The sequence below is a fragment of the Equus asinus genome, chromosome 4, assembly GCF_041296235.1.
Source record: "Equus asinus isolate D_3611 breed Donkey chromosome 4, EquAss-T2T_v2, whole genome shotgun sequence".
In the NCBI taxonomy this organism is placed as follows: domain Eukaryota; kingdom Metazoa; phylum Chordata; class Mammalia; order Perissodactyla; family Equidae; genus Equus; species Equus asinus.
Genome location: NC_091793.1, coordinates 44,458,933 through 44,603,111, shown reverse-complemented (window position 1 = coordinate 44,603,111; position 144,179 = coordinate 44,458,933). Strand labels below are relative to the sequence as shown.

Below are 144,179 nucleotides of genomic sequence, written 5' to 3'. Positions count from 1 at the left end.
AGTATCTACTTGTACCATATGCCAAGTAGTGGAAGGAAGAAGAATGAAGCAGTGGAAAGCAATAGAGAACAAAGGTGGTAGGAGAAGATGGGGATACTTTTTCACACAATAGTTAGAGACAGCCTCTCAGTTAAGGTGATACTGGAGCAGACTTGAGTGAAATGAAGGGGCGAACCCAGCTGTCATCAGGGTGGGGAACATTCTAGAATGAAAGAACAGGAAGCACAGTCCCTGAGACAAGAGAATGTTTGATGTGTTTGGGGAACAAAGAGGAGGTCAATGTGACCAGAACAGAAGGAGTGACAGGTAGAATGATGGTGGGAAGTTAGGTCAGAGGTCCCCAGAGCATGCTGATGAAGGTTCGTAGGGGTGGTAGAGGAGCATGCACACCCATCAAACCAGCCTCACGGAATCCCATCCAGGGGCGAGAACACAGCAGCAAAGGCCATTGTATCATAGCCACATGCACAAATGAGATTACTCCCCGCTCAGCGTCTGAGAGAAGCCATGTGACATAGCAGTTACAAGGCTGGATGGGAAGTCAGAGAGGCCTGTGACAGAATCCAGGTTCTGCCCTGTACTTGCCATTACTTACTTTGTCCCCTGGAAAATTGTGTAACTTCCCTGAGCCTCAGTTTTTTCATCTTAAAATGTTATTATTCAGTTTAGAATGACTCATAGGGATGCAATGCACAGCATATGAAATATAGTCAATAATATTGTAATAACGTTATATGATGACAGATGGTAACCGGACTTATGTGGTGATCATTTCATGATGTATATAGACATCAAATCACTATGATGTACACTTGAAACTAATAGGATATAGTATGTCAGTTATACTTCAATAAAAAAAAATATTAATATCATACCAACCTCATACTGCTGTGAGGATTAGGCAAAATAATGCATGCAATACCATTAAAAGGGTTTGGCATGTAGTAGGTGTTCAATTAAAGCTCTCCATTGCTATTACTTCATTATTACTGCTATTAGTCACTGGTATTTATTCAGCACGGCAGACACACTCGCTACGTTAGGCTCTTCCCGAGCCAGGCTAACTATTCAGAACTGAAAAGGGTCTTCCCAGAAACATAAACCATTTGCACTTGCAGAAACGGCTACGATATCCCTTAGGGAAAGTCTGGCAGCCACACAAGGTAGCCAAGAAGTTGCCTTTCCTTCGTGTGAATGATCAGAGGACAGCCCACCTGAGGCTGGGCTGCAGGGGAAGAAGAACAAAGCACCCTTTTTGACAGCCCTAGGAGGCCACCTGGGCGTCCACGCCTAATGAGCTCTTTCAGGGCGCTCAGAGCGGACTGTTTTCCCCGAGTGTTCTCTGAAGAGCCAAATATGACTCATCCAGACCGCACACCTGGGCCTGTGGTTGGGCCATGGTGAGGGCAAAGGAGCAGGAGCCACTGTCAGGCCTGGGATGGATGCAGGAGACCTTGGTGTAGAGGCTTCCGAGGCCGCCTGACTGCAAAGTCTTCTCGCCTCCCTGCGCTGTCTCCAGGAAGGACGAAGGGGACCCATTTGTCCTTCTTAAACTGTGTCCGGGGAGCTTCACCTTGCGGGGGTTGGAGAGGAGATGACTGTGGACCTGGAGCAACTAGTGTGTTAGGTGGAAGAAAGGGAGGATGGCGCAGGCATGAAAGATACAGAAAGGGTGCTGAGGGGTGCTGTTTGGCAACATGTTGGCGTAACATGGAGGCAGAGAAAGCCATCTCATTCTACTTCCTGGTCCCAGGCCCTTCCTTTCTGACCCAAACGGGAAAGCAACATGTTTTATTGCTGTTGCCCTGTACCATCTAAAAATGCCTTTTTTGAGCAGTCTTTTATTAAAAGCTTACTGTGCATCAGGCCCCATGGCAGTTCCCTGGACCCCTCCCAGCCAGGACTCCTGCTCCCGCTACACAGAGGCTCAGCCTCCCCAGTCCCAAGCCGATCCTGACTTTTGGTGGTTTCTTTTTGTCACATTTTAACAACTATCTGGGACCTCCTGCGACAGGCAGGAGGCAAAAGGGCGAGGCAAAAGGATGTGACGGTGCAAAAAGCCGAGCCTCCACTTTCACATCTCCCACGGTCTAGCCTCGCTCCTCATAGCTGCACTGGCTCCCTGGCTCCCACAGACACACGCCCTCCCAGGTCAACGCGCTTCTTATGAAGCTCTGAGTTCCACTTCGCGCTGCCATTTGCGAGCTGTGTGACCCCGAGCAGGAAATGTATTCTCTTAGGGACTGTTTTCTCATCTGCAAAATGGGAATAATCGCTCCTGTCCTGCCTATGGAAGCACAGTTATTGTGAATCCTTAAGAGAACAGTCAAAGAAGACTTGGAAGAAATTAAGCATTATATAAAACCCAGATACCAAAAAGGGCTTAAAATTCCTCAGCTGGCATGAATAGCAAATATGGGAGGTTTTAGGGATGATGGGATGGCCCCCCAAGATGGCATCAATGGTGAGATTCTAGAAGCCCACAGCAAACTTCTCAGCTTTATTCCAAAGAGTTGATTAAATTCCTTGGCCACAAGTAAGGGACTAAAAGACCATCCAGAACCAAAACAAGGAGCCAAAGCAGCCACATAACTTCCTTCCTGTCTCTCCTCAAGTGACTTGTTTTTACGAGAACCTGGTTTCCTCTTCTTGTCTGGGAAACTCTGTTTACAAAAACCAGCTCTGCAAGGAAAGCAAAAAAGAAAGCTCTTCCCACCAACCAGCCTTGGAATTCCATCAGGTCACCCTTCTAACCTGAACCAAAATAGGCCGTGACTCATCATTTGTGTTTGGGGTCCCCATTCCCCATACATCTTCCCAGATGATCACATCCTGCATGATTATCAGTGAAAAGCAAGCCGTTGGGGTGTCCCTGTAGGAAAAAAATTAGGGAAAAATTTCTTTGGGGGAACCCCATCCTCACCTTACTTACTTACAATACCTAAGCTCCCCCGGAGTTAGTCTCCACCTTCTCATCCTTCTCTAGCACTGGAGTGCTCTCCCCATTTTGTCTCCTCATCCAAGTCAAATTTTCCTTTGGTCCTTATACCTTCGCCTCAAGACAACAAATTCCTGGCTCTGTGACCCTGTACGCAAGCTCTTCAAGCTTTAGTTTCTTGACTTCTAACATGGGGCTAAGAATGGCCGTAGTAGCCTATATTGAAAGAGCACTTTGCATCTGCCACATATTCATTCATTTCATCCTCCAAAGACGCCTATGGGGGGAGCTGTTACTATCTTCATTTTACACATGAGGACACGGAATCACCTACTCGATTCATCAGCGTGTTTTGAGGATTAAATGAGATAACTGGAAAATAGTAAGCATTTCATAAATATTGTTACATTATTGGATGAAAATGTATGTCAAAGTACCTGATATAGTGCCTGATTCATAGCAGGCTTTCAGATCATCTTAGTTCCCTTCCCTTCATCCATCTTCCCAAAGCAACCCCTCCACCATAATCTTCCCCTCAAGTTGCCCGGAATGTGGTGTTTGAAGGTCACTCCTGAGAGAGCTACAGTGCTTGATAAATTTTGCCTGGAAATAGAGTCTTCTGAGTGATGCAAAGCACTGAGGTGGGATGTGCTAATTTCTAGACAATATTTTAGTTCAAAGGCTCTCAGCTATGGGCACACATACCATCAGTGCAACACAGAATTTCTATAACAGCTTCTAAGAAGCCATGATTCTTGATGAGAAAGCAGGGTTGTTATTTTCCATGAAGCACTCCCTACAGAGGAATATTCCTGTCCTTACCCGTCGTCCTCTCCTGCTTCTCACAAGGGAAGGAGGAGAGGTCTACCTAATGATGAGACTCAGAGGAAACTGGGCATGCTGCCCTCAGCATCTTGGGATTCTCTCTTATCTGATCTGCCTGTGGAGAGAATGCATTCTGGTCCCCTGGCATCCTGCAGAATGAAGACAGTAGCTGTCCAGCAATGCCAGTGACTATGAGGATAAGTATCAAATTCAGGGGGTGCATTGAGCTCCTGCTGTGTGTATTTCTGAGCAGATCCAGAGTGAGTTGTGTCAGTAACAAAAATGTATGCTAACCTCTGTGATAGGCATTAGTGATGCTCACCAAATATTTCCTCTTCTTTCCTGTCTGGGCAGGGGCCTGGAGGACCCTTCATGAACTTCTTGTCGTAGGCCAGATCATGTGTCTGCTTGTGGCCAATATTTTGGGAGTAGAAGTGACATGTGTCGATTGTGGGGTAAGAATTTAAAAGTTTGTTCAGTGATGTGTGTCAATTAGTTCTCAATAAAACTGGAAAAGCAAAGAATGTAAAAGCTAATTTAGAGTTCTGATTTCTGGTCTGGCATGTAAGGAGCTTAGAAGTCTTCAGTCTGTCCTAACAATAAATAAAAATCTGAGGGCTGGCCTGGTGGCACAGTGGTTAAGTGCGCACGTTCCGCTTCGGCAGCCCAGGGTTCACTGGTTCAGATCCCAGGTGTGGGCATGGCACTGCTTGCAAGCCATGATGTGGTAGGCATCCCACATATAAAGTAGAGGAAGATGGGCATGGATGTTAGCTCAGGGCCAGTCTTCATCAGCAAAAAGAGGAGGATTGGTGGCCGATGTCAGCTCAGGGCTAAACTTCCTCAAAAAAAAAAAAATCTGAATAAACTGAAAAATCAACAGCTCTTCTTAGGTCTGTCAAAGAAGTGAAGTCACAAGGCTCACTGCTGCCCCCAAAACTGGAGACACAGACAAGAGGATACAGAGAATTACAACTTGCTGGGGCAGAAACTTCCATGGGAAACAGCACCCGGTAGGAAAACCTGAACTGTAATCGACAAATTGCTTGAGGCTCAGTGTAGACAAACCTGAGAGAGAAAGTCTCCATGGGAACCCAGCATACATAATTGAATACATTGTTGCTCTTATTGTTTTGAACAAACTTACCTATAGATCAATTAGAAATAAGACAGTTAAAATTTTTTGTTTTGCCTTTATCTGTACATTCTTCAATGTTCTTCCCTTTTTATGGAGACCTGAGTTTCTGATCTACATAGTTTCCTTCTCTCTGAAGAAGTTCTTTTAACATTTCTCTTAAGGCAGGCCTACTGGCAACATATTCCTTCAAGGTTTGTTATCTGAGAAAGTATTTCTTCTTCACTTTTGAAGGTCAGCTTCATAGAATACAGAGTTCTAGCTTGGTAGGTTTTTCTCTTTCAACTATTCAAATATTTCACTCAACTTTCTTCTTGCTCACATGATTTCTGAGGAGGTCAAATGTAATTTTTATCTTTGCTCTTCTATAGGTAAAGTTTTTTTCCTCTGGCTTCTTTCAAGATTTTTTCTTCATCTTTGATCTTCTGCAGTTGGAATGTGATTTGCCTAGGTGTAGGTTTTTTGGTATTTTCCTGCCTTGTGTTCTCTGAGCTTCCTGAATCTGTGGTTTGGTGTCTGATGTCAATTTGGGGGAAGTTCTCAGTCATCATGGCTTCAAATATTGCTGTGTTCCTTTTTCTCTTTCTGGTATTCCCATTACATGTATGTTACACTTTTTGTAGCTGTCTCACAGTTCTTGGGTATTCTCTTTAGTTTTTTCAGTCTTTTTTCTCTTTGCTTTTCAGTTTTGGAAGTTTCTGTTGACATATCCCAAATGCAGAGACTCTTTCTCAGCTGTTTCCACTCTACTAATAAGCTCATCAAAGGCATTCTTCATTTCTGTTAACAGTGTTTTTGGTCTCTAGTATTTCTTTTTCATTCTTTCTTAGAAATTCATCCTTCTGCTGATGCTGCCCATCTGTTCTTACATGCTGTCTACTTTATCCATTAGAGCCCTTAGCATATTAATCATAATTATTTTAAATTCACTGTCTGAAAATTCCAACATCCCTGCCATATTTGACTCTGGTTCTGATCCTTTTCAGTCTCTCCAAACTGTGAATTTCACCTTTTAGTATGCCTTGTAATTTTCTGTTGAAATCGGACATGATGTGTGGGGTGAAAGGAACCACAGCAAATACATCCTTAGCAATGTAGTGGCAAGGTGTGGGGAGAGGAGCAGCACTCTGCAGTCCCCTGATTAAGCCTCTGCCTTTTGGTGAGCCTGTGCCCCTGGTTTGTGAACTTCACCAGTGCTTCTCAGCTTTTCCCTTCTTAGGTGGGACCAGATGACTAGAGGGGGCTGCAGTTAAGTATCCCCTTTCCCCAGGTAGGCTAGACTTTGATATAACCACAAACAGATTGGGCTCTGGTAAGTAGTTTTTCCTGAGGATGGACTTTATTAAGAAGAATAAAATGCTCTGGCATATTCAAAATGGTTCCTTTACTCCTCCTTTGGCTAGAAGCATGAAATTTTTCTCCTGTATTCCCTGGGAGGAGTTCCTGGAGGTCAAACTCACAAAAGTGTGAGGGCCCTCCTATGACTGTATGGTATATATAGATGTTCATGTATGCTTATGTATAAGTGAAATGAATCACAGCAAGGAGGGATTAGGACTGTTTTTTTATTTGTACTAACCGTGAAGTGATAGAATGTTATTTGAAATTGAACTTGTAGTCGTTGTAAATGTATATTGCAAACTCTAGGGCTATCACTAAAAAAAGTTTTAAAAAGTATAATTGATACCCTAAGAAAAGAGAGAAATGGAATCATATAAAATTCCCAATTAAAACCACAAAAGACAGAATAAGTGTGGAAGGCAAAAATAGGACCAGAGAACAAGGGCAACAAAAACAGTAACAAATATAGTAGATGTTAATTTAGCTATATCAATAATCACCTGACATGTCAATGGTCTGAATACACCAATTAAAAGATAGACATTGTCAGAGTGGATCAAAAAACAAGACCCAACTATACATTGCCAACAAGAAGCCTACTTGAAATACTAAACACACTCATAGATTAAAAGTAAATGAATGGGAAATGATATACCATGCTAACACTAATCAGCTGGATATAACTGACATCTATAGACTGCGTCATCCAACAGCAGCAGAACATACATTCTTCTCAAGCTTATATGGAACATTCACCAAGATAGACCACACTCTGGGCCATAAAATACATCTTAATAAATGTAATAGAATAGAAATCATACAATTTCTGCTCTCAGATCACAATGGAATTAAACCAGAAATGAATAATAAAAATATAACTTGAAAATCCCCAAACACTTGGAGATTAAACAATACACTTCTATGTAACACATGGTCAAAGAAGAAATCTCAAGAGCAATTTAGAAATATTTGGAATTAAATGAAAATACAACTTATCAAAATTTGTGGGATGCAGAGAAAACAGTGCTTAGAAAGATATTTATAGCAATGAATGCATATATTAGAAAAGAAAGTTCTGAAAATCAATCCTCTAATTTCCCACCTTAGGAAACGAGAGGAAGAAGAGAAAATTGAATCCTAAGTAAGCAGTGCTCTACCCTGAGAATTCCAACTGCCTTGGCCTCACTGAGCTCCAACCTTTCATTCCTCAAGTCAAGGAGACTCCTGGGCTCTGTTTCAGTTCCTCCTTTCTACGCAGCCTCCCGGAACCTTTCTCCACGCAGTAATCTGGGGCAACCACTGATTTCTCTTCTCTCAGAGATTCCTGTCCTGAATTGCCTGCTGTCCAATGTCATGCACTGTCATTGTTCCACAGTTTTGTCTGGTTTTTAGTTGTTTAACATGGGAGGGTAAAAGCAGCACCTTTTAGTCCATCACGACCAGAGAGAGAAGTCCTACCATTGCTCTTTCAAAGGCCCCATTTTCACTTTCTTCGTCACACAATTAGCAGTTGGGTTGGCCTCACTGTACACAGGCTACTTTCTGTGTAAGAGTCAAAGCTATGAACCACAGGGACCCAAATGTTTTGCCTGCCTGGTTTCTCATGTATCATCCACAAGTCACATTTCACACGTGCTTGGACACGTGTGCCATGGTGGAAGCTGCAGGCCAAATGTACTGGTAGCAAGATAACATGTAACAACTAGAAATTACAAAATATTTTCAGGTTCTGGCCCAGTTTGATCACAGCCGATATATTAAGCACTTGCTTCTATTACACAGAGGCTGTGTGTGTATGCCTGTGTGTGTGTGTGTGTGCACGTGTGTGTGTGTATGTGTGTGTTTGTGTGTGTGTGTTGAGGCTTGGAGGTGAGTGGCTGGAAATCAATGCAAAAATTTCCGTACCACCTACCATTTTATAACCTACTCCGTGACATGTGCCAAATAACTTAAAATACATCATGACTTTTAATCCCCACGATTACCCTGAAAAATAAATGCAATTCTTATGTTCATTTTACAGAAACTGACTTCAACGGCAAGTTCCTCAAGGTCATGCAGTGGAGCTGTGATGAAGCCAAGTTTTGAACGCATATCTGGCTCTCTTCAAAGCCTCATGCACTTAACCACTCTGCTCCTCTGGCTTTTAATTTTTCACTTCCTGTACTGCCTAGAAAGATGGTCAACACATGGCTGGGCCTCAATAAATACTTTTGCATTTACTGAATCTTACAATAGATTACTGTCAAAACTATTTTTAAAGTACTTGTGTCCTCAGCACTTCACTCAGTCACAGTGCCTAGCACATAATAAATGTTTAATAAACAATTTTTGTTTTAACATGCAATATTACATCTAAATAGGACATAGTGCTACAGAGTGTGACTTGACTCATGCTTAATGATGAGTGGCATTTTATATCCCCATTTTCAAGCATTTTAATATAGTGTTCTGTTTTTCTTTTATAAGGAAAGGTACGACACAGCCAAGTGGAAAAGAATACTTCCTTTGACCGGTTCTTTCTTCTTAACCAGGGAAGTCTAATTACCCAGGCAAGAGGTGCTAACTTTGGTACCACCTATTTCCTCCTTGCACAGATAGAACGTACAATAATTTTGAAAGAACAAACAGCCTCCTAAGTGTGGACAAACCTAGGGGAAGGAGAAAGGAGAAGGACAATGAGTCTTGTGTTTGCTTCTCCAGTGTCCATCCACCTTGATCCTGTCGAGAGCATTTGGACTGTTTTCTGGGTAAATAACCCTGCCCCACTCTCAATCTGTGTTCCTGGAGGTTCACCCCATCCTCTTTCACCACCACCCCCAAGCTTCAGGAGTGGGTGTATGACCTCAACCTGACCTTCTGATCTATTACCCGGCTTTACAGTTCAGAGATTTGTTCTTACCTGATTTGTTTTGTTTTGCGTTTTATCAGAGTTAGGCCAATGTAGCTTCATTCTGGGACCTTCAGTGGAAATATCGGGAAAGAAAAATTTTCTCTTTTCTGGAGTGGAACTTTATAGGATAGAAGCCTGGAGCTGCTGACAGCCATCTTGTCACACCAAGAGGGAGCTGGCCTGAGGATGTCACTGATGCAGAAGAAAGTTGTATTTTCTAATGATAACATTTAGGCCTGTAGAACCAGTCTCTCTGGAACCCAAATCTACTCAGAATCACATAGGTGGCCAATGAATTCCCCTTTACGCTCAAGCCAGTTTGAGTTTCTATCATTGGCAGCCAAAGAGTCGGAAGGAGAAGGGAACCAAACAGTTACTGTGTCCCACTTGCCTGGGGAATATCATTTCACTTAATTGTCACAACATCCTTAGGAAATACGTATTAGTCTTCCCCACTTGATAAATAGGAAAACTAAGAGCCAGAGAAGTTAAGAAACAAGGTACACACGACTAGGAAGTAGCTGAACTTGGATTCCTGCCTACGTCTCCCTGGCTCTAAAACCTAGGTGCTTTCCACCACTGAACACAGCAGGAGCAAATTTCTGGGATAAATCACCCTTTCTAGTGGGTGTGTGGAAAGCACACTAAATGAGGAAGACAGATTCCTGGCTTTTTCTTTTTCCCAAGTAATTTTGTTGGGATTATAATGGTTTATAACATTGTGTAATTTCGGGATTTTGGGTGTACGTTACTGTTTATCAATTCCTGAATACACTGCATCATGCTCACCCCCAGCAGTCTAATTTTTGTCCATCACCATACGTATGTGCCCCTTTATCCCTTTTGCCCACCCCCCAGCCCTCTTCCCCTCTGGTAACCACTAGTCTGTTCTCCTTATCCATGCGTTTGTTTATCTTCCACATATGAGTGAAATCATGCAGTATTTCTTTCTCTGTCTGGCTTAGTTCTCTTAACATCATACCCTCAAGCTCCATCCATGTTGTTGCAAATGGGACAATTTTGTCTTTTTTTATATCTGAGTAGTATTCCATTGTATACGTATACCACATCTTCTTTATCCATTCATCTATAGACGGGCACTTGGGTTGCTTCCACATCTTGGCTATTGTGAATAATGCTGTGATGAACATAGGAGTGCATAAATCTCTTTGGATCATTGATTTCAAGTTCTTTGGATAAATATACAGTAGTGGGATAGCTGGATCATATGGTATTTCTATTTTTAATTTTTTGAGGAATCTCCATACTGTTTTCCGTAGTGGCTGCACCAGTTTGCATCCCCACCAGCAGTGTATGAGCGGTCCCTTTTCTCGAACAGCCACTCCAACATTTGTTGTTTTTTTGTCTTGGTAGTTATAGCCATTCTGATCACTGTAAGGTGATATCTCATTGTAGTTTTGATTTGCATTTCCCTAATAATTAGTGATGTTGAGCATCATTTCATGTGTCTGTTGGCCATCTGTATATCTTCCTTGGAAAAATGTCTGTTCATATCCTCTGCCCATTTTTTGATTGGGTTGTCTGGGTTTTTTTGTTGAGTTGTATGAGTTCTTCACATATTTTGGAGATCAACCCCTTGTCTGATAAATGATTCACAAATATTTTCTCCCAGTTGGTGGGTTATCTTTCCATTTTGTTCATGGTTTCCTTTGCTTTGCAGAAGATTTTTAGTCTGATGTAGTCCCATTTGTTAACTTTTTCTTTTGTTTCCCTTGCCCAAGTAAACATGATATTTGAAAAGATGTGGCTGAGACCAATGTCAAAGAGTGTGCTGCCTATATTTTTTTCTAGAAGTTTTATGGTTTCAGGTCTTACATTCAAATCTTTAATCCATTTAGAGTTAATTTTTGTGTAAGGTGCAAGATAATGGTCTACTTTCGTTCTTTTGCATGTGGCTGTCCAGTTTTCCCAACACCATTTATTGAAGAGACTTTCCTTTTTCTATTGTATGTTCTTGGCTTCTTTGTCAAAGATGAACTGTCCATAGATATGTGGTTTTATTTCTGGGCTTTCAATTCTGTTCCATTGATCTGTGTGTCTGTTTTTGTACCAGTACCATGCTGTTTTGATTACTACAGCTTTGTAGTATATTTTGAAGTCAGGGAGTGTGATGCCTCCAGCTTTGTTCTTTTTTCTCAGGATTGCTTTGGCCATTTGGGGTCTTTTGTTGTTCCATATAAATTTTTGGATTCTTTGTTCTGTTTCTATACAAAATGTCATTGGGCTTTTGATGAGGATTGCATTGAATCTGTAGATTGCTTTAGGTAGTTTTTTTGTTTTTTTGTTTGTTTTTTTGCTGGGCTCACCACACCTTTCACATGACCTTGAGCACTTTTCTTCTCTAAATCTCAGGGGTCAGGGGTGGTTTTGGTTTTTGCTTTTTATTCTATAAAAGCATGGGGTTTGAATTAGATACTCATGATCCAAGTTCTTTCCAGCCCTAAAAACTGTAGAAGTCCAATTCTTGACTATTTTCTTGAAATTCCCAAGTTAGGTACTAGAAGAACCAGACGTTGAAGTAAGCCAATAGGCAAAGGTTCCCCCCATGAACCTTCTCTCCTAATTTGGGCAAATAGATGAGGTATGCGTAATTAAAATTGCAAAAATAACAAGCTTCCGGCCAAGTTCTACCCTCACTTAACCATACTCTTGGGGGTTCATTTTGGGGGGGAGGGGGGAGCGGATGTTGAACCCAGAGTGGAATTTGGCCTGATATGTAGATTCTTATAATTTCCAAATGACATCAGTGCACTTATTTGAGAGACTGAGAAAGTGCTGAGTTTAGTCTATTCACCTCCATAAAGAAAAACTGGAAACCGCTGGACTAGGGCCAGCGCCGACCAATGTTATAAAGCTAAGAACACTTTTGGCAGGGCAAAGTCATCCGGGGACAATCGTACCCAATTCATGTCGATTTACGGTTGTGGCCTCTCTTTCTGATTCATAGTTTGTTCTGAGATAGGGAATAACAGCCCCCTTCTTGTCAACTGCCTCAGAGAAAATGGATCTGCTAGAAAGTTTCATCATCTGTTGCTTCCAGAACCACTGAGGTTATAGAAATTTCAACAGCAACTCAGAGGGGCCAGAGTTAAGTGCTTATTCAGAAGAGAGAAAGCAAGCTACTGAAAAAAATCTGTCTAGTTAATGCAACACAAAATAGAGTTTTGGGTCTAATTAGACAGATAATGGCTTTGCATTTGTGTGTCCTTTTGCCTTTGAGTCAGCCTCTGTTAGGGGCTCTAGGCAGAGTTTTGATGACGCTAAGATGGCACATGTCCAGGGGCCCAAGAATTCCAACATTCTACCTTTATCACCCATTCCATCCCACAGGCGGTTCCTCAAATGATAAAGTAGAGTGGGTAAGAATAGAATGGGATAGACTAGGTATGTGTAATTAAAGGCAGTTGGCCTGGGTTTAAATCTTGTTCACTCAATAGTGAGAAAACCTCTGGCAATCTTTTCATCTGGAAAAAAAAAATGAAATAATGATAGTACCTTCTCACAGGGTCATTATGAAATAAAATGAGTTACTTTATGCAAAACACCATTTTGCACATAGTATGCACTCAACAAATGCTAGCTATTAATCCTGAAGATGCTACACATGTAGGAAACAAGACCAAATGTGTACAAGTAAACCTCACTTTTATTGGGACCAATGCCTCGTATAGCTAACGTGGCGCTCTGGTAAGACTAAGGGCAGCTTGCAAGCTGTGCTAATTGCCTACAAAGGCCTCTACCTCCCAATACAACTCTTGGGTATTATCACCTTCTGGCTGGTCTATATGATCCAGGAGCCCAGAGTTTTCATGACAACATTTAGGAAAGCACGCAAAGAAAAAAAAAGATGGGATGAAATGGTCAGACACTGAGGGCTCAGCTTAGTGACATGACCTCAAAGCAGCAGCAAGAAGCAGAAAAGAAGGTAGAAAATACAACTACTTGACATTTTAAAACATAATGATGATCTCCATTAGTAAATGTAGCCTGGTCCGTGTCCCAGAATCTGGCCATTCAGATACGCAATCCCTCTTCATCTAAAGGAGAATGGCAGAGGGGCAGGGAAGGAAACAGAAAGGGACGGAGACATCCTCCCTCACCTCAGCCCCTCTTGCTTCAGAGATTCTCAAAATGTGGTGGGTGAACCATCCACATCAGACTCACTTGGGATGTCTGCTAAAACACCAATTCCTAGACTCTAGGCAAACATACCTTGATGGTTAATTTTACGTGTCAACTTGACTGAGCCGAAGGATGCCCAGATATCTGGTTAAACATTATTTCTAGGTGCGTCTGTGAGGGTGTTTTGGATGAGATCAACATCTGTCAGTGGACCGAGTAAAGCAGATGCCCTCCCCGATGTGGGTGGGCCTCATCCGATCCATCGAGGGCCTGAATAGAACAAAAAGGTGCAGGAAGGGAGAATTCTCTTTCTCTGCCTGACTGGAGCATCTCTCAGAGCTAGGACATCAATTTTCTCCCACGCCCAGACTGGGACAAACGCTGTTGGCGCTCCTGGTTGTCAGGCCTTTGGACTCAGACTGGGATTACGGCACTGGCTTCCTGGATCTCCAGCTTGTAGCTGGTAAATTGTGGGGCTTCTCAGCCTCCATAATCATGTGAGCCAGTCCTTCATAATATATCTTTTTATATTTATATATATTCCAATAAATCTCTTTCTGTCTCTTTCTCTCTAGATACCTAGAGAGAAAGAGACAGAAAGGTTTGTTTTTCTGGAGAACTCTGACTAGTACACATACTGAAAGTCAATCTTTTGATAGAGATAGATAGATAGATAGATAGATAGATAGATAGATAGATAGATATAGTTGTGTTTTTCTGAAGAACTCTGACTAATACACATACTGAAACTGAATCTCTTGATAGAGATAGATAGATAGATAGATAGATAGATAGATAGATAGATAGATAGAGTTCTGTTTTTCTGGAGAACTCTGACTAATACACATACTGAAAGTGAATCTTTTGATAGAGATAGATAGATAGATAGATAGATAGATAGATAGATAGATTGATATAGTTGTGTTTTTCTGGAGAACTCTGACTAATACACATACTGAAACTGAATCTCTTGATAGAGATAGATAGATAGATAGATAGATAGATGGATGGATAGATAGAGCTCTGTTTTTCTGGAGAACTCTGACTAATACACACACTGAAACTGAATTTTTGGGGGTCAAGCTCAAAATCTATATCTTACAAGTTTCCCAAATGAACTGAAGTTTAAGGATCCTTTACCTGATTCACCGTGAAGTCATTGAAGGGTGGAGGTGGGATCATAAAATGCTCTTAAGTAGTTACGTTTGGGAAATAGTGATTCTTTAACCAAAGGGAGAAGCTTTAAGGCCTGGCAGCTACTCCTCACAATCAGAGCAGAAATGCACTGGGCCAGCTGGTGTGGGTTCTGGTCTCCACCATGGGCTCAGCCATTCAAGAGTCTGGACACACACAGGGCTTGCCTGCATCTCTCTTTCCTCGTTTGTCAACATACAAAAGAAGTTCACTCTTTCTTTCTTCATAGGGTTCTCGTGAACGTCAAATAAGCTAATGTGTGAAAAAGCTTTTAAAACTTATATAACCCAAAGAATTATTTATTCCCGTGAACTCAGAAGTAACCACCCTTCCGCACTGCCCCTGCAGTTATGAGGAATCAGAGGTTTGTGTTTTCTCCTCAACAGGCTTTCCACAAAGATCATGTTCACCAGATAATTGCAGACTTCATTTGTTCAGTTTGTGGATTCAGTCACAGGATGGATGCCCATAAATAATGGAAAAGTACCCCATCATTTCAGGCAAAACCTTTGTTTAAAAAAATATATCTTCTCTCGTTAATATTATTAAATAGTTACTGCATTTTATCTCTACTGACCTCTCTCTTGAGCCCCAGGCCTGGATTTCCGGTTGCGCCCTGGGTGTCTCCCCTTGGATATAGTTCTGCTCCACCCCAGAACCTCTGTGTGTCCCAAATGGAACTTCCTGTTTTCCATCCTGAATTGATTCCTCCTGTCGACCTCCTCACTCCTATGCATGGCTTCATCATCCTCCCAGCCCCTCCAGCTGAAGAACCCAAAGTCAACTTGGATCCCTCCACCTCCAAGTACTCTCCATCTGGAGACAGTGCCTCCCTCACAGATTCTTTCTTCTCTAAATCCACCACCACTGCCCTCATTCTGGCTCCCACCTATCTCCGCTTTGGCTCAGGCTCACAGCTGTGTGTTAGTAAAATTGTTGTAAAATAGAGTCTAGAGAGTCGGCTCAGAGCTGAGTCATTCTTAGATAAATGAGCATAACGGTAAGATGAAAGACATCATTTATGTTGACGCATATGTGCTTGCTAGTTGACAAGACCCAGGAGAGGATTTTAGAGGTCTTCTCCCTGTGGAACTTCTGCTTTGGCACACACTTAGGGAAGATTCTGGCTGAAACTGAGAGCAGCATCTCTCCCGGGAACCCTGAGATGCACTGAGTGATTTTTCTTGTTTATCTCACCATCGTTGCATCCTTTCCAGAAAATAGACTACATTCCATGGAGATCTTAGGGGTTATATTTTTGTCCCACAACAACCCCCTAAGGATGCAGGGCAGGAAGCTAGAAGGAGCTGGTCCACAGTGGAATCCCTGAGCCACGATGATGGCCCTGGTCTGCCTCCTTCTGGACTTCTGGTTGTATAAGATGAGTAACTTCCTCACTTTAAGCCATCATTGGTCAACATTTCTGTTGCTTGTGACCAAATGCAATCTTGGCTGAGAATAAAAACATGGAGTGGAACCCAAGCCCAAATCTGACTCCAACACCTGTTCTCTTAACCACTACTCTATCTTGTGACTTATCTGAGGCAAGAGCTGTACAAATGGAGAAGAAATGAGATGTCCTAACATGGCCAGAGAAGGCCCGGCTAGCAACTGATATCCTGTAGGCCCTGCTTCAAGATTTCCAGCCTGGACAGCCACTCTGAGAGGCACCATCCATAGGCAGCCAATTCCAACTTCAGCGCAACTCAAAGTATGGTAGGAGATAATTCACTCATGTCTCAGGGACAGGACTGGAGTAAGACACTGATTTGGTTTTCAAAATTTGCCAAGGGCTCTTCCTTTCCTTTGACTGTTTCCCAGGCCTTCAAGCCTCCACCTCTGCCTCAGGAAATTTTGCAAAACCAGGACCTCAATAACTAAAGGCACAGCCTCCATCACCATTTGAAACAGATGGTCCTTCCACTCGGTGATTGAAAAGAATCTTCTTTGCCTTGTGTCCTAGGAAACAAGAGGCCCTCATCTTATTTGATCTGTATCTGAATCCTGCAGCCTGGCACCAAACTAGAAACATGGATGAAAATAAAAACATAAGGTGGGCAGTTTCATACTAATCAGAGCCTTGCTTCCAGAGCATGCCTAAGGGGTCAGAGGAAAGAAAATATCCAACAGAAAAAAAGGAGGCTGGGGGGAGCTGGAGAGAGAGAGCAGCCAGCTGACTAACGACAAAGGAATGCACCATCAGCTTTGATCAGGTTTGACATGGCATCCGTCCTCTGCAGCAGGTCTCATTCTCCACTGTTTACATTTGTCACATCTCTTTTCCTTCCAAACAAAAGATGCTTGACAGTCTGAACGGATAATTTGTAAGGTGCCACGGTTCCTCAGCCATCCATGCATATACATTTTTAGATGGGGAGAGGCCGGGGGGAGAGCAGCTGCTACATTTTGGAGGCAGTGGGGCCATGAAACCCCTGAAACATGCCTAGTGCGAAAGTAACATATTGAGAACCATTATCTCCATCGTGCAAAACTAAATTAATGACTCTCTCACCCACGACAGAGGCCAGTGTGCCCCAGAGCCCAAGACTTTAAGAATGAGGTGCAAAACATTTCTGCAGGAAAATTTAGTGATTTTGACTTTCTGCCCAGACTAACAAACTTCTTCATGTTTGCAAAAGTCTCATTTCAGTTTTGGTTGTCTCAATCTCATCTATTACACGAAAAATCAGTTCACATTTCTCCCCTCAGGTGTTTGAGCAGTGACAAGTTTGTCTCCATTTTTGTAATAGAGCTAAGAGAGAGGACATGTGTGTGCAGTGTAAAGAAGCGCACGAGGCTCCATAGAACCTTGTGTTCTTGGTTAGGGTTTTGGCCACAAAAGCTAAGCCTGATCAGATTTGCAAAGAATGTCCAACTGTTGATCAGCTACTTGTTTGTTTTTAATCAGACCCATCACAGGAACACCAAACATCCTTAACTCAGCCAAGCAGCATGTTGACGTTATTGTTCTGAGCAGACACAAGACATGACTAAGACAGGACTCAGGCCTTTAAAGGATGACAGGAGAGATAGGGAGAAAGCAGCAAATGCAGTTTTTCGTGTAAGTGCATTTTTCTCAGAAATGATTCTTCAACTTGTACCAGATTCCAAAGTGCACTTTTCATTGTTTTTATCCGGTTTCAGTTTGCTGAGCTTCTTCCCAGAATGTAAGGTCCATCAAGATAGAGATCTTGTCTGCTATTTTTCATTGGTGCTTCCCTAGTGCTTAGAAAAGAGCCTGGCTCTGGGCTATGAGGCTCAGAGAGGTGTACTTTTCCCAAGTCACACAGCTATTGGGATGTTGGAATCAGAATTTGGAAATAGTTCTTTCTTTCTTCTTCTTTTTCTTTTTTTTTGGTGAGGAAGATTGTTGCTGAGCTAACATCTGTGCCAATCTTCCTCCATTTTGCATATGGGACGCCGCCATGGCATGATGTGATGAATGGTGTGCAGGTCCACGCCAGGGATCCCAACCCACGAACCCCAGGCTGCCAAACCAGAACATGAGAACTTAACCACTATGCCACTGGGCAGGCCTCCCAGAACCAGTTCTTTTTGTGTTTCTACGCTACACTAAGGCAGGCCAGTCTCACAGTGTGTTTCTCACATTAGTTTATGTGCCTTCTCTACAGCTGACATTCTCCAGTCAAGATGCTTGAGCCATTACCTCCCTTAGCCCACTCCCCTTGGAAACAAAATCTGACTTTAAAGTACTTAATTTGCATTGGATTCACAGTAACCTGAAAATGAGATGAGCTATCTCTTCTCTACAGGAAAATATTAGATTCTGTAAAAGGGACCGAGTGTGAGAGAAATTTTAGCCTAATGGAACTTTACTACGAAAACCAGCAGAACAAAAAGTTTTAAAATTAAGTTAAAATTGATTTCTTCAGTTACCAAGAGGAAAAACTAATGTGTATGGGGCCACTTTTTTTCGTCTCAGAATGAACAAGCTCTAATTTATACATAATGATTTTCTAAATAAACCAAATGAGACCCATCTCTAAGATCATTCACGTGAGACTACCATGTACAAAAAGGTACAAAAAGTGAAATAGGTAGTTGAAACATACTCATGGAATAATATATTTCTAAATCTTTGCACAAGTTTTCCAAATGCACTCATATGCTTTGTCTCATTTGGTCTTCTGACATTTTTGTGAGGAGTATGTGAAATCTATTGCTAACATTAAATCTACTTTTTACATTAAAGCTTGGGGAAGTTATTACCAACAAGTGGAAGAGCTCGGATTTAGAGCTAGGCCTTTTAAATCTAAATCCTCTTTCCTTAAGTTTCACTAGGCTGCCTGAAGCAGTTGTACACAGATAAGGTAAAATATTTACTCCAGCTAAGATTAGAGTGAGTAATTTGAGAATCAGATGAGGGTAGTGCTACTGAATGCTCGTATTTACATAAGGTGAGATTGAATTGATTGGGAATACATGTGTATATGCAGTGTGCAGTGTATATATACAAACACATGCATATATTTTTATATATGTATACATACATGCACTCACACACATGTGTGTTTAATATATTTGGGGATGTACATACATGCATACATATGTATACAGTTGGGGAAATCTTCAAATATGTATGAAGGTATCATAAGCTGATTGGAGAAGAGATGAGTGGGAGAAGTTTGGGAGAAGAATCAGAGAGCAAAGGAAAGATTAGAAGTAAGAAATGAGACATGGTCCCTCCCGCCAGTCAGTCCATTCAACAGGGATGGAAAGGGTGTAACACTCAAGTCACCATTATCTCCACACCCATGGCTGACCTCACCCATTGATCATGGCACTCCTTCCCATTGAGTTTGCATACAATCACAGTCCCCCTCAAAACTGTGCCCCAAGCAGCCATTGCCAACAGATCAGAGACAGCAGCTGAAAAGCCTTCCCAACACTGCCTTAGGAAGTACTCACTGACTTTATTCTCAGCAGTTTCTTAACTAAACACAGTAAAACATGAGGGCCTCCCATTTGGATTCATTCATTCAATCAGTCACTGAGCAGTCAATATGCACTGCCCGAAATCTAGTTCCTTCTTCCTCGGATCTTAACTTAAATGTCACGTACTCCGGGAAACTTCCTCACGACGCTATCTATAATATGGTAGTTCTCGCAGTGCTTTATCTTACCCCCTGTTTGCTTCGTTCATAGCATAATTTATTTGGTTACTGTGTTTTCTGTCTCCCTCACTAGACTGAAACAGAGGGCATGTGTGATGTGTGCTCCCATGTATCTCCAGAACAGTCTATGACAGTCTATGTGTTCACTAAGTACTGATTCAATGACTGCATGAGCAAAGGAACAAATGAATGAACACTTCCTGCCTGACCTCAATTTGCTCAGAGCCTAGGGCAAAAGGCTCTTCTGTGCACAAATATACAATGCTAGCAACAATCTCACCAAGCTCAAAGAGTGCACTGACCAAAATGCTAGGGCAGACCAGAGAGAGCAACTGGAAAACTTCCCAGAGAGATGACCCTGGAAGGGTGGGTAGGGTTGCCTTCTTAGCAAGGCGAAGAAGCAAGAAAGGATATTCAACTTCAAAGGTAAATTTGAATTGATAGCACTGAAGATGACCCTGAGCTTGAGTGAGGCTGAAACCAAGGAAGGTATCATTGGGGTGGGGATGGATGGGTGGCCAGTGAGGAGGCTACTGGGGCCAGAGAGGACCACAGCAACAAGGACTCCCAGCTGCTTTCCTCTTCTGTCCCTCCTGCCTGCCTCCTACCCCTCCTCCCATCAGCCTGCCTGGCCAGGAATCCTGTTCATTTTTACAATGAATGTGCTTCTCTTTGGTAGACAGTCTAAGCCCAGAAATGGAATAAGATTATCTTTGTGTTTATTTTAGTCTCACTTTAAGGATCTTATCTCTAGCAAATCCACCATCCTGGTTCCCCATAGCAAGACACGATAGGAAGAGCCACTTTCAAAAAAAAGGCAATTATTTTCCCCAACCCCATTAAACTGTCATGAAGTTATTCCTTATTTACAAATGCAGATTCATTGCTTAGAGTCCACAGGCCCCAAGCAAAGAAAACAGAGATGAAATCCTGAGGTACACGACAACTTCGGTGTCTGGGCTTTGGGGAAAATTTTTCAGGGTTTTATGAAGAATTAGCTTTCCGATGAAACTTTATTAAATTCTGTCCCTGAATTCTTTCCTCTTTGGAAAGGACCCCTCAGCCATTATGCCTGGAGAACAGCCCACGTCGGATGAATTCCAAATTAAATGTAGTGGAGGGTTTGGAATCCTCTGAGCACAGACAACAGAAGTCTCATTTAATGTGCATAGACGCTTGTAACAAAGCCCTACTCACTTTTATCCCAAGAAGGGCACTCAGAGAGGCTGACGGGGGTGAGGCCTGGTCAGGGTCTCACAAGCCAACACAAAGAAGGCTGCAAGGAGAAAGCAAACACCACTCTCCCTCGGGAATATTCTTTGGCCAATTGCAAAGGGAAAATCACTTAGAAATGCCAATTAGCTTCACTTCTTTTTGTCCATTTTAATTCCTTCTCCCTTATCAAATCAAGATCTATGATAGCTTAATCCCACCTCAAACTCTAGGTCAAATGTTTAGAGACCAAAAGTGGAGAAGAAAAAGACTGAGTGAAACTCTAGCCTGGGACCCAAGCCTTTCATTTACCTTGATGTAATAACGACGTTGGTAATACCCTGAAAAAAGAAAATGACATTGTTGGACAAAAAGAGCAGATCCCCCCACCCCCGCATGCTTCCCCTATACTTTTCCCAGGAAGCAAAAATAATTAATCCTCCACTGCCAACAACATGGAACAAATGTTGGGGGTGGGGGGTTGGTCCTATTTTCAACAGCAGTTTTTCCTTAAAGTATAGCAAATATTACACAATGAATAGGCAAACCATCTACTCTCCTTGCAGACCCAACAAGCTTGGACCAAATATATTGGGTCTGTGAAGTTTGATTTTAGCACAAGAGAGCAATGTAGAAAGTCATGTACAGAGGAGCAGGACTACCTGGTTGAATGCTTCTTGGAGGCAGAATGAAGCTAGAAAAGATTCTTTAGCTAAATCAGTACCGAGCCCTCGGTTGATACTTAATAAATAGTACCTATTAGGATGTGTCTTCAACTCTCAGAGCTAAAACTTCTTCACATTTTAAGATTTCTGGAATTGAATGTGCCCTACAATTAAAATCTCCCCTGACTTAGTGTAGTAGTGTTTCTTTTCTTCCTGAAAAGCTATTATTAAATTGAGAATAAATCTTGAAATAGGTGATGTGTGATTCTTGAAGAAATTATTAATATGTTATTATTATTAGGTGAAGTGAAGAAATGACACAGGGCACCATCACAAAGGGAAGGACTCTGCCTGATGGATTAGCAAATGGACAATTCAGTAACAAGACCACAAAGGCCCCTGAGTGCAATGTTTAGGGTTTACAAAATTATGGTCTGCAATGCTTAATGTTTTTTGAGCAAGGAAGACCTTTGTGTACCTAGAGATATTTATCCTAGTGATACGGAAGGATGAGAGGAGGGATGAGAGAATGGAAGAATGAGATGCTCGAGGAAGGGAGAATAAAGGCTATTGAAAATGTTCTGCTGTGAAATAAGAGAACCTGAGCTAGAGTAATACCAATGTCCAGATGGAAAAAAAGGGCAAGAATTGAGGGATACAAATTTGGAATGTAGAATTGTCACAGTTTTGTGATTACTGGATGTGGACAGCCTGCCTTGATGTCCCATTTCACACAGACATGGATGTTGAGTTTCTTTAGTTAACATGCAAGTTGAAGTGGAAAGCTCCAACCAGGCCTCCAGGTCATGGATCTAGTAATCCTTTGGAAGCCTGTGTTCTGCAATGCATACTACGTCTCTCAACCATTCAACCTGAGACCTCTAGAGCACGACAGGTATGCCAACACATGAGGCATCCTTGAAGACAGAGAAAAATGGTTGCCCATGAAGCAGAGACAAATCTTAAAGGTAGCATTGCCTGTGTCACAAGGAGGAGATGCATAGAATGATCTCTAGAAAACTTTGCCTCCACCCAAACCTCACCAAGGGTAAAATCACATTTGAAGTTGAAGAGAGTTCTTAGCTCTCAAGGAATTGATTACATAGGTCTATACAACAGTAGGAAAACTTCTCACTCCATAGGTTATTATGACTTACAAATAAAATTCAAATGTCTTAGCCCCATATGCAACCCATCTTTCTGTTTTCCACTCCTTTATGCACCTGTACTAATAATTATTGATAACAACTACCATTTACTAAGCACCAGACATTTTGCTAAGCACTTTACATTATCTCACTTTATCCTCAGAACAACTTTATGTGATATATTTATTATTATTATTTTTATTATTATCCCCATTTTATATATGAGGATGCTGAGGGTCCCAGAGCTTAGTCACCTTGCCTAAAATCAAGATATTCGTAAGTGGCAGATCTGAGAATCAAATTCAAGTCTAGCCTAGAATATAGCCAAGTAGCTCCTCTAGGACCAAGCATCTCACAGAACACAACTGAAAAACTGTGGAAAAGATTTTAAAACAAATAGTTGAAGGCAATATAGAGTAATTAAAAGCAAAAGGATACTGGAGGGGACAGGAGTTGACATTGAGGACAGGCTAAAATGCCAATAGAAAGCCAAGTCTTACTGGCTTTAAGAACCAAAGAACAGAGTTTAGGGCAATCCTAGCCACTGGAAAATGTGTGGGGCATTCCTAGGAAGAAGAAAGTCAGAAAGAGGGAGCCCTAAATTCTATGTGTAAACCATGCCCAACTCTCTGGCTGCGCCCTGAATCATGAGTACCTGAAGCAGACTCCAAGAAGAGCAACAAGAATAAAAGATTCAACTGAGACTACTCACTGCACAGAGAGCAATGTTTGCAGTTGGAGGCCAACCAAGTTAACTGCCCACTAGGAAAACAGCAACAACAAAATCCACTTTTTGGAAGAATATAGCCAGATCAAAATTCCCTACAACATAGCATTCACAGAGTCCCAGATATAATCCAAAATAGATCACTATACAAAGAAACAGGAAAATGTGATGTATTTTCAAGAGAAAAGATAATCAATGAAGATCACCTTGAGATGATCCATATATTGGTAGTAGTAGATAAGATTTTTAAAGCAGCTATGTAACTATATTTAAGGATAAGAGAAAAAATACACCACGATGGATAAGAAGATAGTAAACCTCAGTAGAGAAACAGAAAACATAACATAACCAAATGGAAATTCTAAAAATAAAAAATAAAATACCTGAAATAAAAATTCACTGTATATGACTAGCAGTGGAAAATGAGTATAAAAATAAGTCAATGGAAATAACCTCAATACGAAGAACAAAGAGTAAAAGAACTTTTTAAAAAAGAGAGAGAGAGAGAGAATTTTAGGGCACTATGAGAAAATATCAAAAGATCTAACATAAATATTGTGAAGTCCAACAAAAAGAGGAGCAAGAGAATGGGCAGAAAAAAATATTTAAGAGATAATGACTGAAAATTCCCCAAATTTGTGAAAGACGTGAATTACAGATTCAGGAATCTCAATAAATACCAAGTAGGATAAATACATAGAAACACGTGCCTGGGAACAACATAGTCAGACTGATGAAATCAAATATAAAGAGAAAATCTTGAAAGCAGCCGAAGAAAAATGGCATGTTACCTAAAAGGAACTGTAATTCGAGTGAGCACTAACTTTCTGTCAAAGGCCAAAAGACAGTGGAATAAAATCTTTTAAGTATCAAAAGAAAACTATTGTCAACCCATATTTCTTTACCTACCAAAAATATACTTCAATAATTAAGGCTAAATAAAGACATTTTTAGATAAAAGGAAACTAAGAGAGTTCATTGTCAGGAGACTTGCACTACAAAAGAAAACAAAAAGCTACAGAGAGTCCTTCAGGCTGAAGGGATGTGGCACCAAATGGAATCTTTGATCTTCAAGGAGGAATGAGTAGCATCAGAAATGGTAAATATGTGGGTAAACACAAAGGACAATTTTTGTCCTCTTAATTTGTTTAGGACATACAATTGTTTAAAGCAAAAACTATAATATTGGATCATGGAGTTCATAACATATGTAGATATAATACATGACAACTATAGCATAAAGGATAGGAGAGTGGGGAAATGTAACAAATTAATTCTAATTATACCACAAAAAGTTAGGGATGTATAATCGTAATCCCCACAGAAAGCACTAAAAAAAATGCAAAGAGACACAGTTAAAAAGCCAATAGATAAAATGTTATTCTAAAAACATTCAGTTAATCCAAAAGAAAGCAGGAAAAAGAGAAGAAAAATCAAAAGGCATAAATAGAAAACAACTAGCAATATTGTAGTACCAAATTCAACCATATCACAAATTAAATTAAATATTAGTGGACTGAAAACTCCAACTAAAGAGCAGAGATTGCCAGAACAAATTTAAAATGCAACACCCATCCAGACACTGTCTACAAGAGACAAGCTTAAATAGGAAGACAAAGATTAAACAAACAGAAAACTATTTGCCATGCAAACAGCAAGCATAAGAGGGCTGGAAGGGCAACTTTAATATCAGACAAAACTGACTTCAAGACAGAGAACATTATAGAGTTGAAGAGGAATATTCCATAAAGCTGAAATGCTCAGTTTTTCAGGATGACATGAAAGTCATCATGGTGTATGGTCCTCATAACAGAGTTTCAAGCTACGTGAAGCAAAAATTGACAGAAATAAAGGGATATAGAATTCTGCAGTAAGAACTGGAGATTTTAACACATTCTTTTCAGAAATTGATAGAACTGGGAAAAAAATAAGTAAAGACACAGAAGATATGAATAACACTATCAATCAACTTAACCTCATTGATATTTATAGAACACAGCACCAGCAACAGTAGAACACATGTGATTTCCAGTGCACACGGTGTGTTCCACAAGATAGTTCACACATGAGGCCATAAAACAGGTCTCAATAAATCTAAAGTGACTGAGGTGATGCAGAGTCTGTTTTCTGACCACAACAAAATAAAATGGGAAATCAAAAACAATAAAATATAGAGAAAGATTTCAAATACTTGGAAATTAAGCAACACACTTTTAAATAAACCATGAGTTAAAGGACAAATCATGTGGCTTGTGAAACAAGAAAATATTTTGAACTGAATGAAAAAACAAAATATCAAAATTTGAGAGATGTGGCTCAGAAAAAGATTTATAGAGTTTGATGTTTATATTATAAAAGAAAAAGAGTGTATTAGTTTGTAGGGGCTGACATAACAAAGTCCACAGACTGGGTTGTTTAAACAAAAGAAATTTATTTTCTTGTGGTTCTGGAGGCTATAAGTCCAAGACTAAGGTGTTGGCAGGGTTGATTTCTTCTACGGGCCTCTTTCCTTGGTTTACAAATGGCCATTTTTCTCTCTGTATTTTCACTTGGTCTTTCCTTTGTATCCATCCGTGTCCTAATTTCCTCTTCTTATAAGGACACTAGTCATACTGGGTTAGGGCCCACCTTAATTACTTTATTTAACCTTAATCACCTTTTTAAAGATCCCGTTTCCAAATACAGTCACATTCTGAGGTACTAGGAGGTTAGGACTTCAACATATCAATTGAGGTCTGACACAATTCAGCCCAGAAGAAGAGGTCTAAAAGCAGTGACCCAAGGTTCCAAATTAAGAAGCTAAAAACAAAATAAAATGTTTAAGAAAAAAGAATAAACTTAGAGAGAAAAAGTAAACTTAGAGAGAAGGAAAACAATAATAAAGATTAAAAAAAGAAATCCATGGAAAAAAACACAAAGATCAACAGAGAAAATTAACAAAGCCAAAACTTGAGCTTTTAACAAGGTTAAAAAAAAAGGACAAATTCCTAGCAAGACTGATGGGGGAAAAAAAAGAATACCAAGTTCTAGTATTAGAAATGCAAGAGGGATTAGCATTACAGATCTTACAGACATAAAAATGATAATAATGGGATTTTATGAGCAACGTTACCTCAAGAAATTTGACAACTTAAATGAAATGGACAAATTTCTCTTGAAATACAACTTAACAAAATTGATATGAGCAGAAATAGAAAATCTGCAGAGGCACAGACCTATTGAAGAAGTTAGATTTATTGTCAGAGAACTTTCAACAAATGGAACTCCAGGTGCATGGTTTCAATGATGCATTACATCCAATATTTAAGAAAAAACCCACTAATCTTATACAAACTTTTTCATAAAATTGAGGAAAAGGCATACTTCTCAACTCATTTCATGAGGCCAGCATAGCTCTGATGCAAAACCTGACAAAGATGTTACAAAAGAGAAAGTTATGGACCAATCTTCCTCATGAACATAGGTGCAAAATCCTTAACAACATATTATCAGATTGAACCCAGTAATGTATAGAAAAAGGAAAATACATCATATCCAAGTGGAATTTATCCTAGAAATGCAAGGTTTAACATTCAAAGAGTAATCAATGCATATTGAGAGAATAAAGGAGGAAAAAATGTATAAGTTTTTAATAGATTCTGACGAAGCATTTGACAAAACTCAACATCATTTCATGATAAAAATTCTCAGCGAACTAGGAATAGAAGGGACTTTCCTCAGTTGCCTAAAGGGCATGTCTAAGAAATGGATAGCTTAAATTAAATAGTAAACACTTGTCCGCTAATATTTAAAAAAGACAAGAATGTCTCTCACCATTTATGTTGAACCATTGTACTGGAGGTCTAGCCATTGTGAAAAGGCAAGGAAAAAAATAAAACTAATAAAAATAAAACTCATTCAGAAAGCTAAAAGTAAAACTCTATTTGCAGATGGTGTTTTTGTACATGTAGAAAATTGTAAGGAATCTACAAAACAACTCAAAACAAAAAAGTGAATGCAGTAAAGTCATAGAATATAAGATTACTATATAAAAATTAAGTGTATTTTTATATACTAGCAGCAATTAAAAAAGAAGCTAAAATAAAAACAAATTTGCAAGAGTTAAAAAGCATAAAATTTTATGTTAAAGAACATAAAATACTTCAGCATAACTTCAACAGAAGACATACAAGTCCTATACACTGAAAACTACAAAACACGACTGAGAGAAATTACAGATGATGTAAATAAATGGAGAACTATATCATGTTCAGAGATTGAAAGCCCCAATCGCGTTAAGATGTCAACTATCTCCAAGCTGGTTCACAGAATCAATGCAATCACGATCATAATCCCTCTGGGTGTTTTTTGCTTTTGTAGAAATTTCCAAGCTCATTCTGAAATTCATATCCAACTCAAGGTTGAAAAAGAGGATGAAGTTAGAGGAAATGATACACACTTTGTAAAAAAAGGTCTTTCAGCTTCTTACATACTAAACACACACCTGCAAAAACTGTGAAGTGTCTGAGATTTTACCGTATTTCAATCTAGTAAGTTAGCCTGCCATAGCTTTTCCGATGCTGGCAGAGGTCACAAGACTTGTCTTAGGGAGGGTTTATTACTCACAGCTATAGTAGTAGCCAGATTATCAGCCAGTCTAGTTTCCCAAGCCCCCATTCCCACAGGGTGACATGAAGAGGATCAAGCGACATCTGCATGCATAGTGGGTTTAATTACAGTGGAGGAACCCTTTGGGGAAGACCTTAGGGAAACCAACTCTTTTATAATGGGCAGTAAGCCTGCCTGACCTTTGCCCTGGAAGGAGATATTATCTTTACCATACTAGACAGTAAATAAAGCTACTCCTTTTTCTGGAAGGAGACATGATTTCTTCCAAGACTGTTCACAATACAAGCATCCTTGACAAAATAGTCTGGAACTAATGCAGTCAGTGCCTGCTTATCAGATGTACAAATGTGAGAGAGCATGTTGTCTCCCAACACCACCTATCTTATAGACCGAGAAATTCTATGCCTAGGTATTTACCCAACAGAAGCAAGAACCTCTTTCTGCTAAAACACTTGCACAACAATGTTCATAACAGCTTTATGCATAATAGTCAAAAACTAGAAGCTGAAATATCCATCAATAAAAGCACGGATGTATGAAATGTGGTACATGCATACAAGAAGATAGCAGTTAGTAATAAAATAGAATGAAGTATTAGCGCAAGCAATAATATGAGTAAATCTCAAAAGCATTGCCCAAGTGAAAGAAATCTTATTCAAAAAGAGTACAAAAAATACAAATCCATTCACAAAAATTCTAGAACAGACAAAACTAATCTATAGTGTAAAAAGATCAGAACAATGGTTGCCTCTGGCTGTGTTGGAGCAGGAAATGATCGGGAAGAGTCATGAGGGAATTTTCTAGGGTGATGGTAATGTTTTATATCTTAATATGGCATTGATTGCACATTCATCAAAACTCACTGAATGGTACACTACATATTTATGCATTTCATTGTATGTAAATTTTATCTCAAAAGGAAAATTCTTAAATGAATCGCTAATATTACCACATGCAAAAGAATGAAGGTAGACCACTATCTTACATCTTACACAAAAATTAACTCAAAATGGATTAAAGACTTGAATGTAAGACCTGAAACCATGAACTTTCTAGAAGAAAACATAGGTAGTATGTTCTTCGACATCAGTCTTAGCAGCATATTTTCAAGTACCATGTCTGACCCGGCAAGGGAAACAGCAGAAAAAATAAACAAATGGGACTACATCAAACTAAAAATCTTCTGCACAGCTAAGGAAACCATCAACAAAACGAAAAGACAACCTAATGATTGGGAGAAGATATTTGCAAACCGTATATCAGATAAGGGGTTAATATCCAAAATATACGAAGAACTCATACACCTCAACAATGAAAAAGCTGACAACTCAATTAAAAAATGGGCAAAAGATCTGAACAGACATTTCTCCAAAGAAGATATACAGATGGCCAACAGACACATGAAAGGCTGTTCAACGTCATTAACTATCGGAGAAATGCAAATGAAAACTACAGTGAGATATCACCTGTCACAATGGCTATAATTAACAAGACAGGAAATGATAAGTGTTGGAGAGGATGTGGAGAGAAGGGAACCCTCATACACTGTGGGTAGGAGTGCAAGTTGGTGCAGCCACTATGGAAAACAGTGTGGAGATTCCTCAAAAAATTAAGAACAGAACTACCACACAGGGGCCAGCCCAGTGGCACAGCAAAGTGTGCACATTCCACTTCGGAGACCCAGGGTTCACCGGTTCAGATCCTGGGTGCAGACATGGCACCGCTTGTCAAGCCATGCTGTGGTAGGCGTCCCACATATAAAGTAGAGGAAGATGGGCACGGATGTTATCTCAGAGCCAGTCTTCCTCAGAAAAAAAGAGGAGGATTGGCAGATGTTAGCTCAGGGCTAATCTTCCTCAAAAAAAAAAAAAGAACTACCATACAATCCAGCTATTCCACTGCTGGGTATTTATCCAAAGAACATGCAAACATGAATGCTTGAAGAGATACACAGCCCTATGTTCATTGCACCATTATTCACAATAGCCAAGACTTGGAAGCAACCTACACACCCATCAAGGGACAAATGGATAAGGAAGATGTGGTATATATACACAATGGAATACTACTCAGCCGTAAAAAAACAGCAGAATTGTCCATTTGTGACATCATGGATGGATCTTGAGGTTATTATGCTAAGCAAAATAAGCCAGAGGGAGAAAGTCAAATACTGTTTGATCTCACTCATAAATAGAAGCTAAAAACGATGACAATCATATAAAGACAGAGATTGGATTGGTGGTTACCAGAGGGGAAGTGGGGAAGGAGATGGGCAAAAGGGGTGATTAGGCACATGTGTGTGGTGATGGATTGTAATTAGTCTTTGGGTGGTGAACATGATGTAATCTACACAGGAACTGAAATATAATGATGTACACCTGAAAGTTATGTAATGATATAAACCAATGTTACCACAAAGAAAAAAAATAACCGCGAGCTAACATCACTCTTGGGACCATTCTGGTCATCCTCACTGGGCACCACAGAGGCAAGAGGGTGGTTTTCCTGAAGCAGCTGAGCAGTGGCATGAAAAAAAAACGATCACGAATATTGAACTCCAGTTAATGGCTGCATCCAAAGAATTTAGGGGAGATTGTACTGATGTCTGCAACTTAGCGTGAAATGCATTTAAAAAATGGATTAGTGGACAGACAGAAAGACAGATGATAGAGAGATGGATAAATGCTAAAACAACTATAATAGACTGTCAATTACAGAATCTTTCAGGATGTTTGAAAATTTTCACAATAAAATTTTGGGGAAAAAATCAAAGATTAGGCGCCTAACCAAGAGAGAGGGGAAAAAAAAGACTTCACATCTGTTTGAATCCAAAACCGAATCTCTCAACTTTTACATGTTATTTCCACCTCATGAATTAAACTAAGCTGAGCTACTCTTGTTCCCCCATCAATCCCACATTTTCTCCCCTCTTTGCCCTTGATCATGGCATTGCTTCCACCCATAAAACTCATTCCCGCTAATTTTTCGTGGGCAAACCGTACAAACTTATTATCAGAAAATCCATTCTCATCCTTTCAACCATTCCCTCCTTTTCATTGTCCAAGAACCTCAGGGACTTTTCCAGCCCAGTAGGGTGTCGATCTGGTTTCCCACCCAAGGTGACGGAGGGCACCAGGGACTGACCCGTCGTCTGCCCCTGTGTTGCCATTGCAGACTGGCCGGGCAGGCCCGACACCTGGCAGCTGCCACAACTCACTGTAGTCACAGTGATTCTTTGGGCAGCATGATCCTGGTCACTCAGGGTTAAGCTCTGAAGTGCTTAGGTTTACAAGACGGGAGCTCGGAGCCTCAGCTTTTCAGGCTTATTTGAAGTCTACAGCCACCCGGAAGCACTGAGTCAGGATGGCTTATGATAACGCCAGCTCTGAGCCCAGGAGCTGCTGTTTCCTTTCCCTCCAGGGTCAAGGAGCTTCTCTTTACACCTTCAAACACAAAGACTCTGGCTCTACCCTTTTCTCCAAATTGTGAAGCTATACATCATCCTTCTAAGTGAGTAATAATAATCATGATACTGTCAATAGTGACAGTTCTTGGTGACTCAAAAGTGATTAATTCTTCCCACAGAAACTTTCCGAGTGATGGTGAGCCCCACACCCTCTCCAGCAGGAAAGGCTGGTGGGGGGGAGAGAATGGAGCTTTGTGGGCTGTACCACCTTCAATGAGTCCAAAAGCAATATTATGACACCTCTCACGCTGAAAAATAATTTCTAAAACACAAATTTTAGCTTCTGACGGGGTATTCTTTTACTTAGACGTATGAGTATATTCAAATGTATGTCAATGTCATGATGATTAATAAAATACAAATTAATTTAAAGTCATTGCTAACTCATAGTGACCTTTGTCATTTCCTGTGTATCAATAAGTGGATGTCAAGGGGCTGGCCTGGTGGTGCAGTGGTTAAATTCACACATTCCGCTTCCGCAGCCCAGGGTTGGCCCGTTCAAATCCCAGGTGTGGACCTATGCACTGCTTGTCAAGCCACGCTGTGGCAGGCATCCCACACGAAAAATAGAGGAAGATGGGCACGGATGTTAGCTCAGGGCCAGTCTTCCTCAGCAAAAAGAGGAAGATTGGTGGCAGAGGTTAGCTCAGGGCTAATCTTCCTCAAAATAAATAAATAACTAAATAAATGGGTATCAAATGTCCAGCAACTCTCATACACATGAGTGGAGGTGGGGGTGGGGATAATAATGCATATTTTAGGATGTTAAGATAGGGTTTATACTCAAAACATTTGTGCCATTCATCTAATACTAATCCCCTTATTTCATCTTAGAGCTTTGTTCCCTTATTATTTTTTGAGTCTCTCCCACGTGCCAGACACTGAACTGAGGTGCTATACTCCCGGTGATGAGAAATATAGACATTTTCCCTGACTTCAAGAAGCCCAAAAGCCAGCAGAGGCAGCCATGAATTAAGCCATCACAATATGAGTGGTGAGTGCCACTCTAGGGAAATCCAGAGTACTAAGGGAGGGGCCATCAGGGCAAGCAAACCAACCAAAGAAGACTCTACAAAGAGAGATATATATATAAATTCAGGCTTAAAGGATCTGCAGGAATCAGCCAAGCCAATAGGAAAGGAAAGTATATTCTGGAGTCGATCAAGGAATGGGCTTGGGTAATGGCTAAAGGCAAGAGGAAGAAGGAAAAGTTGAGAGAAAGAAGCTCTTTAAGGTTGCGGTGTAGCGTGCTACTGGAGGGAGAGGTAGAGAGATGAAGTTGGAGAGGTAGGCGTAACCTAATAACGAGGGGCTTTAGGAGCCATGTTAAGTTTGAGAAAACTGAGCTCCGAGGTGCACCAAGAAACTTACTCAAGGGTACAGAGCAAAGTAGGCAAAGAGCCAGTCTAGACTCCAGCCTCACGGGATTTTAAACTAGAACCTGCCCACTGACTTCTTTAAGATAGGACTAAGGCCAGCCATTTCCACAGAATGAGGATGACACGCAGGGGACCTGAGCACAAACCTATGTCATTGACTAAGTACAAACAGTAGGCAAGAATGTGTTGGTCCTTATCACCCACCTGGGACTGCCGGGGCTAATTAATCATAGTGACAGCTCCCTGGATTATTTTTTTCCTGAATGCTTCTAGTTTAACCTGCCCGAGGCAAGACTTCACTTTACGACACCAGGATGAAGCCTTGTTGAAAATGATGAATGCTTTTTGGAAAAGAATAACATTTTGATAAAGACCCTTCCAGTCGGCCTCCAAGTTACAAGAGAGAGGTTTTCCTTGTGTGTTTTCACAGTCACCTTACAAGAAAGCCAGCTTTATCTCCAGACTCCAAATCAACCAACCTAGAGATGCCTTTTATGATTAAAAATCAAATAAATAACTTGGTGTTGTCTCTGACTTTTCATGAATCATTATGGCTGGAGCTGCCACTTGGATTCTAAGCTTCTTCCAGAGCCCGAGATATATCTCATTACCCCAGCCTCCGACTCCCCCACAGCCCCCGAAGATCATGATTTTGGTTTAAGCTGCAAACAAGGCTTCTCCAACCCCCTGAAAACAGATGTTCTATGAGCTTTAGAGGCTTTTTGCTGCACGTTATTTTATCCCTGTTTTTTGGCACTAGATTTGACTTTTTTCTCGTTCACATAATTCTCCATTTTTTTGTTTGGAAAAATGCTCCAGGGTGAAGAGAAAGAAGAAGAAGAAAAAGTGGTGGAGGGAGGGAGGAAGACAAGTGACTTCCAGAAAGCATTTGGAAACCCACTCATGAGATGGAGAAAGATTTCCCTTTTTCTTGGATGAAAGTGGAGGTGCCACCCATCCCAGATTTGTCATCTTCCAGGGACCCGGGACCCTGAATTCCCCTTCATGGGGTTAGGGGGAGAAGAGAGGCCAGGACCAAGCCCAGCTGGGTGGAGGGCCATCCTCATCTCCAGCCCAAACTCCAGGCTCCTAACTGGCTTGCTCACCCCAGTGGCCATCACTGCAAATGCAGGCTCCAAGGTGGGAGAGCAAAAACAGATGTCGGGAGCCAGGGTATGGGCTGAGGGCCTGCAAATCAGCCAGGAGAGTAAGCGCAGTGTTATAGGTGGAGACTATGAAAGGAGCTGATTTAGAAGCAGGGACTCTTGGCTTGTTTGCCTACATTGGGGAATCAGCAGAACATATATATGCCCACAAGCATGTGTGTGTGCATACCCTCACACACACAAACACAGACAGGTATACATAGTGCCTAAAATGCAACCGCCAGCTAATAAATACCATACTTAACTAAGGATTGGATTGATTCTACTCTTAACTGTATCTGCCTCCTTTGCCACTGCTGTTTACAATTAACTTATGTCATAAAATGTCCCTACTAGTTACTGATAAGGGCTCGGTGAGTCGAGAGTCGAAAGAAAGATTTCTTGGACTCTCAAGGTCTGGCAGTAGTGCTCTTTTATTCAGAGAATAGCACGGAATAGCATGGAGACAGGACCCAGGGGCAGTAAGAGCTGCAGGCATGGGGACAGGACCCCTGGGCAGTGAAGAGCTGCCAGCATGGAGACAGGACCCATGGGCAGTAAGAGCTGCAGGCATGGGGACAGGGCCCAGGGGCAGTGAAGAGCTGCAGTGGGTTTGAGGGTAGGGCTAAATTTATAAGGCATAGGTATGTGAGTTATTTCTTTACAAGACAAAGGAAAGATCATGAAAAATCGTTAAAATGGTATCAGTGCAGGTGGGGTCTGGTTATCGGGTGGTCCTATAACTTTAGATAGGAATCAGATAGGATTAAGTCAAGACATCCTATGCTTCCCAGAGGACGATACAGATCAGGATGTAGGGCAGGACGCCTTGGGCTTCTCTCCCTGGGGCAGCCTTGATCCTCATCAGTTACTTCAAGCACACCTACATGCATTTCTTAAAGAAAGCTTTGAAAGCTAAAAGGGAAACAAGGCCTTATAAAGGTATACAGTCTTTATCCCAATAATTCTGTTACTGAAACCAAAGTGGGTTCCCTCCTGGCGAGTTAAATCAGACTCTCCACCAGAAGGAGTTGTCTCACAAAGTAAGGTATATTTGCAGCAAATAGGAGACCATGAGGAATCATTTCCAGAGTCATAGCATCCCTGAACAAAGGGAAGCAGGGACATTTATTTCAGACGGGGAATGAATATTCAAAAAGGAGAGGTGGGCATTCGCTTGTGCAGGCTCAGTTAGAAAACACGCTCCCACATACACTGCAGGTTACGGTCATAAGGCCTGAGCTCCTGCTGGAGAGATCTCAGCATTCAATATAAGGCAAAGGTCAGGGGCGTAGCTCCTGTGGTGAGGCCTGGCCTGGTTCAGGGTGGTTGGTGACTGCATCTGCTTAACATAACAAAAGAGAAAAGAACAATTCGGAAAAACAGTTAAATGCTTCCAGACCCACCCTTGAGTGCCTCAGGGCGATTAGTGGTGACAGTTCCACTTTATACTAAGAACTTATACTAAGAATAGAACTGAACACACCCGAAGATCTATCTACAAGAGTATTGTTATAGATTAAATGTTTGTGTCCTCCCCAAATTCATATGCAGAAACCTAACCCCCATTGTACGGGATTAGGAGGTGGGGCCTTTGGAAGGTGAGAAGGTCGGGAGGGCGGAGCCCTCAGGATAGGATTAGCGCCCATATGCAAGGGGCCCCAGAAAGCCCCCTTGCCCCTCTGCCATGTGAGGACACAGGGAGAAGGCAGCAATCTGCCCCCAGAAGACTTTCACAGAACCATGCTGTCGCCCCCATCTTGAACTCCCAGCCTCCAGAACTGTGAGAAGCAAATTTCCATTGTTTATAAGCCACCCAATCTATGGCATTCCTGTTATAGCTGCCCAAATGGACAAAGACGAGATTCATTGCAAAGTAACTTATAATAAAAATATGCAACAGTACGGGATTAGTTAAATCACGGCACACCATAAAGTCAAATCTCAAGCGATTAAAATTACATTGCTGGAGAATACTCATTTATTTCAGCAGACAAGAAATATTTGGCACTGACAACATATGAAATATGATAAACAAAGTGGAAAAAAGCAGTTTATAAAATTGTAGTCTTGATATGCTTGCATTTTTTGAAAAATTTATAAATATGCATATAAAAATGCCTGAAAGATAGGCGCAAAATTTTAGCCAGCGTTACATCGGTGGGGTAATAGACCATTTTAATATCTTATTTTTACTTATAATGAACATATATAAATTACACAATCAGAAAAAAGTAATAATGTTTTTTAAAATTCAAGCCAATTGTTTTGTTCACCCAAACACAGTAGAGCTGATATGAAAACTATAAAAATTTTGACATTTAATGCCAAAGTGTCTTCCAGACAGCTTGTCCTAGATTGAGTATAGTATACCCGGCAGTGCATGACGGGGCCCAATTCCCCATAATCTTAAACCTTAGGTATTATTGTTTTTTTAAAAAATCTGTGCCAATTTGCTAGAAGGAAATGAGTAGTCACCCCAGCCTTTTAACCTGCCCTTCTTTGATTTTTCTAGTGATGTTGATCGCGTTTTCATATGACTATCGGCCACGTGTGGTTCTTTTGTGAATGGCAGGTCCGCTCTAAGACTACAGAAACTGCCCCCAAGTTCAGGGATGCTTGATTCTCAACAGCTGAGCCCACGCCTCGAGCCCTCTCGTGGTACCTCCCAGCTTCACCCAGGCCTTTTAGATCATTGGTGCTCAGCCCTGGAGACACATTGCAATGACTCAGGGAGCTTTAAAAAGACTGCAGCGGGGGTCTTACCTCCAGAGTTTCTGATTTAATTGGCACGGGTACAGCCCAGGCATCAGGATTTCCCAAAGCTCCTCGAGTCATTCTAATGCGCAGCAAGGCTGAGAACCACGTGAGGCCCTGCTAACGGCACACTAATGAGAATCCGGAGATGCACGAAAATTGCCTTCCCTCAGCATCTGCCCCTACTGTGAAGAGCAGGAAAATGAGGATGCATATAAAAAACAAAGACCGGGAGAGAAACAAATAGATTCATCTCCGGTGTCATCTCATTCGTTTAACATATTGATTCAATAAATATTTGAGAATCTACTATGATAACGACAATGGTGCACATTTATTGAACACTTATTATAGGTCAGGCTCTTTTCTAAGCCCTTTACACACAGTCCTTCCAATAACCATAGGAGGCAAATACACTCCTCATCCCCATTTTATAGGTGAGGAAACTGAGGCACAGAGAGGTTAAGTCATTTGCTTATAGTCACACAGCTATTAAGCGGTGAAGGCAGAATTTGAACACAAACAAGTGAGCTCTGGAGTCCCTGTCATAACACTGCATGCCAGAAGCTGTGAAGGTAGTCGATATATCATAGCAAACAAAACAGGTAATAGTTCCCACTTTCACATAACTTAAAGTTTACCAGAGGATTCACAGAGTAAGTGCACAAACACACAAGAGCTGAGGGAAAAGTGCAAGCTGCTATAAAAGAATGTAAACATAGGGCTAGCCAGGTCAGGTAGCAGTTAAGTTCACGCACTCCACTTTAGTGGCCTGGGGTTCGCCGGTTCGGATCCCGGGTGTGGACCTATGTACTGCTTGTCAAGCCATGCAGTGGCAGGTGTCCCACATATAAAATAGAGGAAGATGGGCACGGATGTTAGCTCAGGGCCAGTCTTCCTCAGCAAAAAAGAGGAGGATTGGCAGCAGATGTTAGCTCAGGGCTAGTCTTTCTAAAAAAAAAAAAAGAGTCTGACAATATACCCATTTCATAGCAGCATTATTCACAACAGCCAAAAGACGGAAGTAACCCAAATGTCCATCCATGAATGAACAGATAAAGAAAAGCAGTATATCTACAATGGAACATTATTCAGCCTTAAAAAAGAAGGAAATTCTGACACATGCCACCACATGGATGAACCTTGAAGACATTGTGCTAAGTGAAATAAGCCAGTCACAGAAGGACAAATATTGTGTGATTCAAATTATATGAAGAACAGAGTAGTCAAATTCTTAGAGACAGAAAGTATAATGGTGGTTATCGGGGCTGGGGCAGAAGGGAATAGTGAACTATTGTTTAATGAATACACAGTTTCCATTTTGGAAGATGAGAAAGAGTTCTGGAGATGGATGAAGACAGGGGTCACATAAGAATGTGAATGTACTTAATGCCACTGAACTGTACACTTAAAAATGGTTAAGATGGTAAACTTTATGTTACGTATAGTTTATCACAAAATTAAATTAATTAACTAATTAATTAAAAATGAATAATAAATAAAATTTTTTAAAAGAATACAACCAGAGACCCCAAGTTGATTGGAGAGGGAGTCAAGGAGATGACATTTAAATTGAGACTTGAGGATCAGCTAGGTGAAGAGTAGAGAGAGGTTATTCTAAACAGAAGGAATAGCACATGCAAGGGTCCCGGGGCAGTAAGAACCTAGTGCAGGCAGCACCTAGTGAGTGAGGGCAGCATGGTGCAGAGTGAGGTCATAGAGAGCTTCATAGACCTCAACAAGGAGCTTGGACTTTATTCTAAATGCTTTGGGAAGCCATAGATGGATATCTAACAGGGCCATGACAAGATTTGTTTTACGTTTCATAAAGCTCTAGCCATCTGCCCTAGGAGAGTGACTTGGAAGAAGGCAAGTTAGAGGGCAATCACCACAGTGTGAGTATAGATGTGTCACATTTGAGCTGAGGGAACTGAAGTTCAGAAAGGTTAAGTAATTTCCCAGGGCCACGCAGCATACAGCTCTCAGAACTCAGAACCAAGGTCTCCAACTCCAATGCCTGCATTCCTTACACTTTATAGTTTTGGAGAAAAGAAATTAGAATACCCAGGAAAGAAGGCATCTCATTGTTCAGAGCCTCTTGAGAGAGAGAGAGATGCACCATGACACTGCTCCTTCACAGACGTTTCATATTTACAGATGTGGAAGCAAACAATTTGACTATAAAAAGGGATGGATCAGGGAGAAAGACACACAGAGAGATGGAAAGGCAGAAAGTGAGAAAGGAAAATGAGAGAAAGGGATCCTGAAACACTTACTCTTCTGGTCCAGGGCCTTTCTAAGCTAGACATCTGCATCTTTTCTAGGCTCACCTTGATGGGCCAGTTAAGATCCGAGGGCCAGAGGCCAGAGGGTGCCCGAGTAGCAGTTTGAGGCCATGCATGCACTGGAGCAAACTTGCTTCATGGGAGTTCCAGGTCCACTGGCAGCTTCCCTGAGAACAGCAGGCACCAGAACCAGCTTCTAAAACTTGGGGGCCCTCGGGGTGTCAGAGCCTCATTCATTGCTTGGAAGACATGAATGGGAATAACAAAAAGGATTAATGAGCACATTTCTTGAAAAGTAAGAAAAACCCCAGGCAGTGCCAAGTCCCCTTTCCCAAGAGTAGGTCATGTACCCATAAACACAGAGCAAGACCTCAATTTACCAGAATCCCCCATCAGAAACCCTTGATTACAGGGCTCATGCACAACCCTCTACATGGAGGAAAGGCAAACCCTTTAGAAACTAATACTTCATGTTAGCCATTTATCCAAAACAACTTCCAGGGGCTCAAAGACTATTTAGCTAACGGTCCAACATAGAATCAGAGAGAGTGACAGCTGAATGAGACTCCAGAAGTTTTTCTGGTACAGCCCCCTCATCTTAGAGGCAGGACCTGCAGCACTGGCAAAGGAAGTGACTTGTCCAGGTCACATGATTTCTTACCAGCCAAACCATGTGGTGCTCCCTCTAGCACACTCTCTTTGCCACGCCGCTCCACATCTGCATTCGACCCGCAGCCCTGGAAAACAGCAAAACCGTCGACCCACACCCATGCAGTTCCACACGGCATACAACATCTTCTCCATTGATTCTCTCGGCTCTCTTGAGAGGCAGAGGGGCAGGAAGGACAGGAGTGTGTCCTCGTTTGTCTGGGTAAGTGTTCTATATGCAGAGCCTGATATGTTCCAGACCCTGATGTGTCATAGGCCCTCACGAATGGAGGTTGAGTTAATAAAAATAGCTGCCCTTTGTCCATGGTTGACTCAAGCAGAGAACCAAGGGTGCGACCTGGACAATTTTCTCGTTACTCCTCACTGTAAACCTTGGAGGTGGGCCCTGTTATCATCCTTCTTTCACAAATGGAGACACTGAGGCTTGGCGACATTTGGTAAGCTATTGAGGTCATAGCTCTTCTCACAAGTGATAACCCAAGATTTAAGCCCATAAAGTCAAACTCTAGAATATCTGCTTTCTTCATACTATACAGTTCTCTCTCTCTCTTTTGGAGAAATGAACAAGTGTCCATTGGACAAATGAGAACCAGAGAGCTGAAGGCACTTGCCCAAGGTCACACAACATGTAAGGCATAGAAGTGAGGCCCCTGAGCCTGTCCTGGAGCTCCAAGTCTGGCGTCCCTGCCTCCACCCCTAGAAATCTGCAGTCTTAGCCTCTCAGTGAAGGAATTGGCTGAATCGCATACTGTACAGTTGTTACAGTGGGAACATGGAAGAATGTACTTCTGGAAGGGAGGGGCGGGTACAAGGCAAAGAGCTCAGCTTTTGAAGGAAAACGTGTCTGACTGAGTCCTGGATGCTTCGTATTAGGCTGGTTGACTTCCAGGTTTTTAACTTTCAAGGGTTTTAGTTATTTCATCAATAACATGTGGATGGTATTACCTCTCTCAAAGAATTTTGGTATGATCTGCTGGCTGCGATTTATTAGTATCAACAATAGTCAGTCTGCATACACACACACTCCCCATTATCTGAGACTTGGTTTTGCGTGCTTTTCACCAGCACAAGCAGAGCACTACCACTTCCCACATGCACGACTTACATCTTTCTGCCTGAGATTTCCTTACCTATATAGATAGAGATAACAATAAAGGCTACTCCTGGTGATGTGTGAAGACTAAAGGAGTTGTTAGATGAGAAACATTTAGAGCAGCAACTGGCACGTGCTCCATATGTGTTAGCTGTCAGTTACGTTGCGCTTGTGTAGATGGAAACTTTAGTTTGTATCTACAAAGGCCTAAAGTTTTATATCTTTAGTTTTATACACACCGAAGGAAGGAAAGAGAAGCTTGTCGGAAGGGAGGAAGGGGAATGAGACGGGAGAGGCGTGTGGAGAAGCTGGAAGACCTCCTTCACACTCCTGGTCCATTGGTCTGGTTGGGTACCCAATGGGGAGAAGAGATGGAGGTAGCAGCTGGTGGGGACCTAATGACATATTGGGCACAAGCAGAGCTGCTTTGAGGACCCAGTTGCAAAGTGAAGCATAGAGCAGAGGAGGAGGTCCTGCTCCCCGACTCTGCAAAAACAACTCAGCTCCCTTCCGGGAACAGCCGGAAGCAGACTTGACACAAACATGGCGGCCATAGCTGTAGAAGCGGAGGGAGAATTTCGCCAGCAGCTGAGCAGGCACTGGCCAATGGCAAGGGAATTGGAGCAGAACGGAGGGTACAGAGTGACCTCTGGGGCTTTGGGCTCTGTCCTGCTGTTAGGCGGGGGAAGGATATTGAGGTGGTGGACATTTGGACTATAATTGTGGATATTGCCATAACGCGCTGTTATCAGTGTGCCCGGCACAGCATAGCTGCATCGTAAATAATAGGAAGGCCAGGAAATTTTTCCACAAGCAGAGCCCAAAGCATTTCTGATTAACCTTGAATCATGAAAAAAAAATTGATCAAGATCCTTTCCTCTGGGTAACTGAGGTTGTGCTGTAAATACGAGAGATTTTCATTCATTCGGGGGAAACCAAGGAAGATAGAATATTTCCGCAGCCCAGGTTGACACACTGAGCATTTTCAAGCATGAGAAAAGTTGGAATTCAGCAAGGGCATTTTGACAGCCCTGAAATTTATGTCTGGCTGGGAGGAGATAGTACCCCACATTTTTAAACAGTTTTGGTCAGAGGAGAAAAATGTGAAATTGGTCCCTCGCTAATGAGGCCTGATCTTCCTTTTATGGCGCTGTAGTATGCAATTAAGGTTAGCTTCATGTAAACTGCCAGCGCGCTCGGACTTTTAACGGCCTTATGTGTGTCAGGAAGGAAAATAAATAGTCCCCTGTTTGTGCTTTATGCGGGGAAATTATTGAGATAAACAGCTTGGGCCTGACAGGTGTGACTTCTTGCGGCTTAACGTGATGGATTTGCCAATGGCAGCTGGAGCTGATAGCGCGGAACTGTTGATGGAAGAAAAACATGGTGAAGATTCTGACAGCTATATAAGTGCCAGAGCCAGGCAGGGTCTGACTTTTGACTGTGAGGCACTCAGACTTCCAGTGTTTGGGGCTGTGGAAGGAGCTAGAATGCAGAGATGGAGGAGACTCAGCGTAGGTGGAATCCTAGAACTCCAGAACTTAGAAATGGGGACAGTGAGGCCTAGAAATGCCCAGTGACTACCCAGCTGTTCAGAATTGGACCTCAGGTCTCCCAGCACCTGCTATTTCCACTATTCTAAACTGTGTCTAAGAACCCTGCAGAATCAAGAACTGATAGCTTTAACCTTGAAAACCTGGCTTTGGTCCTGCTTTTGTCACTGTCTCCTTGCCTCTGGTCACCCCCTTCTGTCACCTCCATTGTAATCCACACCCTTCACCATCCCTAGAATGCAAATCTGAGCATGTCTCACGCCCTCTCTCCTGTTCAAAACCCTTCAATGACTCCTCTCTGCTATCAGGATAAATTTGTAACATAGCTGACAAGGACCTTCACAAACCCAGCCTGTACTTCCTTCTGCAGCTTCATAATCCCCAATTCCGACCCACCCAAACTCTGTACTCCAGTCATTCTGAATATTCTGCTCTTTCCCCAAATGTTGGATTGCCAGACAAAATATGCAATGCGGGGTTAAATGTAAATTTCAGAGAGACAATGAATAAGTTTTAGTACAAGTATGTCTCATGGAATATATTTGGGACATACTTATCCTAAAATATTATTCTTTGTTTAACTGACATTCAGATTTGCCTGGAAGGCCTCTATTTTTATTTGCTAAATCTGGCAGTCCCACTTGAATTGGACTCTGCTTCTCCTCACCTCTGGGTCTTTTTTAAATGCGCCATCCTGGGGCCGGCCCTATGGTGTAGCAGATGGGTTTGGTGCACTCCGCTTTGGCAGCCCAGGTTCACGGGTTCAGATCCTGAGCGCAGACCTACACCACTTGTCAGCCATGCTGTGGCAGCGTCCCACATTAAAAATAGAGGAAGATTGGCACAGATGTTAGCTCAGGGTGACTCTTCCTCAGCAAAAAAAAAAAAAAAGTGCCATCCTTCAGCTAGAATACCAAACCTTTTCTCTGTCTTTGCTTTGCAAACTCATTTAGTCAGGGACACCAAAGATTCATGTTCACTTTCCATAGTGTGAAGTTATTGCTGGGCTGTGGCTGCTGAATCTGAACTCTATTTCCAAGGCCCCTGCATCCAGGTGGGGCCACATGACTGGATCTCACCAGTGGAATAGGAGCATAAGCGTGCATGTCACTTCTGGGCCAAAGCGGTTAAGAAGCAGGTGTATCTTCTCCTCCTTGTCTCCTCATCTGACAACTGGAAGTACAGGACTCCAAGGTCCTAGGGGATGGTGGAACTGCCAGATGGAAGGAGCCCGGATCCCTGAATTACCGTGAGGAAGGCCACCCACAGACCAATCACATTGGCCGTTACATGAATGAGAAGTAAACTTCTATCATGTCACTGAAGGGTGGGGGTTGGTGTTACAGCAGCTGGCATTATCTTAGCTAACAGACCCATTCTTTGGGTCTTAGCATGGATATCTCTTCCTCATAACGGGTCCCTCCAATGGATTAGTGGCCCCTCCTGTGTGCACCCATAACACACCTGTTCTCACTCCTTCTGTAACGTCTACCATGCCATATTGTAATAAACTCTTTACTTGTCTATGTATTTTTCCTACTGGACAAAGTGTTTCTTGGAGGTGGGGCCTATGATTGTCTTGGCCGCAGTTACAGCTGCAAAGCATGGCTCTGTGAATGAATGATTAAGTAGAGTCTCTTCGATCCTGTTGGTCTGTTTTCTTATTTTTAAAACTGATGTAGCAGAGAAGTGATTTCCAAGATCCCTCCCAAATCTATAATTCAGGAGTTATGAATACAACTGAAGGGGAAACCTGCTGTTTTTGACTTCCCAGAACCCCATTTTCCATTGGGGATGGCGTGCCTTCCATTCTATGTGGTTCTGATGGGGTGGGAATCATGGTGATTCATGGCACCCATCGCCCGACCGGCCACCACCACAGGAGTGGGCAGGCAGCCCAGGCTGGACTCTAGCGTTCCACCCTCTCACAGCAGCCATTGGTCTGGGGCAAGAACAAGACCCAATCCCGATTTTTCCCTTAGTTTATATCTGCAGGTTGAAACGCAGAAGCTGTTTTTTCCACTGGGTTTCCTATGGTAATATGGTATATGGTTGCCTCTTAGTGGCAATCTGATCCATTATTAGAAGAGAGAGCATGTTTACAAAAGGAAGCTAACACACAAAGGAAGTCAGAGTCAAGAAATGAAGGAAAAAAAGAGCCCCAATAATATTTTCTAAGTTCCTGGGTCTAGCTGTGCCTGAAGCCAACCACTTCTGGACTTCCCACTTATGGGAAAAATGAACTCTGATTTTGACTTAAACTAAATCTTAGATTCTGTCACTTACATCCAACAAAGTCTTGACTAATGTAAAAATAGTCATCTTTGTGGATTTAAAGTAAAATATGACCAGAACCGTACACTGTTTTGCATGCAATAGGCATAAAATAAACTTTATTGAATTGATTAGGCTGGGTCAAAATAGATAAAATGGGTGTCTTAATATTTAACACAAAACATAAAGCATGTGCCTGCACTATTGTCTATAAAAGTGAACAAAATTAGAAATACTTCTTTAGAATTCAGTTTCATTCTGTAAAAGCAAACCTAAAGAACAGTTAAATAATATAATTTTAAAGATTTGGAGAGCCCTTGCCAGTTGGCACCTGCTCTTTCCTTATTTTCACACAGTGCTGGAAGAGGGTACTTTTTAAGAAAATTTCTGATGATTTCCCATATGGAAACCGAGTTGAGGCAGCTTCCAGTTTTATGACAATGGCCTAGCAACCAAATCTATGCCACTCCTTGTCCCCAGCACAGCCAACTGATCCAGGAGTAGAAATACTTTACCAAGATGGGCAGTCACCTTCTACCTGGGACTGGAAGCTTGAACAGAGACTGGAAATCGGGGCATTGGGTCCCTCAGAAAGCCCGTCCAGGTCAGGAGAAACAGGAACTTCTGCTTCTGTATTTCAGGGGCTGTGCTCGTTTCTGCTTTCCTGATTCTTGATTATTCTATTTATTCCTCCAATCCTACGAGCTGCCCAACATATCTTTCCAGAGTGTTTCTCTTCAATGAGACGGCATTGGGTTTTGTTGCTGACAATAAAGAAACCTCACTAATTCACAGGGACTGAGAGAAGAGAACCCTTTGAACTGAATATCAGATCTTGTTGCTCCTGAGGTCCATCAGTTGTGCCCTGCCAGCATCCTGCTCCTGACTGGAGCGCACCCCTGCCCTCCACCCTGTTGAAGGCCAGGCATCTCCCATGTCTCCAGGGCCCTGAAATCCACGCCCCCAACTCCCGTCAGACCTGTAATACTTTCCCAAGTTGCAATGGATTAGTTATTCTGCATTGTAATTCTATTATAATGCAGAATAGTAATGCATTGTAGCAGTAATGTAATGCATTGTAATGCAGAATGTTGAGCCCCTCTCTGTCTCAAACTTCTCCCCTCCAGAGTAGGATGTTAACTTGACCTTGGTGTGCTCCACCATTTTGTGTTTTTCACAAAGTAAAAGACCAGCCTTACTCCAAAGATGAATTCAGCTTCTACCCTTGCAGGGAACATAACTAGTGACAGCTTTAAAATATCAGTTTGTCCCTGCTTCCAGCTTTAAGTACCCCCTTCCATAGAAAAACCCCATCGGCACCCCTTTCTTGGAACCCCAAATGGCAGCAAGAGAGGCACCTGGACCTCTTCCTCCTAATTTACTTACAAAGTCGTTTCCCTCCCTTGAGAATTTGGTGTCTCCCTTGACGCTCTGGCTTCTCCTACAGGTCACTGCTGGCACCCAGCAGCACCCTGGTCTTTGCTCCTCTCCGAGCTCCCTCAGTCAGGCAGAGCCAAGGAGAGTAATCCAGAGGAGAAATGCTTCTCTCAGCCTCCGGACTCCTTCCAGGCATCTGGCGTTCCTCTCGCAGCTGAGGTGGACAGGCCGCATGGTGACAGGCAAATAGAAAACAGGCCTCTGTTCGGGTGGTCTGCTGCTTGGTGTCCATTTTAGGCCGAGGAACAGTAACAGATGTCGGACAAGGAGGCCAGCGCATCCCCAGTGCAGACAGTGACAAAGCGGTCCTCCCCTGTGGCTGCCAGCATGCCACGCCTTATTCCCACGGCGTCCCCCAACTGGCTGCCAACCAGGAGGAGGGACTGTCTTTCTTCACCAGTAGGTCACATTGAGTTGGCCAACAAAAGCCACCCAAAGGCCGTGTCCACACTTGGACAGTCATTGTGGCTAAGGGGCCAATCCATCTGCAAATGGGGAATCTCCCTCAGGCTTCCCAGGGTTTGGAAAAGAAAAGGAACCAGTGAGTGGCTCGTTGGCTGCCAGAGGGTGCCCCAGAGCTGTGGTGTAGACAAGGTCCGGGCAGCGGCTCCTCCGCTCCACCAAATGTTTGGAACTCATTTCATACTTTGAGCCACTTTCCTGACTGTAAATTGAGATGGTTGGACTGGATCTTGGAATCACAGAATAATATTAGAAAATGGCTGGTGAGTGAAACCAAGCCCCTCATACCACAGAGGAATAAACTGAGGCTGATTCGTATAGAGCCCTCGTGTGTGCCAGGCGAAGTGTCAGATGCCAGGGATAAAGCAGAGAGCAAAAGTAGATACAGCCCCTCCCCTCAAGGTGCTTGCAGTACAGTGGGGGAGAGAGAGAGAGACAGTGACTGAATAATCGCATGTATAAATATTTAACACAAACTGGTGAGTTCTGTGAAGAGGGGCATAGTGTCCTAAGAACATATTTCAGGCGGACCTGGCCTAGTCAAGGCAGCCCCACAGGCAAGTTCTTTCAGATCTATGACCCGAAGGAAGGATGGGCTTTAACTAGCTGAAGAGGGAGTGGTATGTTGGGGCAGAAAGAGGCAGAGAGCATATGCAAAGGCCCTGAGGCGGGAAAGAGTAAGAGACTTTCAGAAACACTAAAGCAGCCAGGACGTTGAGGGCTAGAACAGAAAAAAGATAGGCAGAGAGTGGAGCAAGAAGAGACCAGAGAGGGAGGCAGAGGCCAGTCCAGGCAGGGCTGTGAAGGGGTTGTGTGGTAGGCAGAATTCTCAGATGGGGTGCAAGGTGCCAAGGTCCTGTGATCCCCTCCCTTTGAGTCCGGATAGGCAGGACCTGTGAATATGACAGACTATCTCTCCTGCAATTATATTACATTAAATAGCAAAAGGGTTTGCAGATGTAATTAAGATTACTAATCAGTTGTCTTTAAGTTACTCCAAAGGAAGATTATTCTGGGAGGGCCTGATCTAATCAAGTGAGCCCTTAAAAGAGACAAGCAGAAGCAGCAGACACTCTCCTGCTGGCCTGGAAGAAAGCAACTGGCACGTTGTGAGCTACCTGTGGAGGACGCCATGCAGCTAGGTCCTGAGGGCAGCCTCTAGGAGGGAGAGTAATCCTTGAGCAACAGCCAGCAAGAAAACGGGGACCTCTGTTCTACAGCCGCAAGCAACTGAATGCCACCAACAACCTGAATGAGTTTGGAAGAGCATCCTGAGCTCCACGGCCAACCCCTTGATGTCAGCCTTGTGAGAACCTGAGCTGAGAACCCAGCAACCCTATGCCCAGACTTCTGCCCCAAAGAAACTGTGAGATGATAAATGGGTGTTGTCTGAAGTCCCAAGCTTGTGGTCCTTTATTGTATTGCAATAGACACTATACAGCTCTTTAAAGATCTTGGTATTTTCCTTTAGGGCCTTAAGAAGTCATCAGAGAATTTTAAGGCAAGGATAACATAACCACATCGCATTTCTGAAGGTTCCTTCAGCTGCCATAACAAAAGAAAACCTTCAGACTCTTGTCTTTTAGAAATACACACTGAAATATTTGCTTCAAAGTATCCAGAAGGTGGGTGGGAGTATGCATGAAACAAAAGTTGCCACGTTTTAAGAATTGTTCAGGCTGAGTAATAAGTATATCAGGTTTATTATACTTATATCTCTATTTTGTGTGTGCATAAATATATTGATTTTTAGTTGAAATGTATACATAGTGAAAGACACAGATCTTAAGAGTACAGTGTGATGAATTTTGACAAAAGCATATATTTATGTGACCCACATGCCCTATCAGCCCAGAAAGTTCTCTCCATCCCTTATCCAGCTCCTCTCAGCCCTCAGTCCAGGGGCAACTAGTGTTGTTCTGACTTCTGTCATCACAGGTTAGTGTTGCCTATTTGAGAACTCATCTAGATGGAATCACACGTGTTCTCTTTTGGGCTTCACTTCTTGCGCTCAGTGTAATGCTTTTAAGATTCACCTATGCTGTTGGGTGTACCAGTAGTTCATTCCCTGTTATTACTTATTATTCCATTGTAGGGCTGGGTTAGTTTGTTCAATTATTCTATTGATGGACAGACATATGGGTTATTTCCCTATTTCAGCAATTATGAATAAAGCTGCTGTGGAATATGCTTGTGCAAGTCTTGTTGAGTATATAAGTTTTCATTTCTCTTGGGTGGATTTTCTGGGTCATTGGTAAATGTATGTTTAATTTTATAAGAAACTGCCATACAGATTTCCAAAGTGGACATAACTTTTTATCCTCTTGCCAGCAAGATATGAGAGTTCCAGTTGCTTCTTCTGGAGTAAGTGGAGGAAAGCAAAGAAGGGAAGAGCCCTTGTGATGGCCTCTACTTTCACAATCAAATAGGTCCTAACATCATCCGCTGGGAGGAAAGGGAGAAATGGGCGTGTGAGGGGTTGTCAGAAGTGTGAGGAGAGTGATGGTTTGCAATCATCACTATAAAAAAATGGAAGGATGAACTGATGCATTAGGATTACTGGGAACAGTGTAGAGACTCATTTGTGTGGTCGTTAACTCTGAATGCACAGTGATGCCACAATGCCTTGTTACATCAACTTTTCCAGCAGTGCACACAGTCACTTGAATTTTGGCACAAAGAAACTCAGTGTGTGGATTCATCCAGGGTCTGGGTGAGATATACAGGTGAGATGAAAACAAGAAGGGCAAAAGAGTTCTGGAAATGGTGAGCTAAAGCATATACCCTGGCTTACATTGTATATTAGTAAGGCGTTACCTTTGATTGCGGGTGAAAGATGCTGGCAATAATGGGATGTTCAACAAGATGGAAGTATATTTCCGACTGACATAAAAGAAGTTGGAAGTAGACACTGCAGGACTTGTATTCCTGGGATGTCTCAGCACTCATACACTAGTAAACCCTTTCTGGAGGGCAGACTTTGCCTCAACATAACAAGGTCATATATTTAAAGCCCACAGCTAACATCATACCTAATGGTGAAAAACCGGAAGCTTTTTCTCTAAGAGCAAAAACAAGACAAAGATGCCCACTCTTGCCACTTCTATTCAACATAGTTCTGGAAGTCCTAGCCAGAGCAATTAGGCAAGAGAAAGAAATAAAAGGCATCCAAATCAGAAAAGAAGAAGTAAAATTACATGTTTGTAGATGACATGACTTAAATCTGTAAAACCCTAAAAACTCCACAAAAAAACTGTTAGAACTAACAAACAAATTCAGTAAATTTGCAGGACACAAAACCAACTTACAAAAATCAGTTGCCTTCCTATACAATAACAATGAGCCATCTAAAAAGGAAATTAAGAAAACAATCCATTAAAAATAGCATCAAAAAGAATTAAAAACTTAGGAATAGACGATTAAAGAAGTAAAAGTCTTGTACACTGAAAACTACAAAACACTGATGAAAGAAATTAAAGACACAAATAAATGGAAAGATATCCTATGTTCATGGATTAGAAGATTTAACATTGTTAAAATGTTCATACTCCCCAAAGCACTCTATAGATTCAATGTAATCTCCATTATGTATCAAAATTTTAAATGTACTTTTTGATACCAAAATTCCCTATTTTGGAACTTACGCTTTGGAGACAGTCACCCAAGCACCTAAAGATGTATGATCATCACAGAATGTGTCAGAATAGGGAGAAATTATAAACAACCTAAGTGCCCATCACAATGGTACAAAGGAATATCCTATGGTCATCAACTTGTTTATGAAGTTTTGCACTAACATACTAAAATATTTACAGCAAATTATTGAGTGAAGCGGCAATTATAGAGCGTAATGCACAGTATGTTTCCACTTATGTAAATTTATGTAAATTTATGCAAATTCACACATTTCTATATAGGGATATTTGCATATCCACTCAATTCCTGAAATTCTGGGCGGTGGGATTTGTGACTTCTTTTTTATAATTTTCCGAGATTCCTGTACTTTTGTTTTTTAGAGCTTGGCACCTGAGCTAACATCTGTTGCCAATCTTTTTTTTCTTCTTCTCCCCAAAGTCCCCCAGTACATAGTTGCATGTTCTAGTTGTGAGTGCCTCTGGTTGTGCTATGTGTGATGCCACCTCAGCATGGCCTGATGAGCGGCGCCCTGTACGCACCCAGGATCCGAACTGCCAAAGCAGAATGCACGAACTTAACCACTGGGCCATGGGCCGGCCCCTGTGCTTTTTTGATAATGAGCAAGAATATGTTTTGTAATCAGATGAAAAAATAAAGTGATTGTACTTTAGAGCGAGCATGCAAGTGAGTGAGCAAGAAGAACGACCGACACAAGAAGCATAACAGGAACGTGATTCTCAGCAAGAATAGCCCTATCAAGTAATGGCTCATGAGCCTCGTCACGCATGCTAAGGAGAGGACAACTGGAGAGACTGGCCAGATCTTAACTCTGCCTTCTCTCCAGCTCCACTCACCTCTGCCCTAGCTCAGCCTCAGATTCCTCATTTGTAAAGCAGAATTGGGGGAACTTGCCTGTAATCACGGAGATAACAAGTGGAAAACTCCTGAACTTGAACCCAGGTCGCTGACCCGAAGGCTCTGCATATCTGCTCCCCTGTACGACCCTGACTCTGCGCAGAGAGCTGCCTGGCCCTCCTTGGCTCCCTCCCCCAACCTCTTACAGATTTCCATCCCAGCCCCTGAAGACGTTGCCGCAGTCATGTCTTTATTATCAGTCATTCCCTTTAGACTCGTGCTGTCGCCTCTGGCTATTTACATTGAAATTAATCAAAATTAAACAACATTTTAAAATTAGTTCTTTCAGTTGTACTTGCCACTTTTCAAGCACTCCATAGCCACACATAGTTACTGGCGACCATATCAGAGAACACAAACATAGAATATTTCCCTCATCATAGAGAGATCTGAACTCTGAGAGGCCAGGAATAGAGCCCAGGTCACCAGCGGGTTCGCAGCAGCTAGTCGACCATCCAGCACCAGAAGGCCCTCACTGAGAGAGCGAGGAGTTAGTGAGTCAGTCCACCAAAGCCAAGCAAACTGATGCTAGGTGGGAAAGGCATTTGGCAAGAGCTCACTTTTTAGCCAGTCCCAAAGGCAATTATACAAACGGGTGGGTCAAGAGAAGGGTAGAGCCTTCCGGATGTGGAAAAGACAGTGATTTAGTGAGAAATGGGGTTTACGGAATTGGCACCACCAAGCTATTGTTCTCAAGCTCTTTGCTCACTGCCAATTAAAAATCATCTCAGGCGCTGTTTTCTTATCAGACTTCCTCTCTGATTTGGTTTTATTGTGAGGTCTGCTCTCACTAATTGGGCTCTTGGCAGTTCAACAGCCAGGCAATTTTTTAAGTCTTTTGATTTTAATTTGTTTCATTATTAATTTTTGATTGGAGGTGAAAGCAGACACCCCAGAGAACTGTAAGAAGTTTTCTAAGAGAACTTTCAACGCAAATGCCCACTAGTTCAAATGTTCATATAATTATTATCAAAATGGATGTACCCTAAATGCCCCTGGGACGTAGGAGGGAGACAGCTGAGTTCTGTGGAGGAGCTTTGCTAAATCCCCAAGCAAGAGATTCCATGTCCGTTACTGTCGGAGGTATAAAAACAGAGTTGGTCTCAAACTCATTCTAAGAATCACTCTTTTTTTTCGAGTTTAATATTAACCCAGACTACATGGGGTTAAAACCCAGCTGTACCACCACTAGCTCTGTGACAATTCTGAGCCTCAGTTTCCTCTTCTGTAAAATGGGGATAATAGAAGTGTTAGGAGTATTAAATAAGCTAATGTATGACTAGTTCGTAGTACCATGCCAGGTACATAGTAAGCACTACACAGGAATTTATTAAATACACAGACAATAAATAAGTAAAATGTGCAATGTTTTTGCCATATCTCCAGATATGTTTCTGCAATTGACTAGTGTGTATTCTTAAGTATTATCAAGAATAAAAGTAATAACCTTAATCATTATTATTACATTAACTATCATTTATTAAGCTCCTACTAAACACTAATCTTTACAAGAACCTGGAAATCCATCGCCCCGTCTCCCACCTCACTACTACCCTGATCTAAACCACCATCACTCCATGCTTGGTGGCTAGTGCAGTAGCCACTTATCTGTTCCCCTAGTGTCCACTCTGACCTCCCATATGGCATGAGGGGGATCTTTTTAAATGTCACATCAGATCCCATTACCTCCTTATCTAGAACCCACCACTGGCTACCTATCTAACAGGGTAGCAGAGCCGGGATTCAAATTTGTCATCAATAGGAAATTGTTTAGATATTCACTACATCCAAAGCACCCTGTGTCTTATGCTGCCATTGTTCTTTCAGTAGAGTGAGGAAACTGAGGTTCAGAGAGAAGAAGTAACTTACCAAAGGCTGCCCAGCAAGTTAGTGGCAGAGGTGGTGTTTGAACTCTGTCTGTCTGAATCCACAGCTCTTGCTCTTAATCAGAGTGATGGATGGGTGGCCTGTAATCACTGAGCTATAGAGTGCAAGGACCTCATAACACAGGGACCCTCTCCCCACTCCCAGTCTGGGAGCCTGGGGAGGATCAATTTTAATCTCTCGATTGCCTCGTCCTTTGAAAATACCTTTCACAGAGAGGAAAAGGATATGCAGTGTTCTCTTCAGTCATAGTCTCCTATTCCTAAGACTCAGTCCCTATTGAGTTCTTCTGCAGGCCCCCAGCCCTGTCTCAGCTTGACTTTCTCATTGCCTGCTTTTGAATTCCTCCCCCAGAATGTTCTTGCGCTTGACACGAAGGAAATGCCTACGCCATGGCTAACATCCATCTGTGATATCTAACATTCTGTGCCCAGCAACTGAGCAGGAAGGGTTCTGAGCCACGGACACGCCACTGATTTGTGTTTATATTGTCCTTGCAGACAGACCCACTTGGAATTAGACTATTTCAACCTCCAGTGTATGGTTTCTGCCATGTTGGTGTCCACTAACCATCCATCAGTAATCAACTACTCAGGCTGATATTATGTACTCTTCCTTCCTAAATGTTACCAATAACTTAGTTCCACTGGATGCATGGTTATGCTTGAATATAATTTTCTATTTAAATATTTGTGAATTCATATATAGTTTTATGTATTGTGTATATCACGTTTTCGTGTCTATGCCTGTAACTTTAGTTACTAGCTAAATGTTGACAACTCCCAAATTTATGTCTCCATTCCAGACATCGCTCCTAAGTTCCAGACCCATATATCCAGCAGCCCACTCAACATCCCCACTTTCATGTCTCACAGACAAGCAAACTCAGTAAGTCCAAAGCTAAACTCTTGATCTTCCTTCCAGAGCCTGCTTATCCTCCCATGCTCCTTATCTCAGTAAATGGCAGCCACCGTCCAGCCAGGTGTTCAAGCCAAAAACCTGAAAGCCATCCTTGACGCCACCTCCCCATACCTACCAGATCCATTCATCCCAAGTCCTGACAACTTTACCTCTTAAAATCATTCATTCATCAATCCACTCATGTATTTAACAATTGCTTATTCTGCAGCACTGTATGAAAAATGAGCGATATAATGGTGAACAAGATAATTTTGATTCTTCCCTCTCAGAGCTCATGGTCATAAACCACAACAGCACATTTTATTGAATGAATGAATGAATACCCATGCATGAAGATAGTTTTATACAGGATAGAGACTTTACAAAATTTCACTAAAGTGCAATTGCATCTTTTGTACTCGATCTTGTCAAGGACCATCTATAGAGAGGTAGAGTGCAGTGGTTAAGGGCACAGACTTTAAAATCAGAGAGAATCATTTGGTCAATAAGTTGATAAATACTTATTACACACCCATTGTCTTAATCTGCCCAGCTGCTATAAAAAAATACCATAGACTGGGTGGCTTAAACAACACACATTTATTTCTCACAGTCTGGAAGCTGGAAAGTCCAAGATCAAGGTGCTGGCAGATTCAGTTCCTGGTGAGAACCTACTTCCTGGTTGGCAGATAGCTGCCCTCTTGCTGTCTCCTCATGTGGTGGAGAGAGAGAGATCTGATGTCTCTTCCTCTTATAAAGGCACTGATCCCATCATGGGTACCCCACCCTCATGAGCTCATCTAAGCTTAATTACCTCCCAAAGGCCTCATCTCCAAATGCCATCACATTGGGGGTTAGGGCTTCAACTTGGGAACCTGGGGAGGGACACAAATATTCAGTCCACAACATCTACTATGTGCTAAGCGCTGTTCCAGGCATTACGAAGTCAGCTAAAAACAAGCAAAGTCTGCATCCCCAGCATCTCAGAACACTCCCCTATGTTTGGGAAATTCCCCATCTTGATGGGAGGAAGAAATTCTTCCCTCTATAGAAGCCGTATACTCACTTTCTCCCACTCCCTTGCAGCTAAGTGGCAGGCATGTAAGCTGGGCTCAGAACATCAGAAGCCTCTGTAAACCATTTGATGCAAGGAGGGTGGCACCAGGAAGAATCTGTTTCAACAAGAGCCATGGCAGCTACATCCAGTTCCCAGAGGCAACATTGGGAGAGGTTCTAGCATGAGCAACCTAGTGGTGACCCGAGCAGTAGAAGCCGTGACTTAGGTCACAGTGTTGTGACTTAGGATTTTGTTCCATGCCTGGTTCTCCAGGGCCACTCAACACCTTTCATGAAATTACTTCCTTGTTCAAACTAACCAATATTGGGTTCTCTTGTTCCCAACTAAGAATCTAATATATTAGCTGGGTGTCTCTGGGCAAATTATTTCACTTTTTTTTCAGCCTTAGTTTCTTCGTCTACAAAATGGAAACCATTCAGTGCGACAGTTCATGGGCTTACTGGCAAGGTTGGTTGTGGTTTTCAGTAGGGCCTTCCAGCTTTGATATTTCAATGTCCTCTTATGCGATAATCATCATTCTAAGAATTCAAGGAATGGGCTTCCCTTTCTCCCCTTTCTGTGGTTCCTTCTACTTCTTTCCTGGGCAGAAACCTCCTTCCTGAGCATCCAATCAATTCATCCAACTTTGGAAATGAAAATCAGGACTCCTGTAAAGAAGATAGAATTCAGAGTCAGACGGACCTGGGTGTAAATCCTGGCTTTACCACCTACCAGCTGAATAGCCTCAGGGGACTCACTCAGCATTTCCTGTTCCTGAGTTTGGACACCTTAATTACAGAATGAGACTTTTCACGCCCCTGCACACATCACTACACTCCAGACAACAAATAGCCCACATGGTAGATGTTATTGTTTGCCAGTGGTTTATCAGATAGTCAGAGAAAATATTCATAAATCTGCTCCTTTGATACAGCATATAATAGTTTGTTATGTATTTATAGTGCTATATTTTGTCTTTACAACAAGCTTGAGAGAGGTATACAAGATAGTTATTTTAGTTCCAGTTTCACAGAAGAAGAAACTGAGGGTCAGAGAAGTTGAGTCCAAGTTGGTACTTTTTCTGCTATACCCAAGCTTTAGGGGTAAGCAGGGCATTTCAAGTATACCTTTTGTCTATTGGACCAAAAGTTGTGACAATAAATTAAAGCTGCCTAGTTTTCTAGTGTACTAGAAATTAATGTTTAAAACATCTTTCCACTTTGGGAGGGACTTCCTACTATGTGATTCTACAGAGAAAGCCAAAGAAGACTCTCTCTGCCCTCTGGTACCTGGAACCAAGCACATGACCTTAGACTGGCCAACAGGAATTTCCCACCCAGGCGCAAGACCTAGGATCAGTTGATGGGATGTTCCAACTCAGGCCTGTGAATATTGAGCAAACAATCCAATGACAGAGAGACAATCAAAGGGGTTTTATCCGGTGGAAGCAAGGTTCAGTACTAGAAGCCTCAGGGTCCAATGGTGGCAGTAGTGGTGACATAATGGCAGCATGCTAACCAGGGACTTCAGCTGTGTCCTAACCTTCCTGGAATGCTCACAGTTCCTAAACTTGGTTCTCCGGTCTTCCTTCAATTTTGGAAGCTACTAAAAATATTTTCAATACATGCATTTTCTGTTGTCATCTGTTGCTGGCATCCAATAACTCGAGTGACGCCCTTCATGTGAGGAAACATCCACATGACATACTGAGACGTTCTTCCTACCACACTTGGCCTCAGAGCATCATTTATGGGTAGACTGGTCCAGCTTGGGCTCCATCCAAGCTCCAAAGTCTGGAAGGACAAAGGAACTTTGAGTCACCTACAGGGTAGGCTCATAACAAAGGCCACAAGGACGTGGGCCAGCCAGTCTCCCATGTCCTGTGGACTTCTGTCCACACTATAAATTCCATGACCACGTATAGGCAACCTCAACACACAAACAATTCATTACAAACCAGGGGCAGTCTAGTAAGGGAATGGCTGAAAGGATCCTGTGACCTTAATGAGAAGCTACCACTGAAAATAAAATGGACACACATTTGGAGCAAAAGAAAAGCTAATTCATTAGAAAGTCTAATGAAGACCATTTAAGAAGAACTTCCTTCTGCAAAGCAAATGCTATACAATTTCTGTGATTTCAGAGTCTTCACATAAGTCCTGCTATTTATCAAGAGGAAGAGACCCATAAAACTCTGCAATTAGCTTCCAGTGAAGTCTTCCCCAAATATTAAAACCCACCATGTGTCTTGCAGGCACATTTCATGCATTGAGTCGCTTACTTTTCCAAACAGTTCTGTAAGATCGCTATGATCATCTTGGCGTTGTTTATTTTGCAGATGAGGGAACTGAAAATCAAGGAGGTTAAGTGATTTGCCCAGGGTTACACAGGTATTAAGTGGCAGAGCTGGGAGCGGAGCCCGGGTCTGCCTGGCTCCAAAAGCCGCATTCTTTCCACAAACCCATTTTGCTGTTTTCCTTCCCCAGGCGATTGTCAAGATCCTTTGCCAAAAAGTGCTAACAACTAACGTCTTTGACAGTGGAACGAACAGGAAGTCTCTTGGTGGCCTGGGTGACATGTGGGAGTGGCTGCCCATGAGATATGGGCTTGTAGGGATGGGTTGGGCTGTCAGAGAGGCAGGGTGACTTCTGACTTGGCTGTTTTTCTCAGGAAGTTTTGGTGGGGTTGTTAATTTAGGAAGGGTGAGGAAAAGAGAGAGAGAGTTGGAGGGGAGGTGGGCAGGGGAGGAGAAGGAGAGAGAGACAGGCTTTGCCCTCATTCATATCCTCATTCCTGCCTTGAATGGTGTCCATAGGCCCCAAATCCAAAACAGCAGCTCCTTTCTGGAAGCAGCTGGTGCCCCTTCAACAAGCCCCTCACAGCACCGACTCTCTCCCCCGACCTCAGAGGCTCTGCGGCAGGGCTGTGTCCTGACAGACCCCCTTCATCACTCTTGTTTCTGCGTTGGAAAAGATCTTCGTTGGAGCTATATTAGGCAACATAGCTAGACATAATTTGGAAAAGGAAGTAGGAAATGGAATAACTTTTCAGCCTTGAACAGAATGCCTACGGAGGTGATTTAATTAACGCATGATTGGCTTCATTTCCCAACCTCCTGAGGGCAAAGTTTACCCTGCCCACCAGAAGCCCCAGGAGAACACCAGAAGGAGCAGAGATTGTTCAGAAAGGGCAGCCTCTTGAAGGGGGAGCAGAGCTGTCCTGACAGCTGTCATCTCCCTGAGGGGACAGCCACACCCCGCACTGACTATGGGTTAACTGTGACAAAGGCATGGGAATGTTTAGGGGAGGCAAGTTTTCCCCACTCTAGATGTCCACTGCTATGAGCGGGATTTCCCCTGACCACACTTGGCCTCGTGTCCCACCTCTCAGTACTCCCTGGGGACACGGAGGGAGTTACCTGATTGCGCTACAAGAGCCAATTGTCTATGTTTCTCGAATGGGTGCTGCTAATCTCTCGAAGATCCCCCGGAGGGGGTTGGGCCTCTCTTCCCCATCCATCTCTACCTGGAGCAGTAGAACGTGCTCCTCTGAAGGTTCCAAATTGCTCTCAGGCTGGTTGCTCTGAAGTCCAGTCTGGGGGTTGGAGAGTCAGCAAGCCGACGTGGGCTCTCACTCAAAGTGCCTGCTCCTGTCAGAAATGGGACAATTCGGCCCCATCTGCCTCACGCTTTTGTCTTGGTTCAGAATCAGAAGGGGAAGAGGAGATATTCATTGGGTCCCCTGAAAACCCCAGCTATCAAAAAAGACAGCTATTCTTATTAATATCCCCATTTTCCTGTTTCTGAGGCAAATTTGTTAACAATGAAAACTTAGGATTTCCATCTCCATTGGTTTACTAAGAGATGTCCCAATACCACTGCACATGGCCTCAAGATCAGCACCTGTCCTCTCACTCCAGCTCCTCTGCATCTCTCACCCCCAACACCCCATCCATCACTCCACACCCGCATACCTTCCTGTCTTCTTAGCACATAAACTCTTCCCTCAGAAACAGGGTACCAAGGTCACTTACGGTACAAAAGAGGCTGTCATAAATAACGTTGAGCTCCTCATTGTCTCACTATCTTGAACCAGGGCCTTGTGAGGTCAGCTTTGCAAAAGCCTGCCAAGTATCCAGGAGGAGGAAGGGTCTTACCCACGAGCCTGCTCAGTCCCTGGAGTATTTGCAGACATTCCTAACCGACGATGTAAGGGAAGTGGACAACAATATGGCATCACCTGGTATATGGGAATACGTGTGTGCATACACACAAAAGTGTATGAATGTGTGTCTGCAGAAGCCCAGGCTTCTGTGTCTATCTGTCCCAGGTCTCTGATAAGCCCAGTATGCCTCAGTTTTCCACTAAGAACCAACTGTCACCAACTTGTGAATTAGCAAGGAACTGGAGGGAGGAAGTGATTGCTACAGAATGTCTAACATCCGGCTTGGGAGACAATCTGGTGATGAAAAGTAGGGGGACTTGAGGAGGTGTTTACATAACACTTTACATAACATTAAGGAAGAATTGGTGTACAAGGAATGCGGGGTGCTGATGGCGATTATGGGAGGAACCTAGAACTTCCCAATGCTACACTGGCCCTTGGCATTGCCACCACCTGAGGGACACTTTCCAAGGCAATTACATGTTGTCACTCAGTTTACGTATGTGAATGGGACCCCACCATTCTTGCCTGTTCCTCTTTATTCGGTGTGTCTCTGTGTGTGCTCTCTCCCTTCTCTCAACTCCTCCCATATAGTTTGTACCATTCCTATAGAACTTGGGAACCACTGAGATTTTCAAGGGCAGTAATGGGTCTGAGTCACTTTGCACTCATGCACCCAGCAGAGCATGGCACATGTTAGATGCAAAGAAATGTTGGCTGTCGAAGAGAAGCCTCTTGCTCTCTAGAGCGTGCAAATCCTCTCCTAATCAACAGCGCTTCCTTTCAGACTCTCCCCAGTGGCTCCACAGTGAACGATCTGATATATAGCTCCCGTTGGAAGCCTGGCTGAACTATTGATGCTCCAGAGAGAAAAACAAATTACCCTTCTCCAGAGTTTCCACCAGAACAAAGAGGAGAAGAGGTGGAATTGTGTTCCATTCGGGAGTTTTCAGACGTAACCTACAAAGCAGTCCCAACCCCACTACCCCATAGAATCACTGCTTGAACTGTTGACATCTCATTTCACCCTTGGCTTTGTCGAGAGTCAACAAAACAACCGATAATGGATGGAATGTCTCCATATTAAGAGAAATTATTGCTATTGTGGATATCATCCATTAGGGTCCAGTGTCCTTTTTCTTTTGCTTTAGGCAAACTCATAAAGAGATGAAGTGAATCCACATGGTGTGGAATGGAAGGGAGTCTCCATGAGCTTGGCCTAGCAGAAGTCAAGGAGACCCCTATTGATGGCAGGGGCTGCTCTAGTAGCCAGGGAGAATGGCCCGTACACAGGCCACGACAATACATAATCAGAAAGGGATAGGTGGCTGCAGAAATGTGAGAGGACCACCAATCCAGACAGAGGAAGGAAGGCTTCCTGGAGAAAGAGACAGCTAAGCAAAGAACATGGAGATTGCATAGGGGTTAGTTGAAAAGGGGACAAGGGTGGAGGTAAAAATTCCTGACAAAGGGGACAGCATGGGAAAAGGCAAGAAAGAGCATGGTCCATTTGGGAAACAGGAAAGCAGTTATTATATCTGGAATAGAAGAGGTGAAAGATGAGATCGAAAGTGTAAACAGGGATTCTCAGAATGGCCAGAAATATTTAAAACGTTTTTTTTCCAAAGGGCAAAAGGATGACATTGAAGAGTTTCAATGTGGGAATTACTTAACCAGATATACATTTTCAAGATATTTCCCTGGCAGTAATGTGGATCGTGGATGATGGGTGGGGTGGAAGGGATGTGGAGAGACCTAGAGAGATGTGGTGGCTGTAGTGGAAGTGAATTTGTAGTGGATTAGACTAGGAAGGTGGCAGAAGGGATGGAGAGAAGCAGATGGATCCGAAAGACATTTTAGAGATAGAATTGATAGGACTTGGTGACTAGTTGGGTATGGGACTGAAAGAGAGGAAGTAGTCAAGATTGCCTCCCAGTTTGGGATACTGCGGACAAGACACTTGCTGGGCCATGATTCCTTGTGGGCAGCGTCACCATTCAAGCTCAAGGACAGGACTTATACCAGGCATGTTCTCCTGCCCTTCCTAGCACCAGCTTGAGCCAAATCCATCTCATCAGCTCCTTTCCAGCTTCGCCATATCTGCCACTGGATGGATAAGCAAGCGGGCTTCTTTTACAGATCTGTCTTGGCTTTGGGGGGAGGCAATAGGAAGCTTGCTTAGGCTTCCAGATCTCGGTCTTACACCCCAACCCAGCTTCACAGAAAGCCCTGCAATGGCGGCACAGATTGGGGGCAATATAAAGAAGGGGGTGTGAGGTCCTTGCCCAACCATAACTAGAACAGTATTTTGTTTCCATGCAGTGCTTGCCCCTGGGGAGTTCCCATCTCTCCGTGGGGAAGCCAAGAGGCACAGAGAGAGAATGGCAAGGTCCAAGCACCTGAGCCTTACTCTAGACTCCCATCGTTATTCATCTTTGTGACCCTAAGACTGGCACATGGTAAACCCTAACATTAGCGTGTTACTGGAAGGAGCTGTGAAGGGGGGAATGAGGAAAGGAGGGTAAGGAGAAAGGCAAATAAAGACATCCTCAAGCCACAGCAGCAAGGTCTCTCCCAGTTCCTCCGCCCACTCCTAAGAAGGGCTCCCACCCAGGGCCCTTTTGAGCAGAGTCCCTCTGTCAACCTGGCTCTATGGCTCCCCTGCATCAGTCTCCATGGCAGAATTTCCAGTGAAGACCCCCCGAGTACGTTCCTTGGATCCAATCCTAGTTCATAAGGAAATTGGCACTTAGGCCAACCACTTAAAAGCCAGGAAGGCTGGGAGAGAAAGAGGGTGTAAAGAAGGGAGTTGACCACTGTGCCCCATAAGCCTGGAGGGCACCCTGTGTGTACATGAGCAGAGCCCTTTGGAGTTGTGTGGTGCTGGCAGCCCAGCTTGGGAGTCAAGAAACCCAGTCCCACTCCTGAATGGTTGACCTTTCTGCGTCACTCTCCCACCGCATCCCCACCCACACACCACAAAACCTCAAGGCTTGTCTCCATGAGTCCAGGGCATTGAACTCCTTTCACAGGTCCCATATACAGCTAACACGCCATGCCTAAAATGCAACAGTATTTCCCAAGCCTTGAATTCACAACATTTATTTGTCATGAGAGGAAAAGTCCAAAAGGAAAGGCACATGTCAAAACAGAAGAGCCAAGTCTTGACAAAAGAGCAGGGAGAAACAGCCCAGTGGCTGAGGAGATTTCCTGAGATGTGTAAGCATTCTGCTCCCCCCAGCTTGTTGTAAACTCTGCCAGACCCAGGACGTGGACGACTCACCTCACCTCTCCCATAGTTTAATGACTGTGTCCTCCACTGAGCCTGCCAGCCCCCCACTCTGCTCCCCAACTCTCCCCACCACCAGGGTTCCTTGAGCACTGCATTGTGGACATTTTTCTCTGGGCCTCTCGATGACATGATTATAGGAGAAACCAAGGAAGCATATTTGTAATAAATCCTGAACCAAAAAAAGGAAGTCATTACAAAGTTGGGTTTCTCCCCAGTGCCCTTGGCAGAAAGAAGCAAAGAGGAGGAGATATTTGCTTGTTGGTTTCAGCATCTTTAATTTGCTCCCCACTCTTCCTCCCTGCTATAGACACACTGTTTATGTCCCCCCCAAAACTCATGTGTTGAAGCCTAACCCCCAATGCGTTGGTATTAGGAGGTGGAGCCTTTGGAGGAGATTCGGTCATGAGGGGGGAGCTTCATGAACGGGATTAGTGCCCTTATGAGAAGAGAAAGATGATCGATCTCTCTCAGCCACGTGAGGACCTAACAGCAGGTCCTCGCTGGATATCAAATCTCCCAGCACCTTGGTCTTGGACTTCCCAGCCTCTAAACCAAAAGAAACAAAGGTGTGTTGTTTAAGCCACCCAGTCAATGGTGTTTTGTTTTAGAAGCCCGAACTGTGTAAGACACTCCTCATCTCAGCCTGCTGGCCCATGGATGTGACGTGGCTGCCTTCTCCCAGACTCCCAGGAGTTCCCTTATGCAGCCTCTAAGGCAACAGAATTTTAAGGCAAGCTGCAGGGGAACAGAATAACAAAGACAATCCAAAAGGAAAGACTGAAGTGAGGATGCCGCATAGCTTCTAGGTGCAAGTTAACAGGTCTGGGCACCAGCAGACATTATCTCCCCAGCAGGATGTTCACTCCCAGAGGACAAGGACCCACTGACTGTCTCATCCTCTGTAAAAACCCCAGTGGCCATATCAGTGTCCTGCAATAACTATTTGTTGAACGAACAAGTGAATCAATCTCTTTCAGTCTCTATGGCAACCTTAGGGGTGGGTTATCATACAAGTTTGACAGAGGAGAAAACTGAGACTCTAAGAGGTCAAATAACCTATCCCAGGTACAAAGTTGCAGACCTCAAACCCAGACGTGACTCTAGAGATACATAGAGAAGATGCAGATAGTTGTCGATATAATTCCAGGGACTGGATCAGTCTAACAGAAAGCTCTTCTCCAAAATGCTCAGAAGAGCACTTGGGGCCTGCTTTGTCTAAATTATTCTTTGAATATCTACTCCATTATATTTATAGCAACGTGAATCTATCACCTCCTTCTTTACCCAGCCATTACACATGAGATATAGCACAATTACGGCATTTATTACACTTTATTGCAATTATTTTCTAACATCTCATTAGACTGTGAAATCCTTGAAGGCATCTTGTTTATCTCAGCATCTCCAGCCCGTAGGAAAGTCTTCACAAAGGTTTGCTGCACAAACGGATGGATGGATGAGTGAATTTGCGCAATACCTAGCATTTCGAAAATACTTTCATTTACATTATCTCATGTAATCTTCATGTGATTTGGTGAATTATTATTATCATTAGCAACAAGTACACAAACTCCACTTGGAAGTCTAACAGTCTTTCGTGGGAAAATGCTTTGAGGTGCTTGAGGTAGAATCATGAGGGCAGAGATGTTGACCCCGACAGTAGAGGAGGGGGAAGCATCTCGATGTTGGGCAAGAGGCAAGAGGAGGAGCTTTCTGAGATGGGCGAAGAGACAAGATACTAGAGGATAGGGTGAGAGTGCCCCCAGAGAGAGAAAGACCTGGCCTCGGTGAAGTGAGGCGCCCATGAGACCCCATGGTGGGTGAGAGGATGAAGGACATTTTATAGACAGCGTAATGCCTAACATCCTTTCAAAGTCGATCAAATTTCTTCGTGTAAACCCCTCATCTCTTTTTCCCCTGCCAAGACTTAAAAAAAAAAAAAACAGAAACAAAACACCAAGACACTTTGGTCAATCCTGCTAATCTTACTCTTGCTACTTTGTAAGCGGGCTTTTTCAGAACTTCCAGAAGGGACCCAGCTTCCTGTTGGGTTGATGTGGCACAGAACAGAGACTGCATAAAAAGAAGCTGGAGCCCAGAATTTAGATATTCAGGAGATTTTTATGGGCTGCGGAAGGACAGGGGAGAGCTTTAAGCCTCTTTTTCCACTAGCTCACTGACAGAGTGGCCCTAGTTTCCATCCGTGCTCCACTCTGTGAAGGAACCGAGGCCCAGAGAGGTTAAGTGCCTTGCCCAAGGTCAGACAAGCAGCAGTTAGAAGAAATAGAATATAATTAAATTCAAGGTACGTGACCTTAAATCTCTTGCTTCCCTTGTATCTTGATGCTATTGCACAAAGTTTACTGTCACCATCGACGGGTGGAAGATGGGGCTGGAGCTCCTTTCAGAGAGCTTGTCTTTTGGATGGCCTGAGCCAGGGCCCAGGATCGGCTCCTTATCTCCCTCACCACGGTAGATACTATTGCCGTTTGCCTGACTATTGTCACCAGACCCTGGAGGATGACAGGAAAATTGTAAGTCATTCCCTTGTCCCGTCAGTACAAGAGGTGTGCCTCCCCCGATACCTCTCATGCTAGCTCTAACCTCAAAGAGATGGGAAGAAGGGTTGCAGGGGCGCTTGCCCTGTGGCTTTGCAGACAACTCCCCTAGTGGGCCCGAGCTCAGCCAGCGGAGCAGACTTGGCAGCAGAGATGGACTGGACCCCATTCCATCTGTCAGAGGCCCTCTCACACACACGGGCTTTGTTAGGAACAGGCCCCGGGTGAGAGCAGGCCGCACAATGTGGGGACTGTTTACCTGCCTGTCTGCCTATCCTCTCAACACCCTGGCCTCACACCAAGCAAGGCTCAGGCCACGTCTCCAGGAGTGGCCAAGCCACTGCAAGGGTCCCACCTGGCTTCTGCCGGGCCCAGTCATTGCCACGGTAACAACCAGGCCATCTGCGGAAACTCAGCCCAGATACCCACAGGGTCTTCCCAGTGCTCCTCTGGCTCCAACAGCGCACGTAATAGGTGCAGCAATTTCTTTGAAAGACAACTGAATGAATGAATCCATCCAGCTCCAACAGCGAGTAACTTGGGGAATTCTCACTCCTCCCATCCAATCCTCTTTCTCCAACAGATGCCAGCAACGCTATGACTCCTTGTTAAAACTTAAATATCGCCTAACTGGGGAAACGCACACAACATTTTTTTTAAATCAGTTACTTGTAACTTGTAATAGGTGACATTGAATCTTTACTAGGCACCTACTGGGTTACAAGCACTTTTGTATACAGCATCTTTAATCCTCGTTGTAGCCTTACAAAGTGAGGATTATAAAAGTCATACAGCTAATAAGTTGAAGGGAGGTAGTCGAACCCATGGACCTTCTGGCTCCAAAACCCGTGTCTGGTCCACCATACCATGCAGCCTCTAAGGGCAGGGTTTTACGTGGGCTGAGAGGAAAAGGCGGGTTTGCTGTGGGCTTGCAGGGTGATAGGGCCCCACCAGGAAGGGGAAAGATGAAGAGCTTGACTCCAAAGTTCTTAACTTAAGGTCACCGACTTTCAAAGGATCTGTGGACAGAGTTCAGAGGGACCATGAACTTGGACCACAAACCACAGGACTAGAAGCAGTTCCTGTGACTGTGCGTGAATAGAAATCCTAGAGTTTTTTCTTATTACTTTATAGTTGTCACAGCTTTTCAAAATATGATTTGGACTCATTGCCACATTGAAATTATGGTAGGTATGAGACCCACTGCTAATTCCGGTTATGTCATATGTTAATAAAGAATAGTACTTTATTAAAAAGTTGAGATTTTTTAAATCTTATTGCTGTATTTCAATATAACTGGCTTCTTCTGTAATCCTATGTATTTCGTTTGGGGCATTTAGGAGCCACATTCTATTCTGAGAAGGGTCTGTAAGCCTCAACGAATTGCCAAAGGAGCAATGGCACAGAAAAATTAAGAAGTCCTGGTTTAAAACTTCACAGGTATGGTTTGCCTCCTTTAAAATTTTATGTACCCCACCCCGTCCAACCCATGTTTCATTAAGTGCAGCATTTGGCTATCGATTAATTGCCTGAGAGGTGTGTTAAAATGTAGATTTCTCGCCAGCCCAGTGGCATAGTGGTTAAGTTCACACGTTTACTCCACTTAGGCAGCCCAGGGTTCGACGGTTTGGATCTCAGGCATGGACGTGGCACCACTCATCGAGCCAAGCTGTGGCAGCACCCCACGTACAAAATAGAAGATTGGCACAGATGTTAGCTCAGGGACATCTTCCTCACCAAAAATAAAAAATAAAAATGTAGATTTCCAGAACACATACCCAAACTACTAAGGCAGACTCTTGGGATTGGAACCTAGGAATCTTTCTTCCACTTGCTCCCCAGTAGAGCTGTGCTCTATGGTGCCCTGAATGGATGTGGCCCCTTGGGCAGCCTGGTTTGGAGTGGGCTGGATCCCCTTGGCCAGGTGGGAGGGGCACACCTCACCTGGGGGCTCTCATCCTCCAGGTGATCACCAATCCTCACTAGTTTCTCAGTGAAAGAAAAAGGGCTAAAATCACTGTTCTGGGAGGTTTTTGGGTGGTTTGTGTGTGTGAGTACGTGTGCGCACGTTTTGGGGGTATATTCGTTTCTTAGGGCTGCTCTAAACAAATTATCACAAACTGAGATGGCTTAAAACAACACAAATTTGTCCTCTCACACTTATTCTGGTGGCTGTAAGTATGAAATCAAGGTATCAGAAGGATTGGTTCCTTCTCGGGGTTCCAAGGGAGAAGCTGTCCCATGCTTCTCTCCTAGCTTCTGGTGGTTGCTGGCAATCCTTGTCGTTCCTTAGCTGGTAGATGCATCACTCCAACCTCTGTCTCCATCTTCGTATGACATTCTCCCCCGTGTGTCTCTGTCTCTGGGTCTGTGTGTCTAAGTTTCTCTCTTCTCATAAGGACACCAATCAAAATGGATTTAGGACCCACCCTCATCCAGTGTGACCTCATCTTAACTTGATTACATCTGCACTGACCCCATTTCCAAATAATGTCACATTCACAGGTTCCAAGTGGACATGAATCGGGGGCAGGGCACTATTCAACTCTATACAGGGGAGATTTCTGGGAGGTTTTTAAAAATACTTATGGTTAACCTTCCTCCCATCCCCAGGAGAGAATCATTCATCTAAAACTGTGGTTCTCAAAGCCTGATGTCCAGGATCAGCCTCACCTGAGACCTTGTTACAAAGCCAATTATCAGCCTCCAGAATCAGAAACTCTGGGATGGGGCCCGGTGATCTGTGTTTTAACAAGTCCTCCAGAAAATTCTGATGCCTGTTCAAGTGTGAGAACCTTCACTCTACGAGCCAGGCAGAGAGTGTGCCATAAGAGTGAGCCTCCCTTCGGGTTGAATCATCTGTTCATCCCACAAAGAAGACAATGAGCTAGCTGCTGGGACACAAGCATGTTCAAATCACAGTCTCTGTGCACTAGAAGTTTACACGGTCACGGTGAGATCTGCACACAAGACTGAATGACTGACACGAATCAGGATGAATCATATGTACTGGTCAGTAACCATCTGTGACCCACCAAAATGGCAATTTCCCATGGTTCATCCTAAACAAAGCACGAGGATTCTAGGTGTGCCATGGGAGTTTCCCAGGGGACGTGCTCACACACCCGAAGACTAAGAGAAATCATTTCGCAAAGTCCCGACGAATAATGAGGGGAGGGAGGTGCAGACGAGGAAACCACATGTGGATGCTCAGAGGTGTGAGAGCTGGGGCTGAGGACTGTGGGATTGAGGCTTCCACAGTCTCTGCAAGTCTGGGCTGACCCTACCCAGCTCCTGCCTTTGTCACAGGCCATGCCTCAGTCAACTCCATCTCAACTAAATTTAGACACCAGTCACCAAGAAATTGAAACCCCAAGCAGGTTCTGGCTAGCCTTTTGATGTCTCCTCTTAATCTGTGAGGACCGGGCCGACTTCTCCATTAGACAGGTGGGCACAGCATCTGGTGAAGGTCTGGTGGGACCTTCAGGGATCCACAAAAAAACTTCATTTCTTTAAAATTCAAAGAAAAAAATTTAACTTTTAAGGTTAAATAAAATGTTTTAATTTGTTTCCCACATCAGAAAACAGTGAGATCCTTAGGGCCCCTGAAAATCCGTTAAATTGTTTCACATGTTTTGATGGAGGAAGGGGCCCGAAAAGACCGAGAATGCCTGAGGCTCATGGATGTCCTAACGTGACCCTAATGAGGAGGCTTCCTCACAGTGGAGGTGAGAGGCCAGTGTCCTTTGATAATCTGCTGAGATCTCATGAATGATGAGCAAAGAGCTGGAGGCCTCATGAGGTCCCCTCCTCCAGAGATTTGAGATTACCGAGGGTCCCCACCACCTAGTCTTCCAGTCCAGCCTCTGCCAGGGGTCTCCTGGATTCTTATTTCCCTACTGGGAATGGAGGAAGCAACCATCAAAGAAAAAAGGTGGATATAAGAGCAAGGAGAAGGGACTCAGAAACCCCAGGGGATTCTCAGAAACAAGGCCAGCCCAACCCAACCGTTTATCATGTGGATTAAATGAGATGTCAGTAATGCACAGGTGCTCAAGATTCAAAAAGAAGGCCTGAGGGAAGAAGAGGGCAGAGTTTAAGTTATAGCCATAAAACTGGAAAGAAGATGGGAGAAAAGGCAAGCCTACTCCTGCAGGATGGTCACCTGGCTTGGCAGGAGAATAACTAGACCCAAGGAGCGTCATTGCAGAAGATAGGGACTGAGTGAGGAGCACAGAATGAAAAGGGCCAAAGTGGGGTCAAGAAAGGGGAAGGCAGGGCCAGCCCAGTGATGTAGTGTTTAAGTTTGCATGCTCTGTTTCAGTGGCCTGGGGTTTGCAGGTTTGGATCCTGAGTGCAGACCTACACACTGCTCATCAAGCCACGCTTTGGTGGCATCCCACATACAAAATAGAGGAAGATAGGCACAGAGTTTAGCTCAGGGACAATCTTCCTCAGGCACAAACAGGAAGATTGGCAACAGATGTTAGCTCAGGGCCAATCTTCCTCGCCAAAAAAAAACAGAAAGAGGAAGGCATTGGAGGCTCTAGCCCTTGTCTGGAAGGATCCTTGCCCGGCAGGGCCTGCAGACCAAAGACCACCATGTAAGTGAGCTCCCAAGTCCACTGGACAGAGGAGCCACCTTAGCTGTTTGTGTCTGTATAGTGCCTGCACGTTGTCCATTGACCATCTAGAAGAATGTCACCTACGTGTGACCTGAGATTTATTTGAGCCCCATCAAACTTTCCTTGTATCATACCCTCATTTTTTTTCAGTGACCCAGGACACTTGTAAACCCCACTGAAGCCAAGGGTAGGTAGGAGGGAAAGCCCTAGAAGTGAGCCTTAGGGAAGGCTGGACAATGGGAAAACACACTCTGTTAAAAAAAATAGCAGCGTATGTCCAAAATGAGTACATTCTCCTTATCTATGACAGTTAGGATTTTGGTAACCAGAGTAAGAAGGCCCAATATGCAGCTCTCCTTGTGTGGTTATATCTTGCCATCCTTGTGTCACACATTGCACATGCCCAAGATGCACACACATGTGTACCATGGACATGCAACACAAAGGCCATTTGGTCGGTGTTGGTATAGGAAGAGTGGTTCTCTCAGCCCCTCCTAAATCCTTGCCTTTTACAGCCATTCAGTTAACCATTTGGGGATGCCTCCTGGGTGCCAGGTACCGGCCCAGTTGATGAGGATATGGAGATAAGCAAACCATGGTCTGCGTCTTCAAGGATGGGGACACCACAGGCATCACCACAGAGCTCACAGTCTTCCACCGACAGCCACGCTCTGGTAGCCGACTCCAGGCCAGGTTCCACACTAAGTGCCGGACATACGTCCTGTCACTTAATCCTCACAATACCCCTGCTCTAAGAGGCCGTATACCTCACCTTGAAAGGGGAAACTGAGACTCAGAGTTTAGGTAACTTGCCCAAGATGGCAGAGCTGGAGAGATGACAACTCAGGGAGAAGTGGCTCCATCGTGTTCTTGCTAGAGGAGTCTCAAAGATTAAAAGGTCGTTTTTCTTCTTTTCCAAACAAATAGCCAAGGAGAAAAATCTAACGTAATTAGTTTGTTTGATTGATTTGGTTTGGTTTTCTGCTTTCCTGGTTTGGCTGTTCGTTTTGTTTTAAAGAAAGGCTTAAGGAGGTGAGATGACTACACTGCCTGAGAGGAGAACTACTCTAAGGGAAGGAAGAGAGGAGAAGTGGCTCATCCTTGGGTGCTATGTGTCTTCCCCGAGATGGGGACAGTGGTTTGAAAGTCCATGAGGGTGGAGACCTGCAGTGGGGGTGGCGGGATGACTGACGGGTGCAACTAGGGAAAACGTGAGGCCGCGTGCCCCGGGAGCCTCTGCCGAGATCCCCTGACCAGGTTTGGGATGGAGGGAGATAGGAGTCCCCCTTCAAATTGGTGTTTGCAGACCATAAGCAAGGACTTCTCCATAGTGGACCCAACATTAGAAATTTGCCCCTAAATCTTACCGAATACCCAGGACTTCCTTTTGTTCCCAAGGAAGTGGGAAAGAACCCCTCACCACTCCCTACCCCCAAAAAAAGACACAATAAGAATGGGTTTCCTGCCAGCCCTGGCAGGTGGAAACCAAACCAGATTTATTTGCTTTCGAGAAATAAAGAAAACATGACACTGATCACATCCAAATGTCTCCGAGCAAATCCACACAGGTTCCAGCTGGTGAGCGGCAGCACGGGAATTTAATGTGCCCCATCTGCCCTCAAAAGAACAAGGGGCTGCCAGGGCCTCTGTCCCAATAGAGAACTGATATTTCCCCACTAAAACCATCGCTTCTGGCTTGGTGTTACCGAAGGCACAATGCAGCTGGTGAAATTACGCTGGAAGGTGATAACAATATTTCTATTTCTCCACCACCCTCCATCCCCGCCATGAGCCTTCCAGATTTTATGGCCATGACTCTCCTCCGCTACTGCTGTGGGGTGGCTCCGAGGGAGCGGGCGCGCTCGCAGCACACTGAATTTAGACAGAACATGAAAAAAAAACCACCTAGGCTAATTACAAGAGGAACGCTCCCGTCACGCGCGGTCCAGCTGACTTCATGCCTGGGAGGCAGAAATGCGATAAAACTCCCTTGTTGGTCCTTATATTTTTTAGAGTCAGATTGCTCAGCCATGACCTCATACTCGTGCGCCCCAGCCAGTGGCCCTGAGCCAGTCTTTGAAATATGACCTAAGAGGGGGCCGGTGACAGAGTGGCCATTTCTGGCACGGTTCATCCTCAGTCAGTTTCCCTACGAGCATTCTTCCTTCTCAGGCTGCCCAGAAAGGCCCCACCAGCAGCTGCTTGCTTGATCCAGTGGCAAGGCCACCTGACAGCCCTGTAGTAGCACCCATGTTGCTCAGAGACAGTCCACTCTTCTCTCAAGTCCTACAGCATTTCTCTCCATTATGAGCCTTTTGGCTCTTGGCCACACTCACTCCTGTATTGCTATTCAACCCCATTCCATCAGCGAATGTCTACTTGGAGGCACGACAGCTTAGTGGCTGAGAACACAATATATGGATTAAGAAATACTGTGGGTTTGTACTTCACATCTCTCCATTACGAACTGCACGAACTTGGGCGAGTAATTTAATCTGAGCCTCATTTCCTCGTTTGTCACGAGGAGGAAATCTCACACATCCCATATGGATGTGATATAGGGATCAATGTCTGACAGAAGTGAAGGCAACAGATTTTAGATGACACCCCACCAACCACGAGGGCTGTCTTCTGAGTAGGGTGGACACCCGTGTAAGGATCCTTCCAATTTCGGAGGAACTGGCATACGCTGGTTTGGCAGTGCAGGTGATGGATGGTTTTGGATGGTTCCAAGGTTGGGATCCTGGAATTGCTTTGGAAGCCACTCTTACAACTCTTAGCTATCTGTACATAAGCAAAACATTTCATAAAGGTAATTTGAGAAAGAGGAGAGGGTCCTGGCATCAGCTCAGACTCTCAAAATATATAATCCTCCTTCAAGAATTATATAGAAAGCTCTGCAACCCAGCTTCGCAGATTCTCCCAGTTCAGTCCAACTTGAGTTACGAGAGTGCGCAGAGGTGCCTGGTGCAGAGACGGACTGAGCCCTGGACTTGAGCCAGAAGCTCTGGGTTCAAGGCCTAGTTCTGCCACTTTCTAGCTGTGTGATCTGCAGGATATCACTCACCCTCTCTGAGCTCCAGTTTCTTTATCTGTCTACAAGCTTCTCAAAGTCTAACTCTCATGGTCCACTTGAGGATCAAGTGTAAAAATGCACTGCCATCCCAACTCAGAGAAACCAAATGACCAGTAGCACCCACTCCCTTGCAAAGAAATCACCACCCACATCTGAGTATTTCAATTTAAATGAACAATTGTTGTACCAGCATTGAACTAGAGACAACAAAAAGAAGGATTTTAGGGCTCGTCCCCCAAGTATCTCTCAGACAGGATGAGAAACTCATCCCAGATGCCATCTAAGCCCCTCCAAGTTACCTCACAAAAATCGCCTTAAACTAGCCAGAAGCCACACTCCTTGTCTCTCATGGGGACCAGACCCTGTCCTCAGTCCTCGCAGGCTGCCGACAGTGAGTTCTTCCTGCTTCTTTGGCTCACTCACTCCTAGGGCTCCATGGGTCCATGAGCTGCCACAGGAATGCCTCTCGCCTCTAGAATTTCACCTTTACTGAAGCTTCGGAGAATCCCAGGAAGAGGAAACATTGTGGGGCACACAGTTTTCCACCGGGTTCTGGTTGCCTCTCCACATTCCCCCTGGTACAACCACAGCCGTCTGTTTGTGTTATGTCGTGTCCCACCCACCTCAGCCCTCCTGGGCTCAGCGTCTGCCCCTGAAAAGAACGTATCGAGGCATGTTCTCGACAAACATGGGTTTCACCCAAGAGGAATGCTCACATCGGAATCTGAGAAAATAAAACTTCCTCAGTGGCGTCACCAAAGGGCCCAATTCCTAGAGCAGCTGAAAGACAGAAACGTCACAGGAAAGGTATGAGATGAGGAGCATGAATACGCAGAGGTGAGAGCGAGTTCCTGACCAGTCATGGCATCAGGGGCTATATCTGAACCACGCCTAGAAGGAAGGGCAACTGTGGCCTCCTTAACACCAGGAACAGCAGGAGGGAAAGCTCAGGGGCAGGGCAATACGGGACACGTCCAGGGAGCAGGGAGTAGGCGAGTTTGGCCACGGTGACGAGGATGGAAGGTGGGAAGGTAGAGTGGGTCACGTGGCAGGCAGCTTCAAATGCCAGCGTGCGGGGTATGGACTATTTCTCTTTTAGGAAGCAGGATTGCCAAGTGTGCCAGATGGACTGTAATGAGGAGACACAGGGGTCAGAGATACCCAGGAGGAAGTGACACCAGCCACGGAGAAATGCAAAAGGAGGATCTGAGACTGGGGAGCAAGGCAAGGGCAAAGAGAATGAAATGATGGGAGGTGGAAAAAATGAAACACAGAACACGAGAGACTTGGGATCCGGGAGGAGGAACAGGGTGAGAGAAAAGGGAAAATCCAGGTGAATCTGGGATTTTAAGCTGAAGCAAGGAGAGAAATAGGAACATCAGGAGGGTATCAGTGTGAGGAGGGAAAAGATGGACTCTGGGTCTGGGGGCAGCGGGAAGGCTGGGAGAGAGCCTTCCTCCTGCCATTTCCCTCTGCCTCCTCCTGGAGGCCCGCGCTCAGGACCTCAATTAACCCCAAAACCGATGGCCAAGGCTGCCTTGGAGGCAACCAAACCGCGAGAGCCTTGGGCCCCGCATTCTTTTCAGATCCTCCTGAGGCTGGCTGGTCACAAGTGTGGTGCTAAATGAGGACTTGACCCATCACCCAACATCCTCCCTTGAGGGAGAAATTGATGCAGATGGTCTCATTCCATCCCTCCTAACCCTGTGAAATGGGCATCCTCGCCTCCCCTGTCTTACACAGAAGGGAAATGGGCCTACGAACATTGAGACTCACTGTCTATCGCACACCAGCAAGAAGCATAAGGCTCCGCTGCAGGCCATCAGAGGCCACATCCACTCCCCTGCACACAAATCGTGCAGCGGGAGAAACCCAAGGCAAAAGGATCGAAACCTAAGGCTGGTCCAGACTTGGACAGCCTGGGAGTAATTGCTGTGGAGAAACCAACAAGTTGGAGTTGACATCTTTGTGATGAGTGAGACACTGGATGGGGCTTCTTGGAGGAAGCAGTGTCGGCTGAGATCTTTGCCCACAAATCACCTGCAGCTTCACCGGGCAAAAGAGACTCACAGCAAATGCAAGCAGACAGCAGTGTGATGAGTACAGGATGCTCTTCTTTCATTTCCCTCACAACACTTCCCTCTTGCTGAATTTATCCTACTTAGCTGTTTGCATGTTTATGGGGTGTCTTTCCCATTGGCAACAACTGAGGCAGCTGTTTCTAGTGACTCCCCAACATCTAGAAAAGTGCCTGACACCTGGTAGGCGCTTAGTAAATATTTGTTGAATGAATGCCAAGAATTTGGCCAGACGGGAAAATGGGAGAGAAGCTGACAGGAGCAAAAAGCTGAGCTAAGACTTCACAGCAAGGAAGGGTAGGAAGGATTTGAAGTCCAAGAAATAAGACAAAGTAGAGAGAGAGCTAAGTGAAGGCAGGCCAAGGGGAAAAGATTGCTTCTCTTCACCTTTTCTCTACCCATCTCCAACACAGCTACTGCTCAGTTCCTTCTCACCCGCCCCAACTGCACCCCCAAAGGGAGGAACACTCTGGTAGATGAAACAGAGCTGAAAAGGTCAGGAACAAACAGTAGGGTCTCTTCTGCACCCACAGTTGCAGGGACCTAAAACACACTCCCCTCCATCTCTCAGTTGGTTCTTCCTAGAACCTTTCTGGAACCAACCCTCTTTGGGGAAGGTCATCTTTCTTTCTCTTTGATATTCTCCATGCCACTTTGGTACACTTTCTCTCTTGATCCCCAGTGGCTGATGATACAGGCCTGTGACTCCCTCCACCCTTACAGCTCCAAAAAGACTAGACCAGTCTGGACCAGTTCCACTCCCGCAATGGGGTAAACATCTACACTAGGGCCTCTCCAGCTTCTCTCAATGTGTGTGATCATCCTTCACCCTGGGACAGTAAGTTCCCAGATTCAGGTCTGGGCATGGATGGGGTAGATCCTTTTGCCAGTTTGGCATGGTAGTCTGTTTTATATCTGGTTCTCTGAAAGCAGAGCCTGAGACAAGGATTGGGGTACACAGGACCTATTGAGGAAGTGAAGAAAGCAGGATAGGGAGGGGAGGAACTAAGCCAAGATGTGGTCTGAGCTGGGGTCTGGCTGAAGCCCGACCCCACAGGGCATTCTGGAGCATGAATTGTCCCACAGAGTGGATTCCACTTTGAAACATGGATTGACCTTGTGTATCCCCTGCTGATTGGTCACTGAATACAGGCTGCTGGGGAGTTGGGGGAGCCCGCCTCCTCCCACGTGAATGGACTCCTGTGGGCGAAGGAAAATCTCTAGAGACGGGGGCAGACATGAGGCAACACCCAGAGCTGCTGGACCGTGGGTGCACCAGCTGGAAACAGGGATCTGAGTGGGGATGTGGACGGCACCCACTCCCAACTCCTCAGGGACCACTTAGCCTAAGAAAAGGAAACCTCCGTGGGGTAGAGCCTGGATCTGCTGAGGTTTGCAACAGGGTTTGGAGTCAGGGTCTCAGCCAGCAATTGAGAGTTGCTTTGCCCTGTTTTGTTTTGTGAACATTTATTTCCATAGAGACCTGTCCTGAAGGGACTCAAGTACAAATGGACCCTGACACCATTTCTTCCCATCCCCACATGTGTCACTAACAGAAGCACCTCATTTTGAAATCACTTCTCTGAGAGAGAATCCTAAGGAAGACAAAAGAACAACATATTCTCCAGCCTCCGAGAAATCAGTGTTCAAAAGGCTTGAGTAAAAGTGGTGCACACTCCACAGACATTCCTCAGGAAGCCCTTTCCAGAACAGTCTCTTGCATGAGGGCATGTGTAGACCTGACTACAATGAAAAAAAAGCACCAAAAAATTTTAATTTGGGGAGGTTGATTTTTAAGTGGAAAATTCTTAACCTTTCAGCTAAACTACATAAATTGATTGCAAATGCTCCATTCAAAAAAAAAAAATCTGTGGAGAACTAGTGCATATTTCTATCCCCAATCTGCTGCTTCAGCCACCCTGTCAGGTCACATTGGACCATATAAGGAGAAAAAGAAATACAAGGTCTTTGAAAAGAAAGCTGAGAAGGCGAAGGGGCCTGGGAAAAAAGGCTGAGGTAGATGGAGAAAAATGAGAGAATTAGAAGTGACAGGAGTTTCCAAAGAAAGAGATTAAGATAACAGAAGTCCACGCAAGGGCAGGCGTGACAGCGAATGAGGAAAGAGCCGGAGGTGGCAAAGTCAATGAGGAGGATACAGATACCCAGAGAAGGGAAGGGGTCCCCTCCGGGAGGGAGGAAGCAGGAATAAAGATAACTGTGGCTGCCCCAAGGATTAAAAATCACTCGTGAGGTGTGAAGAACAAGCCGGGGAAAATGAGGTCTCAGGGGCTCTGTTTTTTGTTTAATGCCCAGCGGTGAGAGGGATGTCTGGAAATGTGGTGACCAGATGCACGGAGACCGGGAAATTCCCGCCAGGAGAGGGGAAGTTGAGTGGCAGCCTCAGTCTGCCACGCTTTTCCCTAATCCGTGAGTCAGTTTGCCAGCTCAGACAGAGATGGGTTTATGCCGTTCTCTTTGGGGAAGGGGCTTTGTCCAAGAGCTCCTCCGGCAGGTGGTGTTCAGGCCACCTGGCCATCTGGAAAGCCAACCAGAGCAGATCCACTGGTGATCTAGAATGAAATCAAAACCCAAGCAAAGGGGATGGTGGTAGCCAAGTGGACAAGGCGATGCCTGTGACTCTTTCCCCAGCACACCCTGACAGGGGGCCCCTGGGACAGCAGGACCAGCTCCAGAGCCCACGTCTGGGGCACTTCTTCGCCTGGCCTGGCAGGGGCAGAAGGTCCAGGTGAAAAGTGCCCAGGACCAGCCCCTGAGGCAGGAGAAGGGCAACCGAATTTACAACACTGCACACAGATTGTCCCAAGCCGGCCAAACTCCTCAACCTGTTGTCCTCCAGTTTCACCTCGTTCATTTATTCATTCAACAATAGAGGGGAGCCTGCTTCATGTTTCAGGCTCTGGATCCAAGTGAAGCTGGGCTTGCGCTATAGTTCTCCTGTTTCCTAGCTGTGTGTCCTTGGACAAGTCACACAACCTCTCTCAGTCTGTCTTCTCACCTGTGGCAGAGAGACAATAATAAAATGATCTCAGTGGGTTGTTCTGATGATTAGATGCGACAGAGTATTCTTCCCAGAGCCTGAGCGGGGTGAATACTTGGTAAATGGTAACTTTTGTCGTTATTTTATTATTGTCTATTATCATTATTATCATTTCAGAACTGTTAGCATGGGGGTAGAGGGCGCTTCTCCTCACTCATGACCATTCCTTCCATGTGGGAGAGGTCCCAGTTCACTCCTGGTTTCTCTCTGTCCCCTCACTCACTGACCCCCAGGGCAGAAAGAGTGATATTTTTATTCCGGGAAGTTTGGAAAAAGAAATGAGGAAGGTGTGGCCCAGACTCTGTCTTAGTCTTTCTCTTTGGAGTGAGCCTGTCTGCAGGGAGCATGTTCAGCTCTGCCCCTCTACCCAGTAAGCTTCACGAGAACCTTCCAGAGACACTGTACCTGGGGGAGGTAAGTCTTTTTAGGCTGGGAGCTCAGGATCAAGAAATCCACTAGTCCACAGATATAAGCCACATTCTCCACTCTATCAGTAACAAAGATGGTACCGTATTTGCGTCTCCAGCTGCCAAGTCTTTCATTTCACTTCTCAATCAGTTCACAACTCTACTGAACAAAAGAGATGCTATTTATGGGGTGCCCCTCAAATCCCACCAATTAGAAATAATTATTTGCATACACGTAGCTGAAATTGGACTGCATCAGCTCAATGAAACAGTTCAAAGGGAGCATCAAATTCAAACCCATAGACTTTTTTCTTCCCTGGAATTCTACTGGCATCCCCATCAACATTCCAGATGCTTGATGACCCTGTAATTTCTAACAGAAATTTACAGTTACAGTATATAAAACGCAAAAGTAGGGCTCCTTCGCCCATTTACTGTCCTTAGCCCATTTCCCCCCTGGAGCCAAGGGTAGCAGTTTTCATTGCCACTGCTTATTTTTTGTTTAGGTCTTCCTCCCCTGCTGCATTCCAGATCCTTATCCAGGCCCTGGTGCGGGAAGGACTTCTTTTATGTGGTTTTTCTTTATGGGCTTCTGGAGCTCAGCTACCTTCGGTCAACTAACAGCGCCTTTGGCTCCCTGGTCATCGGGAGGGTTTCATTTGTGGAGACTGACTCTTGTTTGGGAACGGTGATTGCACGAAGGAGAGAGATGCTGAGATTAAGGAGGCCAGAGCATTCCAGCTCAATAAATCAATCCCCTTTTAATTGAGTCCCTGTCAGTCAACATTCTTCCAGAGACGGGAGGGCAAGGAGCTTGTTGGCGGAGTGATTCCTCACTGCCCTTTGTGCTGATCCGATTGTCAATCAGATTAAGCCACAGCAAGGAGAGGCTGCTGCAGGGGCTACTCCATCTGTTCTTGTCACAAGAAAGTAGCCAAATGGAACATCAATACGCTTGGCTCCGATTCGGAGCTTCTGAGAAATTTCACCTGGGTTTTAATCTCTGTGTAAACAACCAAGTTCTAACCCGAGCCAGTGAAACCGATCAGCTCACATCACAGATTTCTAATGCTTTTACGGTAAAGACCATTCAATCATTGGCTCCATTTTCCTAGGAGCCTCCAGTGGTTGTTTCATAATAAAGCTTCTACTTGGCATCTAAACTTATGTTTTTTCATAGGTGTTCTTGACTCTCTTGTTCTTCCAGCAATATACTAACAGGAGGTTTACACCCACAAGATGAATGAAAAGCTCAGCCATGTTATTACTATTAACCAGATTATTCATGAAAACTAAATATTTCAGGATATTGAACAGTGTGTGGTTTTTTGGTTCTGTTTTGCTTTCTTTCTCAAATTTTAACGTACATGAGAATCACTTGGAAGTCTTATGAAAATGTAGATTCTGATTCAGAAGGTCTAGGGAGGGCAAAAATCTGCATTTCTAATCCGCTCCCAGGTGATGCTAATGCTGCTGGTCTATCTACAGACTTTGGGTAGGAAGAGTCTAGAACTAACTTGACTTTCATCTGGGTAATGTTAAAGTGGTTAACACCGTCTCCTTAGTCCGGGTTCTGTAGTCTTGCAGACCTGGACAAGTTGTTAAACCCAACAAGCCTACTTTCCTCATCAGGGTCATGAAAGTACTTAGAACGGTACCTAGCGCAGAGTATGCATTTAACAAACGGCACTGTTTATCAGCATCAGCATCTATGTCAGGGCTGGGCAAACTACGGCCCCCAGCCAAGTCTCTCCTGCCACGTGTTTTTAGAAACTGTTTTATCAGAACACACCCACGCTCGTGTATTTCCACACCATCTATGGCTGCTTTTGCACTACAACGCAAGTGTCGAAAACCGTGTGGAAGACAAAGCCCAGCATATTTACTCACAGAAAAAGTTTGCCCACCTCTGATCTATCTCATTTATTCAACAATAAAAATTTACTGAGCACCTATTGTGTACGAGGTACCAGGCTGGGCCCTGGAGATAATGAAAAGTTTCTTCCTCTGAAAGATCTCAGCAACTAATAAATATTTAATTAATCCTTGTGATATCCCAGACACGCACTTGCCTCCCATCCCTCATCTTTAAAATGGAGATCATAACAACACCTACTTCAGAGTGTTTGCTGTGTAGACTCAGTGGGTTAAATTCTTAGAACAATGCCTAGAACATATTGTGGACAATAAATACCAGCCATTATCATCATTAACCTTATAGGTGTTTTCATTTAACTTTTACACCAACAAAGGAGTATTACCGTTGCTATTTTATAGATGTAGAAATTGTGAGCACTCGAGATCTTTAGTCTTATTAATCTAAAGCCTCCCTATGCAGTCAGATCACAAACACCACCCCATCATCCTGTCCCACATCCTCTCCTACAATCTGGCCCAGGACAGTCCTCAAATTCGATACAATGATGTTAATAAAAATATCACCAATAGCTAATGCTTACCGATGGCTAGTTACAGGCTCCATGTGGAGTGCATGATCACAATCAATGAAAAGCTATGAGGCAGGCAACTTCTGATTTTCGCACACACAGATACAAAGTCGTCAAAAGGCATCGCCTCACATCTCATAAGTGATAGAGCCAGGATTCGAACCTAGTCCTGTCTGACTCCAGGATCCACAAAACAACCCCTACACTCTATTGCGAACATCAGACCATGAGTAGCTCGCAATAAACCTTTGAGGAGCCTCACAAATGGCACATGTGATTCCAGTGCCGAGCAACAAACATCGCCCCCCATGAATCAGCAAAAACCTTCCCAGGCCTTTGGTTTGCTGGCAACGGGTGAGTCAATCACACAGCTGTCTTGACATCTGCCCTCAGGAGAACAAACCAGAAACTAAAGGTAGAGGGTGGCCAAAGCCATTCAACAGGCCATGTGACCCAAGGTGGGTTCTGATCCTGGTTGATGAACATACCTCTACCTAGAGCCTTAGTAGTGGGCCTCACGCTGTGAACATGCAATTAATGGGCGCTATACAGGTTATACGTAAGCTTGTATGATGACGAGCTTCGAAATCAAAGAGAAGAGGATTGAAACCACAGCTCAGTCATTACCAGATGTGGTTCCTCAGGCAAGTTCTCATCTTAGGACCTCGGTTCCTCTCCTATACAATGAGGTCCATGACAGTGCCAACTTTGTAGGGTCATGGTGAGGATTAATTGACATAAGGGATGTCTCATGTATACAACCATGGTATGTCCATGTAAGCCCACAGTAAGTGCCATTTATTATTTTCATGACCCCAACACAGCCCTGGCCCCTGGTAGGTCTCTACCAAATGTTACTTCAATTCCCCTCTAATTTCCCTGATGAAAACCTAACTGGAGACATAAGCAACTAGTCCCTCCCATCCTGAATCAAGCCTTGAAATCTTTTTAGTCAATTTTTCCTGTAAGTTCAATTTTATGGCAAGAGAAAGTAGGTCTCCTCTCAGAAAGCATGGATATGTTGTTGCATGTAACACAAGTGCTTGGCTCACCTCTTCTCCATTCTTTTTCATTTAGACATACTCTACTTTCATTGCTGATTGATCTTTATTCAATCAGCAAATCTTTATTGAGCACCTACAATGTGCGTAGCGCAGTTCTCAGGGTTGAGGATACAGAATCACAGCAGACAGCAGGCTCCCCCCATGGAGCTGACGTTCTTGTGAACAAGACACTCAGGTGAACAAGTAAATCACACAACTTCTCATTGTGGTTAGCGCTCCGAGGAGAATAAAGCACGACTGTGTGAAAGCAACTGGGGGTGAGCTTTAGGTTGTCTGGTCCTGGAGACTCTGAAGGATGGGGAGAAGCAAGACATGCAAAGATGGGAAGAGCATTCCAGGCCAACTGAATGGCCAGCACAAAGATAATAGAGTGGGGAAGAACTTGGTCTGTCTCAGAAACACACAGATGTGATGGCGGAGTAGGAGGCGTGTCAATCAGAGAGGGACAGGAGTGAGAGGCAGCAGCCTGGTCTCAGAGTGATGTGGATTAAGGCTGTCCCAGGTAGAGAAGCCCAAGGTGACCTGGCCTACATGCCGATCTATATCACCCGGTGGATTTTTATGGTATGAATTAGGACCGCCCAGAGAGAGAAGCCCAGGGCATCCTCACCTACATGCCGATCTATATGACCAGATTCGTATCTAAAGTTATACGACTGCACAATAACCAGAACCCATCTGCACTGAAATCATTTAATGACTTTTTACATCACCTTTTCTTTTTCCAGTAAAAATAAGTCCTGTCCCCGTGCCTTATAAATTTAGCTCTAACCCTCAGCTCAGGGCAGCAGCTCTTCACTGTCCATGGGTCCTGTCCCCATGCCTGCAGCTCTTCACTGCCCATGGGTCCTGTCCCCAGGCAGCAGCTCTTCACTGCCCATGGGTCCTGTCCCCATGCAGCAGCTCTTTACTGCCCATGGGTCCCGTCCCCATGCTATTCCATACTATTCTCTAAATAAAAGAGCACTACTGCCAGACCTTGAAAGTCCAAGAAATCTTTCTTTTGACTCTTCGGCTCACCGACCCCACGTCAAGAGGGTCACTGGAGCTATGGGGAGGAGTGAGGATCTTTTTCCAAGTGGAATTAGAAGTCATTTGAGGGTTTAAAGTAGCAGATGGATGCCATCTGATTTTACTTTTAGAGCAATTGCTTTGATTGTACATAGAGAATGGGCTGGAAGGGGCCAAAGGTAAGCAGGAAGGCCAGTCAGAGGCTCCTGCAGCTGCAGAGGAGAGAAGATGGAGAACAAGAGTGGGAGCAGGGGGAACAGAAGGAAGCAGAGAGATTTGGGATCTATTTTACAAGTCAAGCTGATGTAGGGGAGATGTAGGTATTTCCTCTACCCACTCTGGGTTCTTCTGACCGGAGAATGAATTAAATTCACATGAGACTGAATAACAAGAGAAAATTAAACAAAGCTTTATAACATGCATATATGGGAGAGGCTCAGGCAAACTGAGCAACTCGCCAAAATGGCTGAAGCCACCACCTTAAATATCATCTTCAGCTAAAGACAAAGGAGGATGTTGGGGGTGGGGGGAGTCAGTTACGGGAGGTTACCAGACAAGTACAGTAAACGAGAGTAAGATTATTATGCAGACTTAAGTCCTTGCCTTCCGCATTGATTAAGAGTTTCTAGAGATAAGGTCATGCCGCCCTTCTTCCCGGTACAGAGAGGGGGACACCTTTACAGATGGAGATTTCCTCTACAAATCTAAATGTCTCTTAACAAAGGGTAAGTAAATTCTACTTTTCAGAGTTTCTTTCCTGTCTGCAGTTTTTAAAAGCTACCAGCCCAAAATAATCCTCATGCCAAAGAGGCATATCTTGGGGTGGCCAAGTCCAGTCCCTAACATCGACCTGACTAGTTAGATGTGATTAAAGAGAGAAAGATAGTCTTTCACTGGCAGCAGTGAAAGATTGAGGATGTTTGCACCAATCTACCTTTTGATCATGACTTTGATCTGGTCCATTACAAGGTTTGTGGACTCTGATCCTGATCTGAGTTAAGAGCATTAGAAAAACTGGCTTTAAAGGCTCAGTGGTCACTGCAAGCAGGAGTGGCCTAAAACGAGACACACTTCTGAAGATATTTGCAGACACCAGTATGCCCAAAATGCCTGGGTGTCACTAAAGACAAGAGCTGGCCAAATATCCTGGTTGTGGCTCCATCCTGGGAAGTTCCTCCTCCCTATAGGCAGCATGAGGCAGTAGAAAGAGCATGGGGATGGCACCCAGAAGGGTCTGTATTTCCACCTGAGAGCTCCTCACTTGCCAGCTGCCCAATGGTGATCCAGTTGCTTAATCTCATTGGACATCAGGTTCTGATCTGCAAAGTAGGGGCTTACAGAGAAAACACACACATTCTGTCCAGCACATAGTCACTGCTGAGTAAACTCTAACTGTCTAACATCATTGCTCTTACTAACCAGTGATAGGGTTCGCTTTCCTGAAGTTTTTCAGAGCTGACACTCCCTGAGGCAGGTTTCAGAGTAAGAAAAAGTGTCCTGGGCCACCACACCCCTCCTACTTTATCTGCTGTGTTAGTCTGGGTCTTCCGAGAAGTGGTCATCAAGATTAGATTAAACATGCAAAAATTTTATTAGGGGAAGCACTTTCAGGAGAAAATGGGAAGGGAGCTGGGTAAGGCTGGGAGAGCTGTTGGACCGCAGTGCAGGTCTGACCCTGAGTGAAGGAGAGAGGGAAGGACAGGTGGTTGGAGGGTCCTCAAGTGCTGAGCCATCTAAGAAAAGTCGGGCAAAGCTGCCAGGGAGTCTTCAAGCCAAAGTTGACCATCGGGGGAGTCCCATGTCTCCAGGAATCGTCCCTGCCACTCTCAGTTGCTGGCTGGGAGCAATCTTTGGGAGGCATGACTTTGGAACAAAAACTGAAAGATTGAAGGGCCCAGCAGCAGAGCCCTCGCTCAACACGCTCCCCGTGGTCAGGGATCTGCGAGAGGCATTCTCATGGATGCTGTGTATGCTGGATCCAAAACCAAGGACTTGAAACCTTTTCTTTTGAAAGCCTTTACTGGTAAAAATTAGAAGTCAAGAAGTAGGTAACAAAGTTAGAGAGTTACAAAATCCTAGAAATCTTACCAAATTCCCATACTCCAGGATCCTGCTCTTGAGGGTCTGATTTCCCCTCTACAGTGCCCTGTAGCATCTCCCCTGCCTTTTGAGCGTCATGGGGTAACTTCTGTTCTTCTCTCCCCACACAATTTGGTCCATAAAATGGGAATTTCCTCAAACACTCGTGGTCACTCAGGGAGCCATCCTCTTCACCCCCTCTCTCGTGCCTCCTTGGGACAAGGAGGGGTGGCTCATGTCCTCAGTGATCTGGGCAGAGCTTTTCATCCACTGGGCTGCATTAACTAGAGGTGGGTCTCTGCATGAAAAGGCAGTTTTGGAGCCGACCACTCTCCCCGTGGTAGGGGATGTATGGGGCACGTCATATGCAGCGGATGGGACAAGACTGGTTCCGCAGACCCAATTCACCCCATACGTAGGCACTAGATTTGAGAGAGCAGAAGCAGAAAGTCCAATTTCAGCCTCAGTTCTAAGCCATATTCTCCAATCCAGCTTTGGATAATAAAACAAAGGTGGTATCTGAATCCTTATTGATCACTCATGCCTATTTCTCAGGTTGGTTAGAATCCATGGGGAGGAAGAGGCGTGATTAATCAGCACCTCAAATCTCCAACGAGCCAGGCTGGAGACACTTGGATTATTGAAGGAGGATGATTTCTGCTGACACCACTGTTTGTGTGGTGGAATCCATAGACCCCCCTGGAGCCTCGTCTCCAATCTCAACCCCAAGTGCCTTCTGAAGGTCTTTATTATCTGTGCCTGTGATGAGGCTCCTGCAGCCTTTTGTAGCACTTTGCCGTCACTTGCCTCACCTCTCCCCCAGCAGACCTGCAGCCTTGGGAATGCTGGTGAGAAGAAGGTTCCAACATAGCGCCATCTCTTCTCCTCCACCATAAACAGCCTCCTCACCACAGCGCAGTCAGGCATTCACACCCAAGAACTGTAGTTATTCGTTTGTAAAGTTTCCACCCCAACATGGAGATCATCTACCACCCCTCTGATAACTCGTCTTTATTCATGGAAGACTTTGGCACATGGTGCTGAGTCCCTCCTTCTCCTAGGCCCTTCCACCATCCCAGGTGACTGGCACATGGGTGATCCATCCCTTGACCTTCATCATCACCTACCTCCATGCATTCCTGCGGCCACACCTGGACCTCGGCTTCAGGAGGGACGGCTCCACCTCTGAAATCTTAAAATCAGACAACTCACTTTCTGCCCAAAGCCTCTCATTTCAGAATTTATCCAAGGGTGGTGCACAGACCCCTCGAATGAGAACTTCCTGGGGTGTTTGTTAAATATGCAGATCCCAGGTGCCACCTCAGACCTACTGGTTTAGAATCATTAAGAGGGGTACTCAGAATTTTCAACAAGCTCCCTCGATGATGCCTATGCACAGTTGAGTTTATGAAGCACTACCTATCAGTCCAGCCCTGGCATTGCTGTCACCACACTGGTCCTTCAAATCCACAGAGCCCTCTGGTCCTTGATTCCTCTGTGTTCACTCTACCTTCCCTTCCTGCCTTCACTTCCTTCCTGTCCAGCATAGACACCAGCCTCCACCACTTCAACCTTCTTGCCCAAATGGGCCAGCTTTGTCCAGCAAAACCCTAGCCCTAGGACAATCCAACTACCTGTCTTTTCCATGGGGGCTCATTGATTCATTTATCCTTTCACTAAAATTTTGCTCAATGCCCAAAGTGCTCTAGTCATTATATCAAGTAATAGCATTTGCTCTGTTTTTATTAAATCAAAGGTCATCTGCTCCTGAGAAGCTCATGGCTGAGTAGGGGAGGGCCATAAAATGCTAAGTTCAGTAAAAGAAGTAAGCACAGGATGCTATGAATGCATGGAGAAGAGGATCCCAACCCAGTCTGGGGTAGAGAAAGATTACGCAAACCTGCTGGAGGAGATGTCTCTGATGAGTCGTAAAGAATGATGAAAAAGAAGGAGACAGATAAAGAGGAGGAGGCAGGCATTCCAGGCCGAGGGGTCAGCATAAGCAAAGGCAGGGAAGTGAGAACAGCATAGCAGGTGTGGACGTGAAAAGCAAGTCAATGTTGCTGAAGCGTGAAGTTCATGGCATGGAGGGGTGATAAAATTTCCCAAACAAAAACTCAGGATATATGGCCCCAGTGAGGTGGAATGTTCCAAATCAGGAATGTCTCAGAAAATACCAGAGATGATGTCACCAATATACTGAGTAGTTAGGGCTCAATCTACCACCTTTTCTACAAACTCCTGCCCCTTCATGCCCCTCAACTCCTTGCTCAAAACCACAGAGAATAAAATCCACCATGCAAGATTCTTGGGGACCTTTCTCACATCAATCCTAGTAGTATTTAAAACAGTGAAAAATAAAAAATAATCTAACTATCCATCATTACGAGATTGGTTAAATCAATTGTGGTACATTCAAACACACTATGCCATCATATTAGACTTTAATAATAATAACATAAGAAAATCCTATAACATAAAATTATTTTAAATAAAACAAGCATATTCAGTATATTGAGGGACTTCTATTTTTTAAAAAAAATAAGTCTACATATATATGGTAATGTAATATAATATCATCTTAGAACAAATAAATAGAAATAAATGGTTAGATTCCAATTTTTTTTCTAGTCTTCCTCCAATCTATTCTTCATGCTATAGTCAGATTGATATTTCTAAAATGCAAATCTTATCCTTCCTAAAACCTTTCAAAGTTCAAACTCCTTTCTCATGGAACCCAAAGGGCAATATCATCTGGCTCCTTTTCAACCCCTGCCCCTTTGCACATACTGCTCCTTCTCCTGAAATGCCCTTCCCCATTCCCCTCACCTGCTTGACTAGCTCTGCTCATCCTTCAAAATGCAACCTAGATGTTACTGACTGTAGGAAGCCCCCTGGCAACCATCACCCTCACACCCTCAAGCCATATCCGGTACCCGTCCCATACAGTCCCATCACATTCTGCTTTCCCCATAGCACTTTTCGTCTTGTGTTGTACTTGTTAGCTTCTTCGTTTCTACACTTCACCAGAATTTAACCTCCGTGATGGCAGAAACCATGTTTGTCTTATACACAGAAAAAAGTCTGTATTAGTTATCTATTGCTGCATATCAAATTCCCCCAAAATTGGTGGCTTAAAACAACAAACATTATGGTCTCACACAGTTTCTGAGAATCAGGAAACCAGGAGTATCTTAATGTGTGATTCTAGCTCAGGATCTCTTGTGAGGTTATAGTCCAGATATTGGCATGGGCTGCAGCCATTCAAGGCTTGACTGGGGCTGGAGGATCTGCTCCAGGATGGGTCACTCACATGGCTGCTGGCAGGAGGCCTCAAGGTTTTCACCACATGCATGTCTTCATAAGGTTCCTTGACATGGCAGCTAACTTCTCCCAGGGAGAGCAAACCAAAATAATAGAAACTCAACACCCATTTTAATCCCCATTTTATATATAAGGAAACACAGAGAAGTCAGGTTATGGGTCCAGGGTCACAAAGCTAGTTGGTGTCAGAGGCATGATTTGAACCAGGCAGCCTGGCGTCAGACCTCTTGCTCTGAATCATTATGCTATACTGTCTCTCTGGGCAATTCAGTATATATTTGCCAGATAAAAGAATCTACTATTTTTTAGGAGCAATATGTAATATATGCTTCCATAAGTTACCTCACTTTTGGTTCATTTGTAATTTATTCCAAGCACTGGACACATTGACCCCAAGGAAAATCCCAAGATTCTGGAGCATCCATGGCTTGGAAGGAGAAGGGCAGCCACAGTCCTTTGACTTCAGACAGCTGGTCTCATGATCCATTTGCATGAGAAGAGTGGGTTTCTCCGAGAAGGCCACTTGAGCTCAGCTACCTCAGGCCTCTTGAGCCAGCAGGCCCAGCATCTCCGCTGCAGACTAAGGCAGGCTACTCGTCCTTCAGCACCTCCACTCCAGGAGATGAGGCTGGGACCTGAGTGTGCAGGGTGAGGCTGACAGCTGCAGTTTGGGCCCAATGACTTCACTGGAGAACCATTCTCTAGCTGCCCTCCCCAGGCTACAGGAAGCTTGGAGGGAGACGGCCCCACAGTGAAATCACCAGTGAGGCACCAGGCACAATGGCACCCTTGTAGGAGATAGCTTATGATCTCCTGGGTCTAGCAACACTGAGCCAGAATCCCCGCCCCAGCCCAGCCTCACCCAGGTGCAGCCCAGTGCAGCCTGCAGCGTCCGTAAGCTGGTATTAATCTCATCCTCCAAACCAAAGCTTGGAATAAACAAGAAGAAACCAGCAATATTCCCTGTAGGAGAATTTTTCAACCCTCTCCTCAGGTTTAATATCGTAAGAGGAGAACTTGAACGTCCTTCTAGTAAATTACTATTCACTCTAATTTGAATATAGGGGTTATTCATATTCCAATGCCCTATATAGACTAAAGGACAATCCTTTATTCTTTTATAAAACCTTTTCCCCACCTTATCCAGAGAGGATTTAGGATTTAGACACACACAACACAGCAAAATGCCATAAATTATGTCAGCATGAGAGAAATCAAGACTGAAACATTAAATGGAGCCAGGAACGAAGCAAATACAGAAAATGTATACTGTGGAATCCTCTATACTTGGTGTTGATGGTTGTACTTTGGCTCTGAGATTCCTAGCAACCAAAGTGAAGAAGGAAACCTAAGCAAACACAAAAATCACAGTGTTCAGCACATTTCTTGCTAAAATACTTTGCTTCACTAAAACTTTTTTAAAAATCACAGTGTTCATGAGATTAAAAGCAGCCAATTTCTCAGGAAAAACACAGCTACCAGAAAGAAATTTATTCCAAGATTTATCTTAAAGAGACTATTAAATGAGGTAGGGAATAATATCCTCATAAAAACTCTTGGTGCAGGCCAACAGTATTACTCTAAAAATCAGGGGTTGGCAAACAACAGTCCATGAGCCAAACTTGGCCCTCAGCCTGCTTTTGTAAATAAAGTTTTATTGGAACATAGCTTTGTTCATTTGTTTACATATTGTCTATGACTTCTGCACTACAAACTCAGAGTTTTATAGTTGCAGCCAACACACCCCAAGGGGACTCCACGATGAGTCATGTCCCTCTATAATCTCCTCCCCTTGAGTGTGAGTGGAACCTACAATTGCTTCTGACCACTAGACTACAGCAAAAGCGATGGGATGACACTCCCTTTATTGCATTACATTATATGGCAGAAGTGACGGGATGTCACTCTCTTGGTTATGTTACTTCACGAAGACTGTCTTAGCTGACTGGAGAGAGAGCCCCCTACCAGCCTTGAAGGAGGAAACTGCAATGATGGAGAGAGCCTATGGAGAGGGCCACACGGCGGGGAACCACAGGTGGTCTCAGGAGTTAAGAGCCTCCGTCCTATAGCCACAGGGAACTGAATTCTGCCACAACTGTATGAACTGGGGTATCATTTCTTCCCCTGCAGATGACAATGCAGCCCAGCCACCTGGTTAACGGCAGCCTTGTGAGACCCCGACCAGAGGACCCAGTGAAGCCATGCCCGGACCCTGGTCAATTGAAACTGTGGGATAATACATGTGTGTTGCTTAAAGCTGCTAAGGTTGTCATAAATTGTTCCTCAGCATAGAAAACTAATAAACCACAGAGCTCACACAGTCTGAAATATGTACTATCTGGCCCTTTACAGAAAAATTTCGCTAATCCTTGCACTAAAGCACAATTCAGAAAAAATGATTCTATGAGGAGTGTATGAGGTTTTCGAAACACACGTCGAGAGAAGTAATAGGAATGTTCAGAGCATTGTTAGCATTGTCGGAGCCATTAACATTGACATAAGGGAGTACATGACACAGCTGAGCAACGCCTGTGAGGCAACTGAACCAGTTAGAGGTCTCTGGCGGCAAACCACAGAAGTTGACTGTGGCTACTTTATACAGGAAAAGAATATATTTGAAGTTTATCAGATAATTCACAGAATCAAAGAAAACCCTGGTGACTTATCCTCAGAAAAAGGCAGAGACCAGGACAGCTCTAGGGGTCTAAAAAGCAGAAATGACTCAGCAGCAGGACTCTGCCACCAGCATGAATGCACCCTAACTGATGGCTTATATTTTTTTGCACCTCTGAGTTCAAAATTCATAGTCCCCAAGAGAGAGAGGATCTGAGTGACTGAAGAGGGGCAGACACTTTGATTGAACCCACCATGGCTGCTCAAGGGACGGGAGAGATTATTCCCCAAAAGAGATCAGGATGCTGGAGCTGGACGATGGAGGAATGGATGCTGAGCAGCCACACTTGGCTGCAACTGCTGCCAGCTCCATACCTGCGTTCCCTCCGTTCCCTCATTCCCTGGCACTCACCCATCCACCCGTACATAGCCCGGGAGCGTTCTCACCACACTTGTCTTCGCAGAGTGATGTCCACCTGTCTGGAGTGTAAGCTGCATGGGGTAGAGACAACACTCACCTTGTTCACCATGGTAACAGCCGTGCTCAGCAGGTGCCCGGCACATCATGGGTGCTCAAAAAGGATGTGTCGAGTGGATAAACAAAGCAACAAATGAATGAATGCTCAGACACACCAGCGTCTGAACCACTCCACGATATCTCCATCTGGACAGACCTATATCCTTCCCCGACTCCCTTCCCTCCCCTCTGCAGGAAGCAAGAAGTTCCTTGCTTCTCTCTCTTCCTAGTCCTCTCAGCAGACCCGCCCATTCCCCTGGCTACAGTTGTCCAGCAGACTAGCTCTTTCCACGACTAGCCCCTGGTAAGTGGTGCTAGGAAAATAAATATCCATGGTACGGATGTTGCTGTATTATTTTTCTCCCTGTAATACCGTCTGTGAAATGCTATAAACATCAGTGCAATAGTTCTTGCTGCCTCAAACCGACGATGGTTTGAAGCTGAGGGATGGAAGGATGGAGGAAGAGGGGAGCGGCTGTTACAGGGGCCCCTTTCAGGAACTTGATGCTTCTGGAGCCTCCAGAAAGTCTGATCCTTGGACCCTTGCACCAGCCAACACTCCACACAGAGAGCCTTGCTCAGTGAGAAACCAAGCTCAAACAGAGGCATGGACAGCCGTGCCGAACTCAGCTCCATATTCATTCATTCATTCATGCGTTCATTTATCATATATTTACTTAATGCTTTGTATTTGCCACGCACAATCCTAAGGCGCTGAGAATACAGCAATGAAGCAGCTAGTTATGGTCCTTGCTCACAGAGCTGCAGATTAATGCTAAATACAGACAACCAGCCAGACAGTTAAAGTCCAAGGTGGCAAACGCTAGAGGAGAGGACACCTGCTCTGCTACAGGAGCACAGAAACGGGGGATTTCGCTGTACTCGGGTAGCCAAGGAAGGCTTCCTGGAAGATGAGACACTAAGGCTTAGACTCAGAGGAAGAGTACGAGTAAGCACAGACATCCCATATCTCACAATAAACTAATGTGGGATCCGGTACCAATGGCAGATACACACGCCATGCACGTGGCCACTCTCCTTTTCTGCACCATGGCAGACATAGCAAATCAATCTCAGTGCTCTTCACCACCGAGGCAAGACATGGCCTCAGAATCCTTTATAACACAGAACTCCAGGCAGCCACTACCAATCATTTAGAAATGGCACTGGCGAGCCAACCAGTGAGCCGTCACTTGGTGCAGGGGAGAGAGGGCTGGACCTACCGTCAGAGGACCAAGGCTGTAGGTGACCCTGGGGGAGCTGCGGCCCATGAGAGCTGCACCAGGGGCTCCCTGTGGAGCCGGGGGTGGGGGGGAAGGCAAGGAGGAGAGGAATTGCTGCTGCCAGACGAGCAGGGTTCAACATGAGTGTCCAAGCATGAGGAGACACGGAGAGGAGGGAAAAGTAACAAGACCAGATGATTGTCAGCATGCCGGCCTGTGGACAAGGGCTCAGACGAGGGCTGTGATCAGAGAGAGGGCCTGGGATCCTGCTATTACGTGAGGCTGGATAACAGCAGCTTTAGGGGAAGGTGTGGGTTCAGCATCACAGCACAAAGAAACCACGCCAGACAAGGCCACATGCCAGCTCTACTGCCAGTCCGCTGTGTGACCTTGAGCAAGTTACTTCCCCTCTCTGAGCCTGAGGTTCCTCACCTGCATAATGATGATACCTACTTACATCATCAGGCTGCCGTGAATACCAATCAAGACAAGAGTTTAACTGTGACATGCTGTGCAAATAGCGTCACCATTATTTACTAGCTGTGGAGCCCTGGGAAAATTCCTTAACCTCTCAGCACCTGAGTTAATTCATCTTAAAAACAGGAGTGATAATACTCGCTAACACTTATATTGCATTTTGTACATGTCAGGCATTGTTCTGAAGAATTTCGTGTGTTAATTCATTTAATCCTCACAAAAACCCTCCAAGGTAGATGCTCTTATTATCCATGGCACAGAGGCACAGAGAGGGTAAGCAATTTGTCCAAGGTCACACAGCCAGTACATAGGCAGAGTCAGGATTCATAGGCAGGACATGTGACTCCGGAGCCTGCATTTACAACCACCCTATGATATAAGTACTTATAGGCCTGTCACGTGGGTCAAGTGGATTAATACACAGAAAGCATTTGAAATGATGAGCACTCAATAATGTTAGCTATTATCAGTATTACTAATGGAAATTAAATAGATATCCTTTATTTTGGGCACAAATCATCACGGGGCTTTTGGCAATTTCTGGAGGTGGGGTATTTTAGGAAGCTTGAAGCATTGGAAGGAAGTGAAGGAAGGTGGGACCATTCTTCCAAGAAGAGCGCCATCTTGCTGGGCAGGGGGAAGAAAACTGGCAGCTGCCACTCATTCCAAAATGAGCATGAGGGTCAAGGCTTGACGGGTTGGTTCCCGACCCCAGCAGCACATTCAAATCCCCTGGGGATGGGTTTTTTTAAATGCTGAGGGCCAGACCCCACGCTTGACTTACTGATTATGAGTTAGTGATTATGAATTGCAGTAAGGATCGAGAATGACAATTGTTTCAAAGCGCTTGGGGTCTGGGGCCTGGGCCTCATCTCATCTCTGTCTACAGTACAAAGGCGATCCACAATAAGGCCAAGACCAAAGTCCTTTGCCAAAATCCAACCAGGAAGGTAAGGTCCTTAACCAAAGAAAGAAAATTAAGTCTGATAGCCAAAACCCAGAAACAGACAGGTCATTGACTGGGATCATAGAAGCGATTGACCAGTCCAGCCCACTGGCGCCCCTCCCACTGCCTCCCACAGGGCCTTGCGCCTGCCGGGAGCCCACTCCCGTGAGGCTGTCAGCTCACGCGGGCAGAGACTTTGTCAGTCTTGCTCACTGCTCTCTGTCTAACACCTGACACCCAGCAGGGACTCGAAGCTTGAACATGTTCATCCATTAAAGCAAACAGCCATGGCAAAGGGTGTTCTCATCTCCTCCCAGGCACAATCCCATGAAAACGCAACCTGTCGCGTCCCTCTCCTCAAATGCAATCTCCACGAGTACCACATCCAGCAGGGTGGTTCGCAGATGCTTCTAAAGTGATGTGAAAAATTCCTCCAACTTAATATCACCTCAGACTCCAGGATCCGAAAGACTCTCCCCGCCCTCCAAGACAAGAAAGAAAGTCTCTCCCCACCAGACTCCCCCCTCCTTTTGTTGCTGTGGTGGTAACGTTTGGGGAGAGGAGAGCAAAGCAGACAGCTCTCTCTTCACCTTTCTTTCCATGACATAGAGCGTCTAAGAATGTGCGGTTGCCCCAGCCGGGGGTGACTGACGGCGCACGAGCTGAGCGTGCCGCCGGGATGTCAGCCCCAGCACATGCGGCTCCTCCACCGGGCTGCAGCATCGGCCAGGCAGCAGGGGGGCTGTCGTGTGCATGAAGAGAAAAGGCTCCAGGCTTCCTACCCAGCCGAGAATGTGGCTCAGCTGAGATGTCTTGAGATGGACAAATGTCTGGCCGCAGTCTCTGAATGCACAGACATATGCACAAGCACACACACAACCTGTAATCAGCAATCTGCGGTGTCCCCAGACTTCCCCCTTTCGTGCCCTCTTTCTTGATACCAGCCTGTATTCCTTCAGTGGGGTGTCATGCTGACACTTTAGGACCGGTAGGGGCCCCACCTGAAGAACCCACCGGACTCCATGTTGGATACTGAGTTCTTGCATCTTGATTTCTGGTTTTGCCCATCCCTCTACATCCACACCCAGCTCTGGTTCACCCCCTAAGCTTGAAGCTTCTTCCAGTTTCCCCTCCGGACCCAGGTCTCAGTCTCCAGACACCCTAAGCAGAACCTCATCCCTGGGGCTAAGTTACATGTTCCACACCAGCCACTCCATCCTCAGCTCGCACTCCACCAGTGCCTCCCATCTAGAAGCAAGACAGACCTCTCCCCACAGTCAAACATTCAGGACCCACCAGTGTGGGCTTCTTAGGGGGCATTCGCACTGTAAAAGACAGACCCCCACCCCCACGGGCCAGGGACCCCAAGGCACTTTTCAGAGGGATGCAAATGTCCTGTGTTGTAATTATGCTGGTGGTGACCCAACTGTAAACATTTGTCATAACTCATTGCTGCGTTGGTCCAAAAAGCGTAAATTTACTCTACCTCAATAAATCTGGCTTTAAAACATTCTTAAAAAGAAGTCTCCAGGGAAGCCGGTCCCATGACCGAGTGGTTAAGTGTGCGTGCTCCGCTCAGGCAGCCCAGTGTTTTGTCGGTTCAAATCCTAGGCGCGGACATGGCACCACTCATTGAGCGACGCTGAGGCGGCGTCCCACATGCAACAACTAGAAGGACCCACAACTAAAAATACACAACTATGTACCAGGGGGCTTTGGGGAGAAAAAGGAAAAAAATAAAATCTTAAAAAAAAAAAAGTCTCCAGGGTTGGTTCTCTGACTCTTCGACCCGCTGAGGCCAAGGCTCCAGTTTGGTGGGGAGGAGTATTTTAGGATAATGAGTCAGGGTGGTGCTTTAGGAGCGACAACCTGCTTTCAGAAGAGCTCCTTGAGTCTTCCTCTTGCAGCTGCTCTTCTTGGATGCAGTGAGAACCTGGGGAAAAGGTGCTTACCGTCTGCGAGGGTTCATTTCACGTGTCAACTTGACTGGGCTCAGGGACACCCAGAGAGCCGATGAAACACCATTGCTGGCGTATCTGTGAGGGTGTTTCCGGAAGAGATTAGCATTTGATTCGGTAGACTGAGGAAAGAGACCCACCCTCAGCAACGTGGGCGGGCATCATCCAATCCTTTTGGGGGTGCAAATGGAACAAAAAGGTGAAGGCAGAGCAAATTCCGTCTCTCTCTTCTTGAGCTGAACCGTCCATCTTTTCTTGCCCTCGGACACCAGAACTTCTGGTTCTTGGGCCTTCGAATTCCGGAACTTTCGCCAGCGGACCCTTGGTTCTCAGATCTTGGGCCTTGGACCAGCTGTTACTCCATCAGCTCCCCTGTTTCTTGGGCCTTCAGACTCAGGTTGAACTATATCACCAGCTTTCCTGGGTCTCCAGCTTGCAGACAGCAGACTGTGGGACTTCCTGGCCTCTATGACTCATGAACCAATTCCTATAATAAATCTCTTAGCTATAGCTAAATCTATATCAATCTATATCTATCTATTGTCCCATTGGCTCTGTTTCTCTGGAGAGCCCTGACTAACACACCAATGTGATGGGGTGGGGAGGGAGGCAGGAGGGCACCGAAAATATTCCTTCCAGCCTGAGATGCTCGGAAGGATCCAGGAGAAGAAAAGTAGAACAGAGAGGAAAGAGAAAAACTAAAGGAGGGGGGCTCCAGACATCCAGGAAAGGGAGATTCAGCATCCCCTAAAACACCATCCGAGAAAAGGAAGAAATGTTTTCAGCTTCCTCTGGACTCTGAGTGTGTCCCAGAGTAACCGTGATCCAAGCTCTAGGGAGCTAGGGAGGGCTTGGCAGCCGGTGCTGGATGTATGGCAGGGGTGCTGCTTAACCAGAGAGGAGAAAAGTCACACCAAAGGGGGAGACAGGCTTGAGCAGAGGGATCCTTCTGCCACTACTCAAATCCTAATTCTCAGTCGCCCAGGCCTGGCTGCTAGCCCTCAACCAGACGTAACAAACAGCCCCTTGCAAATGGGTCTATCAGCTTCCAGCTCTGCTGGTTCGCTGCAGCAGGGTCTGGGGAGAACTTTCAGTCCCAGGAGGAAGACGACTGGGATGTTTGCAAACTCCTCCCTGGAACCCGTTCCCTCCAGAGAGTGCGAACGGATGGAAATGTACAAGGCCAAGAAGGAGAGAGGACAGGGAGCGAGCAGGCGGAGCAGGCTGGACGGGACCCAGCCCAGAAGACTACAGGGCGGAGGTCAGCGCTTCCCAGCGGGGCACCAGAAAAGAGTCCTGCGTCTCTGCACGCATAGAGCTCTCCCTGTAAATCCTTTCCATGCTTTGTAACAGCCAGTGCGCATCCATCTATCTTCGTGAATCTTCACAGCCTATAAATACTTAGTGAAAAGGAGAATAAGGAGAAGTCCAGAACTCTGGTAAAATCCTCATCAGAAATAGAGGCAAGGGTTCCCCTGCACTACATTAATTCTTGCATTTTTCTTTAATTTGGCAACTATGTATTTGACAAAACATACGACAAACATATGAGAAAACATATGTTTTGTCAAATACATAATTGCCAAATTGCTCCGGTGGCCACAATTGCACTCCTGGTTACATACCCATGAGAAATGGGTGCATATGTCTGCCAGAGGACATGTGGAAGGATGTTCACAGCAGCATTATTTGTTATACCCTCCAAACTGGAAACAACCCAGCTGTGTATTCATGGTACAGTGGATAAATAAATTGTGGTATATTCGGACAACAGACTGCAATACAGCAGTGAAAAAGAACTCCTAGGAAGCCAGACATAAGAGTAAAGCCTACAAGGTCATTTATAGGAACCTCAAACAGGCGATACCAGTCTCTGATGGCAACAGTCCAAATAGTAGTTGCCTTTGGGGAGTGCCAAGAAGGGGCAGAAGAGAAACTTCTGGGTGTTCATAGTGTTCTGCTTCTTGATTTGGGTGGCTGGTAACATGAAAGCAACTATTTGTAAAAATTTATCAAGCTGTACGTTTTAAGTTTGTGAACTTTATGTATATTGTATTTTAGTAAGAAGTATACATGAAATGTGCATCTGTCTCTATCCACCTACATATACATTCATATGTGTGTGTGGAGAGAGAGAGAGAGAGAGGCATTCACTAGGAACTTAACACTTTAAAAATTGCACAGTCGTGCACTTATGGAACTTACAAGTGAGTGGAGGGAAATACATTAAGCAAATGATCACCCAAAAGAAAAAACAATAACAAACTGTGGTGAGTGCCGTAAAAGGAAAGTGGGGGAGAGTGTAACACGAGGTCTGGTTTAAACCCAGCATCAGAGAAAGCTTCCCTGAAGAAGTGACACTTCAGCCAACGTCTGCAGAGTGGGTAGAAGTTAGCCGATGTGCCTTCAGGCAGAGGGAGGAGAACTGAAAAGGCTCTGAGCAAGATGGGCTTGGCCCTGTCTGACAGACAGGGGAGAGGACAGCCAGCGAGGAGCGCGGGTGCGCAATAAGCCGGGAAATGTGGTACATCAGGGAAGCTTCATCGGACAATGTGAAGGATTCTGGATTTTATTCTTGGAGCAGTTGGGGGCCACTGGATGCTTTTCCACAAAGAGCAACATAATCCTATTTGCCTTTGCTAAAGGTATCTGTCATTGGTGCATAACAAAAATTGCAAAAAACGCAAAAGAATACGCTGGCGATCAGGAAAGAGGCAATCGCAATAGCCCAGGTACGGACTGAGGGGCTAGTGACGGAAACTGGTTTATAGATTTCAGGTATTGGAAATGTAATTTACACCGGCTCTGGTGAAAAAAATTAAAGAGACACTACATTAAATATAAGCAAAACACAACAACAAATAAAAGCTTTAGTGGCTGACAGTAGCGCCCACGTATCCATATACCTCCACACCCCTTGCTTCATCAATATCACATTTAAAGTTAGCTCTAAGACCTCTTTAAACTCAGAATCTACATATTTTTCTGAATCACTTTTGGCCATGCGCAGTGAGGTACAACATCAGGCATAGGATAGGCAGGGATCCTAATAGCTGACATTTAAGGAGCACTTGCCATTTGCCAAACATCCTTCTTAGTGTTTGTGTTGAGTGACTCATTTAATCCTCCTGACAACTCTGTAGGGTGTGCTGTTATTATCCTCATGGTAAGCTGAGGACATCGAGGCAGAGAGAAGTGCCCCAAATTCCCTAGCCATTGAAAGGCAAAGCAAAGATTTAAGCGAGGCAGCACATGGCTAGATCTGCATCTTAACAGATAGACTGTAGTTCTTCTCGCGATCAAATCTTTGATCTTGACCTTTTTGGAAACTTTGACTAGTACTGGAGTTTGTTAGCATTTCCAATTTGGCTAAATTAACTGTTCTGTTCTTTCCTTAACTAAAGCATACCCTTATGAAAGTTAACTAGCATCTCTTGAAAGTCAGCCGGAAGCATTTGATGGCTAGATGTTGGGTGCTTGATGTCCTTCATGACACACAAATCCATCACACCAACCACTGTTGGCTCTGAAGAGTCTATGCTGTATTCCAAAATATTTGGCAATTTCAACTGATGTGTGATGCAAGTTCTCGTTTCAATGTTTAATCCTAGGATAACTTTTTTGAAAAAGCTTGATGAAGGGGTCAACATTAAGTAATAGTTAACTCTATAAGGATGTTGAGCTGATGAATAGAGGAAAGTTGCAGGTGTGCTGGAGATGACAGCTCTGTGACAGCCAACTCTAGTGCTGGGCAGCTGACAAGTTTCTTTTGACATCCATTGTAAGATGCACACCCTTTTCAGAAGAAGATAAAACATATGAAATAGCAAATTTCAGTTTGAGGGGAATAAGGTATTTTGGAACTGAATCTCCCTTTTTTCTAGGCAAGAAGTCAGTCTCCCACATGGCAGGAGCCTGCCCCTTTCCTCTCTAGTCTGACTTTCCTACATCTCATTCTAGACTTCCAAATAGTTCCCCTGTCTCTCTAATCCAAATACACCAACTGTAAGGTAAATGCATTCTAAGTATCTTTGGAAGCCTGTGTAAGGGTGTGGCCTTTGGTGTCAGGTAGCATTGTCTCATATTTTATTATTACCATTCATCAGCCTTGTAAGTATGAGCAGGTTACTCTCCATTCAGTTTCTCCTCCAAAAAAATAGGATAACAGTATCTACCTCTAGGTTTCTTAGGAGGATAAAACAAGAGAGTACATAGAAATAATTTAACATAGAGTCTGGCCCCCAGTCACTTATCAATGAATGTTAAGCTGCTATTATATCATCAATATCATCACCGTAGCAGCAGATCTCTTATCTCTTATTAACCAAGACTCTTAGTCAACTGGTTAAATAGAAAAGTCAGCTCAAGTGAGAAATTAATAATAATAGAAAAGATATATTCCAATGTCTAATCTACCTTTATTGAGTAGCTTGCAGCAGACCAATGTTTTATGTGAAGAAAAACCAGAAATGCCAATTAAAATACAAAAGTAAATCTGTTTGAAGGCATCAGAGAGTTGCTGATGCAGCCAGTACATGAGAAGATTCTGGAGAGAAGTGAACCCAGAGGAGGTAAGCCAAAATTCTCCTCTTTTTTTCCCCTGGTGACATTTGCAAGGTATCTAGGCAAAAGACAACTGTTAAGGACAGAGATGATGCCGGGAAAGCTTTCAAAAATCTCACAGAGCTGGGGAGATAAAAATTATAGTTCAGGGCTTCCAAGGCAGCCAGGAATTGAGGGACCAAGATCCCTGAGAGAAGAGAGGCATAGAGAAGTGAGCCCAACAGGCTTTACCCTCAAAACACTTGCCCAGAGCAGAAAGTTGAGGCCAAGCAGAAATGTGCTAAAAATTTAACCCTACAATGCCTTGTCTGTTGACTCTTTAGGATTCTAATACTGATGCTGAATAAACAAGGATTTTTGTTTTGCTGGCATTTAAAATTCATTTGTAAAGAGGACGAGAGAAGAAGAGTGCCAGATTTCATGTTCTTAACTGCTGGGTGACGTGGGCTTGGTGATTTTCGCTTTAACCATAATGTCTTTAGCATATTTTGGTTGGATCATGTATTTTCAGAAATATCTAAGAATCCTGGAGTTTGCCTGAAATAGTACTATACCTAATTTAAAAATTGAATCTATAATTGAAAACCTTCACGAAGAAACCTCCAGGCCCAGATGGATTTACTGATGAATTCTCTAAATATTTGAAGAAGAAATAACACTAATTTTAGAAAATCTCTTACAAATAAAAGCAAAAAAGAAAACATCTCCCAACTTATGATGCCAGCATAAACTTGAAAACAAAACCTGACAAGGACATTATAAGAGTTGAAAATTACAGGTCAATCTCTTTCATAAATATTGATGGAAGAATTACAACCAAATAGTACCTAACCATATATGGAAAGAATACTATATGACAGCCAAGTTGGGTTTATTCCAGCAACACAAGATTGGTTTTACATTCAAAATAATCAATCAATATAATTCACCATGTTAGTATAATATAGAAGAAAAATCATAGGACCAGTTCAATAAATGAATAAAAAGCATTTATAAAGCTAACATCCATTTGTGATTTTAATAAGTCTTAGCAAACCAGACCTGGAATAAACTTTTTAAATCCTATATATATATATATATATACATATATATATATATATTCTTAAAGCTACAGAAAACGTACTTAACAGTGGAATATTAAAACTTTCCACTTGAAATCAGGAATGAGATAAGAGTGTCTGCTGTCAGCATTTTAGTCAACATTGTACTGGAAGTTATAGCCTGTGTGATAAGGAAAGAAAAAATAAATAAAAAGTATAGGAATTGAAAAGGAAGAAAAAAGATTACCCTTATTGACAGATAACATAACTGTGTACACAGAAAAGCTGAAAGATTCTCCAGACAAATAATTAAATTAATAAGGGAAACTAGAAAGGGTTAGCAGATATAACAATATATTTTAAAAATAATATTTTGATACACTATCAATAAACAATTACAATTTTTTTTTTTTTTGCCTGAGGAAGATGGTCGCTGAGCTAACATCTGTGCCAAACTTCCTCCATTTTGTATGTGGGATGCTGCCACAGCACGGCTTGATGAGCAATGTGCACGTCCATGCCTGGGATCCGAACCCACAAACCCCAGGCCGCCAAAGTGGAGCATGCAAACTCAACCACTATGCTACCAGGCTGGCCCCACAAATGAAAATTTTAAGCCTACCTATACAATATCAAAAAAATCAACTACTTAAAATTAAAACAAAATATGTATAAGACTTTTACACTAAAAACTGCAAAGTATTATTGGGAGAAATTTTAAAAGGACTAAATAAATAGAAGCATCCACTATATTTTGATGGAGAAGAAGACTTGATCATTTAAAGGTGTCTAACTGATCTGTAGATTCAATGAAATTCTCAACAGAGGTGTCTGTGTGTGTGTGTGTGTGAAAACTGATCTGTTGTTCTAATATTTATATGAAAAAGCGAAGGACCAAGAATACTCAAGGTAATCTTGAGGAACAAGAAGAAAACAGAGGATTTTACACCACTAGCTATCAAGACCTAAATCTACAGTAATTAAGATAGTCTGGTATTGGTGAAAGGATAGACAAATAGACCTACAGAATTGAACAGAGATTTCAAAAACAAAGATGAAAATGCATGGAGTGAGGAAAGGATGGTCTTTCAATAAATGGGGCTTGATCAAGTGGCTATCCACATGGAAAAAGTTAAAGCATCTTGACTCTACCTCACACTGCACATAAGAATCAATTCCAGGTGTATTATAGATCTAAATAGGAAAGATAAAACAATAAAGCTTTCGGAAGTTAACATAGGAGAATATTCTTATGATCATAAGCAGAACCATATGGGAAAAAATGACTAATTGTACCACAATAATATCAAGAATGTCTGTTTATCAAAGACACCATTAACAGAATGAAAAGACAAGCCACAGGGTGGAAGAAGATATTTGTGATATGTATATCTTACAAAGGACTCAAATCCAGAATACACTGAAACAGAAAAAATGTCTACAAATCTCTAAGAAAAAATGTAGACATTCCAACAGAAAAATGATTTGAATAGGCACTGCCTTAAAAAGAATTTTCAAATGGCCAATAAACATTTGAAAAGGTAATCATCTTCATGGGAAATGCAAGTTAATGCTACAATGAGACACAGAGCACTGAGATCTTGGTTTCTAAAAATTATTATCTAATAAAAGGAATCAGGGCTCCATAGAGAAATGGATGATTCTAAGACTGAGGCAGAGAAAGTAAGAATATAAACTGGGAGTATCTTATAGTACCAGAACGTAAGAAAGTGCTTAAGAAAACAAAAAGATGGGGGTGGGGCACATTAAAGGAACATAGGAGCCACGGTGGCCAAAGTTGGAAAAATTTGAGAAACAAATAAATAATGTACTATTGGATTATAACCCAAAGTATAAAATTAATATACGTGAGTATAGTATGGATAGTATACAATCATCCATACTGATATGAATGAATGAATGAATGAGGGAAATGAGACAAATCTTCCTTGCAGAAGAATTCCAAACAATATGTGTAGAATACTCCATCCTCTGTAAGGTGATACTTAATTCTCCCTTCCCCCGCCTGAGGATGGGCTACACTTAGTGGTTCCCTTCCAAACTCTCGAATAGGGAAAGGGGAAATAGTGACTTTACAGTGGAGAAACTGGCAAACTCCACCTTACCCAAGTGATGAAGGTTAACATCATCAGTGATGTCACGTGGACAGTATGTAGTCCTTAACTGTGGTGTAATGAGAAGAGCACTTCATCTCTGTGGTATTCTTTCCAAAAACCTTCAGCCCCATTCTAGCAATGACATCAGACAGACCCAGACTGGGGGATATGTCACAGGATACCCGGCCAGTATTTCTCAAGACCATCAAGGTCATAAAAACAAAGAAAGACAGGGAAACTGTCACAAACCAGAGGAGGCTTGGAAGACATGACAATTAAATGCAATGTGGTTCCCTGGAATGGCTCCTGGACCACAAAGAGGACAATAATGGAAAAACCGATGAAAGTCACATAAAGTCTGAAGTTTACTTAATAGTAATGTACCAATTAGTCATGTACCAGCTAGCCAGCCCTGGTGGTCTAGTAGTTAAGATTCAGCGCTCTCACCACCCGGCCCGGGTTCATTTCCTGGTCAGAGAACCATACCACCCGTCTTTTGGTTGTCATACTGTGGCGGCTGTGTGATGCTGAAAGCTACGCCACCGGGATTTCAAATACCAACAGGGTCACCCATGGTGGATAGGTTTCAGCAGCGCTTCCAGACTAAGATAGACTAGGAAGAAGGGCCTGGCCGGCCACTTCCCCGACAAAACTCTTTGGCAGTATCTACAAAACCTGAGTATATGTACAACTTAGGGCCCAGCAATTTTCCTCCTAGATAGATACTCAAAAGAAATGCATGCATATGTTCATGACAAGCCCTGTACAAAAATGTTTATGGCAGCACCATTCATAATAGCCAGACACTGGAAACAATGTAAATACCCTCCAGTAGTAAAATGGATAGATCAATTGGGGCATTCACTTCCAAAGCACCATTTGAGTAATCTGAGGATGGTGCACAGCTGTCCAGGTGTGGTCTTATTTTGCTAGGACTTGGGCTTACATCTGTTTTTGGCTGCCATTTATTGAGTGCTTACTGTGTACCAATACACAGCTCACAGAATATCATACAACAATGAGACTGACCAAGTCATTGCTACACCGAAGATCATGGATGGATTTTACAACCAAGGCCAAACAAAAGGAGTCAAGTCCAAAACAAACAACGAAAAAACATTCTGCTTGATTTATAAAACCGGCGAAAGTAATCAATGCTGACAGAAGTTGGCGCAGCGGTCACGTTTGAGGCGAGAGTGTGTAATGATTGGGCTAGGCATGAGGAAAGATTTGGGGGTGCTGGGTTTCTGGTCCAGTTGCTGGCTACCCTGAGTGTTCACTCTGTAAAAATATATCCCACCCCACTCTTAGATCTGTGCTCCTTTCTCTGTGTACATTACACTTCAATAAAAACTTTTCTTAAAGCTAAAAAAATGATACATAATACTTCAAACCTGTTTAATTTTAACCTAAAGCATATAAATGCACGTTCATTCACCACTCTTTTGATGTGGAGCCAAGGCTTTTCTTTGAGAACGGGTCTGCTGACTGGAGCTTCTTGTCATCTTTCTTACACAAACCACACCCATAATGCATCATCTACAATTTCCAGCGTCAGTTTCTTTGAAGTAGAGAGGGACCTTAAAGACCCTTGTAAAGATTCTGAGTACAGAATCTTGCTAGAATTTTATGATTTTCTCAATCCTTTCATTGTCTCAACCACACCCAATTCCATAGCCATTTTTTCTGTCAACAATTCTCTTGAGGAAGTCTTTTCAAAGCTTTCAACTCAACATTCATAGAAACATTTCTCTTTATTTGCACACATTTTATTTTATTGGTTAATATTTCATTAAGTAATTAACAACTAAGACTGGCATAAATAGATGTGGAACTAAACGCAAATGATCCTTGATGGACATACAATTCCTCTGATGGGAGCAGACCCACATGGGTGTCCTGGAGAGCAGCCCAGACTTGCAGGCACTTCCCATAATGTGGGCGCGCATTCAGCACTGCGCTTTGCAGAGGAAATGAAGAGCTTGGCTTAATCCCCTGTGTTTGTCAAGTGGAGAGCTCTCCCATTGTTACGTATGCCCCCAAACTCCCAGCTGCTACCATTGGTCATTTTTCGATCATCTCTCACCTGGGCCCCTATGGAGGTCCCTTAATAATTTTCCATACAGGTATCTTTCTATTTTCCTAAAATATAAAGTACGCACGTATTTCCTGCTTAAAACTCTTTAAATGTAGAGTCCCTCAGGTTTGGTGAGTGCTCAGTAAATATATGTTGAATGAGCAAATGACTAAATATTTGGGTGCATGAGTTTTCAGTTCCTCCAGGGCAAAGTTCCAGCTCTTTGGTCTGTCCTACAAGGCCCTACCTGGTCAGATCCTTGTCGCCTGCCCAGCCATCTCATCTTACATCTCCTTCGTGCATCCTGCACTGCAGCCCCACTGAGCGTCTCCGGGTCTCCGGCCTCATGCCATCACACACACTGGTCCTCTGCTGGAAGTGCTCTTTTCCCATTGCCTTCCACGGAGGCACCTGGGTACGACTCCACCATCCCCTCCTCCTCAAAGCTGTCCCTGACGCACCCCAGCAGAGTTCATCAGTAGCTCTGATCTCCTGCCTTACAAATCCTGTTATTATCATTCCTTGTCTTATGCCTGTCTCCCCCACAGACAATGCAGCAGGGAGGCTTGAGGGCTGGGATTCAGCCCCCTTATTTGGCTTCACAGTCCCAATGTCTACTCAGCCTTGGCATAGAGCTGATGCTCAACACAAATGTGAAGGCAGGAGACAGCTGCCCTAAGTTCAGATCCTGGCTCTGCCTCTTGATAGCCGTGGAGCCTTGAGCAGATTCCTTCTCCAAGGCTGTTTCCTGTCAAATAGCAGCAGTGATACCTACCTTTCAATGTTTCTGCGAAGATTGAATGAGATCTCCTATGTAAAGAGCATGGCACACAAAAAGCACGCAATAAGCAGAATCTAAAGCCACATGGCAGTGTTCATTCTCAAGGTCTGGACAACTGTCCATAGATGTCCACCCAGATCAAATGCAAGTCTGGATGTGGTGAGAAATCCAGTATCTACACAAGGTAGACCCTCGATAAATATTTCTTGAATGAATGAATGATGCTCTTCTGTCCTCCACCCCCTTCCTTTGTCCTGCTCTCCTCTTTGCCCTTACCGCCATTCTCCACATTCAGGCCCCAGCTCTGTGGGTAATTTGAAATTAAAATCCCCAAGTTATTTTTCATAAGCAAGAACAATCACTCTTGGGTCTGCTGGCACAGCATCCTGACAGGGGGCTGGCAAAAGCCAGTTCACAGTGAGCCCTGCCAGGGGGCTGTGCACATGCTTCTAAGAATAACTCAGTGTCCAAGAATGCCGCCTGTTCTATCGCAAGTTGGGGCCGGCCGGCAGCTGGTTTGCATTAACATCGAGAGTGATGGTATTCCACTTTACTACACTGAGGCCAGCGCACCTCCTTCCCTTCCTCTGCTCCTGCTCTGGGCTGCTATTGAGCAAGCAGAGTCTTCACTTACCAGTCTTGAAAGCACCAGGAAGGGGTCTGGTTAGAGGTAAATTGCAGAGTAGATGAAGTCTGTCTTTTGGATCCTTTCATCTCACATCTGGGTCCTACATCACACTTCCATTTGGGTATCGCTCTGTGTCCCCCTGTGATCTCAGTAGTCCAAGGCCTCAGGAACATCCCATCCAAAGCTGCCCTCATGAGAGCAGGTTATGCCTGGGTTCATGCATGACTTTCTCTCCTTCATTCATTCATTCATTCATTCATTTCCACACCAGATTACTGAATACTAAAACTACAAAGGAGCTAGAGATCACGTAGGCAGGCAGCTTGTAGTGGTTCTTAGGGTGGAGGGAGCAGTACACTCTCCTAGGGACATTTGGAAATGTCTGGGAGCACTTATTTTTGGGTGGTGTCACATAGAGAAGGGGCACTACTGGAACTTAGTGGGCAGGAACTAAGGGTACAAAATACGCTGCAACGTATGGAACGTTCTCACATGATGAAGAATCGTCCAGCCAAAAAACATCCACAGTCCCCCTCTTGAGCTGGAGTGGAGTATGTCATCCTATACCCATCCTTTCCCCTCCTGCTCCATAGCTTATTGATTATGAGCACAGGCTTCCTCATTCCTGGCCTCTATACATCTTGTCTTCAGACATGTGAAATAGATTGGTTTTATGGTGGAGAGAAAAAGACCATGGGCCACAGAGTCAAAAAGACTAGGACAAATGTTCTGTTTCTGCCACTCCAGCTGTGGAAACTTGAGCAGAGTTAATAATTCTCAGAACCCAAGACTCCTTATCTGTGTAATTGTGCTCACAATATCTATCTGATAAAATGATCATGAGCATGGCCACCATATTGCATAATTCCTAGAATTGAGTAACATGCCCCAGTGGTGAGAATTAAAGAAGAGAACTTACATAGAGTACTGGATGTATAGGAGACATTGAATACACTGTAGATATTATGTGTGAAGTGCCTTGTACTATGTCTGACCCATAACAGCAGCTCTACAAATGTCAAACCCATTCCTTCTCTCCATCCTCCCATAGATGTCATGTGACTTACTGAAGGTCACCTATGATTCATTGAATAAGGGCTCACAGGAAAAGACATGGTCAAAAAAAGAGACTTGGTCAGTAGTCTCATAGAATTTACAAATTAGAGTGTCTGATAAGATCTTTATGTATATATGTGTTTGTATATGTGAGAGTGAGATAGGTATAAAAATTTATTAAACTATAAAGATTTGCTGTCTACCTCTTCTGCACTCTACCTTTCACTATCCCAGAAGAAATGATCTTCTGATCATTTGGTCCATTACCAGGTCCTTGTCATGCCAACAGAGAAAGTAGACAGAAGGATGGTAGAAGCCAAATTGCTATAAGTAAAACAGGATGAGGCAGAAGCATGGAGGAAGGAAAAAGGAGACATCATAGAAACTGAGAAAGAATGAGGGAGAGAAAATGAGAAGCAGCTTCCTGGAGGAGTGGGACCTTGGGGCAAGAGATTCTTGTACAGGTGGCTTTGGGATTATCAAGTTGCTGGGGTGCTTCACTGTACAGAGACTGTAATCAGGGTAGCCCCATTATGAGCTGCTGAGATGTAGTTATGATTGGCTAGAACTCCCAAAATATCCTTCCTAAAGATTTACACAGAGTGGTGTAGTCACTAGGTCCAGGTTCTTGCTTCCCTTCACTAATGCTTTCAGCTTCACACCACATCAACCCAGATATAAAACCCAGCTCTTTCTTCAATTTCCTCCAAAATCTGCTCACTCAAAGCTCTTGAGAGAGCGGCAGACTTCCCTCAAGGTGTGAAGGAAGCAAAGAAAAGGGATTACATCAATGCAGCACAACCAACACCATGAGGAGCATCAGACACTCCTCCTTTTAAAACGCCTTGGCCACTCACCACAGGAGGCTGCTCTTCACTGCTCAGTGGGCCCACCTTGACTGACCTCACTCATTCCTCCTTCTCTTCCCTCTTCCTTCCTATCACCTCTCTTCTCTTCTCCTCCCCTGCCTTTCAGAAGCAGAAAACAAATTCCTCTCTTTTTCTCAGGGAAAGCACCTGAGCCATCTCTCAATGTGCCTGTGAGCCCACCAAAGCCCAGGACTTCCAGGCTTGCCTACCCCCTTAAAGGACAAATCAAGATGCTTTTAGTCAAAGCTGCCCCATCCCTGAGAGGATGAAGTTAGATCGTAAATGTTTTACCTCATTTTTCCCATCTATAACTTATATAACAAATCCAAATTGGTGAGAGAAACAAAGCGTTATGGAAATCCAGTGGGCTGGTCTGGGAGGGTTTCCTGGACAAGGTTGACATTAAGTAGACCCTTGAAGGATAAATGGAATTTGAAGAGGACTGGAGAGGAAATCCAGTGGTATCACCACATAAATAAACATGTGGAGGCTGAATTGGCACAGAACATACAAGGGAGAGTGAAGAACTTGTTCAAGCTGCAGCCAACAATGCATTGGCTAGCAGTGAAGAACAAAAATATGAGAGTGGAGGTGGAATCTGAGTGGAAGACTCTGAAGGTATCAGGTCAAGAATCTGAGCAAGATCTGATCTCTTCTTTGGGATAAGCTAATTCATTTTTAGGACTTTTTTTCTTAACTAAAACCATATCAACGATCGTTTTAGATATACAAAAGTAAAGCAAGAACATCTTGGAAAAAGACAGAAATCCAGTAGATTAAATACATCTCATTTAGACAAACGAGCTGAATAACCCATTTGGTTAGGCTCAGAGCCCCCCAGAGCTAGGTTTCTTTGTTATTGCTTTGTGAGGTCAAAAAGTTTCTTTACTATATGGATTTGTCTACCATAGAGCTGAACCTTTTTTTATTCTTTCAGAGTTGGGTGTGTTTTCCTTCAAACAATTGTTTACAGAAGGATCAGGATTCAATGGACAAATGCTTGGAAGGAACTGGAAAATGTGCCTCCTGTCCCTCTCAGAGAGGATAAGTGATAGGGAAAAGGAGTTGGATTGCATTTGGTACAGGTCAACAAACACAGATCTGACACGAGGATCATCAAAACAGCTCCATTGTTCTCACAGCCTGACTTCACAATGCTTACCTTAATAAATGTGAACTTACAGAATAAATCCATCCTGAGAAAACACTGCTCTAATCATTCATTTCAATATGTGAAGTCTCCTCATAAAAATTACATTTGATAAAAGGATTCCTATAGTCTACAACTATAATTTTTCCCTACCCAGCATCCCTTCCCTCTGATTCTGGAAATGGCACTCCAGTTTTCCCTCGAAAGCTAGCCCCCTCCCTCTCTCTCTCAGGCACTTGGTTTGGCTGGAATCCTGCCCTGTCACCATGATACAAGGGGCAACAGTAGTATTACCAGTCAGGGCAGGCCATTCGCTGGCCGTGGTGATTGGTGGCCTGCCCTCACTACCCAGTCTGAAGTGGAAACCCAATCCCTTTTAATTCACTCTCCCTATTTTGATTTTCTGCACAGCTCTTACATTATCTGATGTCTTTTCTTATTGTTTACTCATTTTTCTCAGGAGGGCGTGTGTGTGCCTGTGTGTGTGTGTGCACACATGCACAAATATCTCCCACTTCTGGAATGAATTCAGGGATCTTGTATGTCTTTTTTTTTTTTTTAGTGAGGAAGTTTGTCCCTGAGCTAACATCTGTGCCAAGCTTCCTCTATTTTGTATGTGTGATGCCTCCACAGCATGGCTTGATGAGCAGTGTGTAGGTCTGTGCCCAGGATCTGAACCCACAAAACCCCGGCCGCCAAAACAGAGCACGCGAACTTAACCATTATGCCACTGGGCCTGCCCCTGTGGGTCTTGTATGTCTTTTTAATGCTATATCCCTAGTAACCTAAAATGCTGCTGGAACCTGGAAAGCAATCAATGCATCTTGGTTGAATGGATTAACAAACAATAAATCAACAACATGGTTCAGTAGTGGAAATATAACATAAGTGGGTCCCATAAGAGCTAATCCTGGAAATGTTACAGTCATGATCAAGGAATAGTCGTTAAATTGTGAGGCTGTAAACCTAGAGCTGCCAGAGGCCACCTCGAGAGTAAAGCCCCTCACCCTAAGAATGAAATCAAAACCAAGGAAGATAGAGACAGAGATAAAGAGAAATCGCTTCTTGATAAAATCATGTGAGCACCTGGATCTAGCTATGCCTGAACTCAGTAACTCTGGACTTTTTAGTATTGGATGTGCATCATTAGGACTCAGCTATCAGGCTACAGGTGTGCTTGCTTACCTCTGCAACACAGCCAGGATCAGCTGTACAGAGCAATACAGGGGATGTATTCTCCCTCTAGGAAGGAAGGTGTCTGCATCGCATTTTTCCTAGACACTTATCCCAAAATGAGGAAAAACATTAGCAGGAAACATTAGCACACACATTGATTCCTGGGGGGCTGAGGGAACAGCTCAAACCTCATGGAACAAATACAGATAAAACAGACGCCATGGCCCTGCGCCCACAGTTCCTTCCACTTCCCTTCACAGGAAAACTGCTTGAAGGGGGAAACCAGACATCACCGTTCCGAAAGGGTGTATGGTACTTCTTCAGCATTTCTCTCTCGGGGCCCAGCATGGGATAGGAAGAAAGAGCACTGATCACATCGCCGAAGGATCTGGGTCCTAGTTCCTGCTCTGTCTCACTCTCTGGTTTGAGGCCACACAACTTTCCCCTTGTTCAAGCAACACTTACTGTGCACAATCCTTGCTCCAGCTTCTGTGAGGGCTGCATTCCTATGATTCTTCTTGTTGAAGACAAGTAACCAAAATTCAGATGAACTAGTTCAAGCCAAAGGCGGAACAAGAACATTTATGGACTCTGGGGATCTTAGGAAAACCTTCAGGAAAATCCAAGTTGGATGAAGTGTAACACTGGATTAGCGAGGGAATGCCCCAGGCATTCCCTAAAAATCTGGAGAGCTTCAGGGACTGAGGGTTCTCTAGTTATGGCTTTAAAAATCGAGAGATGGACAGCTCTTCATATGACAACATCTCATTTCCACACACCTCATTCTCATTCGCCTCCTTCTCCTGTGACTTGGGATGCATGGTCTCTACAGGCTGGACCAGGAAAGAAGAGTAAAGAGGGCTGTTTGAACATAATGTGGCCCAGGAGATATGGGAAATCATATCTACCCACTATCGGAAATCAGTTTGGAATATGATGTTGGAGTCAGATTGTTAAGAAAGTTTGCATTCACTCTATTGAAAAATGGGTTATTATTTAAGACAGACCATATTCATTTATTGTACCATATTTATTAAGCTCATAGTATACACAAGGCCCTATACTAAATAATAATATAAGGCATAGCTCTTGATCTCAAGAGAATTGCCATCTAATATGGCAGTTGAAAGATCAATCTAGAAACGTCTAGAACAGCATTGTCCGAGAGAAATATAATGTGAGCCACAATGTAACTTTAAATGTTCTAGTAACCACATTATGAAAATAAAAAGAAATAAGGATTTTGTTTTGACAATATATTTTATTTAACCCAATATATTCAAATTATTTCAACATGTAATCAATAAAAGAAAATTATTAATGATATTTTACATTCTTTTTTTTCTTACCAAGTCTTCAAAACCCAATATGTATTTTATACCTCAGTTTGAAGCAGCGCCCTCTCAAGTGTTCAACAGCCACATGTGGTTAATGGCTATCATATTGGACAACACAAACCTCAAAGATGTTAACAGGAACGTCATTACAGTTCTTACACTTCCACGGAGGGGAAGTAAAGAGAGCATTTGTCCTTTTTGTCCATTGCAACTCTTTTCCTTGACTGGTACCCTGATATTCCCCTCCAGAGCCAACTATCCCCAACTTAGCTCATATGTATTTTGATAGAGCTGATGCCATGCCAGATCCAGAAGTGACTACTCAGGTCATTGTATGGCTCTGGACATAGTGATTTCTTCAGAGAAGGACATATGACCCAATCAGAGTCATTGAAATATAACAATTCCTTTGTTTGGATTTCTGAAAAAGAAACATAACCTCTTATCTGTAGCACTTAAATCTGGGAGGATGTGAGCCTGTGGTGCTAAGGGCCACCATGAAGAGCCTGAGAAGGAAGCCACCATGTTAAAGGCAGGGAGAGACAAAGATAAATTCAGTTCTCATGGCATCAATCAAGCTGCTAAAGAATCCTGAACTTTACAGTTACATGGATCAATAAACTCTTTACTAAAGCCAGTTTGAGTTTGGAGAGTTTCTAAAAAGAGTCCTGATATAATAGGGAACTTCTGCTCCACTCCCCAGGAGAAGATAGTATAGAGTCGTTTCGTCTAGTTTCTCTCTCCACCCTTGTATCCTGTACCTGAGAAGAGAAGTAACTTAACCGGTGATGTCAGCAAATCCTGACATCCATTGGGCTACCTGTATCAGGAGACAGCATCACTACACTGAAATAGCAATGGGCTTATCTCTCAATCTCACTGGTCTCTTGCTCTCTTGGATCACACACCCAGCCAAGAATCTGCTCTCTCTGTCCCAGCTTCTCTTCCTACAACTGAGTGGCTGAGTCAGGTCTGGCCTGGGGGACAGCCTCTGATTCCTGCATCCACATTGGTGCCTGATTAACACCAGAAACATATTTATAATTGTGGTGTATTGACTGAGTTTCTAAAAGATGATCAGACATTAGTGGGAAACAACGCATTTCTATAAAAAGAAGATGAAATGAATGTCTTATCAGAAAAACTCTCTCTGTTTCTCTGAGTCATGCCCCTATGGGAAATTCTCAACCAGTTTAATTAAATTTCTCAATCCCTAAACTTCACCACTTATTCATCAAACATTAAGAGATATACACAGGGCGTGGTAACAGTCATTGGAAGCACTAAGACAAACATGTCACTAAACTCAAGGAGACAATGTCTAGTTTTTATGAAAACGTTTTAAAAATGAAATAATGTAATAAGAGAGAGAGAACAAGGAGGAAACATTGAAAAATGACACTTTAAAAAAGTCAGGGATAGCAGCTACACTAAATTTAAGTGGACAATAGAGTCCAATAAAAAGACAGAGACTGGCAGACTGAATGGGGGAAAAATTATCTAATTAAATGCTGTCTAAAAAACACACACTTTACATTCAAAGATATGAGTATATTGAAGTAAAATGATGGAAAAGGAATACCATGCAAAGAGTATCCAAAAGAGAGCTGGGGTATTTATACTAATACCAGACAAAATAGACTCAAAGACAAAAATTCTTACTAGAGACAAAGAGGAACATTTGATAATGATTAAAGGGACAATCCATCAGGAAGATATAACACTTATAAACATATATTTACCTAATAAGAGAGCCCCAAAATACATGAAACAAAAACAGAGCTGAAGGGAGAAGTAGACCACTCAACAGTAACAATTGGAGATTTCAATTTCCCCTTCTTTCTATAATGAATAAGATATTCATTTTTGATGGATCCATTTCAATAATGAGCAGATTAGCAACAAATAAATAGAAGATTGAAAAACACTAAAAAACAAGTATTTGATTCTCTAGACCTAGCAGACATCTATTGAACACTCTAGCCAACAGCAAAATACATATTCTTCTCAAGTGCACATGGAACATTCTCCAGGATAAACAATATGTTAGCCCATAAAACAAGCCTCAATAAATTTAAAAGGAGTGAAATTATATCAAGTATAGGAGTATATGAAGAGGAAAGATCTTAAATCCATAACCAAACTTTCTACCTAAGAAACTAAAAAAGGAAGAGCAAATTAAAGACAAAACAAGTAGAAGGAAGGAAACAATAAAGATTAGGGTGGAAATTAACGAAATAGAGAATAGAAAACTATAATAGAGAAAAACAGTGAAACCAAAAGTTGTTTCTCTGAAAAGATCAACAAAAATGACAGACTTCTAGACTCATCAAGACACAGAGAGGAAATCAAATTACTAAAATCAGGAATGAAAGATGGGACGTCATTACCCATTTTACAGAAATAAAAGGATTCTAAGATAATAGTATGAACACTTGTTTGCAACAGATTAAATAATGTAAATTAAATTTAAAAATTCCTAAAAAGACATAGTTACAGAAACTGACTCAAGAAGAAAGAGAGAATCTGAATATACCTATAATGACAAATTAAATTAATAATCAAAAAGTTCCACAGTAAAAAGTCCAGGCCCAGAAAGCATCACAAGTGAATTCTAACAAACATGTGAAGAATTAATATCAATCCTTCAAAAACTCTTGCCAAAAATAGAAGAGGAGGAAATACATCTCAACTCATTTTAGGAGGCCAGTATTACCCTGATAACCAAACTAGCCAAAGGTGTCACAAGAAAAGATAACTACAGACCAATTCACCTTGTGAATAAAGACATAAATATTCTTAAAAAATGCTAGTAAATTGAATCCAGCAACATATAAAAAGGATTACGTATCATGGTCACGAGGAATTTATCTCAGGAATTCAAGATTAAATATATGAAATCAGCACATGAAAATCAATTAATGTAAAACACAATATTAATAGAATAAAAGAAAAAAATACATGATCATCTTAATAGATGCAGAAAAAAGCATTTGACAAAATCCAAGACCCTTTCATGATAAAAACACTCAACAAACTAGAAATAGAAAGGAACTTCCTCAACCTGATAAAGGGCAAAGAATTTAAAGAGGGATTTCTTTAAAGAAGATATACAAATGGCCAGTAAGCATATGAAAAGATGCTCAAAATCATTAGTCATCAGGGAAATCCAAATCAAAACCACAATGAGATACCACTTCACACCCACGAGGATGGATATAATAAAAAAGACAGACAATTACAAATACTGGCAAAGATGCGGAGAAATTAGAACTCTCATATGTTGCTGGTGGGAATATAAAATAGCAGCCACTTTGGAAAACAGTTTGGCAGTTCCTCAAAAAGTTAAACACTGAGTTATCATCTGACCTAGCAATTCCATTCCTAAGTATATGTACAAAAGAATTGAAAACATGTCCACACGAAAACTTGTACATAAATGTTCATTGAAAAATTATCCATAATAGCCAAAAAGTGGAAACAACCCATGCGTTCATCAACTGATGAACAAATAATCAAAATGTAGTGCGGTGTATCCATACAATGGAATATTATTCAGCCATAAAAAGGAATGAAGTACTGGTACATGCTACTGCATGGGTAAAGCTTGAAAACATTATGGTAAGTGAAACAGGCCAGTCACAAAAGACCACATATTGTGTGATTCCATTTTTATGAAATGTCCACGATAGGCAAATGGAAAGAGACAGAAAATAAACTAGTGGTTGCTTGGACAGGCAAGAGGAGTAGGAGGGTATGGAGAGTGAGCACTAATGGGTACAGTGTTTCTATTCAGGTTGATGAAATGTTCTGGAATTAGAGAGCAACGATGGGTATAAAACTTTGTGAATATACTAAAAATCACTGAAATGTATACCTTAAAAGGGTGAACTTTACGGTATGTGAATTATATCTCAATCAAAGCGCCATTAAAAAAAGACTTAAGGGCCCCAGGAAGACTTCCCAAAAAACGTACCCAAAAATTGACCTTAGAAGGGAAAAAAAGTTTATGATAATCAACCAAGGCACATTTAGTAAGGAATTTTCAATGGAAGTTTACAAAACACTAAAGCTAAATACAATAGAAATCACTAAAATTAGAATATACACGCTCTAGAAGCTTACAGTCTAACTGAGGACACACTGACAGGAAATAAGAAAATATAGATTCCTTAGCATTTGCTAATTTCCTACTATATTAGGCTTTTTGATAACCTATATATTATATTTTCATTTATATCTCAAAACATCCGAGTTTTGAAAACTAAGACTATGAAACTCAGAAAGGTTGGTTGAATTTCCAAAGACAATTCAGCTACTGGATAAAACACCTGGGCTTGAATCAAAGTCGCCTTCAATACCTAACCACACGATCCGCGTCAGGTCTGATAAGTCTTGGGTGACGAACAAACTTCATGATTCTCTTATCTGACCTGCTCTAGCCATCCTTTTTCCAGGACATCTGGTAGACCACAGCAGAGCCCCAACTGCACCAGTGGACCAGTGGGCTATAAAAACAGCCCCACACATTCCAGAACATAGCATACAAAACTCTTTCTTCCTGCCACATGGATATACTTGCCCCACCCTGTACGAATGACTTATTTCTTCTTACGTACAATTGTTTGCTCTCGGAGAGCTACAACCTTTGTGTTTCCAGCAGAGACGTCATGCTCTTGGATTCTGATCCCATTTCAGTTGCGAGTTAAGGGAGCCTGGTTGGTGTTCAGTACACTAAACAGTAACCAAAATAAATATCCTGGAAGCCAGAAGCCCCATGTTGTCTCCCACTAGGGAGGTTGCGAGGTTTCCGTTGTCAGTGTATGGTTCCCTTTCAAGACAAGGCTAGCTATGTATGTGCTAAGTAGGAATGTTACATGATCCACCCCACCCCCCATTGGTGCTAAAAGGAAAATATGGGTCGAATATAAGAGAGAAAAATGGCGCCAGAAAGAAAGAAGAGCCAAACTAAATTTGGCATTTCACCTTTCATTTCCCCCCAAATGCTGTCTACCCACAGCCCCAACTCAGTGTCAGATGTTTCAAATGTTTTCATTGTTCCTTCCCCCAGCCCAGCTCCAAATCCCAGAAAGAAAGGGGGGAAAATCAATGCCATACAGATGTGTTTATCCCCTCTTGCCTGGATAAAAGACTTCTTTCAAGTACTGTGCATATCTTCCAGGCTGAATCTCTGCACGCTTAGGAATGCCACATGGCGGTCCGGTCAGGGCTGCTCTTGTGCTGTCCTTTTCATGTCAAACCCAAGCTTTTGTTCTCTGATGTTAAGGTTGACAGATGTGTTCGCAGGCAGCCAGCACGCTGAAAACACATGGCAGACCGAAGCCCCTGGTCTCCTTGGCCAAAATATGGCCAATGACATTGGCAAAAATCTCCACAATTTCCCAACAGGCTCCAGGATCTCACTGGCACGGAGACGGGGTGAGATGAGGATGATGCAGGGCTGGGACCATGCTTGGGAAAGAGAAAGGGAGGAGAAACAGCAGTGGGTCCTCACTTCATCCCAGGACCTGAGGGTACTACCATTAGATCTGGTATGCTCGGTGGGCTGGGTTTTGATATTAAGTTGTATCAGAGGCTTGCAAAACCTTGTATTACTCAACTCTCTGTTTCCTGATGTGCACACACAGGTAAACAGCTCTCTCCCTTTCCCTCTTTCCTTCCTTCCATCCTTTCTGCTTTCTCTCCTTCCCTTCCTTTTTCCCTCCCTCCCTTCTTCTCTCCATTTTTCCTTCCTTCCTTCTTTCTTTTTTTCTATCTGTTTTTCTGTATTTCTTTTCTATCCTCTCTCAAACTCTCTTTTTCCTTTCCTCCCTCTTACTTTCCTTTCTCATGCTCACTTTCCCATCTTTATCTCTGCTTTTCTTCCCCATGTCTATCTCTCTATGCTCCACCCATATACATCTCTCTCGCTCTCTCTCTCTCTCTCTCTCGCGCTCTCTCTCTCTCTCTCTCTCTCTCTCGCTCTCTCTCTCTCGCTCTCTCTCTCTCTCTCTCTCTCTCAGTCTCTCACATGCGCGCGCGCACGCACACACACACACACACCCCTCTCTCTCACACATGTCCTTCTCAAGTCTCAGAGACTGAACCATACTGAAGCCTCCACATTTCTACCCTTTATTAATTGTAGATCCAGGTCGTCTTGCTATGGCTTTTCCCAGAGTTCTAGGCTGCTGTTTCAGGTTATAGGAAATACTCTTGCTGCCTGCTGAAGTTTGGGCCACTGTCTTAGCAGGAAGTCATTTTATATTTATAGAACGGAATTTTTACATGTGTCTGATTTTCCCCAGAAGTTCTTGTCCTTTGCTCTCAGCATTGTGCAATCTCATTTCTCCTTCTTGCCCCAGCGATGGGCAACCTGATTCCTCTGCTCTGCTCCAAGGGCAGACAAGGGTTTCCTCGACATAAGGGACCCAGTCAGACAGAGGCACTGTGTCACAGCTGGCCCTGATTCTCTCCCCACTTCATCCTCACCCCCTCTGTCTGCACTCTTGCCAATTTGTCTGAGTCTGGAATTTGCCAGCTGCTACCCCTTGTGACCAGAATTTTTCAAGAAATTTTGTTAAGAACCTCAGAGAAATGTAATCTACATCTGTGATGCTATGGAGAGAGCACGGGTTGAGGGGGCAATGCACCTGTATTTGAACTTTACAGGAAAGTAGGTGTGTTACCTTAGTCTCCCCCAAGGGGTATTCTCCCTTTATTCCTCCACAATAGAACCCCCCAAATATTGGCTGGGTACACAGCCACCAGAATAAATACTACACCCCCCAACCTCCCTTGCAGTGGATATGGACATATGACAAAGTTTAATCCATGGGATGTAAGTGAATATGACTTGTGTGGTCCTTATGTATGTAAATCCCTATGTATGTAAACCCTTCTGTGTCTATAATATGGCTTGTATAACTTGTATGTATACAAGTTATATGTATGTATACAAGTTATACAAGCATACATACACAATTTGTATGTATGCTTAAGTGGAATGTTTGTGCCCTTTTTTCTTTTCCTCTTTCCTGGACACTGGATTAAAGTTGTGACAGCTGGAGCTGGAGCAGCCATCTTACATCTTATCATCTTATCATGACTAGAAGGTAATTTAGAGACTATCTAGACCAACAGCATCCCCTTAAAATCAAGAAATTTGGGTCTTAGAGAAGCAGTATCCTTACCAAGGATCTCCCAGCTGTCTATGCCAGGTGTCCCATCAAACTCAAGGCCCTGACCCTTGTACTGCACCAACCTGCTGCTTCCATTTTGGGAGGAGGCTACAAAAACTATCAGTTCATCCTGTGAGCTCTGGAATCAGACAGTCCTAGGTTTAAATCTGGGCCACGCTACATCTAAGCCACGTGACAAGACACAGTTTCTTTAACCTCCTTGTATCTTACTTTCCTTATGTGCACCTGGAGATGGTAATAGTACCTGTTATGATGAGCCAAGAAGACGCAGGTGAAGCAGTCAGCATGGTGCCTGGCCCACAGTGACTCCCTGGTAAACACCACTGTCATCTTATCATCCAAGCACAAGCCTCTTACCTCTCAAGGACATGTCCTAGACCGGGGAGACCGAGGCATCAGGGAAGAGGGATAAAATCAAATCAGCACAGAGAACACAAGCACTTTCCCCGTTCTCGGGCTGACAGTGATAAATAGAACCTGGAGATCATATCGTAGCTCCAAGAAAGAATTCTAAACAAGGAGACAGGGAGCACAGAGCACTGGAGTCTCCCACCTCCAGGCTCGCTTGCTTATCTGCTAACGCATCATTTAACATGTGCCTTCACACATCACCCAGAAGGGTAATAATCGGGTTGCAGCCTTCTCTCCTAAGTGAGAAATTCCTCATTCCACAAGTGTTAGGATTTCCAGGGATTAGTGTGAAAGGTAGTTAAGCATCTAAATCCCTCGGAATGGAGAGATGGGAAAGTCCCACTCATGCCCCCACCCAGACCCCCTTTCCCTTCTCATATGGCCGCACACTCCCCTTGCCCTGAGTCTTCTGCAGCATCTGGTTGCCCGGAAGGGAGCATTGTATGAAGAGAGAGATGGTAGAAGGCAACCAAGAATCCCACAGCAGTTTGAATGGGTGGCTGTGTATGTCTTACACAAGCTTGAGAACAAATCCTAAACACTCAGCCTTTTACAGATTTCCGACAGCTTGCAAGGCACACATAAGCTGGCCAGGGGCTCCTGTTCTAGAAAGAGAGTTAGAATCAGCCCCCTTGCCTTCTGTCTGTAACGTCCACTGCCACCTTCACAGAGTGGAGGAAGGGGAACTCAAGGCAGTGAGGCAGCGGTGTTGCTGCAGGCTGCAAGGCCCTGGGTCCCCACCCGGCTCCCTCACCACTGGGAAGCTGGCCTGGAGGTCACCTACAGGATTTCTGGTCTACCAAACCACCAGCAGGCTTTTCCCTGATGCAAGTTGAGTTGTTTAACCAAGTTTTCCCTTTGAAAATGGCTGCTAGAAAATTATGGGCCCAATTTGCCCCAGAAGTAGGAGGGGGTCATCATGCTGGTCTTTTCAGCATTTTTGCTGGCTCCACTTTAGTCTTATTTCTTGTTTGTTTTGTACCTAATATTTTTTTCAAAGATTGGCACCAAAGCTAACATCTGTTGCCAATCTTTTTTTTTTCCTTCTCCTTTTTCTTCTTCTCCCCAAAGCCCCTGGGTACATGGTTGTATATTTTAGTTGAAGGTCCTTCTGGTTGTGCCATGTGGGATGCCACCTCAGCATGGCCTGATGAGTGGTGCTAGGTCCACGCCTAGCATCCAAACAGGTGAAACCCTGGGCCGCTGAAGCGGAGCATGCAAACTTAACCAATCGGCCACAAGGCCGGCCCCTAATTTTTAAATTGATGCCGTTTTATCTGATTTAAATTGACTCGTAAACCTGTAAATTCATTCTGAATCAAAGCGAAATAAGTAAATACAGCAATCTCTCCTTATCTGTGAGGGATACATTCTAAGACCCCCAGTGGCTGCCTGAAACTGGGGATAGTACTGACCCCTATATACACTGTTTTTTCCTAGACATACATACCTACAATAAAGTTTAATTTATAAATTAGGTGTGGGGCCGGCCCCGTGGCATAGCAGTTAAGTGCGCACTTTCTGCTTCTCAGTGGCCCAGGGTTAGCTCGTTTGGATCCCGGGTGCAGACATGGCACTGCTTGGCACACCATGCAGCGGTAGGCGTCCCACATGTAAAGTAGAGGAAGATGGGCACGGATGTTAGCTCAGGGCCAGGCTTCCTCAGCAAAAAGAGGAGGACTGGCAGTAGTTAGCTCAGGGCTAATCTTCCTCAAAAAGAGATAAAAAATAAAAATAAATAAAAATTTTAAAAATATATAAATTAGGTGCAATAAAGGATTAACAACAGTAACTAGTAATAAAATAGTACAATTATAACAATACACTGTAAAAAAAATTACCATTGATCTTAGCATCTTCAGCATATGATTTTTTTTCTTTCAAGTCAAGAACTGTCATCTTTTCACTTAAAGAAAGCATTTTACAGCTTCTCGTTGATATATCTGAACTGCCAGCATCACTGCTCTTGTGCTTTGGGGCCATTATTAAGGAAAATAAGGGTTACTTGAACACAAGCACTGAGAGACCATGACAGTCAATCTGGTAACAAGACGGCTACTAAGTGACTAACGGGTGGGTAGTGTATATGGTAAGGATCTGCTGGACAGAGGGACAATTCACATCCTGGGCGGAATGGAACAGGACAGTGAGAGACGTCATCACGTCACTCAGGATGGCAGGCAATTTAAAACTTATGAATTGTTTATTTCTGGAATTTTCCATTTAATATTTTCAGATCATGGCTGACTGCAGGTAACTGAAACCACAGAAAGCAAAACTGCAGCTAAGGGGGGACTGCTGCAGGACAAAACAATGCCGGCAGGATTGTTTCAGAATCATGAGTAATTTATGTGAACTTTCCAGTATTTTCACTGAGTAGATGCTAAATTACTGGTTGTCACTATTATTCCTGTGACTTCTCACACACGTTATTGGGTTTCTTCCGTGCACTCACACTGAGGTCACTAAGACCAGACTGAATATGAAGGAACAGAGACTCAAAGATGTTCAACATGGGAGCTCATCCCCTGGCACATTGTCCCCAGCTGGCAGCTGTCCAATAATTTTTCAAGTAATTTTTGGACACGATTGACTGTAGTTAAAGGCATAGCTAGTAACAACAAATGATTGTTGTTGAGAGTACAATGGTTTTTTTTAGTGATACAGTGTGAAAGCAAGACCATGAAATCCCTAGCAAAAGTAGACAAAAGTTGAAGTTTGTTATCCTACTAATCAGTGATGCGGCTGTACCACCACCCAACCCCAATCATTACGTCACCACCACCACCACCGCCACCATCACTTTCACTATTACCATCATCAACACCACCACTACCACCACCATCATCACCTCCACCATCATCACCATCATCACCACTGCCACCAACACTACCATTATCATCATCACCACCACTGTCACCATCACCACCATCATTACCACCACCGCCTCCACCACCGCTCTGGGCTGTCCCCCACCTACACTTACACCCATGATATTAAAGCTTAGCTGTGCCTGTAAATACAGTCAAAATAAAACAAGGACATAACTAAAATAAATAAAACAGAGGGAGAGCCAGGCACTCTTTTAGCATAACACAAGCATATATATAAATGATATAACACCTGGCAAATGCTCTAACTGTAAGTCTAAAGGCGGGAGAAAGAGGTTAAAGAGAAGAGTGTGCCAAAGAAAAAGATAGCTTCATCTTCTAGTCACCATGAGAAGGGAAGCCACCTGGGCAGGTGAGATAAAGAGATCTACACCCAGGGGAAGCTGGAGGCTGAGTTAAAAAGAGACGCAGAGCCACTTCTGAATCCTCCAACGCCACGTGCACCCTGTGAATGCTGGAAGATGGGACTGGAACATAAAATAAAGGACTCTTTTATGCCTTATACTAGACTCTTTGAGTGTGCTTGGCTAACTGACAGTAAGAGAATTTAATAACGAACTCTGCCAGATCTAGCTTCCATCAGTAGGGGTGTAGAATTAGGGTTATATTGGGGGTCTGCCTAGGGGAAAGAGTTCTTTTGATCTTGCAAGTGGAGCATTTTCCAGAAAAGTAGACTTTTCACACTGCCAAATGGGCATCCTCTGACTTCATTTCCTGGAATTTAATATCTACGTGCTTCAACTTTCAGTCCCATTACCAAAGAGTGCCTTTCCAGGTCCTAGTTTCTGAAAGGGCAGCGAAGAGGGAGAAAACCCCATCCCATCACACTGATGATGGGCCCTCAACTGGCTACCGCTCACAGGGGCACAACACACCACACCAGAGGAGATTGGAAGAGCACAGGACATTTTCCTTTTAGAGCAAGCTCTGCCACAGATAAGCTGCAGGATCTTGAATGAGCAACTTAATCTCTCAGATTACGGATCCTCTGTAAAATGGGGGAATCAGCCGAAATCATTGGGAAAAACCTTCTCAGCTTTATTCGTCTTACTGAATGCTTCCTAGCATACACTTTCGGTCTCCCTGGCCTGCTGTCCACTTAGTTGGTCAAGTCACTTTATCACTCTTGGCTTAGCTTTCTCATTTCAAGTCAGCAGCCTCTACCGGGTTCCTTATCACACATCAAGCAGTAGAGACACAAAGGTTGATGTGGTAGATTGCATTTTTGGTCCTGGTTCATGTTCTCTCCATGTAGTCATGCCCTTTGCCATGCCATGTGACTTTGCTTTTCTTTACACTCAAGAGGCAGAGGAGAATTTTTTGCTCCTTAAATCTGGGTTTGACCAAGTGACTTATTTTGATGAGTAGAGTATGGCAGAAGAGATGGAGTGCTAGTTCTAAGCCTGGGCCTTACAGGGCCTTGCATTTTTCTGTTTACCTTCTAGCATCTCTGCCATTGCTGTGAGAAGTGCATCTCAAGGCTAGTCTACTGGTCCAAGGAGGATGAGAGATGCATGGAGCAGAGCAGAGTCATCCCACCAAGCCCAGGCTCCATCAGCAGCCCCTAGCCAGCACCCAGCTGTGTGAGCTAAATAAGAGCTTCTTCTTGTCTGCCACTGAGGCTGTACTGTTGTTTGTTATGCAGTGTGAGTGTGGCAATAACTAACTGATACAGTGAGCAAGGTCTAGTCCCTTGAGTTCAATGAGGTCACACTTGAGAAAGTGAGACAGTCTAGTAAACACATGGATGCAATCCAGTATGATACACATGAGGCAAGGGCTGATAGACATTTTCCATGCATTCTGGAATAGAGTAGAAAGGTCCATAATTCTTCTCAGAGGGTATCAGAGGAGGCTTTCCCATAGGCAAAAGAGGGAAGAAACTGTGTCTTACTTCATTCTCTATCCATAGGGCCCATATAGGCTGGTGCTTGAGTTGGTTATTCTACATTCACTCCCATGGCCCAGATCCATTCTCTGTCTTGTTCTTTGTCCCAGAAGACCAACTCCTGGGGACTGCCTGCTGGGGCTCCCTAGCTGGCTGGGTTAGAGCCACGTTGATCAGAGAGCGGGAAGAGAAAGACCCCAGGTGTTTCTTCTCCACTCCCACCTTATTTCAGCACTACAGATCTCCCAAAAGGTGCTTCCTTTGAGCCATCTGAGTGTAATGTAAGTCTGCTTCCTGCCACCACCCTAACTGGAACAGTGCTTAAATACATTGTGGAATGATTCATCAACTAGCATTTAATGAGCCTCTACTACATTCCAGGCATTTTTCTAGACACTATTGATATGACCGTGAGCCATGCAGAGGACCTTCTATCTCTGGGAACCTAAAGTCTATTGGGAGGACAGACAATAACACAATGACATAAGATAACTCAGATCTGAATAAGTAATGTGAAGAAAAGAAAGGAAAGAGGAGGAAATAGAGAATTGCAGGGGGGTCCCGTTTAGACAGGAAGCCAGCAAGGCTGCTCTGAGTGCTGGCATTTGATTAGGGTCCTGAATAAAGGGGGACAATGAGTCATGAGAAGAGCTGGAGAAAGAACATTCCTGGAAGGGGGAAAAGCAAGTGTCAAAGTGGGAAAGTGAGGATCCAAGGAAGAGCAGGGGCCGGGGTGGCCGAAACTAGGGACTGGCCGCTCATGTCTTAGATGATGCCAGAGAGCTCATCAGGGACTAGCCCTTAGAGGGGCTTATAGACCATAGTAAAGACTTCATGTTCTGTCGTAAGGATGACTTCACACCTCAACAGGATGCTGTTAAAGACAATTTACTCTGACACTTGATAGAACGGTAAGGAAGACTTTCTTCAAGACCGTGGCAGTAGGGGAGACGGACTGAACTCAACTCCAAAAACAACAGGGACAAGTGGGGATTTACAGCCCATGAACAGAGTAAGGGGATCAGTGGATGGAAAATTACTAACAGGAGGCATCTAGGGTAAGGGGATTCTTGCTAAAGGCAAGCCAAGGACTTAGACATCAAGGGTGGGGGATAAGGAATTTGATCAGATATCAAGCAAGGGTCAGAGGATTTTTGCTAAAGTGACGTAGCAGGATTCTTTGCTAAAACTGGGCTCAGCAGGCCAAGGGCAAGGAGGCAGGCTAAGGTTGAGGCTAAGTCAAAAGAGGGCTAAGAGGAACCTGACTCAAGTTTAGGGAAGGAGACAGCCTTTGTCAATCTGCTGGGCTGCTGGGTAGAGGCAGCCACAGGTGGCAGGAGAGGAAGTAAGGAGACCGTCGTGGGCAGTTAGGAGATGATGCTGGTGCAGTGGAGATGGGGCTTGAATGTATCAGCAGCCATTGAACTGAGTCTCAAAAGACAAGTCCGAATAAGCCAGGAAGGGCAAGGAGGCATTCCGGGCAGAAAGAAGAGAGAGAGCAAAGGTGTGGAGGTACAAGAGGAGGCACAGAGGACTAAGGAGGTGGTCCCATGGTGAGATCAGAGGGCACCTTGGGGGAGGCCCAGAACTTCAATAACCTCGATCCTTGAGAGCATCGCAACAGGCCCTTCCAGCTACACAATTCTACTTTCTGCAACTCCGCTGGCTTTGCTCAGCACTTCAGAACTGGTGTGGTGATTCTTGTACTTTCATCATCAAACGACTTGCATTCTAGTTAGCTTATCGGAGCGAGGGCCTCCTGCCTCTCTGAGAGAGGTCTTGCTGCTGGCGGCAAGTCCTGTCCGGGAGACTGCAAGGCTCCCTTCTCGCCTGTGGTACCCCAGCCTGTCCAGGTCAGCGCCCCGATAGGGAGGAGAGGAAGGAGTGGCAGAAAATCCTGCAGACACTCTTTGGCTCTTGTCTGGGGGGGTTTCTTCCATCAGGGAAGGATGGACCCTAGAGGCACACAGCCAGAGGCGAATTCCCAGATCAGCCGTGTGACCTCGGGGAAGTGATTTCACCTCTCTGTGCCTTAGCTATAAATAGCTTAGTTCCTCAGCTATAAATAGAGGTGAAAACGGTACTTACTTCATAGGATTATTGCAAAGATGTAATGACTTCATATTGGCCAGGTGCTCAGACTCATGCCTGGTACTCTTCTCTGAGCTGTTTGTCATTCTCTCTCTTTCTCCTTTTAAATGACTCAGAAAACATTTATTGAGCTCCTACTGCATGCAGGCACTCTGTTGGGGCCTGAGGGTGTAGGGGTGAGCAGACTCAGCCCCGGTCCTCAGAAGGCACACAGGTTGGGAAAGATGTGGGTGCCACCCAGTGGGATGAGAGCAGGGATGGGGAGCACAGGGGTCTCCGGGGGCTCACGGAAGAACCTGCTTACAAAAGTATGAACCTGCTCATGTCACCCTGTGCTTTCTATCCTTCAGTGGCTCCCAGGTGCCCTCAGATTTATCCAAACTCCCTAAACAGGTTTGTACAAGCCTCTGTGACTGGGCCTGCCCTCTCCTCAGCCTCCTCTGCTGCCATCATCTCCTCCTTTCCGGCGCTTCTTTCACCTCCCAGAATAGGTACTGCGCATCTCACCTCCAGGATTTTCACTTGTGTTCCCCAGTCTGTCCCACTGGTCACTGAGCTCCCGTCTTAAATATCACTACCTCTGGGAACCTCCCCCGCCTTGCAGGTCTCTGAGGGTCTCCTCAGCACCCGTGCTCCTCCCGTTGTGGCATTTATCACACTATTCTGTAACTGCATGTTTGCTTATGTATTTATTTTCCCCCAAGAACCTGCAGCCCCTGGACCGTAGCACCAGATCTGCTTCCTTCTCTCCTGTCACTGAAGCATCTCAGAGCCTGCGCTGAGCAGCAACTCAGCACGTATTTGGTGAAATGAACTCAGTGGGTCTGAAACTTCCACTGAGAGAACTTCTGGTGCAGGCCTGGCTTCTCACCATGATCTAGCCTGCTCTTAAACAGACCGGCTCTTGATTTTCCATCTTAAATATTTTGAAAATAATCTAACTCAAAATAAAGCTTGCCAGTGGTGGCTTCCTGCACGGAAGGAAACAATATCTTTTAGAGAAATCCACAGATTATCAGTAGCATAAGCCAAGGGCTCATGGAATCTGTGTAAGAACCCTCTGAGATGTGGCTGCCCATTTTTACAGTAAGAAAACAGAATCTCCGATGAGTTGAGTGACTGCCCAGTCTCAGCGCATGTAAGAGGCAGAGCCGATAAAAACCCAGGCCCCAACAGGCAGTTAGCTTCCCATTTTCATGCCTCTGTCTTGAGGCAAATGGCCTTGCCCACAAGAGATCTTTATCTGGGGAAGACAAGCCTCAGTGAGGTGATGTCCTCCTTGTCTGGACCTTTAAAACACTTTTGAGGGGGCCAGCCCAGTGGTGCAGCAGTTAAGTTCGCATGCATCACTTCAGCAGCCCAGGGTTCACCGGTTCAGATCCCAGGTGCAGACATGGCACCGCTTGGCAAGCCATGCTGTGGTAGGCGTCCCACATATAAAGTAGAGGAAGATGGGCACGGATGTTAGCTCAGGGCCAGTCTTCCTCAGCAAAAAGAGGAGGATTGGTGGCAGATGGTAGCTCAGGGCTAATCTTCTTCAAAAATAAATAAATAAAATAAAACATTTTTGAGACAATTTCCCTCAACAGTTTCTTTAAAGAAGGGGAGAAAAGCACAGAGAAAATTAAAGAGGGGCAATGGGGGCTCTAAAAGTCACATTTCTGCCATTCCTGCTTTGGGGTTTGTGCAATCCCGAGAGACCTGTAGCAGCTCTCATGCATTCCAGTGAGTGTGTAATAAAAACAGCCTGGTCTCTAGATGCGGGTCTGCAAAGCACAGGGCTCTCTCAAAAGTCAAGAGTTATGTTATTTCTCAGCCCCTCACAGAAAGTCAAATCAGGCTGCCTGCGGAAAAAGTGGGGGGCCACCATGGAGGGCGCCCTTCCTTTGGGCCACATTCCCATCCCACGGAACTCCATGTGAGATGCCCTTGGGAATCCTTCATTGTTTGGAATTTAAACATCTCATACTTTTCCTAGATGCGGAGAAAGTATTCTTTAGGTATGCCGAGAATTAACCAGCAAGGGCATCCATTTAATTGTAGTTGGAACAGAAGCTAATGTTGTTAGCACACCGACCAAGTTCACCGATAGCATGAGAAAAGGAGGGCAGTGGGGGGAATTATAAAAATACGTGAGGCTAGAACCAGCTTTGAGCAGACCCGGGGACAAAAATCGCTCAAATGGCCATTGTTAGGCAGCATTCATCCTTTCGTGAGCAGGGAAAGAAATGTAGCTTTCTGTCTGCATTCAGTGTATTGTTGGGATATCTTTGATCTCCCAAATCAGCAAGAACCCCAAAGGGAAGCTAGCAGTGTTTTTGATTATTATCTTTAAAGTCTGAAATTCCTTAGGTGAAATTCAGTATGAAACGCATCCATGCAATGGGGAAGGTGAGTGACTGTGTCAACATCTGGGCCTTATTAAGGCACAGCTATTTTCACTAGGCAGTGAACTGGAGAAACCAAATTCCTTGATAAAGCTCGAAATTTCCAGGAACTGCTTGTAAAAGGCATTTCTTCTGTCTGGTTATTCTGCATAACACACAGCACTGTGAGTTCCCGCTCAGCCAGGCCGTGGGGATAAAAGGCATTATCTGTTTGTCAAATTGTCTCTAAAGCTTTAATGCTGGGGTTCACGGTTTGGTTTTGACCTTTGTAGAACACTGTGCAATTTACAACGCCTTTCCACATACCTCCCGCCTTTTGATCTTCACAGCAGCCCTGAGAGGGAGCAGGCACAGATACCATCCACATTTTATAGTTGGAGAAACTGAGGCCAAGAGAGATCCTGTGGGATCTTTTTGGGGCCAATCTGATAAGACAGTGTTTCAATATCAGTCGATGCACAAGTGAATCATCTGGAGATTTAGGTAAAATGAAAATTCTGATCCGGCAGGTCTGGGTTGGAGCACAGATTCTGCATTTCTAAAAGCGCCCAGGTGATGCTAATGCTGCTGGTCCACAGAACACACTTTGAGGAGCAAGGAGATCAGAGGCAGATTTGGGACTCAAAATGGAGCCTTAGCTTTCCAAGTCCAAGGTTATTGTACTGAACCATGTTGCTCACTCAGGGGTTAAGGTATAAATTCCAGAGCCTGACTCTCTGGGTTCAAATCCCACCTCTGGCACCTGTTAGCCTTGCGCAGTTTTCTTATTCTCACTCTGCGTCAGCTTTATCATTTGCTAAATGGGAATGAAATGGTACCAACATTCACAGGGTTGTTTTTGAGAATTAAAGGCAATAATGCATTAAAACAATTAGAATAGTACCTGCAACCTAGTAGGGACTTAGTAAATGTTAGATATTTTTATTACATATTGATCAGGTTGGAATCAAGCTCTAAGTGTGAAGCGTTCCTCTCAAAGCCTCAGGTTGCTAATCTACAAAATGGGAATAATAAAAGTTAACTCCCAGGGCTGTTGTGAACAACAAAAGAGATGATGATTATAAATGAGTTATGCCATGAAAAATTTTTTTTTGTTTTTCTTTTCTGCAGTTCCATGAAAAGTCTTATGCCTCTTTGCAATCAGTATGCTTAGCATAATGCCTGGTGTAGAGTAGGTGCTCAATAAAAGTGTTTTGGGGGGCCAGCCCGGTGGCATAGTGGTTAAGATGTGTGCTCCACTTCAGTGACCCAAGTTCACGGGTTCAGATCCCAGCCATGGACCAATACCACTTATCAGACATGCTGTGGTGGCAACCCACATACAAAATAGAGGAAGATTGGCACAGATACTAGCTTGGGGCTAATCTTCCTCACCAAAAAAAAAGTGTTTTGTTTGATTGATTTCAAGTAGTTGCCCACTTCCCTAAATCTATGATTTGACCTGAGGGAGGAGCTTCCATTTGGTCAATCCTCTTGGCAATGAAAATGACTTTAAAGCTTTATTCTTTTAAAGCTAAATAAAGTCCATTGGATTCTTTCATAGAAAGCCTGCAGAAACTCCCAGTCTAATGTCAGATTCTCCAGACACAAATGGAAAGGGGTCTTTCCTGCCACCCCTGAGAGAGTCACTCTCCCCCTTTTCCTTCATCAGCACTTTGATATTATCTCAAGGGAAGGAAAGAACCTGCTGACTCCGTGTTTTCTCCAAAATGAAATCTCAAAAAGAAGAAAGGGTAGGGAGAATAATTATCAACCAAGTGGAAACAGAGTCACCATCAACATCGTATAAGCAGCGGGATTCCTCAGCAGATTAGCCCTCTGTAAGACAGGAAGGACCACTAAACCGGGATAGGGATATTCGAGATTTAGTTTCCGATGCATTGCAAATCTGACACTCTGACACATACTGAGGACTTAGCATAAAACAAGAGATCTTGGTATATATAACTCAGTATTAAGTCTTGCCATATTAGAAGGGTGAGGTCGACTCATTCACGCATCCACAATTATTGACAATTATTAACTGAGTGTGTGCTAGATGAACAAGACAGATTCGTTGCTTGAACTCCCAGGGCTTACAGTCTGTGGGGGATACAGACACATAATTAGGCAATTATAATACACTGTGAAGGTACAATGATAGGAAGGGCAGCCTGCTACAAAATCTGATTAACTAATGTGATATAATGACAGTAAACTTGTATACGTTTAATAAGATAACCGAATTATGTAGCTCAAACATTGCTGGAACTACAGGGAGAAATTGACAAATCCACCATTACAATGATTCATTGATCAAGGAAATAAAAAAAGTAAAAAACACAGATCTGAACAATTCATCGACAAGCTTGATTTAAGTACATATTTAGAAACTTGCTTCCAATAATTAGAAATTTTGTGTCTCAAACACATATAAAACATTTATTTTTAAATTACCGTGCAGTATGTTGAAGTCGAAGTCTCAACAAATTTCAAAGGATGAGTGTCAAATAGAAGAGATTCTCTAATCGCAACACAATTAAGTTAGGCGTCAATAACAAGGATAATTTTTTAAACACATTGGAAATTTTAAAGTAAATTTATAAATTACTCATGGGGAAAAGAGAAACCAAAATGGAAATTTAAAAATACATAGAACTCAACCATAACAATAATACCACATATCAAAACGTATGAGGTACAAGGAAAGCAATAATTCAAGGGAAATTTACACTCTTAAATGCTTGTTTAAGGAAACGAAGAAAGAATAAAGGCTTAACATTAACGAGCTGAGCAGCCAATTGAAAAGTTGATACAGGGAATAGAAGAATAGTACAAGCATAGTATTAAAAAAATGATAGAAAGTGTCAACAAGGCTGAAAGTTTGTTCTTTGAGAAGACTAAAGACACAGATAAACAAATAATGAGACAGATAAAAAAGATAGAATGTAAAAATGAGCAATATTAGGGATGAAAGGGGATATGACATACCACAGAGATTGAAAATGATAAGTGAATATTTAATGTTAATAAATTTAACATTAAATTGAAATTTGATGTTAACAAATTTGAATATGTAGATTAAAATATATAAATTATTTATCAATATATTTATTAAAATACATATATTTAAAATATGTAAATAGCTAGGAAAAAGTAAGTGACCAAAATTGACTCAAAGAGAAAGAGAAACCCTCAATAATCTTATAACCGTTAAGGAAATTTAATCATCAGTATAAATCCTTCTGAAAAGAAACACGAGGCCCAGACGATTTCATAGGTGCATTTTTACAAACTTTCAAGGAACAGACCGTTGTTATTTTCAAACATCTTTTCCGGGGAACAGAAAAAGAGAGAACACTCTACAATCCATTTGATGAGGTTAACATAATACTGAGACTAAAACCAGACAAGGAGAGTTTAAAAAAAGAAAAAAAATATACACCAATCTTACTCATGAATGCAGATGTGAAATTTCTAAACCAAATGGTAGCAAACTGACTCCAGCAATGTATTTAAAAAAAAAAAAAAAGTAACACTTTGTGACCAGGCTAGTCTATCCAAAGAAATGTAAGGGTAATTTAACACCAGAAACTTTATAACTGTAATTCAACAAATTAATAGACTAAAGGAGAAAAAACATATCCTTAAGCTGAGCTCCCTTGAAAGGAAGGCTAAAGCGTGAGTACCTTTCCGGGGAGTGAGATCCAAGGAGCAGGAGTGAGGGGCAAGAAGAAAGCAGAGCCAGAAGGGAGAGTCAGCCGACACAGAGATGAATTATCAAGCTGGCCACCACACGGATGACTTAGCCCCACAGGACTGCCGGGATCGTCATGCACAGTGCATCTCCATACTGCCCATCCAGGGGAAGGACGACTCCTTTTTCTCAATGAATAAATTTTGGTGAGTGCCAAGTGGGTCCCACCCCACCTCCCACTGTGACATCAACAGAGGAGGGGAAAAGCATGTGGCGGGACCCAGAGGTTAGATGCTGTCAGGCTGCACCTGTGGGAGGCTGGTCAGCACTCGTGCAAAATTGGTCACTGCAGCCGTGGCTGGAAGAAGAGAAAGCTAAGGCTGACGGATCTGAGCAGTGCACAAGTGTCTGAGGCACCGTATAGTCCTTTCAGTACAAACGGGAAAAAACTTTGATAAAATTCAACTATTCATAATTTTAAAAAAATTTTTTTGAGGAAGATTAGCCCTGAGCTAACATCTGCTGCCAATCCTCCTCTTTTTGCTGAGGAAGACTGGCCCTGAGCTAACATCCGAGCCCATCTTCCTATACTTTATATATCGGACGCCTACCACAGCATGGCTTTTGCCAAGTGATGCAATGTCCGTACCCAGGATCCAAACCGGCAGACCCTGGGCCGCCGAAGCACAACATGTGAACTTAACCGCTGCACCACCAGGTCGGCCCTCATAATTTAAATTTTGTACTCTTAGCAAAAGAGGATAAAAAGGAACAACTTTGATAGCCTCATATAGGATATCTATTAACCCTACTCTAAGCATCATTCTTAGTGTGAAATATTAGAATCCTTCCCATTAAAATCGGGAAAAAGACAAAGATACCACCACCTCTCTTCCAAACTAGACTTGAGGACACGGTGTAGTGAGACCGGAAAAATAAATGAAAAGTACAAGTACTAGAAAGACACAAAACTGCATTAGCAGGTGATATGATTGCCTATGGGGAAGACCCAATTGAATCTACAGACAGATCATTGTAAATAAGGAGAGATTTGCAAGGTTACTAGATCTCACGCCAATTTTCAAAAACCATCTGCATTTCTACACACTAGTAACGAACAGTTTAAAATGTAAATGTTAGGGGTATGGTTTACATTTACAGATCAAATAGTATAATCTGGGGGATTTTCTTAAAAACAATCCTGAGGTGGGAGGAGCAGGTGAGGTTCTCGATAAAACAAGACTGATCATGTGTTCAGGACTGCTGAGGCGGAGTGATGGGTGCATTGGGTGCATTTCACTATTTTATCTACTTTTGCTTATTTCTTGCTTATATAATCACAAGAAAAATCTCTATTTCAGGTATATCTAACAAAAATATGACTTTTATTGTGGGAAAAAGTTTATAACTTTATGGAAATAAGGCCTAAATATATGGAGATAGAAACATATTTGTGGAGCAAAAGGACTCAAAATTTTTTAAATTTTAATTTGTTCCAAGTGATCTGTAGCTTATATTTAATCACAACCGAATTCCACAAGATGTTTTTAAAATTTGATATCCTTCATTCAAAATTTTACATGGAAGAGTAATGGGCCAAGAATAGACTAGAAGATAAAGTGGGAAACTTTTCCTATCTAATCTCAATGTTCATTTACCTCTCTGATATTAAGCTATAGCCATAGTAATTAAGATATTGGCACCGGGATAGACAAATTGACAGATGGAACGGTATAGAAAGCCCAGAGGCAAACACACTTGCATGGAACAGAAGTGGTGTCGTTGATTAGCAGGAAAAGGATGGACTGTTCAATAAATTGTGGCAGGATAATTGGTTATCCACATGTAAAAAACTCTGTCCCTACCTCACATCATAGAGAGAAATCAACTCCAAATGGATTAAGGAGTTAAATGTGAAAGGGAAGACTGAAATTTTTACAAGAAAATATAGAAGGCTATCTTCATAATGAAAAGTAAGGCAGAGCTCCCTAAACAAGATCCAAACCATAAAGATGGGTCCAACTTGATTAAATTAAGAGTTTCAGCACATCAAAAGTCACCCTAAAGAAAATAAGATGACAATCTACAATGTAGCAGAAAATAATTGCAACTGAAAAATAGTGTTCAGAAGAAAGAAATAACGGTCAAAGCAATATGAAAAAGGCAACGAAAAAAAAAATCACAGCAGAAAATACAGGCAAAATCCCTTAAGAGACATTTCACCAAGGAGGAAACTATCATGGCCAAGAAACACATAAAAGAATGCTCATACACATTAGCAATCAGGAAAAGGTAAACTAAACAGTGAGTTACTGTTTCACAACCATAAGACCCTGGAAAAACACTTAGAGAAAAATCCTACAGACAGGCATCCGAAACATGGACAAGAAAGTGCACACCAGTATGGTTCACAATACGGAAAAAAAAAATTTAGGAGACAATCCAACCAGCACTGTATTAAGTAGGGGTCTCCAGAGCAACAGAACCAATAGGATGGAGAGAGAGAGAGAGACAGAGACAGAGAGAGGGAGAGAGAGAGAGAGGAAGAGATATATTTGAAGGAATTCCCTCACGTGATGATAGAGGCTGGTAAGTCCAAAATCCACAGGTTGGGCTGGCAGACTGGACACCAGAGAAGAGCTGATGCTGCCGTCCAAGTCCAAAGGCCATGTGCTGCACAATTCCCTCTCGCTCCGCGGAGGTCAATCTTTAGTCTAGTCAGGCCTTCAACTGATTAGATAAGGCCCACCCACATTATAGAGGGAATCTGCTTTACTCAAAGTCCACTGATCTAAATGTTAATCTTATCAAAAAACACCCTCACAGAAACATCCAGAATAATGTTTGGCCTCACATCTAGGCACTGTCATCCAGCCCAAGTGGCACATAAAATTAACCATCAAAACAACCTTTCTCATCTTAGTGAATGATATCTTCATTCTCCCAGTTCCTACAAATTTCCGTCAATAGCAAACAGACCAATGAATTGCGCAAGAGTCACTGGATGAAAAATTACACAGCAGAGCAAACGACCTATAAAACAAACCACAGCTACCTTCACCCCCTGGTATGACTCTCAGGAATATTGTTGAGTAAAAAGATCAAATGGAAAAAGACTACCTATAGTCTGATACCATTTGAAGTAGTTCAAAAATAAGTAAAACTAAAGATATCATTTGGGTTACATACATATGTGGTAAAATTATAAATATAGGCAAGGCTATGATAAAAAATAATTCCCAGATTCTGTTTACCTGCAGTAAGAAAGCGGAGGGCTGGGATGAGGGACAAGTACACATTTATCTTCAACGGAGTCCGTCTTGAGGTTGGGTACGGGGTTCACAGGTGCTCATGTTATCTTTTCACTTCCTAAGACAGTGGCAGAGAGAACGCTAGGGTTCACCAAACTGTTTTGTTTTCCCTCGTAACACACAGCGAAACTCCATTTCCCAGCCGTTTGTCCGTGTCCTGGCCATTGAGATGTGGGCTCATTACAATCTCTCACATGTAATCCAACCTTTTTTCCTCTCCTTCTACAGCAATCTTTAAGGACACATACTGAAGACGGCTGCATCCTAAGATGGAAGGAGACTGGGTCCCTGAATGCCTGCCTGGGGCAGAAGCCCCCACAAGCCCTCTCGGGCCAATCCCATTGGTCTGGGACGGGAGACAGCAATATACCCAGTCTGTCAAGCTGCTGGAATTTTGGAGCTTGCAGAGCTTAACCTAACTTAACAACTACTATATTTATAAATAAGTGACTTATTCAAATCATAAGTATTCTTTTCTGTGTATGTAATAGTACACATGCAAACATTTTTAAGAATGGATGAGAGGTAAGGAAGTGAAGGTAGTGAGCACAGACCTCTTTAAAGAAGCAGTTGTATAAGAGGGACCAGAGAAATGGCATAGTAGCTGAAAGTGGGTAAAGGGTGGAGGGAAGGTGTTTTTAAAGCTGGGAAACGCTAGATCATGTCAGATCCTGACAGGAATGATGGGAGGGAGATAGAGCGAATGAGAAAGCAGGGAAGAAGAAAACTGCAGAAGGAAGGTCCTTGCAAAGGGGAGGATGCTGCAGAGCAGAAGTAATCCTTAATGCGAACTGGAGTCCTCTTAGCCCCCCTGCTATACGCCAGGCCCTGGGCTTGGAAATTTACATACGAATGGCTCCTCTGGTCTCAGAGCTCCTTGCTGGAAGATGGAGCTGCTGTAGAGAAAGAGCCGTTTGTGGCTCTAGACAGCACACCAGTGTATCTGCACCCCGTGGGGGGCTCTGCACGTTTATGCTTTCTAGTTTCAGCCACAAGCTCAGTGCAAAGATTTCTGTGCACACAGGACACGGCTGAGGTTAAGCTGGCACAGGCCCAGGCAGGAGGCAGCCGGTTAATGAGGGCGGTTTATCTTCCCGTGCCCACCCACTTGCATATCTGGGAAATTTGCCTATCTCGCTGGCTGAACTCAGAGCACTAGTCTCGTTAATCCTCTTGGCCTTCCTGATAACCAAGGTGTTAGCTGATAACTACAATGTTCTCAGATAAGAACTTAAGGTATTATAGGCGAGGAAGTAGGGAAAGAGGCAACCCTGGGGCAGACAGGGAAAGGAAGGGAAGGCAGTGGGAGCCGGCGGCAACTTGTGTTTGAGTTCTCATTCTGCCCCTTAATAACCGTGATGATGAAGAAGCCGCTCAGCCTCTCCGGTGATAAAGATGATGAAGCTCCTACCTTGTAAGGCAAGTAACAGACCTAACACATCTCAACTATCACTTCCCTCTTTCTATACCCTCCCCTGATGACTACTTCAAAGTGTCTCCAGGAGAAGTCGTAATACCGTGATGCTGGCATGCAGACCATGAGCTGACCATTGGAGAACAACTGTCTTCTCAGTTCGTGCCACCTTGAAAATCCACCCTTTTTTGCCTCCACTCAGTGCTGCTCTGACCTTGAGAGCAAGGTCAGGAGGGAGAATGCTGAGATGAAAGCTTGTCACCGCTCATTCAGTGTTCTGCACAGAGATGCTGGGAGGCCCAGGGATGCCCCGCGTCTCAGTTTCTCCGGAGTGAATTGTAGTCAGAACCATTCAGCTAGCAGTTATCAACCACCAACTAGATGGCAGGCCCTGGGCTGTACTTCACACGTGTTTTTTCACTTAGTTCTCGCAGCAGCCCCTATCAGGTAAGTGTTATTTTTAGCCTCATTTAAAAATAAGGAAACCGAAGCTTGGACAGTTTAGGTAAATTAACGAAGTCACCCGGCTGAGAGGTGGTGGAATAGAACAGAGCCCACTGTGATGCCAGATCCTGTGTCCCTCCACTCTCCCTGTGGGATCTCAGTGCTCTCCCAGCAGGACTGGCCACCTCCTAGGAGAGCTCTGGGAAAACACAGCTCTGGAGCCTGGCACAGGAGTCTTGCTTGCAGTGAGCTCCAAGAAGCATTAATGTCAGGCGTCCCTCTTTCAGGCTTCATGCAATCCCATTCCACACTTATCTAATCTTGCTTATCTCACCGTGTAGTGATTGCCTGTCATCTTGTCTGTATCCCTGGGCCCTGCCCTTCAGCAAGGTCTACTAGGCAGGGATTGCATCTATCTGGGTCATCTTTGTATCCCCAGCCCTAAGAACATCTGAGGCATACAAGGGTATTCATCCTTCAAGACCAAGCTCAAGTGTTTCATCCAGTAGGAATTCTTTCCTGCTGAGCCCATCCACCATCACTGCCATCGTACAGTCATCGGCACCGTCATTACTTCCATCTTCATGAGAACTCATCACCTCCACCACTACCACAATCACCACCATCACCTTGATCACCAACATCATCATCACCAAGAGCACCACCATCATATCATTACTACCATCCTTACTGCAATTATTACTACCAGCACCACCATCACACTGTCACCATCATCAATACCATCATTACCACCACCTTTATAAACAAAGCATTACCAACTTGACCGACATCATCATTATTACTACCATCACTACTACTACCATCACCTCCATTACCATCATCACCAGCACTAGCACTGGTACCACAACCACCATCACCACCATCACTTAGAGTTAGGTGTTTCTCCACTGTGCTCCCAAAGGCTTTTACATCCATTGTTCCTACTGTGTTATAACCACCTACATACATGTTTGTCTCCCACTGAGTGGTGGCCTTCTCGAGATCAAGGACAAGGATTCATTCAGTTACGTATCCCCTCCACCTCGCACAGCACCCAACACAAACAAAGTGCTAAATCAATATCAGTTGAGGAAATGAATGAATGAAAGCTACCATAGACCATATGTGCTAACAATCATGGACATTATTTCACGTAAGCCTCACAATAATCCTATGAGCTGGATATTTTCACTATCTCTATTCTAATGATGATGAATCTGAGGTTAAGTAACTTGCCCAAAGTCACATGGTTAGGAAATGGCTGAACCAGGACGTGAGCCCGCGTCTTCCGACTCCAGGGTCATCAAGACTAATTACAATATCCTGTTTCACCCCGTTTTTCCTCTCCTGTGAGAGGGGATCGCAGAGGGACAGCGTTCACCTCAGGGAACCTCAGAATCCTCAGAACATGGAGAGTTGTTTGTCATCAGCCCAGCATCGCCTAGGACCTGACTTGCAGCTTAGCCACTCTGAGTAGGGCTGTGTCTGGACGCGACCCCCTTACGACACATCCCCGGTTCTCAGGGGACATTTTAAACTCTAGGTCACAGGGTGATTGTTTGTGCTTGTTTCTAATGAGCTTCCTATCTTAGAAGGGAAAACAAAGACTATCTAATAAACACAGCTGACACTCCAGGGCTGAAATCCCCCAAACTCCTAAGAGAGGAAAGCCAATTGTGTGTGAGGGTGTGCAAACTCATGCGGGGCGGGATAACTGAAGGAAGCCCTGAAGGAGTCGGTGCATTTCAGAGGGATGCATCACCTGCTTCCACGAAGCTGGGCTCCCGGCACGCCTCAGCCTTTGCCCTGACGCTGGCCTCAGTTTAGCTGCTGGAAAGCCACTTCTCCAGAACGGGATGTAACAGTTACTGGTGACACGTTCAAAACATCCTCTCTGCATTCCAGGCACGGCTGAAGAGGGTGTGTACGTGATCTGCGTCTACAAAGAACACCTGACTTATTAAGAAATCTCTACTCTTCGAGCCAAGAAATGTTACCAAGGGCCCACAACGACCGGCGCATCGGCCCTGCTTTTCTTCCTGAGGGGGACTCCTGGAAGACTGTGTCCCTTGGTGCTCTCCCCACTCAGAGATTCCACTGCTGCTCAGCAGGCAACATAAGGCACACCCAACAGCATCTTTTGTATTTGTTAGCATTTATTGAGTGCTTACTGTGTGCCATGCACGGCGCCTAGTATTTCCCCGCATTGTCTCAACTGATACGATAACCGAATCACCCAGGTAGCATTTGCATCCCTATTTTATACACAAGTAACCAAGCCTGGAGAACTGAAGAGTCCACCAGAGGTCATATGTCACCAATGGGGAAACCTGGATTTCAACCCAGGCCTTCAGACTCCAGAGACTGTGTGCTAACCCCTGGTATACACTGCCTCCCCAAAGACTACTTACAGGGCCCTCCAAGTGCACATGAAAGGGGACCTTCGGAGGCTTCTGTTGTTCCGATTTGAGCAGGAAAGCATGCACACGTTCAATGGAAGTGCAAACTTTACAAGTAGCCCTTTTGCATTTCGTTAAAGGTTGCTGTGCCTGTGGCATTTCTCCTCAATGGGCCATAAGCTCCGAAAGGGCAGGAACTGTGTGGGGTATTTTTTGTGTCTCTCACACCTAGCAAAGTGCCTGGCATCCAGCAGGTGTTTTGGAAATGTGTTTCAAAGAGGGCAGTGAGGATAATGATAATAATGATGCTACATCCTGGGCCCGGTTGACCTTTCTAGCCCGGCTTCCCACACTTCTCCTTCAGGCGGTCTATGTACCAGCCGAGCTGACCTCTCCCAGTCCCAAAGACACACCAAGGTTTTTGCACCTGTGTGCCTTTGCCCACAATGTGGCCTCCACCTGGAATGTTGTCCTCTGCTCTCCCAAGCTTCCTTCAGGGCCCATCTCAAATACCACCTCCTCAAGGAGGCCTCTTGGGCTCTTCTCTCAGCTAGAAATAATCTCCCATCTCTCTGAACTCCCTTAGCTCCTGTTAGTTCCTTCCCTTCCTCCCCCTCCTTCTTCTCAGTGTCTTAATGTGATGCTGAAGTGAGCTAATGTTCTAGAAAGCTCTTTGTAAGCCAGAAGGCAATATCCAAACATGGAGGCTTATGCTCATAGCTCATCGACTAAGGAATAAGATTGTCAACGGCGTCAGGTTCAACATTACCCCGCACAGGACCTCACACACCCAAGGCACAAGGAGCTTTTGCTGAAAGCCTGTCTGCAGGCTTCTCTCCCTCTTCCTTGGAGCCACGTTTACGCCCTTCCAATCAGGCTGAGGTGACTTTCATCAGACCAAAGTAAAGTCTTATTAGGAATGAATTAGAAAACCATGAGAAAGGAAAAAATGGGACTGTCTACTGAACACCCCTGCCTAAGGATTTTCAGGTACCACAATGATTCTCGACTCTATGATATCTAATGTCCCCTTTTAGTAACAAGTAGTTTGTGACTTTCCCTTTCCTATCCTACAATGAAACTCATAGACAACGTACACGGCAGTGATTGGCAAATTGCTCACCACCCCCGGTTTCCCCACTTCCTCTTCCTAGGTGCACTAAACTGGATTTCCCAGACTCCTTTGCAGTGAGGTGTTGCCATGCGAGTGAGTTTAAACGATGGACTGGGAGCACCTCTTCTAGGTCTGGGCCCAAGAAATCTCCTTCTAGCAACATCTAGTTGTTTCCAGATGACCTGAGAAGCCACAATTTTAAGATGACAGAATTTGAATCTGTGTGGATTCCAGCTGCCAAAAGGACTTCACATAAGAGAGAAACTAACTTCTATTGTTCAACCTACTGAGATCTGGCAGCTTATCTTCTATAACCACCAGCATTGCCCCAACTAATACAGTATAATCCAGTTCCATGTATCTATGGCTCCCGATGCTGAATAGGTGCTATACTTTAGAGACAGTAAAGAGGATTTGAGTAGAAGAAGTCCGAGCCCAGGATCAAGAGACTTGGCTTCCAATCTGGGCTCTGCCAATAAATTGCTGAGCGATATGAATCAAGTTCATTTGCCCTCTCTGGGCCTCAGTTTCTATGACTGTAAAATAAAGGGTTGAAGAGATTCTCTTTAAGGTTCCATCCAGTTCTAGTATTCCAGGACTCCACTGTCAGCTCCATGGGGCCAGGGCCACATCCGCGTTGTCCCCACTGTCTGCGCAGCATTGAACACAGTGCCTGGGACATACAAGTACTCAAAAAACACTTCTTGAATGAAAGGATAATTCTGCAATCTATGCAACTCATGACCTCATACCTTACCCACTTACTATTGCCAAACAGCAACAAGTCGTATGAATTATCCAGTCCTCTCTTCTTGTATCAGAGGGAACACTGACGGCATCTTCCCAGAGCTTTTTCCACCCTCCCCTCTGCCTCTCCCTGCACAGCCTCTCGCTCCCACCACATAGACCCCAGCCCCCAGGACCTTCTGCGAACTTCTGTTTGTCTGCCCTTACACATTCAGCTCCCACGCCCCCCAGTCCCTCCCTGCAAGCCGCCAGCCTCCATGAGTCCCCCAGCTCCGCTATGTCATTCCCTTCTGCAAGTACTAAAATGCTAAGTATTTATTTTAAGATGGAAGAAAATTAAAGCCGACAATTAGCACATTTTTCCAACACATTGCCTAAACCACTGCTGTGTAGTGGAGCCAAGTACAAGCACTAGTAAAGTTAACATGGTTTATTAAAAAGGAGAAGTCATCCAAAGCTGAGCTCATACAGCAGCCACATAGAAGGGCCACCTCCTCCCTGTGACAGCTCCACCAGTCAGCCTTTAATGATGAATGGCACTCTTCTCCAAAAGCCAAACTACATATATCACAATCAGAGAGGCAGAAAGAGAGCTGGGTTTCTAAGCCAGTTCTAAGATCTACGACTGTGTGACCTTGAGTTAGTCAAACAAACTCTCTGAGTCTCAGCTTCCCAACCGTAAAACAATGAAAACCTGCCTGATAAACCTCACAGGACTGTTAAGATCACACACACATATACGGGGTCTAATGGGCAAATACGTGTGAAAGCATTTGCTAAATCAGAGAAGCTCTATCTTTTCAGGTTATTATTTGACATTTTTTTCTTCCAACTTTTCTTTTTCCCCTTCTTGTCTTTCTTTTTCCCTTCCTTCCTTTTCTTTTGTTTTCTGTTTTCTTTTCTTTTTTTAGCTTATAGAAGAAGGTGAGTCCGTGCCCTAGTCTCTGTGGGTAAAAGAACCAATAGGACGTGGCCCCTCCCTCCCAAACTCAAGAGTCCAGCTGGCGATACAGGCATTAAACAGAGCTGCAGTGCTGTGTGCCACGGCCTGGCATCATGCAGATGGTCTCCTACACAAAATGCTCAGTGGAGGGGAGGGTGGCCCCATGACTCTCATGCCCTCCTCCCACCAAGCCCTTGGTGAAGGACTGTTTTGGCCAAGTAGAAAGGGCTCCTTTCTCTGGTTTGAACACCTCCTATTGGTTCTTTTACATCAGCCTTCTAAGCACAGTTAATGTGAGTCAGCCCTCAAAAGTCTCTCCTGCTGTGCTGATGAATCAGCTCTCTCAATCCACAAGGCTGAAGGGCAGATAGCAGAATGGGGCATGTCCACAAAGGGAAATGCCTCCCCCTGAAGCCTGTGAGTGGAGAATTAGCTGCCTTTCCTGGAAGAGCCCTCTACCGCCCAACACCTTGCGTCTAAACCAGCACAAGGATGCTGAGGCTGCCTTACGGGTCAACTCCCACCAAAACAGAATTATGAATGTTCTTTACTGAAATGCTTCTAAATTACAAAAAGTAAGTAGCTTTCAAACTCAAGATTTACCCTTAAAATGGTAGTTTTCTGTGTTCTTCATATATATTGGCGTTTTTAATAAATTATTTGGAAAAAAAGAA

At 43.9% G+C, this 144,179-nt stretch overlaps 2 long non-coding RNA genes across 3 annotated transcripts; both read right to left on the bottom strand.

The window, feature by feature from the left end:
* Positions 1 to 34,373: 34,373 nt before the first annotated feature.
* LOC139045171 (uncharacterized) lies at positions 34,374 to 46,148 on the bottom strand. Its single transcript, XR_011503059.1, has 4 exons — positions 45,972 to 46,148; positions 39,658 to 39,733; positions 39,042 to 39,235; positions 34,374 to 35,296 (listed from the first exon to the last, which is right to left on the bottom strand). It is a non-coding gene; the product is annotated as an uncharacterized lncRNA (long non-coding RNA).
* Positions 46,149 to 70,968: 24,820 nt separating this feature from the next.
* LOC123276747 (uncharacterized) lies at positions 70,969 to 137,474 on the bottom strand. 2 transcript variants are annotated; one of them, XR_011502679.1, is made up of 4 exons: positions 137,295 to 137,474; positions 136,388 to 136,502; positions 78,133 to 78,297; positions 70,969 to 77,685 (listed from the first exon to the last, which is right to left on the bottom strand). It is a non-coding gene; the product is annotated as an uncharacterized lncRNA (long non-coding RNA). The 2 variants fall into 2 exon arrangements; XR_006513256.2 differs by having other exon boundaries at positions 78,133 to 78,294.
* Between the last annotated feature and the right edge of the window lie 6,705 nt (positions 137,475 to 144,179).